The following is a 144,179-nucleotide window of genomic DNA, read 5'->3' on the forward strand; positions in this document are numbered from 1 at the left end:
TAGATTTACTGTCAGTTGATTTTCAACAAGAGTTCCCAGACCATTCAATGGGGAAAAAATTGGGGTTTTTTTTCAACAACTGGACTGAGACAACTGGATATCCATATGCAAAATAATGAAGTTGGACCCCTACTTCTCACTATATACAAAAATTCACTCAAAATGGATCATAGACCTAAGTGAAAGAGCTAAAATTATAAAAGTCTTAGAAGAAAACATAAAAGTATATTTTCATTATCTTGGGTTAGGCAATGTGTGGTTTTCTTTCCCCAAAAGCAAAGCAACAAAAGAAAAAATAGTATAAATTAGATTTCATCAAAATAAAAAAACTTTGTACTGCAAATGATACCATTAAGAAAGTGAAAGAACATTCCACAGAATGGGGTAAAATATTTGCAAATCATATATCTATCTGATAAGGGATATTTTTCCCCAAATTTAAAAAAAATTTACAACTTAATAATAGAAAGATAAATAATCCAATTTTTAAATGGGCAAAGGATCTGAATAGATAATTTTCTAAAAATATGTACAAACAATAAGTAAATGAAAATATGCTCGACATCATTATTAGGGAAAAGTAAATCTGAACCTTGAGATACCTACATTTCACATTCACTAGGATGTCTATAACAAAAAAGACCAATAATAGCAAGTGTCGGTGAGGATATAGAAAAATTGGAAGCATTATTCACTGCTGATGGGAATGTAAAATGGTACAGATGATTGTGAATACAGTTTGGCAGTTTCTCAAAATGTTAAATATAGAGTTATGTATGAGCCAGAAATTCCACTCCTAAGTATATATTCAAGAAAAATACCAAGATAAGTATTTACAAAATCTTATACATGAGTTTTCATAGATGTTCTCTTCATAATAGCTAAAAATGGAAAACAACTCAAATGTCCAGCAAGTGATGAATGGATAAACAAATATGATATATCCATAAAATATAAAGTTGTTCAGCAATTTGAAAAATGAAGTAGTGATACATGCTATGGCATGGATGAACCTTGAAAACATGCTAAATGAAAGAAGCCTGGTACAAAAGACTGGTTATTGGATAATGTCATTTCACATGAAGTGTCTAGAAGAGGCAAATTTATAGAGACTTAAAAAAAAATTAGCGGTTGTCTAATCTCCTGAGTTTGGGGATGAGCTGGGGAATAGTAACTGACTGCTAATGGGTAAGGGTTACCTTTAAGAGTTATAAAATGTTCTAAAATTAGAATGTAGTGATTCTTGCTCAACTCTGTGAATATACCATAAAACAATGAATTATAAACTTCAAATGGGTGAATTTCATGGTATATAAATTATAGATCTATAAACATAATGAATTTCATATGGTAGATCTATATGTAATTAGGTCTGTTTTTTATTTTCTATCCTTTTTCATTGGTCTAGTTAATCATAAATACTATACTGGTTTTTGTTTTGTTTTTTTTTGTTTTTGTTTTTGTTTTTTGTGGTACACGGGCCTCTCACTGTTGTGGCCTCTCCCGTTGTGGAGCACAGGCTCTGGACACACAGGCTCAGCAGCCATGACTCATGGCCTAGCCGCTCTGTGGCATGTGGGATCTTCCTGGACTGGGGCACGAACCCATGTCCCCTGCATTGGCAGGCGGACTCTCAACCACTGTGCCACCAGGGAAGCCCTATACTGTTTTAACTGTAGACATTTTACAATATTTTTGATTCTGGTATGGCTAGTTGGCTCACAGTGTACATGTTATTTAGGGATTTCCTGGCTATTCTTGATTGTTTGCTTTTCTTTCTGAATTTTATAATCAACTTGTCTAACTCCAGAAAAACCCACTAATGTTATTTTTATTGGTATTGTGTTAAATTTGTGGCTTATTCTGGGGAGTTAAAAAGTGCATCTATAAATCTTTTGTTAATTTCAGGCAGTTGAACTGTAATGAGGAGCATGTTGTATGTAGCGCAGTAGAAAAGAGAGTGAATTTCAGATTCAGGTTTCTGTTTGCCCCTTACCTAGATGTGCAAACTTAGACAAATTGATTAGTTTCTCTACGCTTGAGTTTTCTTATCTAGAAAACAGAGATAATAATACAGTAGATACAGGTGGTTTGGGGAATTAAACCTCCACAAGTATGTGGGGTTTTCCTATTCTTTTTTTTTTTTCTGATGCACTCTTAGTGCCTAGTATAGTACCTGGTCCAGAGTAGAATCTGAATGCATATCTGCTGAATAAAATGTCTGTTAAAGCTGCTTTATGTAATGGATAATCAAAAGTTAGTTCCTTTTTTTCTTTATTTTAAAAACAATGCCAACATCAAATTTATAATTATAATCTTAAATTAATTCCTTTGGCTTTTTATATTATTGAAATATTTTGTATAAAAGCCATGAACATTTTCTTCTATGATATAATTTACAATGAAATTTTGATGTGGTCAAATGTGATTTCCTAAAGCTTGTATTTTTTTTTCATATTTTCTTTAGTTTTGTATTTACAGTAGCACTAAGTGATTGCTTACTGGAAGCAACTCATATAAATAAATTTAAAGAAGGCTTACAGGAATAATGAAAAGAAAGGGCAGTAAGTCACCCATATCACCCACATGCATTTTAACACTGTGTAGGATTTGCAGTTGGAAGAAAATACCCTGAGCTGACATTTTTATCAGTTTGATTTGTTCATGAGTGAGGTTATGTCTGTTATTAAATAGTAAACTTTCTGCAGTAAATTACTGCAAAGAAAAACAAAACAAACCTGTGGAAAATACTAATCTCAGTGAATAAGAAAATAACTAAAGTACCTGTGAATAAGATTCCCAGCAGTGGTAAAATAGCTTTAATTGCTGAATCTCTCTCAATATATATTCTCTCCACATTCTCTCTAGAAATATATATATTTAAGTTATTCTAAATATACATAGAGAATATGGAATATTATAAATGTGATGCATATATGTATATATATATATAGAGAGAGAGAGACAAAGACAGGAGGAGAGATTGTTAAACTACAGTGAACTCAGTTCCATCCTTGTGCAGATAGGTACAGGGTAGAAAAATGCATGTTGATTTATTTATAGAAGGTTGACTTCTGACAATGATTGGTGAATATCTGGCATCCTTAATAATCCTAGAAGTTTGTGTCAGTGTGTGTGTATTTATGGAAACAAGCTTGTCTTCATTTAATTAGGTGGAACAGTTCTCCTAATGATGTTATGGAGAGATACCTGAGCTATTTATAAATGTAGCTACTTTTTTCTTCAAAATGTCCAAGTTATTTAGACAGTAATCAACACAATCTGGTTTGAACACAGGTTTCCCCAGTGGCTTTGTCACATCTAGTATAAAACTTTGCCTCTAGATTTTTCTCTTTTCATCCTTTGTGTTTTTGGAATTATTGTTATAATGACACATACATGTAAGTAGATGCATATCTCTACCAATATTTAATTATGATAGAGTAGAATGTGTAAACGTTGATGAAGAAGCTTCAGACTGAAATTTGGCTCTATTTATTAACTGGATAGCTTGGAGATATCATTTAACTTCTCTGAACCTCAGTGTCCTCATAGGCAAACCAGTAGGTAATTTCTTCAGCTGCAAATTGATAGGTAGTAACCTCTTCGTCGACCAAGTTAATACCTTCTAAAAGCCTAACACAGTGCCAGGCAGAGTAAATACTCAATCCAGAGTTGTTCTTTTCATCATCATTATTACGTCTCTTTTTGCCATATAACCTAAGCAACTGAATTCCCTTGATGGATGCATGGGCCCTCTGGCTGCTATATATGTGTCTCCTTTGGGAAGCTGTTTGGAAGCGAGCAGAGCAAGGTTTCTTCCACGTCATCATGTCTCCCACATGGCTAAAGCCACTTGTGAATTTTTAGGCTTCACTCTAACACATTACACAATTGATCTCTCTTTCTTGAAACATTTTCTGCACATGCCTTCCAGGAGACTGATCTGACTATCTGTCTAGATGCCCTTTCTCAGACTCTTTTCCCTGTTGCGTCTCAGCAACCTGCCACCTAAATTTTGCTACTCCTCAAGACTTAGTTCTTTGGCTTCCCTTTCTTTGCCTACATCCTTTCCTTTGGAGTCCTTTTCAATTTCATAATTTTAAATACCATTTTATGCTGATCATTTTCCCTGTTAAAGCTTAGCCCAGACCTCACTCAGCCTCAGCCTCAGACATAAGTACCCAACTGCTTACTTGTCTCATTTTTCTCATTCATAAACTGAGTTTGGTGATACTGTTCTATCTGCTCTCTGACATTATTTAATGGTGAAAATAAATTTGTAAATGTTATTCAAAAACCCCAAAGATAACTCAGACATGAAGCTATATTTACCTTGTAATAATTTTAATGTATGAAACATATTAGTTAAACACTATAGTAACTATATTTTGTGATTCAAAACTAGACGACTAGTAACTAGTATTTTTTCAATAGCTTTATATTTAGGTGTACTATAGACGTAAAATTGTAAGCTTTTAGGCATAATTCGCAGGCAAAGATGCTATTTTTGGACACAGTTGGTATACCAACTACATTAGCATGTTTCTTGTTATTACATTTACTTACTTTATTTCCTTTTGCTAATTCACTATAATGTGAATGAGTAAGGTTTCCTAATTAAAAATTGAGAATGTCAGGTTGAGCAAAAACAAATGAAAATAAGAGAATTCCCATTTGGATGAGCTATGAAAGTGACTCAAAGAAAACAAATGACACACAGAAGTTTTAAAAAAATGTTATATGGTAACAGAAAAGGAGGTAGGATAGCAAAGAACACCCACTGCAGAGGAAGTTCTCAATAGTTGGGTGGACAAGAGGAGCCATTCCATGGATGAAAGTCAGTTGTTGCTTATAAACTTGAATGCTTGCTCAGTGAACTCACAAAGAATCAGTGTGGAGGGATGGAGGTTATGCATGGCCTTGACTATAGGAGTTTCTCTTCACTGAGGTTAACTTGGATACCATGCCTGCAGAATACCTAACCTTTCAACAGTAGAGTCTAGTATTGAGCCTCCAGTGTGGTACCATCCCCTCATGAGTACCAGCCAGGTGTCTGATATAGGTTGATTGCACTATACCCCTATTTCATGGAGAGGACAGCAGTTTGGCTCCCCTGGAACAGATATTTACTCTAGATATAGATTTGCTTTTCTACCTTGTCATGCTCTTGCCATCAGTATCATCACAATTAGGATATTGACATTGATATAGTCAAGATACAGAATATTACATCAGCACAAGGATCCCTTATGCTGCCCTTTTATAGCCACAACCACCTCTCTTCACACCCCTAATCCTTGTCTCCAGGCAATCACTAATCTCTTCTCCATTTCTATAATTTTATTTCAAAAATGTAATATAAATGAAACGATATAGCATATGACCATTGGGGAGTGGCTCTTTTCACTCAGTATAATTCCCTGGTATTTTATCCAAGTTGTTGCATGTATCAATAGTTCATTCCTTTTTATTGCTGAGTAATAAATACTCTGTGGTATGAAGGTATCACAGTTTGTTTAACCATTCACTTATTGAAAGACATGTGGATTGCTTCCAGTTTTGGACTATGAACATTCCTATATAGATTGTGTGAATGTAAGTTTTCATTTCTCTGTGATAAATGCCCAAGAGTGTAATTGCTAGGTCATATGGAAATGGAATGTTTAATTTTATAGGAAACTGCCAGCTATTTTCCATAGTGGCTGTATCATTTTCCATTCCACCAGAAAAAAAAAAAAAGAATGACCTAGTTTCTTTCCATTGTCCACAGCATTTGGTGTTATCACTACTTTTTATATTAGCCATTCTGATAGATGTATAGTGATATCTTATTGTGATTTTAATTTGCATTTCCCTAATAGCTAATGATGTTGAGTATCTTTTCATGATGTGCCTACTTATTTTTTGTATATCCTCTTGAGTGAAATGGCTATTCATATCTTTTGTCCATTTTCTAACTGTTTTGTTTCTTCTTCTTTTTTAAATTGTTGAGTTTTGAGAGTTCTTTATATTTTGAGAATTCTAAATAATAGTCCTTTGTCAGATATGTGGTTTGCAAGTATTTTCTCCCAGAATATAAATTTTCTTTTTATACCTTCAATAGGATGTTTTACAAAGCAAAAGTTTTTAATTTTGATGAGGTCCAATGATCAATTTTTCCTTTTATGCATCATGCTTTTGTTATCAAGTCTACAAATTCTTTGCTAAGACTAGATCCCAAGGGCTTTTTTCCTATGTTATTTTTCTAAAACTTCTATAGTTTCATTGTACATTTAACCTGTGATCTATTTTGAGTTAATTTTTGTAAAAGATACAAAGTTTAGGTTGAGGTTCACTTTTTGTATGTGTGTGCCTATGGATGTTTCAGTATCATTTGTTGAAGTCTATTCTTCTTCCATTGAATTGCTTTTGCACTCATTAGAAATCAACTTGCTATATGTGTATAGGTCTATTTCTGGATTCTTTATTCTGTTTCATTTATCTATGTATCTGTCCTTCCACCAATACCACACTGCTTTGATTACCATAACTATACAGTAGGCCTTAATATTGGGTAGAGTGGTTCCTTTCAGTTTATTCTTTTTCTCAAACCTTTTTTTTCTACTTTATGGCCTGTGCATATAAATTTTAGAATAATCCACAGGTTTTAAGTGCCTTATTCACCACCAGGGTATTCTGTACTTTAACAAAAGATTCACTGTCTTGCCATTTACCATACAGCAGTAAATGGCCTGATAGTGTGAGGAAATGCCCTATTAAATACTCAATTATGGAGTCAGTTGGGTAACAACATCTTTGAGGACGGGGTCCTCTTCTATAAGATGCAGTAAATGCTTTCAACTGTTACCAGTATGTGTGTTTCTTTCTTAGCCAGAAATCATGGATGTAGAACCAAGGGGTAGAAGTGGTCATGACTCCTCTCATTATTATCAATGACTCTCTTATAGATTTCCTGCTTCTATGCTTACTACTTTGGATTCTGTTGATTTAGAGGTATTGTTAACAGTTAACATAGGATTTCATGAGGAAGCATTGAACTAGGTGTTGAGACTGCTATCTGGCCATTTGGAGCTTCTAGTTCCTCTTTACCAACAGGGAAAGAAGGAGTTTATTGTATTCGCTGGGGATCTTGATTCTGATTATCAAAAATAAATAGTGTTTGTGCTTCACAGTGGGAGTGAGGAGATCTAGTCCTAGAAACTAGGATTCCTGGAGTGACTTTTAGTACTTCTAAACCCAGTAGTAAAAGTTAGGTGAGGATTATAGCAATACAGAGAAGACAACTAAGAGCTAATTTCCTTTAGCAATGAAGGTATGAATCATAAAGAGCCGTGTCCACCTGGGGGCTGGCAGAGAGAAAAGAGAACATGGAATCGATACTAAAAAAAAAGGTTATAATTATCAACTGCAACCTTGTAGTCAAATGTAAAAAATGAGGATTAGAGTAACTATGCATATATTTTTCTTGTTTTATTATGATGATATTTGTACATATTAACTAAACTTTCCCATCTCTCCTGTCCCTACTATTTAATTAGATTTATTGGTAGTTGCGAATCTAGTAATCTTTAGCTGAAAAATATCAAAGGGGGATTGTGGCTTTACTGGAAGAAGAATGAGCATTACTTCAAGATGGAAACAGTGACTTAAGGGATTTGGGTCTTCTCTTTTTTAATAGATGATGAGGGTATCTTATACAAGAGATAATTGCATTAGGTAGGTAGAAACATGTTTCTGTTTCAGTTTGTAAGTTTAAATGTGGACGAAAGGTGTGTAAACACTGAATAACTATCAAGAAACTGACACTCATTCTGGGCCCTCTCTTTTATTTATTTATCTATCTATCCATCCATCCATCCATCCATCCATCCTAAGAGGTCCTTTCTGATCAGTGAAATGTAAAGAGATAAAGACAAAGTTATGGCATCTGATCTTATTTCCTACCTGTCTAGCTTGATAAAGCCCTGCCTGCTCATGATCTTTCCACAGATGCGTTGTAGCCTATCCAAGCCTTGAAGGAAGGGCCTGAAGTCCAGCAAGTAGCTTACTGCCCTGTTGTCCCCACTTGCTAGCATTTGGTACGGCATCTGCAGTATAACCCTGAGCCAGCCAGCCCATAGGAGGGTGGGGCTGGGACCATTCCCACTGAAAGTCTTCAGGTTTTTAGGTCAAATGAGACCTGTTTAAAAAGGTTTTTCAGAGGGCTCTCTCCATTTAGAGAACTAAGTTCAGTATATTCTTTAATTACCAGTGACTTATCTGATTCCTTATCTGATGGCCTTTGGTGAGCACTGACTCATAAGAGGCTGGGACAGTTGATAAGTAGATGGCACACCTTATAGGCAGCTGCTATATGATAACACAGATACAGATGGGTGCCATCCTGACCTTTGTCTTTACCTGGTAACCTCCCCCATTTAGCTCATAGATGGTAGCCTCTACCTCCGGAAGAGTGCAAAATCAGAGACTAAAGGAGGCCACATCATTGCCTTATAAAATCAAAATGTATAGTCCAGGAAAGATATGAATGGAGATGGGATCTAGCAGAGCCAGTTTTTTCTTTGTTATTCAAATATGTAAGAATGCTCCGAGCTGGGAAGAAAGAGGAGAAAACTATAAGGAAAAGAGCTTGATGTTGGCATATATGTGTATGTAGGGTGGAGGAATGGGTTGCCCTATGCTCCTCCTCAGGCCTAAAACAAAGTGCAGCCTCAGATAGTCCATATCCCCTAAAGAACTAACTGAATAGCCAAATATTTTCTGGTGAGGCCAAAGGTGGTGCAGATTTGACTCTGAGCCCTCAAAGGTGAAAAGGGTTCTTGGAGGTGGCAGATGGGGCTGCATGGGTTATGAGCTGGAAGCCAGGTGGTAGATGCTGCCTCCCAGTAGATCCATATGGGGAGGTTCAAGACTGAGAAATGACTAGCTCTCCTCATTAATTTTGCACCACTGAATACACTCACAGCTGAAAATCAGCCTCAGGAAAAATCCTCTAGGATTGAGTTCAAAACTTAAATGACTAAGAGAATAGTAAATTTAAATAGTTGACTTAAAAATGACTAAATTCATTTTTCTACCTTCAAGTAGAGCTGGGAACTCAAAATAGAAGCCAAGTCCATATATAGAGAAACAAATTAAGTATCTGCACATCTGATACATCAGTAAATACATAGTGTGCTTATGAAAATTGTATCCTGTTCCAGTCATTCTAATAGCCCTCTTCTTGTTTTAGTGAGAGGTGGAAGAAGTTAGTATTCTTAATTTCAGCAAAAGAGGAAGTTATCTTAGTGTTGATTGCATTGGAAGGTTGGTGAATATTAAGTCTTATGAATAAAGCTTCTCAAATTGCTAGAATAACATGCAGTTATAATGAGTAATGCCATCATTTTAAAAGAGGTTTTACATAATACTTTATATATTTTAAATATAAATAAAATAAATCATATATTATTATTTTAATAAATCATATATTATTATTTTCCTTTTATAAATCACATATTACTATTTTTACTATCACTATTATTAATATTCTCCTGACTTTCCTTTTCATTTCAAGAGAGCATGAGGTGATTGGAAAGTTCAAAGTCTTTCTTTGAAAAGGAACTTTTATGAGAAAACACATGGTGAATTTAACAAAATAAAACAATAATTAAGGGCTTCCCTGGTGGCGAAGTGGTTGAGAGTCTGCCTGCTGATGCAGGGGACATGGGTTCGTGCCCCGGTCCGGGAAGATCCCACATGCCGCAGAGCGGCTGGTCCCGTGAGCCATGGCCGCTTAGCCTGCACGTCCGGAGCCTGTGCTCTGCAACGGGAGAGGCCACAGCAGTGAGAGGCCCGCGTACTGCAAAAAAAAAACAAAAAAAAACCAATAATTAAAACAATAACTAGCATTTTCCCAGATGATTTGTCGAGCAGAAGTTTCACTTCAGATGCTGTTTCTACAGATGACTTAAAAGTAGTTGGTTTTATTCAGCTTCTATTTTTTTAAACAAAATTATGCATATATTTTACTGTGTTATTTTAACTTGTTTCTTTACTAAAGAACACCTTGCAGTTTTTTCCTTCAAAGAATATATCATTCTAGAATGCCTAAAGAGGCTCAGATTCCTTATTCTTATTTGTCTATAAATTGTTAACTGAAAGGTCTTTCTTAAAGAGACTATCAAACACCAAATTCTCTGGAAGAAGAAAGTTTGCCTGGAAAGCAACTCATGGTTGCCAGAAACCACGTCTGTACGTACAACGAGGATTCAGTCTGTTATTCCAAGATTATAGTCTTTTGAGACCATAATTTACTTTACCAGGGAAGTTTTTTTTTTTAACTTTAATTCACATTAAAGCCTCACTCTACAACAGAAAGTCATTTCTAATAATAGACAACATCTCATGTCTGCCCTTGGATCATTTCAGTAGAATATATAAGCACATGCAGTACACTAGCTCTTGATCAGTCTGCCCATGGATGAGGCTCTTATCCATTTTTCAATCATTTTGAGTCATAAATTGCACATAATACAGAGAGAGAAGATAAGCTGTATTAGGTCCATTTTTAACCATAAAGGAAGGTTATTTATAAAATGGTGACTCATGTGGGAGAATAAATGTTTTTCATTAAAAAGAAGGAAATTGAGTGCCTCTAAAAAATCTTAAAATAAATAATTCCAACAAAGGGGGAAGCACAATCACCCCTTGGCAATTCTTGATAGATTATTTATGCTTTTGGAATAGAGTCATCCAGGCATGTGGCCATCCTTGATTAATAATGAATGTGGTTTCAGGACAATCACAGCACTGTATTGTGTTACAAAGCCAGCACTAATCATTTGGAATAGAAGCAGCAAATGTGATTACTCTATAATCAGGATAGATCAGCAAATGATGGCTCATCAGAGGAAAGTGTATAATATAACCATAATTCTATAAATTGGCCTTCTATAATAAAACCTAAAATACAGCCAGACTAGTTTCTGCTCAATGGTTTGGCAGTAATCTTAATGCCATCCTCTCAAAGAGATCACCCTGTCGGAAGGGCTTCAGAGGGGGCCAGGGACTGAGGGAATGAGGAGGTGAACTCAGCAGAATCAGGGTAAACATGAGGTGATATTTTGAACCTGTGTTGGATTGCATTCCTCTTCTCTTTGTTCAGAGTGCTGCCCCTACTCTGTAACATCTCACATCTTTTATCACTGGTTATCACAGAGGATATGTTAAATTGACCTCAGTATTCGGGTTTGCAGTCACCTTCTGTTCTGATCACATGGACCCTTCATATGTAATGGATAGCACCGTTTCTCATATCTTGTCTTCTCTGCAGGTTCTTTGTGGCAGAGATATGTTTAGATAGTCAGAGTTGGTGTTCTTGACATTCCTGCATGATCTCTATGACCTTGGTGGATCCCCATCTACTGATGCATGTCAAGTTGAAGAGGAGCAGGAGTATCTCTCCTGGTAACCCTTGCACCAAGAGCTCAATTGCAACTTGATGTGAAAGAAAGAGTACACATATATGTTAGTCATTCACATTAAGGGACCACAGTTCTGTGGTGTGACTCTTGAGAAAAAAAGACCACTGACATTTAGGGAAATGTTGAATTTTCAGGTTCCCTATTTCCATCTTTTCTTACAATGGTGCTGTAATTATTATGGATAGAGGTTCTTTTTTTAAAAAAATATTTATTTATTTATTTACTTTTGGCTGTGTTGGGTCTTCGTTTCTGTGTGAGGACTTTCTCTAGTTGTGGCAAGTGGGGGCCACTCTTCATCGTGGTGCGCGGGCCTCTCACTGTCGCGGCCTTTGTTGTTGTGGAGCACAGGCTCCAGACGCGCAGGCTCAGTAATTGTGGCTCACGGGCCCAGTTGCTCCGCAGCATGTGGGATCTTCCCAGACCAGGGCTTGGACCCGTGTCCCCTGCATTGGCAGGCAGATTCTCAACCGCTGCGCCACCAGGGAAGCCTGGATAGAGGTTGTTTTTATCATGGAATATAATGCAACTAACAGAGGATTGTAAAAGCAGTTTCCATGTAGGCAAGGCTAAACACATATTAACTTTTGTACGAATTTATTCCTTAGAGCTAGTCTTGAGATACGACATGGCCTTATAATGTTTTTGTTTACAAAACCCCCAAAGAATAGCTTTTGTCTTTACCAATTTCCCCTTATAACTCGATGGAAGCCTTGGCTAATGAGGAAGTTCCCAGTTCAAGCTGAGTGCCATATCTTACTTGATTTGTAATGTCCTCACAAGGAAGGTGAAATAAGCTTGATGCAAAGTGAAAAATACAATTTTCTCCTTCTAAAATAGTTTATGAAGAGGCAATAGAAAGTAAGAAAAAGGTCCAGTCCAAGAGTCATTAAATTCTGAGTCTCTCCCTCAAGCGTACATTTTCTTGTGTTTTCATAAAGACATTCACACAAGGGTGTGGGAAGGTCCACGTATTCCTCCACACATCACAGACCCATCGAGTGTCTGCATCCTCTTGGAAAAATGTGAATAATCATTTAACACTCTTTTTCTTAACACACTATTTCAGATAATAATGATACTTTACAAATGCTTTTTGATACTAATGATTCTTCATAAGAGGTATAACGGATTAGGAGTAAGGAAATCTAAGTTCTAATATCTTCCTATTATTCATCTATTTTGTAAATAAAATTTTCATATATCAGTTTTGTGTAGGGGGGATGAAACCTTCTTTTAACGTAATTGTGTGTGTGTATGTGTCTGCATGTGTGTGTATGTGAAAAATGTCTCATATTTTTAGTGCCAAAATGCTCAAATATCATCTACTTTTTTTTTTTTTTTTTTTTGTGGTACGCGGGCCTCCCACTGTTGTGGCCTCTCCCGTTGCGGAGCACAGGCTCCGGACGCGCAGGCTCAGCGGCCATGCCTCATGGGCCCAGCCGCTCCGCGGCATGTGGGATCTTCCCAGACCGGGGCACGAACCTGTGTCCCCTGCATCGGCAGGCGGACTCTCAACCACTGCGCCACCAGGGAAGCCCTAAATATCATCTACTTTAATGGTGCAATTTTAAGGTGGTTGACGCTGCATAGGTAAACAAGAATAGATTTATTTGGATATTTGTTACTTTATTTCTTCTAAAGTTTTAGTTTCTCCATATGTAAAAAGGCCTCCTATAATCCACGATAATCAGAATTTGAGTTAAAATCTATATTTAAATTATATGATCCATATGCTATTTCAAGTAGAAAAGAGTCCAAAAAATTTTATTCAGTACTTTTAGTAGTTGGAATCAGGAAATGAATAAAAGCATTGTTTCTCTGTCTATAAAATTAAATGTATCTTCCATCGCAGAAAATTTGGCCTTACTACCAATTTTCAAATAAACTTTGGCAATTTTTTCCTTCTTAAAAGAGAGCCTGATATCTATGGATACATAAGATTTGCCTTAGGTTTCAGACCTATGTTCTGTCTAGCTCAGCATCTGGACTACTTCAGGCATATACCATGGAAGTGCAGTCCTGAGTATAAAGCGTGGGATCAAGAGCAGGCTTCCTAAATTTTAATCCCATCTCTGCTAGCTGCTAGACTTGTGGCCCTGGGAGAGTTACTAACCTCTCTGTGCTTCCATTTCCTCCTCTGTAAAATGGAGATAATGGAGATAATACCTCCAGTATTTATTGTGAGGATGAATTGAGCTAACCCAGGTGAACAATAGTGCTTGGCATTTATTAAGCATTCATTAATATCAAGTGTAGATATCATACCCAACAGTCCAGTTTGGTTCTGAGTATCCTTTCTTTTGGCAACAAATTTCAACACTTTCATCTATGGATGCATAAAAGTCTTTTTGAAATAGTGTCCATTTTCCCTCTGTATCACTGGTAAAAGGAATAAATGTCTCAGTTTTACTATGCTCAATTGTTTATTTATAGGGCCTTCCAAAATCATATCTTCATTGTTGCAGCCTTTGTTATCCTGGTTGGTATATTTGAGCTTGAAAGATTGTATGACAGGCTATGAAATGAATCCTCATCACCCCTTTTTAAATCAAGGTCCCGTCATCTTTTTTTTTACAAGACAATGCAATTAAATGGGAAAATTTTACTAAATCTGAGAGGTATTTTTTAACAAATAAGATACTGAAGCTAATAGATTATCCACTGTAAATGTAAAATCTCTGCTGTGTAATTTTTGCTGTTTTATAAGAAATGATTTCATTATTAGAAGGTTCCCTTTAAAAGAGACTTTCAAAGAGGGAAAATCTAATAATTTAGGCTTTTAGCATCACAGAGCAGTGATTCTTGAAATTCAAGGAGAGAATCAGTAACATTTTCTTAGACTTTGTACACAGTTCTGGTTACCATGGACATACCAATTCAAAGTTATTTAAAAGCAAACAACATGAAAAATCTACACAATGCAGTGAAGTATATAAATGATTCCAGAAACACTGTGTAAGCCTTTAGTGAACGCTTATTATGTTTGACTTTTTATCACCTTCAGCAGAATAATTGTATGTATGTATGTATATATGTATGTATGTATGTATGAAGGCAGTTTCTATTACTACTGTTAAGATTGCTGTCTCAATGGAAGATCATGAAAACTCCTAAAGTCTGTTTTGTAAAAATCCTCCTGAATTCATTTAAACATGAATGAGAATAAGATAAAGGGCTAGTGCTATCACAATCATGGCATTAAGTTATTTGTGAATTTATTTATTTTTTATTCATTTAATTAATACATATTGAGTACCTAGCAGTTGATAAGCACCTTTTAAATATTAAATCCTCAAATATTAATAAGGTATGTTACATAATTAATCTTCAGAAGCTGATCTAGTGGAGGAAAAGGATGTATGAATTATAACTGATGTGATAGAGTGAATACTATTAAGAGAGATCTATACAAAGAACCATGGGAACACATGAAGGATGACTTGATTGGGTGAGGGAGGAGAGAGGGAAGGGAAGGACATGGCAGGCCTTCCTGAGGAGGTGCCATTTGATCTGGACCTTTGTAATAAGAAAAGAGGGATAAAGAGTTCTCAAGGAGAGAAGTTAATCCAAACAAAGTCACGGCATACCAACATTGAGCAAGTATTTTGATGTGACCAGAGTAGGTCACATTAAAGAAGCAGCAGGAAAAATAAGTTGGTTAGGGCTAGACTCTAAGGAGTTTTTGTGCCACACTAAGATGTATGTTTTTGGTCTCGTAGACAATTAGAAACTAGTGACTATTTAAGGAGAGGAAATAAATATTGATGCATATATGTTTTAGAAAGGTAAACAGAATATGTATAGATTAAAATGTAAGAAACTGGAAGCAGACAGACTAGTCAGGAGTGACATGCTCAGGTGAGTGATAGTGAAAGCTGGAGTTAGGCACTGTTAGTGTTGGTAGAAAGGAGGAGAAATTGCAGAGCTTTCTTTGTGACCAATGAATATGGGTGGGAGGAAGAAAGGCAGTCATAGTCCACTGTGGTTTCCAACACCATAGAGATACAATGTTTTTCATTAGTCCAGTCTGTCCCAGAAAGTTATATGAATAATTGGAGAAAAATTATTGACTAATGAAATTTTGTTGGGTATGGAAGTAATTCAAGCAAAACAGAAGTTATCTAGCTTCTAATTTTTTTTTCATTGTGGGTAGGATGCTCAAATTCATAGAAAGGAGATTGTTATTAATTTATTTATTTTTGGCTGTGTTGGGTCTTCGTTTCTGTGCGAGGACTTTCTCTAGTTGCGGCAAGCGGGGGCCACTCCTCATCGCGGTGCGCGGGCCTCTCACTATCGCGGCCTCTCTTGTTGCGGAGCACAGGCTCCAGATGCGCAGGCTCAGTAGTTGCGGCTCACGGGCCTAGTCGCTCCGCGGCATGTGGGATCTTCCCAGACCAGGGCTCAAACCCATGTCCCCTGCACTGGCAGGCAGATTCTCAACCACTGCACCACCAGGGAAGCCCTAGCTTCCAATTTTAACCAAGATTTTTATTAGGTCAAAAAATTTATTTTAAAGAATGGCAACACAAAAGTCCATCCTTGTTTAAATAGTTGCAACTTTCAGAGTAATGTAGAGGCTGAGTCCAGAATGGTGATGATATTGTAGATATTGAAGACAGCCATTTAGATACTCCTGTAGGAGGCTCAAATAAAAGGTGAAATATACTACCAAGCATCAGAGTTTTAAAAGAAGTAGTTCCATAAGAGATAAATGAGGAAACCTGACTAGTAGTATACTGTAAATCAAAATCTATAAACTAGAAAGAATGGGTGTGGAAAAACCCCACCATTATATTACATACTGTACTAGACAATTCATACTAAAGAGAAGTTTTATGAATGTCATAAAATGAGAAACTTTAGCTGAGAATAAAAACTTGTATCACTATTTTAAAAAATTCAGGAGATATCTGAATATCTCCTGAATAAAAAAATATAAAAATAAATATAAAATATAATATAATATTATAAATATATAATAAATATAAATATTTATAAATATAATAAATTTATTATATTTATAAGTATATATAAATATATTTATATAATATATATAATAAATATATATAATAAATATATATAATATATATAATAAATATATAATATAATAAATAAATATAAATATATAAAAATATAAATATATAAATAAATAAAATAAATAAATTATATTTATAACTATAATAAATATAAATATAAAAAATAAAGAAATATCAGGAGATATCTTCCAAATGTAGTATCACTCCCCAGGCTGTTGCCATTGCCCATGATTCTATTTCCCTAAGGCTTTCATTAGAGCCATTTTTCTATAAGCCCCATCTCATCCCAATTTCTATGTTGAGCCAGTCATGGGTGAAGAATTCTTAACCACCTCAGTCTTTCCATCTCCAATCAAGTGAGGTTTAGCCCTCCTTAATGCAGTGGCATAAGTGTCTCAGAGCAGACCACTCCCAGACTCCTCTGTTGACGGTTAGATTCAGATTCAGAGCCAAGTGCCCCAGCGACGATTATTTGTGCTGCTTGCTGAACTGCAACTCTTCCTGTACCTTAAGTCTTCTTTCTCAGATGTGAGCTTCTTATCTCATTCCTGTCCCCAAGTTTTTGTCATTCTCTCTTTTTTAGACTGTAGTTCTCCTTCTCTTCAGCCTGGAGCTGTGTCCCTGAACCCAATTTTGGTATGTGGAGCTCTAATTTCCTTAAGGATAGTCACACAGGCCATGACTAGTAGCTCCTGCCCCAAGATTACCCCAACTTGGGCTCTGCCCATCTGCTAGGATCCCAAACCGCCTACTAGGTTCCAACTACTTTCTTCAGTTGTGCTCAGTATATCTATGCTCTCTCTTTACCGTGCCTTGCCTCTCCAGGTGCTCCACCAGTGTTAGGTTTTGTACCCAGTGTCTGACCAGTTGATCAGGAATAAGATCCAGTCCTGGTCCTGGTTCTCCTACCCTCTTTACCTTCCTTGGTTTGTGATAATGAGACTTCAGGCTTTATTCCACAGTCAGAAAGAAGATGAAAGAAGCAAAGAGTAAGGAGAGAGAAGGAAAGAGAAAGACAGAAAAAGAGAGAGAGTAGACATGCTATTTTTAATAAATTTTAAACACATAATCACCCTTCCCTCACTCTGCAGCCCCAGGCCCGCAGTGACAGATGCCAGACCCACCCCCCCCACCCTCCAATGAAGCTTTTGGCATTGTTCAGGACCCAGAAGAAACTATGGGGGCTGAATAGGGAGGTTTTGTGAGCCTAGCCACCAGTGTTAACAGATGTGACATGAAACCCTGGTCCCTTACCCATGGCATGGTGAGGAGTGAGGGCAGCAGTATATTCCATGGAAACAGACTAGGAAGCCATCTTCTAAACACAATCCTGGTTCTGCTTCATGGGGAATAGTGCTTTCTAGTCCAATCTATTGACGCATCTTCAAATGTTGTTTCAGGTCCAGCACAGAGAGAGAGAAGGGGGGCACTTGGCAGCGAGAATAGGTGAAGCCCACTTATCTCTCAAATAAGGAGATGAGGACTTGATAACTCAATATTGATATACTTAGTTGGCAAAGAGATAATTTGCATGGTTTTGATATTCTCTTAAATAAATAAAGATGACTAGGGGCCCTTGGAGAGCATTTTGCATTCTTCTCCCTTCTTCAGTTTAAACTCTATGTGACCAGTCTGCTAATAGAATGTTCTCTTTGATTAATCTTTGTCTAAATGTGAAAAATTATAATATCAGCAAAGCTGAAGGTTCTATTCACTCTTTTAAAATTACTTTGTAATTATACAGTAAAACATGAATATTTTATCTATGTGAAAATCTAAAACATAGATAAGGTTTAAATATCATTTAACATCTCTATCCTATTTACTTTTAAAACTATAAAATTTATTTCTTTGAGTTTCCTGTTCACAATTATTTTATTATCCATTTGGTACATTGCACCAAGTGGTTCTCAAGGACCTCGGAGAATTAATTTTTTTCCTTTCAAGGTGATTTTAACCTTGCCTTAGGTATCCCGATTTTGTTTGTTGTGTGATCCTTCTTGGTAATTTGCTTGTGTTGCAACTCTATGGGAGAAAATGGCAGAAAGGTAGAGAGAGGTGGTATGACAGCTCCCAGCTGGATATTGTTTGAGCTCCTCTCCAGAAGTAAAGGAATGCATGTAGATGGAGTCTTTGCTAAGAAAAGTATACGGGGACATTGTTTAGTTGACAAAAATCTCAACTTGACTAGTGTATTATTTTCCTAGACCTGCCTTAACAAGGTACCACTAACTAGATGGCTTAAAACAACAGAAATTTACTGTCTCACAATTCTGGAGGCTAGAAGTCCAAAATCAAGGAGTTGGCAGTGTTATTCTCACTCTAAAACCTATAGGGGAGTACTTTCTTGCCTCTTCTTAGTTTCTGGTGGTTTGCTGGCAATCTTTAGCATTTCTTGGCTTGTAGATTCATCATTTCAATCTTCCGTCTTCACAATGTATTCTCCTTATGTCTCTTTACATTGTCTTTCCTCTTTTCATGTCTGTGTTTGTGCCCAAGTTTTCCCTTTTTACAAGGACACTAGTCATATTGGATTGGGGTACACTCTAATGACTTCTTAACTTGACTGCATCTGCAAAGACCCTATTTCCCAAAAAGGTGATGTTTTGAGGTACTTGAAGTTAGGACTTCAACATATCTTTTAAGGGGGTCACAGTTCAACCCATAACAACTACCAAGACAAAAATAGTCAATTCATTAAGTTATCAAAAAATAACATATTCTTGTCTAATAAGAGAAGTTGAGGGCAAGTGGGTTTCCAATAAGTAACAAATAATTGTTTTCCAAAGGAAGGAAATAATTATGTAAAGTGCACATGAAGTTAATTAGAATTTTAATGGAATTCTGATTTTTTGAAAACTATATTTAGCATTAAAAATTGATATTGCAAAAGATTCAATACATTATAAAAATGGGAAACCATTAAACTAATACCTTTTAGGATGCATTATACCACATAATCATTATGAAGAGTTATTATTCCATTACTCAGATAAGACTAACTTGTAAATATTTCAAGTATACCTTTGCTATAATGAAAGTCCATTTACTTCCTCCTGAAAAACTAACTCAACCTAAATGACGCTATTTCTATTTCAGAAGTTTGTAGTAAGTTAGGAAATATACAATTTCATCTATGAATTGATTTCTGACAAATTTGTGTTTTGGCATAACTAGGCAACAAGATAGATGCAATTATAAAAGCCTCTACGGAAGAACCACAGATATGGATGATTGATTCTGTGCATTGACAATAAGTCCATTTTATCAATCCATGATATGGCATAGTACCCAGTGTAATGGCTAGCTTCCACATTACATTTGGGTATTGAGTTTGTTATGAAGCAATCCTGACCGATGCACAAGCATTTACTGTGGACCCCATCAATTTCACAATTTTTTCGGCAATGCTTGCTTGGTTCATACTCCCTGTGCAAGGAGCTTGGTCACCCTGAATCCACAAACTGATACTATACTGGCCTCTAGTTTACAGGAACCAGATTGCAAGTATGTTCTCTGTTTAAAAGCACCTGGGGTTTTCATACCCTGCCATACCACATGCCTAAATCCAAAATTCTAGGTTCTTATCAAACCTACCCCAGCCTTCTCAGTATGAATCCAAGCCTGTCCTGTAACAGAAACTCTGAGCTTTTATTATATGAAGTCATCACTACTGGCCAAATCTGGAATTATGTTTCAGGTTCCTTAAATCCTTAATCCCTTTGCTCCTTAGACTTCTTGTATTTCCTTCCAGACACCAGGGCCATCCCCTTAGATCCCCCCTTATACCCTGAATACTCACTATGTATTGAATCAGAGCAATTAGGGGGCTCACCCTACTGAAACATCAGTTCTGTGGGAAGATACATGCTGAGTTCCAAATAGCCAACTTACCAATAGATTTAGAATCGCAGTCTATGGTTATATTTTAGATTTTTGAGGTTTTGATTGGAATGCCATTCAGTGTGAACAAATTGAGACATTATTATATAAAGAAAGTTTAGCAACCAAATAAACTCGAAATTTGACCATCATATTTGTTTTAATTATATTTTGTTCTATAGTAACTGGAAATAAATGGTAAGCAGCTAATTTAAATGACTAAAAGGCCTTTACTTAGCCAAAACAATTTCCTCACATAATCTTGCAGAAAAGAATAAACAAAAAGGATGCTATTCTGAAGATTCCTAGGCACTCTTTACACTTTCAAAATCCATATGTTTAAGCCATACCACCCAGGGTGTTCCACTCAAGTAAGGCCTTCCTGGAAAGGGAAAGAGGAGCAAAAACCATGGCTTTGAGGTACCTTCTTCAGCTAAGGGCAGGATGAGTGGTGGGAGACTGTAGAACAAAAAGCTATTCTGATGTCCAAAGACAAAGTCTTGGGTATTCAGCCCATGGCTGAACACTCCCACTTTCCCTTCACAGGGTACCCCTACTCCCTGACAAATCAGCAATAAAAACACCTTTTGTTTACCAAGTACTCTTGGGAGCCATTCCCATACAATAGACTAGTTTATTCATCCTTCTTTCTTAACCTAGCTAAGATGCACCACAGAAATTGTAGTTTTTGTGATGCATGGCTGTGGACTTGGGGAAAGATTAAGGATAAAAGAAAATAGTTTTGGAGTACTGGCCATTTCAGGAGCAGTCAAGAGAGGTTGGGGCCCTCAGTAGCAAGAGCTGGAGGTGTAAATGGGTCACACATGAGGTACTGGGTCCAAGAGAGGGAGTAAGAGTCAATTTAAGCATTGTGCAGTTCTCTCTGGTCTGCACCCTCTCAAGTGTGAATTTGGTGCTATTGCCCTTTGAGGTGAGGCAGAGGAAGGTCTGTCCAGCCTGTAAAGGGGTGATTCCTGCCCTTTCCTTCACAGCAGGCCAGGAGCCCGGAACTAGAAGAGCTGTCTTCATGCCCTTGTTCTGCAGATCTATTTCTTGAATTGCAATATCTTACTAGAGTTCCCTGTCACTCTGACATTACCCCTTTATGTAATGCATAGAACCAGGAGAGCACTTTGTAGGAAAAGACTTGTGGGTACTGAAAGGGAGAATGTAGGACTGTTCATCTTCTAGAACCCTACAAGCTGCTTGCTTGCACTTTATGTGGATGATGGTATAGGTTGCTCAGTTTAGTCAACCATAGAGGTAAACAGAGTGATCAGAAAAGTTATGCCTTGACAGAAATTCAGGTGTGCAAGGAAAAACTAAACAAAACATGTTTTCATTTTCTACAATTTAATTCCAAGTCATTATCTCCCTGAGTTGATAAAATGTTCAATTGTGGGCTCTCTAGTCTCTGGGTCTCATGCAGTACCAAAACACTTGGGGAGGTCCTACAGGGCACTGATGTATTCTCCACACATTTTATCACCAAGGCACCTTTTGTATCAGCCAGCATGTTCCTTTCACATCTCATATTTTCAGTGCTTCTAAGCTATATGTAGAACATAAAAATTAATATCTCAATAAATAATTCTTCTACATTGTTAAAAACGTTTTAGGTTTGGGGTCTTAATATTTACTACCAGGTATAGTATTCAAAATAATATCTTAGGATCTTTCTATAGATTCCAGTACAGCCAATTGGAAAAATGATTCCTTTAATACGGTTTTTAGTTTCTTACCGACTTTACTGGCAATCTTTCTGGATGGACATGGTCACAAATTTGATTGCCCTTACATGTTTTTAAAAATAAATTTATTTATTTTTGGCTGCGTTAGGTCTTTGTTGCTGTGTGTGGGCTTACTTTAGTTGTGGCTAGTGGGGGCTACTCTTCGTTGTGGTGTGTGTGCTTCTCATTGCAGTGGCTTCTCTTGTTATGGAGCACAGGCTCTAGGTGCGTGGGCTTCAGTAGTTGTGTTATGCAGGTTCAGTAGTTGTGGCTTGCAGGCTCTAGAGCACAGGCTCAGTAGTTGTGGCACACAGGCTTAGTTGCTCTGCGGCATGTGGGATCTTCTGGACCAGGGCTCGAACCCATGTCCCCTGTATTGGCAGGCAGATTCTTAACCACTGTGCCACCAGGGAAGTTCCTGATTGCTCTTACATCTTATTAAAGCCTCTTAAATACTAGGAAATGTTTCATATTTATTTATCCTTTAATCTGTAGTTTAATAAGTGTGATATTGAGTTGAGGCAATCTGACATGGGCATTGGAGAAAGGTAGGAGATGTGACCCAGCTTGGTAGTAAGCTCAGAACCCTGTAGAAACTGCACTGGATTACCCCAATCCATGTGTTATAGGGACAGTACCCTTATAGCTGAAGATCTTGTGATGGAGCCTGTAACCTACGCTCCTCAAATTGTATCTACGTAGAGTTCTGTGTTTATTTGCATTTCTTTGGGGAATGTGTCTATAGATTCCCTTAATACCTCACAATTTCCATAGAAATTCTATACAATTATACCATCCTTCAAAGGGTTCCCAGTACTTAGTAAATTATCATGCTTGATTATGTTACTCAGCACTTTCAAATGTTAAGCTCAATTCAATTTAGTATCATAAAGTGATGCTTATAAAACTGATGATTAAATTGGATGAAGGAACATTATTTTCGCTAGCAGAATCTAGATGTCCGAAAATCTGGCTTGCAGTTCTTGTAGTTACTGACATGAATTCTTCTGGATTATGAGGTGATTTAGTGTTTTTGTTTAGAAATAGGAATCATATATTTTTCATCTCTTAAAGTCATGAAAATGAATTGTGGTGCATAAAGTTATTGAAATTCTATGAAAGAAGGATTTGACTGCAAAGTCTTCCCATTTTCAAGGACTCAGAATCACATCTCAGTTATTTAGCTTTTACTTCAAGGAAGAACTGGGATGTTAAATGTGATCTTGTCCACATATTGCATTCCCACTGGCTCAAGAGGATGCTCCCTGAAACAGATGTGCAACAATTTAGTAGAAATGTTAAGAGCTGGCTGAAAGGGAATTTTAAAATGCAGAGGGTAATTTAACAAAATTGAAATCTTTTACAATAGCACTGCAAAGATTAAAATAATTACAGCACAAGATAGTTCTGTCACTCTTTATCATCCTGTTCCTAACATCTGGAGATATTATGAAGCAGATTTGGTATTCTACTATAATTTCTACCAGCATGTGCTGTTATTTCTTTCAATCAACCGTGCAAGGCAAAGCTTGCTCAAGCACATTGTCATTCTCTGGTGCATGATTTCTTTCAGCTGTTTTAGAGCAGGTAATTTAATGGTGCTCTAGCACTGTCCTGTGACTAGCAGAGCATAACACCTCCAGGTATTCTATACTTTATTCTTATAAGTGGACTTGATGACATTAATTTGAAAAGGGATCTAAAATTCTCAGTAATCTGTCTCTCTCCTCTTTACTCATGCTTGCTTATGCATACACACCCACATCTGACTGAATTATAATGTGCTTTCTAGTTGAAAGCAAAATATTTCCCTTTCATATGACACTGAAGTAATGCTTAATTTCTGCATTGCTGGTCACTAAACCAGTGAGTCTTTAGGGAAGTACTGGGAGAGATGAAAGAAATCCTCCTAAAACTTTTAATCAAAATATTTGAAATGTATATTAGCACTTGTCATAGTAAAATTGTTATTGAATTTCGTTAAGTATGTTAAAGAATCTACTATACTTGTGGCTGGCTTATTTTAGAATGACTTAGCAGAATCAAAAGATACAGGAAATAATGACTTATTGTTCCCAGAGTGTTAAAATATGAAGTTTTAGATTTTAAAAAAATTACTGAATATTCTCAGGCATTTCACAAATACTCAATGAACTGAAACATGTTTTTAGTACATTACAAATAATGTTCATTACAAATGATTTTGTGTTGAAAAAAACTGGCTTAGATTAATGTCTGTCTCAAAATTTCATCTACTTTTCTTTATCAAGAAAACTTGAAAAAAATTTTAATTGAAGTATAGTTGATGTATAATATTATATATTACAGGTGTACAATATAGTGATTCACAATTTTTAAAGGTTATACTCCATTTATAGTTATTATAAAATATTTGCTATATTCCCCATGTTGTACAATATATCCTTGTAGCTTATTTAATACTTAAGTTTGTACCTCTTAATCCTCTGCCCCTATATTGCCCCTGCCATCTTCCCTCTCCCCACTGGTAACCACTAGTTTGCTCTCTGTATCTGTGAGTCTGCTTCTTTTTTGTTATATTCACTAGTTTGTTATATTTTTTAGATTCCACATGTAAGTGATATCATACAGTATGTCTTTCTCTACTTTAAAATTTTTTTAAAATATTCATTTAATCATGAAGTCAGTCATTCTGTGTCTCTTGTTTCTTCCTTAAGTAGAAATGGGAATGCCAAAAAAGAAAATAATAGATGTCTGTCCTAATATTTGGATCCTTATAAGGATGAATGACTTAAGTAATTATTGTTGATACTGTATTTATTAAATGAGCCTGCTGAATGATTTCTTGGTGAAACCACCAATGTGTGTAGAAAGAATAAAAAGACAGAAGTCACTTCTTTCCCATTTCTATCCACACCTCCCAACTGTCTCTCATCATTTTGTATGTAAGCCAACTCCTCTTGCTTTCAGGATGTCCCTTTCCCATGTGTCTCCTCTTCAATTCCTCCTTTATCACATTACCTCCATTATGTCAGTTAGCACCCAAACACCTGCAATGCCTGCTGATGACCTAAGGGATAGAAATGTAAACATCTTAGACATTCTAGATTTACAGCTAACTTTTCAGTATTATCTACCATGACCATCCTTTTCAGATTCTCCAACCCATCAGAACTAGTTGTCTCCCCAACTCCACATTCATTGCTGACTCACATGATATTACTTAGGCTCATCTCACCTAGAATGCCTTCTCCCTGCTTACCTCATCTTAGCTACGCCTTATCCTTCTTTCTCAGGCCGATCAGGTTCTTTCCTCTTGCACAAAATGTTCCTTCAACAGTTCAATCCAGAGTAATTTTTCAACAATGAATTCTTAGCACTACAGTTCTATTTTCCTCTTAAAGCAATCAATTATATTCTGCTTTGTGATATTTAACAGAGTGGGGAATTTTATTCACCTGAATTTGAGAAAAGCTGTTCTTTTAATGACAAGCAATCAGAGCAGGGAACTGAAAGCATGCCCCTGGGGGTTCTCCAGTGGAAAAGGTCATGTGCTGTGAGGGTGAGGGGCTGAGGAAAGAACTCAGGCAGAGAAGGAGAAATGGAAGGAGGAAAATATGGTGGCAAGGATACTTTGTGGGTAGTGATAGAAGAGCTGCCATGACAGTGAAATGCTGGAGTGAACCTGAAATATCAGAATAAGATATTTAGGAAATTTTGTAATACACTATATTATCTAATCTTCTGTGCTGTTTCTACAAGAAAACCTCCTAAAAGAACAGCACTATTTTTCAAGGCTATAAAAGTGAGATGTGTGTATAATGCACTGAGACAAAGTACAAGGAAATGCAGGCTTATAAGGCTTATAAAAGTTACAAATAATTCTTGCATTTTTTAATTTGTGTGAATGTTTAATTCTTTTATAGGTTTATAATGTCTTCCTTATTTATACTTATGAGAAGAGGAAATATATTTTGCTGACTTATAATATGTAGTCTGAAAACAGGGCTAATCACATGATAAATGCTTCCCAGAAGTTTTTTTTAGTAAAAGATTTCTCAAAGTCAAAGTCATTTTAGAAATAGAGTTACATTATGCAAAATTATTAACATATTTAATGGGGCAAGGAGATGTCAACCTACCACTTTTAATTAAGGATTGTTTTGTTTTTTGTTTTATTCCTGCGTTTGAAATCTCAAGGGACATCTTAGCTAAAATACACAGACAACTTTTTAATTCAGGGCAAAAAAGAGTAAGGAGTGCTTAATCTGCTACTTTAGAAGAAAAGTAAGAAGAAAGATGGGCAGCAGTTGATAGCTGGCATGAATTCTTTTTTGAGTTATTTACAGCCTTTTTAGTTTGGTTCTTTTATTCAAATACCAATGCTGCTGGAATCTATTCTGGGCATATTTGTGCCTAGGATGAAAGAATGTTCCCCCAAAATGCAACTAGAGCATCAAGATTCATTTTTACTCCTAAAAGCCAGACAGTGGAATACAGTGGATAGTTTCTTATGGTGGGTAATTTTATGTAAGAAAAATTAAAATCTTTCCATCTTCTTTTGTTAATGAAACAGTGAATCATGGTCTGAGCATCTGAGGAATAGAAGGGAGTTGGAGGCACCAGAATCTATTCCTAGACCTACCCCTGATTCATGCAGTATATTTGGACAAATCTCTAATTACCTCTGTGTCTTAGCATCATTAGAACATTCACTCACTCATTCCTGCAGCATTAGTGAGTAACCATAAGGTGCCCACACATAAGGATGGAAAGGCATATTTTCTAGAAATCCGTAGTCTAGAAAGAGATAAATCTATAAACAAGTCACTGCATCTCATTGTGACTAGGAATATATCACAGGTGCTCCAGGTGCAGTGGTGGAACAAAGGAGTGTGTGGTGTAGGAAGGGCCAGGGAAGTGTTCCAAGAGGAAGAAAGCCTGGAATGGGCCTGAATAGTATGTGGGAGTTTACTAAGAGGGGCTGGGAGAGCAGGACTCTAAGTACAAGGAACAGTATGTTCAAACGCATGGAAACATGAAAGAACATTTTTGAGAGGGAGTACTGTAAATAGTTTAATGTGATAGAATAGGGTATATTGAGAGGCGGTAAGCAATGGAGGATAAAATTGAAGAGAAAACAGCCAAATACTGGAGGATCTTACATATTATGCAAAGAGTTCAGTTGAATGCTTTAATCAGGATATTAATATGATCTTATTTCTGTTTTTCAGAAAGGTTACTTTTCTGATCATGTGACAAGTAGACAGTAAGGTACAGAGACTAAAGCTAGGCGATTTAGAAGGGAACTGCAATTATCCAGGCAGATAATGATGAAAGCCTACACCAAAACAATGGGAATGAAGAGGTTGGGGCAGATCTTAACGATATTAAGAAAATAAAATGTACAGGAGAGCGATGGAACCATTAAAATAAAATGCCTTTCCATGAAAGAAAAAAAAAAACCCAAAAAACAAAAAGCAATATGTTAGAGTTGCCATCTTAACATACCCTCACCAGGATTAATTTCTGTCTTAAAAAATACTTGTAATTTTATAAGTGAAAAATTTGAATTGATTTAATCCTTATTTCTTTCATTATCATTTCTTCATATATATATGTTCATACATTTGTTTTGGTCACATGTTTTCTTACGTTGTCTATTCACGTCCTTGCCTATTTTTCTACTGGATTGACAGAAATTTTCTCAATTAATTTAAATAACTCTTTATAGAGAAGTTATATTTATCATCTACTTGCAATAAATATGTTGGACTTTTTCCTTAAAAAGAAAAAAAAAAGAAAGAAAGAAAAGAAAGAAAGAAATGGGAGGAATGAGGGAATGAGGAGAAGGGATTAATCTGGAAGACCTCCCAGATTTCTTGTCCAGTTGGCAGGTACTGGCTCATTTCATTAATTTATTATTGGGAGAAAAACAATGGAATAATATTTGTGTGTATTGAATTTTAGGTGATAAGCAAAAATTGGGGATATTTCACTTTTCTTTATCAATGGAGTTTTCTAAAGATTAATTTACTTTCTGGAGTCTGAAGGTGATTCCAATGGACTTTTTATTTCACAGGTTTACCAATGTTCCCTTTCTAAAACTTTCCTTTTGCTCGCTTTTTCCTCTTTTATTTTAATTTTGGTCTCATAGCAGATGACTGTGTGACTGTTCAGAATTACTCCTCGAAAATTTGGAGAGTGACATCTATAAATAACTTCATAGGAAGCCACTCTGGACTTTCACATCACCACTAACTGTTGTAAATTTTTTTAAAGCAGTCTTATTTTTGTTGATATGCTAAAATGGGCATTTAGTCCCTCTTTGCCTATGAACTTTCTAACATTTATTAAAAACCCTTCCTGATTGTGGACAGGTTCACCATTTTCAAAACAAAACGACATGTGATCACTCTTTACATTTTTCATATTTTACCCCCTTCCCACTAAAAAAATCTATTAAAAAAAAAACTATGCAAAGGCTCTGTGAACAAAAGAGAGGAAGGGAAGAAGGGAGGGAGGGAAATAAAAAAAGCTATGAGAATTGAATGGGAGGTTTATATTCTAATATAAAGCTATTTTTTCCCAAGGATATTCCCATTCCTTATTTATTCTCTGGAATGAAAGTTCTGATTTAACACTTCCTCCTTGAGTGTCTTTTGTCAGTAATCAAGCTGACTTGAGTTGATTGCCCTAAATATAGTCTGTCAAATTGGAATTAATTATGAAAAGATGTGAGCTGCTATGAAACAGTTCCTTTCTTTAATATAACTAGAGGAAAGAAAGCAAATCACAGATAATTCAATCCATAATATGCTGCCCAAAGGCCCTAAAAGTCAATCTATTTATATACTCCAGTGTGTATTACATAGACTGAACTTTTCAAAAATTTCATCAGAAATAGTTGTGTTTTAGGCAAAATAAAGCTAAAAATAAGGATCTAACTAAGATATACTTATTTTTAGCTTTATTTTGCCAGAAAGAATATCTCTCTTTGTATTTTCCAATTCAACATTCTTTAAAAAAAAAAAATCACCTTTCCTATTTCTGCATCATTACATCAGCTTTCAAATGCAATCAAGCTTCCATTACTTAAGCCTGATTAGCAAATCCTATTACTCTTGTTCTTCTCCATTCACTCCTCCATGACACCCCTTTATGAACACTTCTATCATTTGATGAAAAGGGAGAGAAACATGAAGTCAAACATTAATCAGTCTAATCTGCAATTTTCACTGTCCTCACAAAATATTCAGTGTGGAGGACTTTGAAACAAATGATTAAGGTTAAAAAACCAAACCAAAATAACCTGTCTCCAATAAGAAATTTAGTAATATTTTGCCCACCATATATCATCAGCATAGGTAATTGAGGTTTGGCCTTAGATTCAGTAGGAAGTCTAAAAGCATAGTTTTGTTGGGTTTTTTTTCTGAATTTTATTTATTTTTATACAACAGGTTCTTATTAGTTATCCATTTTATACATATTAGTGTATATATGTCAATCCCAATCTCCCAGTTCACCACAAGTACCACCACAACTCCCCACCGCTTTCCCCCCTTGGTATCCATACGTTTGTTTTCTACATCTATGTCTCAATTTCTGCCATGCAAACCGGTTCATCTGTACCATTTTTCTAGGTTCCACATATATATGTTAACATACGATATTTGTTTTTCTCTTTCTGACTTACTTCACTCTATGACAGTCTCTAGATTCATCCACGTGTCTACAAATGACCCAATTTCGTTCCTTTTTACGGCTAATATTCCATTGTATACATGTACCACATCTTTATCCATTCATCTGTCTATTGGCATTTAGGTTGCTTCCATGACCTGGCTGTTGTAAATAGTGCTGCAATGAACATTGGGGTGCATGTGTCTTTTTGAATTATGGTTTTCTCTGGGTATATGCCCAGAAGTGAGATTGCTGGGTCATACGGTAATTCTATTTTTAGTTCTTTAGGGAACCTCCATACTGTTCTCCATAGTGGCTGTATCAATTTACATTCCCACCAACAGTGCAAGAGGGTTCCCTTTTCTCCACACCCTCTCCAACATTTGTTGTTTTTTAGATTTTCTGATGGTGCCCATTGTAACTGGTGTGAGGTGGTACCTCATTGTAGTTTTGACTTGCATTTCTCTAATAATTAGTGATGTTGAGCAGCTTTACATGTACTTCTTGGCCATCTGTATGTCTTCTTTGGAGAAATGTCTATTTAGGTCTTCTGCCCATTTTTGGATTGGGTTGTTTGTTTTTTTGATATTGAGCTTCATGAGCTGTTTATATATTTTGGAGATTAATCCTTTGTCCGTTGATTTGTTTGCAAATATTTTCTCCCATTCTGAGGGTTTTCTTTTGGTCTTATTCGTAGTTTCCTTTGCTTTGCAGAAGGTTTTAAGTTTCATTAGGTCCCATTCACTTATTTTTGTTTTTATTTCCATTACTCTAGGAGGTGGATCAAAAAAGATCTTGCTGTGATTTATGTCAAAGAGGGTTCTTCCTACGTTTTCCTCTAAGAGTTTTATAGTGTCCAGTCTTACATTTAGGTCTCTAATCCATCTTGAGATTATTTTTGTGTATGGTGTTAGGGAGTGTTCTAATTTCATTCTTTACATGTAGCTGTCCAGTTTTCCCAGCACCACTTACTGAAGAGACTGTCTTTTCTCCATTGTATATCCTGCCTCCTTTGTCATAGATTAGTTGACCACATGTGTGTGGGTTTATCTCTGGGCTTTCTATCCTGTTCCATTGATCTATATCTCTGTTTTTGTGGCAGTACCATATTGTCTTGATTACTGTAGCTTTGTAGTATAGTCTGACATCAGGAAGTCTGATTCCTCCAGCTCCATTTTTTCCCCTCAAGACTGCTTTGGCTATTTGGGGTCTTTTGTGTCTCCATACAAATTTGAAGATATTTTGTTCTAGTTCTGTAAAAAATGCCATTGGTAATTTGATAGGGATTGCATTGAAACTGTAGATTGCTTTGGGTAGTATAGTCATTTTCACAATGTTGATTCTTCCAATCCAAGAACATGGTATACCTCTCCATCTGTTTGTATCATCTTTAATTTCTTTCATCAGTGTCTTATACTTTTCTGCATACAGGTCTTTTGTCTCCCTAGGTAGGTTTATTCCTAGGTATTTTATTCTTTTTGTTGCAGTGGTAAATGGGAGTGTTTCCTTAATTTCTCTTTCAGATTTTTCATCACTGGTATATAGAAATGCAAGAGATTTCTGTGCATTAATTTTGTATCCTGCTACTTTACCAAGTTCATTGATTAGCTCTAGGAGTTTTCTGGTGGCATCTTTAGGATTCTCTATGTATAGTCTCATGCTATTGGCAAACAGTGACAGTTTTACTTCTTCTTTTCCAATTTGTATTCCTTTTATTTCTTTTTCTTCTCTGATTGCTGTGGCTAGGACTTCCAAAACTATGTTGAATAATAGTGGCACGAGTGGACATCCTTGTCTTGTTCCTGATCTTAGAGGAAATGTTTTCAGTTTTTCACCCTTGAGAATGATGTTTGCTGTGGGTTTGTCATATATGGCCTTTATTATGTTGAGGTAGTTTCCCTCTTTGCCCACTTTCTGAAGAGTTTTTATCACAAATGGGCATTGAATTTTGTCAAAACCTTTTTCTGCATCTATTGAGATGATCATATGGTTTTTATTCTTCAGTTTGTTAATATAGTGTATCACATTGATTGATTTGCATATATTGAAGAATCCTTGCATCCCTGGGATAAATCCCACTTGATCATGGTGTATGATCCTTTTAATGTGTTGTTGGATTCTGTTTGCTAGTATTTTGTCGAGGATTTTTGCATCTATATTCATCAGTGATATTGGTCTGTAGTTTTCTTTTTTTTGTAGTATCTTTGTCTGGTTTTGGTATCAGAGTGATGGTGGTGTCATAGAATGAGTTTGGGAGTGTTCCTTCCTCTGCAATTTTTTGGAAGAGTTTGAGAAAGATGGGTGTTATCCCTTCTCTAAATGTTTGATAGAATTCACCTGTGAAGCCATCTGGTCCTGGACTTTTGTTTGTTGTAAGAGTTTTCATCACAATTTCAATTTCATTACTTGTGATTGGTCTGTTCATATTTTCTATTTCTTCCTGGTTCAGTCTTGGAAGGTTATAATTTTCTAAGAGTTTGTCCATTTCTTCCAGGTTGTCCATTTTATTGGCATAGAGTTGCTTGTAGTAGTCTCTTATGATGCTTTGTATTTCGGCGGTGTCTGTTGTAACTTCTCCTTTTTCATTTCTAATTCCATGATTTGAGTCCTCTTGCTCTTTTTCTTGATGAGTCTTGCTAATGGTTTATCAATTTTATTTATCTTCTCAAAGAACCAGCTTTTAGTTTTATTGATCTTTGCTATTGTTTTCTTTGTTTCTATTTAATTTATTTCTGCTCCGATCTTTATGATTTCTTTCCTTCTACAAAACTTTGGGTTTTGTTTGTTCTTCTTTCTCTAGTTCCTTTAGGTGTAAGGTTAGATTGTTTTATTTGAGATTTTTCTTGATTCTGGCGGTAGGCTTGTATTGCTATAAACTTCCCTCTTAGAACTGCTTTTGCTGCATCAGATAGGTTTTGGTTCGTCGTGTTTTCATTGTCATTTGTCTCTAGGTATTTATTGATTTCCTCTTTGACTTCTTCAGTGGTCTCTTGGTTATTTAGTAATGTATTGTTTAGCCTCCATGTGTTTGTGTTTTTTACGTTTTTATCCCTTTAATTGATTCCTAATCTCATAGCACTGTGGTCAGAAAAGATGGTTGTTATGATTTGAATTTTCTTAAATTTACTGAGGCTTGATTTGTGACCCAAGATCTGATCTATCCTGGAGAATGTTCTGTGTGCACTTGAGAAGAAAGTGTAATCTGCTGTTTTTGAATGGAATGTCCTATAAATATCTATTAAATATATCTGGTCTATTGTGTCATTTAAAGCTTCTGTTTCTTTATTTATTTTCATTTTGGATGATCCGTCCATTGGTGTAAGTGAGGTGTTAAAGTCCCCCACTATTATTGTGTTACTGTCGATTTCCTCTTTTATAGCTGTTAGCAGTTGCCTTATGTATTGAGGTGCTTCTATGTTGGGAGCATATATATTTATAATTGTTATATCTTCTTCGTGGATTGATCCCTTGATCATTATGTAGTGTCCTTCCTTGTCTCTTATAACATTCTTTATTTTAAAGTCTATTTTATCTGATATGAGTATTGCTACTCCAGCTTTCTTTTGATTTCCATTTGCATGGCATATCTTTTTCCATCCCCTCACTTTCAATCTGCATGTGTCCCTAGGTGTGAAGTGGGTCTCTTGTAAACAGCATATATATGGATCTTGTTTATGTATCCATTCAGCAAACCTCTGTCTTTTGGTTGGAACATTTAATCCATTCACGTTTTAGGTAATTATCCATATGTATGTTCCTGTTACCATTTTCTTAATTGTTTTGGGTTTTTTTTGTAGGTCCTTTCCTTCTCTTGTGTTTCCTGCCTAAAGAAGTTCCTTTAGCATTTGTTGTAGAGCTGGTTTGGTGGTGCTGAATTCTCTTAGCTTTTGCTTGTCTGTAAAGCTTTTGATTTCTCCATCAAATTTGAATGAGATCCTTGCTAGGTACAGTCATCTTGGTTGTAGGTTCTCCCCTTTCATCACTTTAAATATGTCATGTCACTCCCTTTTGGATTGTAGAGTCTGCTGAGAAATCAGCTGTTAACCTTATGGGAGTTCCCTTGTGTGTTACTTGTCATTTTTCCCTTGCTGCTTTCAATAATTTTTCTTTGTCTTAATTTTTGTCAATTTGATTACTATGTGTCTCAGCATGTTTCTCCTTGCATTTATCCTGCCTGGGACTGTCTGTGCTTCCTGGTCTTGGGTGGCTATTTCTTTTCCCATGTTAGGGAAGTTTTTGACTATAATCCCTTTAAATATTTTCTTGGGCCTTTTCTCTCCTTCTGGGACCCCTATAATGTGAATGTTGTTGTGTTTAATGTTATCCCAGAGGTCTCTTAGGGTGTCTTCATTTCTTTTCATTCTTTTTTCTTTATTCTGTTCCACAGCAGTGAATTCCACTATTCTGTCTTCCAGGTCACTTATCCATTCTTCTGCCTCAGTTATTCTGCTATTGATTACTTTTAGTGTATTTTTCATTTCAGTTATTGTATTGTTCATCTCTGGTTTTTTGTTCTTTAATTCTTCTAGGTCTTTGTTAAACATTGTTTCATCTTCTCAGTCTTTGCCTCCATTCTTTTTCTGAGGCCTGGATGATCTTCACTATCATTATTCTGAATTCTTTTTCTGGAAGGTTGCCCGTCTCCACTTTGTTTGGTTGTTTTTCTGGGGTTTTATCTTGTTCCTTCATCTAGTACAAAGCCCTCTGCCTTTTGATCTTGTCTGTCTTTCTATGAATGTGGTTTTTGTTCCACAGGCTGCAGGATTGTAGTTATTCTTGCTTCTGCTGTTTGCCCTCTGGTGAAAAGCATAGTTTTAATATGAGACTTTCTATGCGATAGAAGTTACTGCCCTTTATTTATCTCTCCTTTTTTTTTTTTTTTTTTTTTTTTTTTTTCGGTACGTGGGCCTCTCGCTGTTGTGGCCTCTCCCGTTGCAGATCAGAGGCTCCGGACGCGCAGGCCCAGCGGCCATGGCTCATGGGCCCAGCTGCTCCGCAGCATGTGGAATCTTCCCAGACCGGGGCACAAACCCGCGTCCCCTGCATCGGCAGGCGGGCTCTCTACCACTGCGCCACCAGGGAAGCCCTATCTCTCCTTTTTAACATATTGCATAAATGTAAATTCATTATGAAAATTGTACCTTGAGCAAATAATGCAACTATTTAAAAATCTAGCAAATTAATCAGTTAATATTTATCTCAGAAAAGATTAATGAAAACAAATGAGGTTACCTTGATGAAAGGATTTGGATTTTCTCACACCTTTTCAAAAACCATACATTTAACCATTTTTCTGTCTATGTAATTGTAAAAAGAAACTAATTAGTTTAGATATACAAAATAATATCATTAAGACATCACTGACCTATTCATATAATTGAAGTTGTATGAACATTTATGATATGACCATCTATTTCCAAAGAGTTAAACACTGTAATGATAAAATTGTGTTTAGATTTGAAATCTGGCAAATTAATTCAAGCTAAGAACAGGATTATTTGTAGGAAAACTTTAAAATGTGATAGTTTCTCATGTAGGTTGAAGAGAGAAGTATAATACTGAATTCCAGTAGGAAAAGCTTACCATTTCAGCAAGACCTGGATACTGCTCTGTGTTGATAAAGTGCTGGGCCAGGCAGTGAAACAGATAGGTTCAATCTTTAATTAAGGCACTTTCCTTGCTGTGGGCCTCAGTTTCTGTATTATAAAATAAGACTTTGTATGAAATGACCTTTAATTCTTCCAACTATAACATTGTGGATTCTTTATCACAATGCTTATTGATGATAGAGGTAGCAAAAACCATGAAAAATTTATGAAAGAAAACTCTCCTCTTTCTCTCCAAGAGTTGACTGAAATGATAAGGAAAAGTACAAGTAACAGAAAGTCTATAGCATCAATAGAACCTTACAGCATATATGTGGAATGTAGAAAAATGGTACAGATGAACCTACTTCCAGGGCAGGAATAGAGAGAGATGCAGATGTAAAGAACAGATATGTGGACATGGGGGATGGGGGGAAGGTGAGGGTGAGACGAATTGGGAGATTAGGACTGGCATATATACATTACCATGTGTAAAATAGATAGCTAATGGGAACCTGCTATAAAGCACAGGAAGCTCAGCTCGGTGCTCTGTGATGACCTAGATGGGTGGGATGGGGTGGGAGGGAGGTCCAAGAGGGACAGGATATAGGTATACATATAGCTGATTTGCTTCACTGTACAGCAGAAACTAACACAACATTGTAAAGCAATTACACTCCAACAAAAAATAATAATTATAAAAAAAACAAAAAACAAACAAAAAACAAAAAGAGAGCAGTGTACCATCTACATGCCACAAACATTCAGGATATCTGCTAATATAATGCAGGTTTGACCAGACAATTGGGGTTAAGAAAGTAGTATACAAGAGATTTCCGTGTATTAATTTTGTATCCTGCAACTTTACCAAATTCATTGATGAGCTCTTGTAGTTTTCTGGTAGCATCTTTAGGGTTTTCTATATATAGTATCATGTCATCTGAAAACAGTGACAGTTTTATTTCTTCTTTTCCAATTTGGATTCCTTTTATTTCTTTTTCTTCTTTGATTGCCATGGGTAGGACTTCCAAAACTATGTTGAACAATAGTGGCGAGAGTGGACATCCTTGTGTTGTTTCTTACCTTAGAGGAAATGCTTTCACTTTTTCACGATTAAGAATGATGTTTGCTGTGGGTTTGTCTTATATGGCCTTTATTATGTTGAGGTAGGTTCCCTCTATGCCCACTTTCTGGAGAGTTTTTATCATAAAATATGTTGTTTTGTCAAAAGCCTGTTCTGCATCTGTTGAAATAATCGTATGGTTTTTATTCTTCAATTTGTTGATGTGGTGTATCACACTGATTGATTTGCAGATATTGAAAAATCCTTGCATCCCTGGGATAAATCCCACTTGATCTTGGTGTATGATCCTTTTAATGTGTTGTTGGATTCTTTTTGCTAGTACTTTGTTGAGGATTTTTGCGTCTATGTTCATCAGTGATATTGGCCTATAATTTTCTTTTTTGTGGTGTCTTTGTTTGGCTTTGGTATCAGGGTGATGGTGGCCTCATAGAATGAGTTTGGGAGTATTCCTTACTCTGCAATTTTTTAGAATAGTTTCAGAAGGATAGATGTTAACTGTTCTCTAAATGTTTGATAGAATTCACCTGTGAAGCCATCAGGTCCTGGACTTGCAACTTTCCTAATGTGAGTGAGAAGGGATTGGGGTAAGTGCAGGCCAAGTGATAGATGAGAGATACTAACTCCCAGGAAGAGAGCTATACAAAGCAAATAAAAACCCTGTAGGTGGCAATTTTCTCTCTCAAGCATCTTCTCACTGAGCTATGTAAAGGAACTTCTCTCTGATACCGCAGGCGTTACTGTCCGTTAGGAGGTGAGTCAGGGCAAGGCAGCTCCCTGCATGCAATGGAGGAACCAACCAAACAGATAGTGGCTTTTACTCTTTGTATCCTCACCCAATTCAAGGGGAAAAAAACAAAACCACATAACTTAAGACCCTGCCTTCCTCCCTACCACTGACAGGCTTTGGATTACTGCACTGATAGCAGAAAATTGCAGGAATTTAGCATAAAATCAGAGAGAACAATAAGACCTTACAGGAAAAATTTCCCACAGCACTTCAGGGGAAAGTATCTGACGCAGTGTAATCTCTCCTCAAACATGGTGAGAATAACTGGTGTGCCAGAACTGGCTTGTACTGCCTCCAAAGAGCTGGTTGTTAAATTTTTAGGAATTGTGCAAGTCTGCTTTTATCATGTCAGTAGCTTGAAGTCAGCCATTTATGGAGTAGAAAAATATAATAGCCAAAATGAAAAATTCACTATAGAGGCTCAAGAGTAGATTTGTCCATGCAGAAGAATCATGAATCTTTAAGAAAGATCAAAAAGATTAGGTAATCTGAAAAGCAGAAAGAAAATAGAATGAAGAAAAATAAAGAGAGCCTCAGAGAAATGTGAGATACCATTAAATGTACTAACATACCAGCATACATGTAACAGGAGTACCAGGAGAGAAGAGAGAGGAAAGGACAGAAAAAATACTTGAAGAAATAATGCCATTTACAATAGCATAAAAAAGGATAAAGTACTTAAGAATAAGGAGAGAAGTACAAAGTTTGTATACCAAAAACTACAAAACACTGTTGAATGAAATTGAAACTTAATATCATTAAAATGGCAATACTCCCCAAATTGATCTTCATATCCAACATAATCCCTATGAAAATTCTAGATGCCTATTTTCAGAAATAGAGAAGCTGATTGTAAATTTTATATTAAAAATCAGGGCACACAGAATAACCAAAATGATCTAAAAGAAGAATAAAGTTGGAGCACTCACATTTCCCAATTCGAAACTTACTGTAAACATAGAATTATCAAGACAGTATAGCACTGCATAGACATACAGATCAATAGAACAGAATTGAAAGTCCAGGAATAAACCTTGACATTTATGGAAAATTGATTCTTGTCAAGGATTCCAAGAAAATGAATGAGGAAAAATAGGCTTTCCAACAGATGGTTCTGGGACAAATGTATAATCATATGCAAAAGAATGGAGTTGGACCTTCTACCTCATATTATATACAAAAAGTAACTCAACAAAAATCTGTAAAACTCTTAGAAGAAACAGAGGAGTAAAACTGTGTGACTTTGAGTTAAGCAATTGTTTCTTAGGTATGACACTTAAAACACCAGTGACAAAGAAAAAATAGATAAATTGAACTTTATCAAATTAAAAACTTTGTGCTTCAGAAGAACTATCAATAATGTGAAGAAAACAGTTTATACAATGAGAGAACATATTTTCAAATCAAATATCTAATAAGAGCTTTGTATCCAGGTATATATAAAGAACTCTGACAACTCAACAGTAAAAAAGAAAAGTAGCCCAAGTAAATATTGGACAAAGGATTTGAAGAGACATTTCTCTGAAGAAGATATGCAGTTGGCCAACAGGCACATAAAAAAGTACTCATTGTCTTTAGTCACTAGGGAAATACAAATCAAACCCACAGTGGGATACCATTTCATACTTACTAAAGACCATGTTTTGTATGATTTCATTTATATAAAATGTTCAGATTGGGCAAAGCTCTAAAGACAGTATAGTATCTATACTATACTATAGTGGTTGGTTAGTGGTTGTTTAGGTTTTAGGGGTAGGGGTGGGGAGTGACACCTATGGGTACAGAATTTCTTTCTGGGGTGATGAAAATGTTTTAAAGTTAGATTGTGATTATTGTTGTACAACTCTATGCATATACTAAAAAACATTGAACTGTACATTTTAAATGGGAGAATTTTATGGTATATGAAATAGGTCTCAATTATGATTTTTAAAAAAGGAGGAAGTAACAGAATAATATGTTTCTGAAAAGGATTTCAGAGGAGATATTAAAAATATGACAACTGGTGCTTCAGGGGCACTGATTATCAGAACAGAATCTGGCCTCAGAGCTGCTAGGTCCTAGAGGTCTCCTCCTGGCATAGCCACTAACTAGTTACTAGATATTTGGATGTTCTGGGAACTGTGGAGAACAGGTAGGTTTTCCAGGGCCTTGCAGCCGAAGTAATTTGCTAGTGTACAAAAGTATAGGCCCATAATCCTTAGTCTGAACTCTTTGGAGCCAGATGTGTTTCAGAATTTAGAATTTTTCAGGTTTTGTAATGATACAATGGCTTCTGTGTTCAACCACCAATTTATAGAAAATACAGAGGTCCAAGGAACATGTTAAACTTCACTATGAAGATACACAATCTACAGGACTTTGGCTGTGGAACACTCTGAGACAAATGTTTAGATTTCTTCAATAAATACCTAAAAGGTTTTTTAAAAAGATGGAGAGGAAATTATTGTTTGAAAAAGACTTCAGACAAATCAACCAATGACAGTTCTCATATTTATTTATTTATTTTTGGCTGTGTTGGGTCTTAGTAGAGGCACACAGGCTTTCTAGTTGAGGCGACAAGCTCAGTATTGTGGCTCGCAGGCTTAGTCGTGTCCCCCGTCACGTGGGATCTTAGTTCCCGGACCAGGGATTGAACCCGCGTCCCCTGCATTGTAAGGCAGATTCTTTACCACTGGACCACCAGGGAAGCCCAGCCAATGACAGTTATTTGGACTTTGTCTGAATCTTGACTCTAATAATAAATTGTAAAAATTAAACTATGAAATTCTTGAAACAATTGGCCATATGGCGATGTTAAGGAATTATTGTTAACATGAAGATTTAGATTTCCTTCAAAACAACATAATAGAGAGGAATTAAGTCATGGTATAGATGAAACAAAATCGGCCATTAGCTGAGAATTGTTAAAGCTGTGTGATGGGTACATGGGAGTTAATTATAATATTATATCCCTTTTTAAATGAATTTGAAATTTCCCATAATAACAATGTTAAAGAAATAAAAGATAATATGATGTATATTATGTATACCCTCAGCCCAGCAGCATCTGGAAACAGCATCTAGTAATCAAACTTATTACCATTTCTGCAACAAAATGAATAATATTCACCCCAAGTGGGAAAAATAAAGATTATCAGTAATCTCATATCTGTTCAATTATTTGCTGCCAAATAATTTACATAGGACTCTTTATTTTCAGAAAATTTTGCTTTAGAAATTTTAGATAAGGCATTGTGATCCTGTGATTTCAGTATTTTAATAATCAGCACAGCTGTAGTGGTGTTTATCTGCTAAATATTAGACCTGTGTCATAGCAGAAAGGAGTCATAAATTTTCTATGTTAGCTTTGTCTGATTAATTCCTGTTTATTCTTCAGGTGGCAGATTTAGTGTCTTTAGCTTATGGAGGCTTTTCTGGATCATTATGTTATGTTAGGCCCTGCTACCCTGTAGGCCACCCACTTGCCTTATGATATTCAAGTTTGTTTTAACTGCTTATCTTTGTTAAATTTCCTATTTTTGCTGCTAAATTGTAAGCTCAGAGATGTCAGGGATCCTAGTTCATCACTGTATACTAGCATCTAGTACTGTGCAATAGGAATGATAAAGAACTTAGGCAGTGATGATAACTAATTGCTAACAGTTTCCATGTCCTGCCAATGACAGTTGAAAGTTGAGTAGAATATAAACACACAGACTTTATAGACATACTTAGACACAGACACATGAACTAGTGGTTACATCTTTTAGTATTTTCTTTAGGTTAAGCATAGGTGTTCAACAGCATTTTGTATTAGTAATGAGGCTAGAAAACTTTTTTTATTATACAGAATGTGAAGGTCAATCTCTGATTTGAACTTGAATTTTAATTAATAAGAATTTCCTCAAAAAAGAGCCATAAATAAACTATTTGAAATGATTTTGATGTTAACTATAAAATGAGCATCTTCAATCATAATCCAGGGTCTCAAACCTCAACTGAGTTCCCAATGTTGTCCTCAATTCTTTCCTTTTTTCCCCTGGTCAATTTTCCCTCCCTTTGTCTGTAATTGCTATTTAAATGTTCTCTATTTAACCCTCCTCTTAATGCACCTTTACATGTTTATCAGATTTTGAGAAAATGATTTAACATCATAAATAACCGAGAAAGAGAATCCATTATCAGAATCTGACTTTTCCTCCTACCTCTGCTGCTACCACCTGGTCTACCGTCTTTCACCTGGAGTGTTGCAAGAGTTGTCAGATGCTCCTATTTTCAATCCCTGTGGTCCATTATCAACACAGCAGCCAGAATGATCCTTCTGAAGGCTTCCTTTCATTCTATGAAAACTCCAGTATTACAATGTCCATTCGATCTGGTGCCCTCACCCTCATTACCTCTCTGAGGGTATTTCCACCATTCTTCCCCTCACAAACTCCACACTGGTCTCATTTTTCCACCACCAGTAGGCCAAGAATATTCACACCTCAGGGTCTGTGCACTTCTTGTTCCTCCTCCTGGAATTCCGTTCCTCTAGATAACGTCATAAGTTTCTCATTCACTTTATTGTTCCAATTGTTCCATTTCAAAGAGGCCATTCATGACCCCATTTCAAATTGTAAGCCCATTCCATTTCCTTGATTTATTTTTCTCCGAGCACTTATACCATCTAACAAAGTATGTATTTTTCTCATATATATCATTTAATGTCTGTCTCTCTTTATTAGTTTGCAAACCTGGATTACAGAAAGTATTTTTGTTTCCTGATATAGCCCCAGCTCCTACAACAGTGCTCAACATATCACAAGTGCTAAAAATGTTTGTGGAATGTAAATAACCATCTCTCATCACACCTGCAAACTAGCCAGATCCCTGGTAATCCTTTTATTCTTTCCTTTTGTCACTCCTGTCTAAGGCTGAGTCCTCCTCCAAAGCCTGGACCCACACACTCCCAGTTTTCCAGTGATCTCCAGTGAGCCGTCCTCTGTCTCTCTTTTACTTTAAACTTCTCTCTCTAATTAGATCCTTTTCAACAGGAATTAAAGTATTCACAGTCTTTTCAATCCTTAAAAAGGACTCTTCTCTACATCTGACCCTCTTGCTCTCCGTCTCTACCATCCTTGCATTAGTTGGGCTGCTATGGTTCTCACCTGAATATATAGTTTCCAAAGAGATATCCTGTCTTCTGGTCTTGCCCCCTGCTGTGGACTGAATTGTGTCCCCTCCAGAATTCATATGTTGAAACCCTAACTCCCAATGTGATGGTGGAATCTTTGGGAGATAATTTGGTTTAGATGAGGTCATGAGCTTGGATTCCCCATGATGGAATTACTGCCCTTATAAGAAAAGAAAGAGACACCAAAGTTTCCTTTCTCCACCATGTGAGAATACAGTGAAAAAGAGCTATCTGCAAGTCAGGAAGAGGGCTGTCACTAAGAAGTGAATCTGCTGAAACCTTGATCTTAGACTTCCTAGCCTCCAGAACTGTGAGAAATACATGTCTATTAGTTAAGCCATTTAGTATATGGCATTTTGCTTTAGCAGCTTGATCTAAGACACCCTCCCCACCTTATATCATTTCCCCTGCTAGAGCCAGAATGTTTTCTTAAAGCAAATATTTGATCACAGTTTTCCCTACATTAAACACGTCAGTGATTTCCCCTTTCTCTCTCTCAAAAATAAAAAATAAAAAATTCAGATCCCTTTGCCTAGCACACTCTTATTGTGGCCTTACTGAGCTCTATAATCACCAGCTTTTAGGTCTATTAATCTCCCTAGTATTCCATGCTCAGTCTCATGTCTTGACCTTTACAGTTACTGATTACCCAAGCCTCCCAACTTTTAATCATCCTTCAGCTTTCAATTTAGATGTCTCCTCCTTAGCAAACCTCCCCTGCCCCCACCAAGACTGTCCTCACACACACCCTGTGTTTACTAATTATGGGTAAGTTCACAATCTATTAAAATAGATTAGGGCAGAGTAGAATCCTACAGTATTTAACTTAAATGAATTAAGCATTAATGAATTATGTCATTAGCAAGGCAAGCAAGCAAATACAGTCACCACCCCTCCCCCAACAAAACTAGACTTCCCAAAAAGGCTATTATAATTTGTACAATCTGCCTCTTAATTGAAAAACAGCTTCTTCATCTGGTATGTAATTGATCTATTTCAACACTAAGAAAAGGCAAAACAAACTGATTTAGACTGAGAGTTAGTATAAGATAAGCACAATGATAAATATTATGCTTTATGGATGAATTAAGGGGTGTTCAAAGAGATCTGTCCAACTCTCCTCATCTTCCCACTTCTTTCTTGCTAATAGAATGCAGTTATTGGGAAGTCATGGGTTTCATGCCTGCCTTCTTAGCTTTAGGCGTCAATTTTGGTCTAAGGCAATTGTGATAATTCCCTTCTTTGAAGCGATTGGTTTCAGCCTGGATGTGTGATGCAGTCCTCACCAATGACATGTAAAGGAAGTCTGTTGGGGACCTAGTGGAATTGTCTATATCTGTGAGGACAGATGATGCCTGGAACTGCTATAGCAAAATTGTGAACATGGGGATGTTGCTGACAGAATAGAAAGATAGAGGGAGCTGGGTCCTGGATGATATTAATGTGCTATAACACACAAATGATACCTTTATGAAGCAACTGAATACAACTGAATTTTTTTTTTATTAGTTACTGCTTTATAACAAAGTGAATCAGTCATACATATACATCTGTTCCCACATCCCTTCCCTCATGCATCCTCCTTCACGGCTCCCTCCCACTGGTGCAGGTCCCGTCCCTATCCTTTTGTCTCTGTTTATTCTTTTTTCTTTTGCCCTATCCAGGTATGTGGGGAGTTTCTTGCCTTTTGGGGGGTCTGAGGTCTTCTGTCAGCGTTCAGTAGGTGTTCTGTAGGAGTTGTTCCACGTGTAGATGAATTTCTGATGTATCTGTGGGGAGGAAGGTGATCTCCGCGTCTTACTCTTCCGCCATCTTCCTCCGGGCTCCCAACTGAAATTTTAAAATCAGAAGTTTGAACACTTAGTTTCTTCTGTCTCTGTAGAATTGTTTCTGAATAAATGTCACAATGGCAAAAAAACCCCACAAGATTGTCCAGCCCTGGATCTATTCTTCCTCTGGAATTCTTGATTTATGAAATTTAAAAAAATCTTTGTTATTTGCACTGCTTTAGTCAGGTCATCTGCCAATTTGCAGCTGAGAATGTTCCATCTGAACATTCAAGTCAAAAAAAAAAGACTTTTAAAACACTTTTTAAAAATAAATGTTTTCATACTTGCAAAAATTTTCATAAATTGTCCAGAAAAATTGCCATATAACTTCACTCAGGTTCAAATGTTAACATGTTATCACACTTGCTTTCTCATTCTTTCTTCTCTCTTTGTATATGTGAATGTATGTATTTATGTATATGTGTGTGTGTGTATTTATATACATATATAAAAACATTTCTCCGTTCTTTTGAGAGTAAATTGTACACACAATACCTCTTTTCCTATCAGTAAGAATATCTCTTAAATAGCCTCTTTACAAATCTCCAAAATCAGGAAATTATTATTGATACAGTACTATTATCTAATCTATAGACTTATTCAGTTTTCATAACTTTTTGTGAATGCTTTTATTAGAAAAATTGAAAAATAACCTTATGGTCCAAGATCCAATCCAGGATCACAAATGTCCATGTATCTTTGGTCTCCTTCAGTCTGGAACAGTTTCTCAGTATTTCTTTGTCTTTCATGACATGATAACTTTAAAGAATGAAGGGCAAGTATTTTGTAGAATATTCTTTAATTTGAGCTTGTCTAATGTTTCCTTATGATTAAAATTCAGGTTATAAATTTTTGGCAAGAGTACCAGAGAAACAGTATAATGTCCTTCTCCATGCATCCTGTCAGGTTATATTGAGATTCATGATATCTCTCTGTCTCATTTCTGCTAATGTTAATGTTAATCATTTGGTTAAGGTGGTGTCTCCTAAGTTTCTCTGCTGTAGTTGCTGTTTTTCTATTTGTAATTATTAATTTATGAAAAGATACTTTATGACCATGTACATATCCTGTTTATTATCAAATTTCCTCTTACTAGTTTAGCATGCAATGATGATTCTTGCTTGAATCAATTATACTGTTTGACAAATGATGATTTTCTAATTCTATCATTACTTTTGCATTTATTAGTTGGCATTCTACTGTATGGAAGAGGTTTACATTTTCCCCAAATTACATACTTACTTGTTTGTTTATATTTGTATGAACTCATAGATTTAAATGTTATTAAATGGTTATAATTTTTATAATCATCATTTTGCTCAACTTTGTCACTAGCCAGTGGGAGCCCCTTTAAACTGGCTCTTCAGTCCTTTGACCTTTTGCCATTATTTTTAAAATTATTATCTTACTCCTTACTTACACAAAAAGATGTTTCAGGCTCATCTTGCGTTTTATCAGCCCCACCCTGCACTCAGCCACTTCTCCAAGGAGTGGCTCCTTTCAGTGGAGAATGGTATTTAGAAACCAAGATGTAGGCATTAAGTAATCTCATTGCTACTGAAATGTCATTGCACCTAGGTGCTTTCAGCAGAGAGTAGGAAAGACACACACACACACATCACCCCCCCTTCTCCCTTTCCATCTCTCTCTCCATGCCAATAGACAAAACGTTTTGAAAGTTAGCAATAAATATGACTAGCCTGCTTTTGAAACATCTTACTGTTGCCTACAAGTTGGACCTAAAGGTATCAGAAATGTGACTTATTCAAAACTATGTTTGTAGGCTTTGTTTTTTATACTTTTGTTTGCTTTATGACATACTTCATCTTTTCTTATTTGAGAAATTGCAGTCTTAGCATCACAGGTTCAGGGCTCAGCAAACTACCATTCAGAGCTCAAATCCAGTTCACTAATTTTTTTTTATTAGCTATAAACTAAAAATTGTTTTTACATTTTTAAATAGTGAAAAAAATCAAAATAACTATAATATTTTATGATGTGAAAATTATATAAAATTCAGATTTCAGTGTCTATAAAAATTTATTAAAACTAGAAAAATATTTTGGTTAATTGAAAATACACATTGTTTATGTACTGCACATCCTTTTGGGTTATCAGACTCTAGACTTTCATTTTCTTTGAGGTATTTTGCAACTCTTTATTGACTGATAGACATGCAAACCTGTCTTGTCCAGTAGAGTTTTGATTGACTTCTTATTCCTTCATGAAAAAAAAAAAGTTTTGATTTCATTTGCAACTCTTTATTGACTGATAGATATGCAAACCTGTCTTGTCCAGTAGAGTTTTGATTGACTTCTTATTCCTTCATGAAAAAAAAAAAGTTTTGCTTTCATTTGCAATTCAGTTCATTTACTCCATATACAATGCTGCTTCTTGACTTTCCTTTGAACTATTTGTATTCCCCATATATGTAGAATAAAATCCTTACATGTGTTTATCCTTATATCTATGTAAGAGTCATGAGTTTACCTTTTTCTGAAAGTTATCTTCTAACAGAACACAGCCACACTCATTCATCTCTGTGTTGTCTCTGGCTGCCTTCGTGCTACAATAGCAGATTTGAATAGTTGCAACAGAGACCATATGGTCTGTAAAGCTGGAAATATTTACTAGTTGGCCCTTTTTTGCAGAAAAATTTACCAACTGCTGGTCTACATCATAACGACCATAGCAGAACTGCGAAGTTCCAGCGAGGAGTCCATTTTTCAACAGCTGTCTGATGTTTTACATTGCTAAAGTTACACATTTAGTTTTTATGCTCTGCAATATCAAAGAAAGCAACTGGATGTTAAAAAAACACAGATTAAAACGACTATATTTATGTCTAGGTATAGAAATTAGCATTTAAAAATTCATATCTTTAGACTGAATCATAAACTTCTTAGTTGGATTTTTTAAAGCTGTAAACTGATTCCTATCAAATATGAAAGTGTCCATTCAGTTGTCTGGGCCTGACTTTTCCAGGAGAAAACAGAGTAAGTTGAATTAGAAGACACCAAGGTCATTCCCTATATTACCATGTTTTTGACATAGTGTTAAATTTAAAAAGACTGTTAAAAAATGACTTAGGAGGTTGTTAGAATTTTTATCTTCTTCTCAATAAAAGTTGATCTCCTCAGGTATGTGTTTTGAGATTCGATTCCAGAGAGTTTTACGTACTTAGTCAAGAAAGCCTCTTTCTTTTTTGGTGAAAAACATGATCGTCACCACTAGAGGGGGCTGGTTTTACATAAAATTAAAAAGGTAGAACTAGAAAAAGAAGAGGACCTGTTATTCATGTTTTAAAAAAACTTTCAAATACTCTCATTTTCTGCCAATAAATTATACCTCACAAGTAATTTCTTTACTTTATGAACTGAAAATTTTCCTCGAAGTAGTGTCACTTCTGTTCCCAAAGGAAACTTTCATACTCTAAATTTGATATTGGAATAAACATTTATATGGGGTATTATTTAATTTCACGTAGTAGTATTGATGTTCATGGTCTTTTAATTATTCTTTAATATATCTTTTCTTTAAAAAAAATTCTGTAATTGTTCAGTTTGAACAATATGCTAAGCATATTTTTAGAATACAGAACAGGATTTTGACTAAATTGCCTGTTTTTTAACTTGTTTTATTGACATATAGTTGATTTACAATGTTGTGTTAGTTTCAGGTGTACAGCAAAGTGATTCAGTTATACATATACGCATATTTTTTTCAGATTCTTTTCCATTATAGGTTATTATAAGATGTTGAATATAGTTCCCTGTGTTATACAGTAGGTCCTTGTTTGTTATCTATTTTATATATAGTAGTGTGTATATGTTAGTCCCAAACTCCTAATTTATCCCTCCCCTCCTCTCTACTTTGGTAATAATAAGTTTTCTATGTCAGTCTATTTCTGTTTTATAAATAAATTCATTTGTGTCATTCTTTTTAGATTCCACATAGAAGTATCATATTATATTTGTCTTTCTTTGTCTTACTTCACTCAGTATGATAATCTCTAGGTCCATCCATGGTGCTGCAAATGACATTATTTCATACTTTTTTATGGCTGATTAGTATTCCATTATATATATATATGGCACATCCTCTTTGTCCATTCATCTGTCGATGGACACTTAGGTTGCTTCCATATCTTGGCTGTTACAAATAGTGTTGCTAAGAACATTGGGGTGAATGTATCTTTCTTTCTTTTTTTTTATTTTTTATTTTTTGCTTTATAACAAATTTAATCAGTTATACATATACATATGTTCCCATATCCCCTCGCTTTTGCGTCTCCCTCCCACCCTCCCTATCCCACCCCTCCAGGCGGTCACAAAGCACCGAGCTGACCTCCCTGTGCTATGCGGCTGCTTCCCACTAGCTATCTACCTTACGTTTGGTAGTGTATATATGTCCATGCCGCTCTTTCACTTTGTCACAGCTTACCCTTCCCCCTCCCCATATCCTCAAGTCCATTCTCTAGTAGGTCTGTGTCTGTATTCCTGTCTTACCCCTATGTTCTTCATGACATTTTTTTTTCTTAAATTCCATATATGTGTGTCAGCATAGAGTATTCGTCTTTCTCTTTCTGACTTACTTCACTCTGTATGACAGACTCTAGGTCCATCCACCTCATTACAAATAGCGCAATTTCATTTCTTTTTATGGCTGAGTAATATTCCATTGTATATATGTGCCACATCTTCTTTACCCATTCATCCGATGATGGACACTTAGGTTGTTTCCATCTCCGGGCTATTGTAAATAGGGCTGCTATGAACATTTTGGTACATGTCTCTTTTTGAATTATGGTTTTCTCAGGGTATATGCCCAGTAGTGGGATTGCTGGGTCATATGGTAGTTCTATTTGTAGTTTTTTAAGGAACCTCCATACCGTTCTCCATAGTGGCTGTACCAATTCACATTCCCACCAGCAGTGCAAGAGTGTTCCTTTTTTTCCACACCCTCTCCAGCATTTATTGTTTGTAGATTTTTTGATGATGGCCATTCTGACTGGTGTGAGATGATATCTCATTGTAGTTTTGATTTGCATTTCTCTAATGAGTAAAGATGTTGAGCATCCTTTCATGTGTTTGTTGGCAGTCTGTATATCTTCTGTGGAGAAATGTCTATTTAGGTCTTCTGCCCATTTTTGGATTGGGTTGTTTGTTTTTTTGTTATTGAGCTGCATGAGCTGCTTATAAATTTTGGAGATTAATCCTTTGTCAGTTGCTTCATTTACAAATATTTTCTCCCATTCTGAGGGTTTTCTTTTGGTCTTGTTTATGGTTTTCTTTGCTGTGCAAAAGCTTTTAAGTTTCATTAGGTCCCATGTGTTTATTTTTGTCTTTATTTCCATTTCTCTAGGAAGTGGGTCAAAAAGGATCTTGCTGTGATTTATGTCATAGAGTGTTCTGCCTATGTTTTCCTCTAAGAGTTTGATAGTGTCTGGCCTTACATTTAGGTCTTTAATCCATTTTGAGCTTATTTTTGTGTATGGTGTTAGGGAGTGATCTAATCTCATACTTTTACATGTCCCTATCCAGTTTTCCCAGCACCACTTATTGAAGAGACTATCCTTTCTCCACTGTACATTCCTGCCTCCTTTATCAAAGATAAGGTGACCATATGTCCGTGGGTTTATCTCTGGGCTTTCTATCCTGTTCCATTGATCTATCTTTCTGTTTTTGTGCCAGAACCATACTGTCTTGATTACTGTAGCTTTGTAGTATAGTCTGAAGTCAGGGAGCCTGATTCCTCCAGCTCCATTTTTCGTTCTCAAGATTGCTTTGGCTATTCGGGGTCTTTTGTGTTTCCATACAAATTGCGAAATTTTTTGCTCTAGTTCTGTGAAAAATGCCAGGGGTAGTTTGATAGGGATTTCATTGAATCTGTAGATTGCTTTGGGTAGTAGAGTCATTTTCACAATGTTGATTCTTCCAATCCAAGAACATGGTACATCTCTCCATCTATTTGTATCATCTTTAATTTCTTTCATCAGTGTCTTATAATTTTCTGCATACAGGTCTTTTGTCTCCTTAGGTAGGTTTATTCCTAGATATTTTATTCTTTTTGTTGCAATGGTAAATGGGAGTGTTTCCTTGATTTCACTTTCAGATTTTTCATCATTAGTATATAGGAATGCCAGAGATTTCTGTGCATTAATTTTGTATCCTGCAACTTTACCAAATTCATTGATTAGCTCTAGTAGTTTTCTGGTAGCATCTTTAGGATTCTCTATCTATAGTATCATGTCATCTGCAAACAGTGACAGCTTTACTTCTTCTTTTCCGATTTGGATTCCTTTTATTTCCTTTTCTTCTCTGATTGCTGTGGCTAAAACTTCCAAAACTAGGTTGAATAATAGTGGTGAGAGTGGGCAACCTTGTCTTGTTCCTGATCTTAGTGGAAATGGTTTCAGTTTTTCACCATTGAGGACGATGCTGGCTGTGGGTTTGTCATATATGGCCTTTATTATGTTGAGGAAAGTTCCCTCTATGCCTACTTTCTGCAGGGTTTTTATCATAAATGGGTGTTGAATTTTGTCGAAAGCTTTCTCTGCATCTATTGAGATGATCATATGGTTTTTCTCCTTCAATTTGTTAATATGGTGTATCACGTTGATTGATTTGCGTATATTGAAGAATCCTTGCATTCCTGGAATAAACCCCACTTGATCATGGTGTATGATCCTTTTAATGTGCTGTTAGATTCTGTTTGCTAGTATTTTGTTGAGGATTTTTGCATCTATGTTCATCAGTGATATTGGCCTGTAGTTTTCTTTCTTTGTGACATCCTTGCCTGGTTTTGGTATCAAGGTAATGGTGGCCTCATAAAATGAGTTTGGGAGTGTTCCTTCCTCTGAAATTGTTTGGAAGAGTTTGAGAAGGATAGGTGTTAGCTCTTCTCTAAATGCTTGATTGAATTCACCTGTGAAGCCATCTGGTCCTGGGCTTTTGTTTGTTGGAAGATTTTTAATCACAGTTTCAATTTCAGTGCTTGTGATTGGTCTGTTCATATTTTCTATTTCTTCCTGATTCAGTCTTGCAGGTTGAGCATTTCTAAGAATTTGTCCATTTCTTCCAGGTTGTCCATTTTATTGGCATAGGGTTGCTTGTAGTAATCTCTCATGATCTTTTGTATTTCTGCAGTGTCAGTTGTTACTTCTCCTTTTTCATTTCTAATTCTATTGATTTGAGTCTTCTCCCTTTTTTTCTTGATGAGTCTGTCTAATGTTCTATCAATTTTGTTTATCTTCTCAAAGAACCAGCTTTTAGTTTTATTGATCTTAGCTATCATTTCCTTCATTTCTTTTTCATTTATTTCTGATCTGATCTTTATGATTTCTTTCCTTCTGCTAGCTTTAGGGGTTTTTTGTTCTTCTTTCTCTAATTGCTTTAGGTACAGGGTCAGGTTGTTTGCTCGAGATGTTTCCTGTTTCTTAAGGTGGGATTGTATTGCTATAAACTTCCCCCTTAGAACTGCTTTTGCTGCGTCCCATAGGTTTTGGGTCGTCGTGTCTCCATTGTCATTTGTTTCTAGGTATTTTTCAATTTCCTCTTTGATTTCTTCAGTGATCACTTCGTTATTGAGTAGTGTATTGTTTGGCCTCCATGTGTTTGTATTTTTTACAGATCTTTTCCTTTAATTGATGTCTAGTCTCATAGCATTGTGGTCGGAAAAGATACTTGATACAATTTCAGTTTTCTTAAGTTTAGCAAGGCTTGATTTGTGACCCAAGATATGATCTATCCTGGAGAATGTTCCATGAGCACTTGAGAAAAATGTGTATTCTGTTGTTTTTGGATGGAATGTCCTATAAATATCAATTAAGTCCATCTTGTTTAATGTATCATTTAAAGCTTGTGTTTCCTTATTTATTTTCATTTTGGATGATCTGTCCATTGGTGAAAGTGGGGTGTTAAAGTCCCCTACTATGATTGTGTTACTGTCGATTTCCCCTTTTATGGCTGTTAGTATTTGCCTTATGTATTGAGGTGCTCCTATGTTGGGTGCATAAATATTTACAATTGTTATATCTTCTTCTTGGATTGATCCCTTTATCGTTATGTAGTGTCCTCCTTTCTCTCTTCTAACAGTCTTTATTTTAAAGTCTATTTTGTCTGATATAAGAATTGCTACTCCAGCTTTCTTTTGATTTCCATTTGCATGGAATATCTTTTTCCATCCCCTTACTTTCAATCTGTATGTGTCTCTGGGTCTGAAGTGGGTCTCTTGTAGACAGCATATATATGGGTCTTGTTTTTGTATCCATTCAGCCACTCTGTGTCTTTTGGTGGGAGCATTTAGTCCATTTACATTTAAGGTAATTATTGATATGTATGTTCCTATTCCCATTTCCTTCATTGCTTTGGGTTCGTTATTGTAGGTATATTCCTTCTGTTGTGTTTCTTGCCTAGAGAAGTTCCTTTAGCATTTGTTGTAAAGCTGGTTTGGTGGTGCTGAACTCTCTCAGCTTTTGCTTGTCTGTAAACGTTTGAATTTCTCCATCAAATCTGAATGAGATCCTTGCTGGGTAGAGTAATCTTGGTTGCAGGTTTTTCTCCTTCATCACTTTAATTATGTCCTGCCACTCCCTTCTGGCTTGTAGAGTTTCTGCTGAGAGATCAGCTGTTATCCTGATGGGGATTCCCTTGTGTGTTATTTGTTGTTTTTGCCTTGCTGCTTTTATAAATATGATTTCTTTGTGTTTAATTTTTGACAGTTTGATTAATATGTGTCTTGGCGTATTTCTCCTTGGATTTATTCTGTATGGGACTCTCTGTGCCTCCTGGACTTGATTAACTATTTCCTTTCCCATATTAGGGAAGTTTTCAACTATAATCTCTTCAAATATTTTCTCAGTCCCTTTCTTTTTCTCTTCTTCTTCTGGAACCCCTATAATTCGAATGTTGGTGCGTTTAATGTTGTCCCAGAGGTCTCTGAGACTGTCCTCTGTTCTTTTCATTCTTTTTTCTTTATTTTGCTCTGCAGCAGTTATTTCCACTATTTTATCTTCCACCTCACTTATCCGTTCTTCTGCCTCAGTTATTCTGCTATTGATCCCATCTAGAGTATCTTTCATTTCATTTATTGTGTTTTTAATCGATGCTTGATTCATCTTTATTTCTTCTAGGTCCTTGTTAACTGTTTCTTGCATTTTGTCTATTCTGTTTCCAAGATTTTGGATCTGGGAAATAGAATCTTGGATCATCTTTACCATCATTATTCTGAATTCTTTTTCAGGTAGACTGCCTATTACCTCTTCATTTGTTAGGTCTGGTGGGTTTTTATCTTGCTCCTCCTGCTGTGTGTTTTTTTGTCTTCTCATTTTGCTTATGTTACTGTGTTGGGGGTCTCCTTTTTGCTGGCTGCAGGTTCGTAGTTCCCGTTGTTTTTGGTGTCTGTCCCCAGTGGCTAAGGTTGGTTTAGTGGGTTGTGTAGGCTTCCTGGTGGAGGGGACTAGTGCCTGTGTTCTGGTGGATGAGGCTGGATCTTGTCTTTCTGGTGGGCAGGTCCACGTCTGGTGGTGTGTTTTGGGTGTCTGCGGACTTTTTATGATTTTAGGCCACCTCTCTGCTAATGGGTGGCGTTGTGTTCCTGTCTTGCTAGTTGTTTGGCATAGGGTGTCCAGCACTGTAGCTTGCTGGTCGTTGAGTGAAGCTGGGTGCTGGTGTTGAGATGGAGATCTCTGGGAGATTTTCGCCGTTTGATATTATGTGGAGCTGGGAGGTCTCTTGTGGACCAGTGTCCTGAAGTTGGCTCTCCCACCTCAGAGGCACAGCACTGACTCCTGGCTCCTCAATTTGGGATGATTTGTTGTCTATTCATGTATTCCACAGATGCAGGGTACATCAAGTTGATTGTGGAGCTTTAATCTGCTGCTTCTGAGGCTGCTGGGAGAGGTTTCCCTTTCTCTTCTTTGTTCTCACAGCTCCTGGGTCTCAGCTTTGGATTTGGCCCCGCCTCTGCGTGTAGGTCGCCGGAGGGCGTCTGTTCTTCGCTCAGACAGGACAGGGTTAAAGGAGCAGCCTCTTCGGGGACTCTGGCTCACTCAGGCCGGGCGGGAGGGAGGGGCACGGAGTGCGGGGCGAGCCTGCAGCGGCAGAGGTCGGCGTGACGTTGCACCAGCCCGAGGCGCGCCATGCGTTCTCCCAGGGAAGCCACCCCTGGATCCCGGGACCCCGGCAGTGGCGGGCTGCACAGGCTCCCGGAAGGGGGTGTGGACAGTGACCTCCGCTCGCATACAGGCTTCTTGGCGGCGGCAGCAGCAGCCCCAGCGTCCCACGCCCGTCACTGGGCTCCGCGCTTTCAGTCGTGACTCGCGCCCGTCTGTGGAGCCCCTTTAAGCAGCGCTCTTAATCCCCTCTCCTCGCGCACCAGGAAACCAAGAGGGAAGAAAAAGTCTCTTGCCTCTTCGGCAGCTCCAGAGTTTTCCCGGACTCCCTGCCGGCTAGCTGTGGCACATTAGCCCCCTTCAGGCTGACTTCTCGCTGCCAGCCCCAGTCCTCTCCCTGCGCTCTGACCGAAGCCCGAGCCTCAGCTTCCAGCGCCGCCCGCCCTGGCGGGCGAGCAGACAAGCCCCTCGGGCTGGTGAGTGCCGCTCGTCACCGATCCTCTGTGCGGGAATCTCTCCGCTTTGCCCTACCCAGGTATGTGGGGAGTTTCTTGCCTTTTGGGAGGTCTGGGGTCTTCTGCCAGAGTTCAGTAGGTGTTCTGTAGGAGTTGTTCCACGTGTAGCTGTATTTCTGGTGTATCCGTGGGGAGGAAGGTCTCTTTCTTTTTTTTAAATTAATTTTTATTGAAGTATAGTTGCTTTACAATGTTGTGTTAGTTTCTAATATGCAGCAAAATGAATCAGCTATACATATACATAAATCCCCTCTTTTTTGGATTTCCTTCCCATTTAGATCACCACAGAACACTGAGTAGAGTTCCCTGTGCTATACAGTAGGTTCTCATTAGTTATCTATTTTATACATAGTGTCAATAGTGTATATATGTCAATCCCAGTTTCCCAATTCCTCCCGCCTCCCCCCTTTCCCCTTTGGTATCCATACATTTGTTCTCTGTGTCTGTGTCTCTATTTCTGCTTTGCAAACAATATCATCTATACCATTTTTCTAGATTCCACATATATGTGTTAATATACGATATTTGTTTTTCTCTTTCTGACTTACTTCATTCTGCATGACCGTCTCTAGGTCCATCCAAGTCTCTACAAATGACCCAATTTCATTTTTATGGCTGAGTAATATTCCATTTATATATGTTCCATAGAATTTTTGTCTTTTCTGGATACATGCCCAGGAGTTGGATTGCTGGATCATATGGTATCTCTATTTTTAGTTTTTTAAGGAACCTCCATACTGTTCTCCATAGTGGCTGTACCAATTTACATTCCCACCAACAGTGCAAGAGGCTTCCCTTTTCTCCACACCCGCTTCAGCATTTTATTACTTGTAGACTTTTTAATGATGGCCATTCTAACTGTTGTGAGGTGATACCTTATTGTAGTTTTGATTTGCATTTCTCTAATAATTAGCGATATTGAGTATCTTTTCATGTGCCTATTGGCTATTTGTATGCCTTCTTTGGAGGAATGTCTATTTAGGTCTTCTGCCCATTTTTTGATTGGGTTTTTTTTTAATTGAGCTGTATGAGCTGTTTGTGTATTTTGGAAATTAATCCCTTGTTGGTCACATCATTTGCAAATATTTTCTTCCATTCTGTAGGTTTCTTTTCATTTTGTTGATGGTTTCTTTTGTTGTTAAATTGCCTGTTGATTTAATGCAGAAAATAACATTCCTATGTTACTCTGAAATGCCTAATTTTCAGTGAGTGTAAAATTAAAATAGAAACATTTAAGTTTAGGCAGCCATCATTATTTAGAGTTGGAAGAAACTGAACTGAGTCCTCTGTTTTTTCCAAGGAGATTGTGAACTTGTTGACCGCAAGTTACATGTTTTAAACAACTTTGCATTATATGCACAACATAAGCATCTATGTATTTAAAGCAGCAATTACAAAGCATGGCCTGCAGGCAACTATCTACTTTATAAATAAAGTTTCATTGAAACACAGCCACATGTAATCATCTCAGTATTGTCTGTGGTGCTTTCACACTACAATTGCATAATTAAGTATCTGTGACAGAGCTCTTATACCCTGCAAAGTGTAAAGTATTTACTATCTGTTTCTTTAAAGAAAAAGTTTGTGGACTTCTACTTTAAAGCATGTTAATTAGAAAATACATGTTGAATGAATAGATAAATGGATGAATGAATGTTGGAACAAATGGAGTTAGTCCCATGAGTGTGTGGCAGAAAGATAGCACTAATATTACGTATTAGAGATATATTAGCTCTAATATTATATGTATAATATATATTAGAAAATCTGAGACATTCTTTGGGCCAAATTTACTTTTGTAACTCTTGTTTCTATCATATTGATGTATATGGAAAAATACCTATGTTTTAATAAGTGTCCTAATCATATCACCAGCTCAGTATTACATAATGGCTTTTCTCTCAAAGGATAAAAGTACTTCTGTATGTCATTTCTTTGACTATTACTGGCCAATAGTTTTGGCTACTAGTAGGAGGTATGACAGGGAAGTTACTAAATTCACAGTGTTGCCTCGAGAATTTTTAGTTGAAACAAAACCTGCTAAGTTTCACTAAGAGTTGAGCTGATTCATCTCTCTGTACTTTCTCTGATGCATAGATATCAGTGCTTATAAATTCTTTATAATCTCCTTTCAAGTGGAGCAAACCCCTAATTTAGAAATAGAATTGAAATTGGTAGAACATGTTTGACCAGGTGAGTGGCGGTTTAATAGGTAAAATTATCTCAGGCTGCTCTCAAATCAACTAGAGAAAATTTAAAATATTGCTAAATTACACAGTTGTTCATTAGTTGCTCATTACTTATAACTGGACTATCAATATGAAATAGAAAAAAGGTTAAGGGTTTGATTTAAAAGACATTTGCATCTCTTTCAGAGAAACAGCCCACTGGAAACCAAAACAAAGCTGACAGTGCCTTTTTTTCTTGCATTCTGGTCTTGGTAATCAGTGGTAAACAATACAAATTTGTTTTTGTGTCTGCTAGGAAGAATATGAACAGCTATTACAAGCCACTGTTAATTGTTCAGTAGGTTTTCTCTACTGAGCTTGTTGATTTGAATTGCAATGGGTTTCAAGTAACTTGATAAACACTTGCCAGAATTTTTAAGTGTCAGAAAAAGTGCTGAAATGTACAACTTGTAGGAATGTTTTTCCTCAAGGTAGTCCTGAATGGCGCCATCCTTAGACTCTCAATGTGCTTTAATGAAGAAGGGTTGTAGAGATAATTGAGGTCATAAAGCAAATTAGCAAAAGTTGACAAGATGCAATTCTTGGAACTCAGAGTGGCTAAATTCCACCAACCCCTCCAGACTACTTTTCAGATATTATGGATTCCACAAAGACCAAAGATTTTGGCCAAACTCTTTTTCTCTTACTCCATTTTTAACCCTGAATATATACTTTTAAAGGAAATTTGAACCAAGACTTCTGAATAACACATAGTTAAGCAATCCAAAGTGGTGTGGAATTTATCCCTAAATTATATGTACATCTCTAGGCCCTAAGAACTGGTAGCTGGGAAGTGGATCACTGTATTTTCAGTCCTATTTCTGGTTGGAAGAGACTAAAGCTTAGGAGACGCAACCACATCTAAGTCAGGCTTTTTATAACCTGATGTCCATGATTGGACTTTTATGGAGGTCTGTGAAAGCTTGGAAATGGCACACATATTTTTATATTATCTTTGTGTATTTTGCTGGTATAATGTCTGTGATTTCATCAGGTTCTCAAAGAAGTCCGTGAAACTAAAAATGTTGAAAGCGATGGGTAAGATAAATTATTTTATGGAAAAGGTAAGTTGTTCCACTTAATCTTCACCACAGTTCTGTGGGTTGGCTAAGTATCACAGTGGAAAGGTTAAGACAGATTCTGGAAACAGATTGCCAGTGTTCCAATCCCAGCTCTGCCAATTATTGGCTGTATGTCCTAACTTTCTGTACTTCAGTTTCCTCATCTGCAAAATGGAAAGTAACAGTGACCCTCATAGGGTTGTTGTGAGGAAAAAATGAGTTAATATAAAGTGCCTAGTCATGGATACATAATAAATATATATAAAAAGCTGACCAAAAGAAGCTGATATATATATATATTTATATTTATCATGTAGCAAGATTAGACATATGTTTATATATAAACATATATATGAAAATATGAAAAAAATTTTTAAATGCTAAATAAAAATTCCTTGGTATTAACAAATGGATAAAGAAGATGTGGTATATATACACAATGGAATACTATCAGCCATGAAAAAGAATTAATTAATGCCATTTGCAGCAACATGGATGGACCTAGAGATTATCATACTAAGTGAAGTAAGTCAGAGAAAGACAAATATATGATATCACTAACGTGGAATCTAAAAAAAAATGTTATAAATGAACTTATTTACAAAACAGAAACAGACTCACATAGAAAACAAATTATATGTGTATATAAAACAAATACATATAATTTAGAAAACATATATATATATATATATATATATATATATATATAACTGAATCAATTTGCTATCCACCAGAAACTAATACAACAAAGTAAATCAACTAAACTTCAGTCAAAAAGTTTTTCCAATTTCCTGGTTTTAGATGATGAAACTGATACAAGAATTTTGCCTAAAATCATATAGTTTGTAAGAGGAAGAACCAGGTCTAAAATTTAGGAGAGTTATTGTTTTATTTTTTGCAATTTAAATTCTGCTAGTTACTGGCCCTTGTCAGTTCTCTATGGATGGCTCTTACCTTCTATTCCTCGCTATTCAACCTGTCCAAAGTTTCAATTTATAATCACCTTCCAGTCCATTCTGCTCACAAACCTTCACAATCTCCCCATTATTCAGTTTGGATAAACTTTAAATTTTTGACAAGAACCAGATTAAGGGTGAAAGAAAGAACTGTTGTAGCACTAATCTATGAGAGGTGGTGAATTATCAATGGAATACTAACAGAAAATGTGTTAATCCAAACCTATACACACACATATACCTACACCTCAAACAAACTCAGTCCAAATTTCCAAATTGCTCTGGCTAATTTGTGTTTTTCTTTTACTAAAAAAAAAAAAAAAAAAACACGTGTGTAAATTTGGGGCCAACTCAACTTTTCTTGGCAGGAGAGGAGAGGTTGATCCCCACTGCCTGGGTCTGCTTTCTCCCTTCTCCACACAGCTCTCAGCTGCAGGACTTTAAATTGTGAAATAAATACCTAAAGAATAGAAGTTCAAAGGGGCACCAATTATTAACCCTTCCAAGAGACTAATCTATCATTCTTCTTGGATGTCCTTGAGTCTTCATCTAGCCCTGCTTCTGACCATGAATTACAAAACCTTCTGCTATATAATCTTACCTCACCTGGATTATCCCTTATTGCCTGGATTAGAATTCATGGAGCATTTCAGCCCATTAAGCCTCTTTCTGTTTCCCAGCCTTCTTTCTTCCTCAACCAAGCTACCCCTTTTGTGGGGAGTGGTTTTCTTTTCCATGACTGCCAGAAACATTATGTAGTAGCAAACATTCCATAGGTAAAGTCATTTTCAAATCTTCGTTCTCCAGTTGCTTGCTGTGTGATCTAGAGAAGGTTATTTAGTCTCTGAGCTTCCTTGTCTTTTTGATCTATAAAACTGGAAAATATCATCTACCTCAAGGGTTGATATAAGGATGAAATGAAATAGTATACAAAAAAGATCCTGGCACAGAGCAGCTGCTCAATAAAAGATAGATTGTTTCATTAAATGGTAGCTAAAGATTTACTCTACAAATATAATCTGTTATATTTTTGAGGTTTTTTTAATAGTCTACACAAAGAGTTTTTACATTCATTGCATCTGTTCCTCATGATGATCATATGAAACAAAAAATATTATCCCTATCTTCAGACAATGAAACTGGGTGTCATGATGATTAAATGGTTTGCCCTTGACCACACAGCTAGTGTCAGAGCTGGAACTGAAATATATTTCTTTTTTTTTTTTTTTTTTGCGGTATGCGGGCCTCTCACTGTTGTGGCTTCTCCCGTTGCGGAGCACAGGCTCCAGACGCGCAAGCTCAGCGGCCATGGCTCACACGCCCAGCCGCTCCGCAGCATGTGGGATCTTCCCGGACCGGGGCACGAACCCGTGTCCCCTGCATCGGCAGGCAGACTCTCAACCACTGCGCCACCAGGGAAGCCCTGAAATATATTTCTTTTGATGTGAAATAGTTCTTTCTTTCAACTATATGTCATCAGCACTTAAGAAGAAACTTTCACTGGATTTGATAGTGGTTTTATTTTTAATTTTTATTTTTTTGCGGTACACGGGCCTCTCACTGTTGTGGCCTGTCCTGTTGCGGAGCACAGGCTCTGGACGCGCAGGGTCAGCGGCCATGGCTCACGGGCCTAGCCACTCCACGGCATGTGGGATCTTCCCGGACTGGGGCACGAACCCATGTCCCCTGCATCGGCAGGCGGACTCTCAACCACTGCGCCACCAGGGAAGCCCCGATAGTGGTTTTAAACTCAGTTTTGCCCCTGTTTATGTCACTTAACATTCATAATTCTTGGTTTCATCATCTGTTAAATAAAAAAGCAAAACTAGACAATTCCTTTCCAGGTTTTGAATTGCTTGGATATATAGTTCTAATACCAAGCAAACTAAAATTCTCTCAACTTCCATAGCATCTAAAATATTAAGGCTGATTTACATTTTTCTTATTTAGCATGAAGAATTACTCATGATTAGATACTTCTTTAACCATGTATCATTGCTTAAATGTTTTTTTCCTAAGAATAACTAACTGAACCTCAAATTGACAGTGTAAGAGTGTATAATCATGTGGTATAATGATATTAAAGTAATTTGTGAAATTTTCCCAAAAGTTTACTTTCTAGTCCATAAAATTCCTTGGTCTCAGTTAAAAATAGAGAACTAAAAATTAGAACTGCCAGAATGTAATGTTATCATAAATTACTGGATATACTAATTTACTCTCATAAACTTTTTATGCTTAATACATTCTCTCCAACTGATACTCACTCCCTGCTGTTCCCAAGAATTAAAGTGAATAAAGCATGAAGTATTACCTCTTCCACCCAGATGGCTTTGGCTTCTCTGTTTACATATAGCCTTTCAAAAGAAGTGGAAGAGAAGCATATTACAAAACAAACGCTGAAGAGACCATGAGTGTTCTCTTCCTTTTCGTGATTAATTGCATCATTGTTCATCTGCAAGTTGGAAAACTTAGCTTATTCTGAATTTTTTCACAACCTTACCTATGCCTAAATATCGCCAAATTTAACCTGCCTCTAAAACACCCCTCAAATCTGATGGATTCTCTGTACTACCAATGCTGTAGTCTCTTCTTAGACTATCAAAACTGGTTTCTATAATGTCTTCTTGTCTCCAGGCTCTTTCATACTCTCTCCAAGTGATCTTCCTAAAAAACACAAATTAACCATTCCCCTCCACTGTCTAAGATCCTTCATTGATTTTCCCTCTGAACCGTTGCTTTCTAGATAATGACCAAACCTCTTAGCATGTAGTTTCTTCATGATTTGATTTTAGAGTCCTTCTCTTTAGTCTTCTATCTATACTCCACTAGTATATACCTTATGCATATATCAGTCATACAGAGTTATTCTCAGGGATCCATGTCTTTGCATGTTTTTCTTTGTCCATATTTCTGTAAACCTCTCCCTGACTGCCTTCCAAGATGGAGAACCCATGCTCATCCTTTCACTGCAACTCAAGTATAAGTTACGCTGAGAAGATTCCCCTGACCTTCCCCTCTACCAAAGCAGAGTTCACGTGTCCTATCTCTGTGATACCACAGGTTTTGTTCATTGTCTTTGATAGGATTTCTGATACATTTAATTAATTATTTGCCTGTCTATATTTCTTATTAGACTTTGAGATCTTGAGCCTGTGTCTGATTCATTTTATATCCCACAGCCGACAATATACCTAGTACATGTTAGGTTGTTAAAGTAGACATATACTGAATGAATGACAAATGCAAAATGTTAGTGTTGATCTCAAAGTTTATTGATTATGCTCTTCACTGGTCGCTAAATCAAAGAGAGTCAGTAATGTTGGTGACTTAAATAATTGGCACAACAGACATAGATGACGTTGGGAGCATTAATTAACAATATGGGCCACAAACTGACAAGGCTTGTTATGTACATGACAAATGGCCAGCTAAATGCTGTAGACAGTAAGTGCTATAAATTCAGAAGCAAAGACTGTGAACTAGAGTGATTTGGTAAAAGTTTTTGAAGGAGTAATCTAAGTTGAAGCTTAAGTAGTATCTAGGATTTAACAGCTAAAGAGGAAAGAAGAAGGTATTGGGAAAAGGGGGGAAATATAATGAAAGACTTAGAGACAGAAGCGAGTAAAGAGTATTCATAAAACAGTGAATTGACAAATTATGCTAGACTGGAAAATTATGATGTGGCCACACGGTAGATGGTTCTATGTGCCATGTTGAGAATAATAGATCATACGTGGAAATCAAGGATAAGTCATGACAATGCATGTAGGTAGGGATCATCACAGTATGGGTTGTGCTGTTAAAAGAAAATTTTTGATACCACTGGAAAACTCCTGTTGTGCATTTCAGGACCTGCCCTAAGGTGAAGTCAGTGAAAATGTATAAAGAAGACTATGGAACTGACAGTTAGTGTCCCATTAGACATGGGACTATTGGTTAAAGAAAACAATGGAAAACAACTCAAGTTCAAACTAGGAAAATCAATTAATAGTGGTAATGTTAATAATAGCTAGTACATATTGGGAGCAACTATGTATCACTCGTTTGATGGGCATTATTTTTAATCCCTACAAAAAACTTCAAGTTAAATGTTGTACCATTACTTTAATTAATTTATTTATTTATTTATTTTAAAAATTTTAAAACGTTATTTTTGGCTGTGTTGGGTCTTTGTTGCTGCATGTGGGCTTTTTCTATTTGTGGAGAGCAGGAGCTCCTCTTTGTTGCGGTGTGCGGGCTTCTCACTGTGGTGGCTTCTCTTGCTGTTGAGCACAGGCTCTAGGCGCGTGGGCTTCAGCAGTTGCAGCACACAGGCTCAGTAGTTGCGGCACGCGGGCCCTAGAGCACGCGGGCTTCAGTAGTTGCAGCGCATGGGCTTAGTAATTGTGGCTCATGGGCTCTAGAGTGCAGGATCAGCAGTTGTGGTACATGGGCTTAATTGCTGTGAGGCACGTGAGGTCTTCCTGGACCAGGGCTCAAACCCATGTCCCCTGCATTGGCAGGCAGATTCTTAACCACTGTGCCACCAGGGAAGTTCTGTACCATTACTTGTTTTTTTTTTTCATTTTAAATTGTTTATTAGTAATTTCATAACCTGTTTGTCTGAATCTCTCAAAAATCTCTAAAAAAATCTTTCAAAAATCTGATTATACTTAAATTGTGCCTAAACACCACCAATAATAAAACCCACTGATTAGCTGTGTACATAATAATAATTAAAAAGAAAGTCTGTTATCTCCAAACAAAACCATCTCAAGAAAATTTAATCAGTGTTTTATACAATGTTGGATGATTGGCTAAGTCTTTACTTTTCAAATGGTTGGATTGGATTCAGTGTAAAAAAAATTAAATGTTTGAATCAAAAGCCAATATTTTTCTTACTTCTCAATTATCTTTGCAGGCTGAATTAAATAATAACTTTAATATCCTACTGACTGCCTAGGATACAATAATATCTCTTAATTAAATTTTACATCCTATTATTTTGAAAGTTATTTTTGTGGAATATTATCTTAGATAGGATATGACTAGAATATATTTGTCTCTAAGTTATTCTTTTCTCTTAGTTAATTTTACTTATCACTGGGCCTCACATTTCTTCTTAAAATTTCTGTCAATTGAAGAAGCCAGGTAAAAGTAGAACTAATGAAAATGAAATGCAGTGGTTAAAGACCTGGGGACTATGGTATTCCAGAAAGCAAGCAAGGAAAGTATATGATGGATGATGGACATTTCAGATATGTTGTGTGCTGATTATCTATCTATCATCATCACCACCACCCCATCATCATTATCATCTATTCTATCATTTATTTGATAGCTGAGCAATGATCATTGAGTTATATATTTCCTATTGCTGCTGTAACAAATTACCACAAACTTACTGGCTTAAAACCACATGAATCTGTTCCTTTTAGAGTTCTGGAGATCAGCAGTCTGAAATAAGTTTAACTGGAGTAAAATTAAGGTGTCAGCAGATCGATGCTCCTTCTGGAGACTAAAGGGGGAAATCTGCTTGCCTTTTTCAGCTTCTAGAGGCCACCTGTATTCCTTGGCTTATTGCCCCTTCCTCTGTCTTCTCATCATGCAATATAGCATCTTCTTTCCTCTCTGGCCACTGCTTACACTATTACATTTACTTTCTCTGACTCTGATACTCCTGCTTGGACCCACAAAGATATTCCAGGACAATCTCCCTGTTTCAAGACCCTTGACGTCATCACATCTGCAAAGCCCCTTTTACCATGTACGGTGAAATATTTCCAGGTTCAAGGGATTAGTGAATGAACATCTTTGGGGGCCCTTAGTCAGCCTATCACATGTTATAGAATCTGGAGATCATTGGTGATCTAATGAAAAATTAGGATGGAGAGTGATAGAGAAAAGTACCTGGTTGGAAGGCAGATTAAGAAAGAGAAAAAAGAATTATAGCCATTGAATATAAAAAACTCTTTTGAGGAATTTTGCTGAAAATGGGGGTCAAAGAAATTGAGGTCTCATTGGCAGAAGTGGCATTAATAACTTTTTCTTTTTAAATTTAAGATGTGAAAAATAATAGCATGTTTTGTTGACAGGTATGAAGAATAATGAAAATACTGATGTAGAAGAGAAAAGAAAGGGTTTCTGGAAGGATTCCCTTAAGTATGGATAAGATCATGAATGTTTCATTTATGGAAATAGAGAGGAAGGTAGACTATGAGGGGTAGGTGAGTAGATGTGAGGTGGACATTTGCAAATCCTCTTTGATTGCTCAGTTTTCTCAGTGAGGTAGGACCTGAGTATTGTTGAGGTTAAGGTGGCAGGGAGAGTGTTCAAGGGAAAGGTATGAAATATTTTTCTAGTATACTAGGATAGTTAATAAAATAGAAAATTATAATTGATCAGCCATACTAAAGCTCCTCTTAGGTTTCATGATTGTAAATGTAAACTGTGTCCATTTAAGAGTTTGCTAAATTATTCTCTAGCCATATTTAACTGTACTGGAGTAGAGGGGAGAAACGGAGAGGTTTGGCTTGTTTTCTCTTTTTCACTGAGGTTGTGACTTGGCTAAATGAGAATTGTGATGCTAGAAGGGGTGAGTTAAAGTTGTGTTTAGATGGGTAAGTGTTACAGACCAAACTAGGGTCCGCTCTCCTGACTCGCAGCAAAGTCAATCTACTGATACAGGGTTGTGGTGAAGGAAAGTGCAGTATTTATTGCAAGGCGCCCAACATGGGGCCAAGTAAGGAGAATGGGCATCTCATGCTCTAAAGACCCAAACTCCCCTATGACTTTTGGGGAAGGGTGTTTAAAGGCAAGGTCAGGGAGAGGGTTTCAGGGTATCTGATCAGCTTGTGGAGATTATTTTCATTGGTTGCCGTACCATTACTTTTATCAGATGAGAAGAGTGGCATTAGGGGAAGATAAGTAACTTGTTTGACTTAGAAACCTGATGTATTTTACTTTAATTCCTATAGCAGATTCTTATCTTACTGCCTGTCCCTCAACTTGATAATCTTCCCAGGACCAAAAAATTCAAAAACATCTAAACAAAACAAAACTTTAAATCTGAGACCATCTTCTAGAACTTCCAGTGTCACCAGGAAGTAGGATATGGTGGCCAGAGTTCTTGTCTCACTTGGTTTTCAGATTAACCCTCCAGGCACCAGTTTAGTTTTCACTTTCTGGCCACTCATGATGCAGCTCATTCTATTACTCACAAGCATATCTTCTGGAAACATTTGACAAAGGAAGTCAAATGGAGGAACCAATTCATAGAAAATAATGAATTTCATTGTTAAATGTGAATCACCAATGCAGTCTCCAGGCAGAAATATTCATCCCAGTGTTGGAAATGTGGAATAGGAGTTCAGGAGGCAGAGTAAGGCTATAAAATATAGCTTTTAATCTAAAGGAATTTATTGAGGAGATTGGAGTAAATGGGAGCTCAAAGGGATGGAAGAGAGCAGGATGGAAGACTGAAACCAAAGCAATATGTATCATTAGGGGACAGCTTAGAAAAGAGAACCCCCCAATAGAAAAGGATCTGGAGAGTGAAGTGATGCAGAAACTATAGGAGATGTCTTCAGTGACAGGGTATTCAAGAGTGTCAGTTCTTACAAAAAGGTCAAGGAAGATAGGCATTGAGAAGAGATGAATTAACCTATCAATTAGGAGATAACAGGTAATTAGGAAATAATAGGCTTTAGCAGAGTGCCTAAGTGTTGGCATCCTCTCAGTCATCCACTATTTAGTTTATTGAGTTAAATAGAAAATTATTTCTAGACTTAAACTCTAAACTGGAATAGGATCAGCACAAGTCAAGTCAAACTCTTTTTGCCAGTATAAACCACCGTTGGGCCAAAGAAAACTATGAGATAAATAATGCTTGCATTTAGTCTTTGTGTGCCAATTCCTCTCTACAAATGAGTTCCCTTCTTTCTGTGACTGCCTATGTGGAAAGCTGTGTCCATTCCAAAAACTGTATATCAGTTCTCTCCTTCATCATTCTTTTATTCATCTATCCACTCATTTATTCATTAGTTGAGTAAATAAACGTTTATGACTTGTCATTTCTTCCTGCTGCTTTCAACAATTCAATGAAAATATTTATATTATTGAAATTCTCTGAGCTCTGCCAAAAACAGTAGGAGCAAAAGAGATGAACTTTCTTTGACGAGCTGTAACAATATTGTGTTTTATTTCCCATAATGTAGATTAAAAATAATAGAGTGGAAGGAAGCTAAGAAAATCCAGGGGAAAAAGTCTTTTCCAACAAAGAATTTATTTTCAGAGAACATTTATGGCTTTTTCTTCAGGCTTAATCAGAGGTTGTGTTGGCCAAAATTATTATATTGACATTTGTGTTCGAGATCAACAACCTCCCTTTTCTAACATTTAATCTAGTTTATTGCACTGAAATGCTTTCCTATTCTTTTGCCTCCTATCAAAATCTATTCAGAAAACGGCCACGTCAGTCATCAATACCTTATATTACCTGGAAGTCAATAAGACTATTTGCATTTAATCATTGAGTAACTAGACTTTGTCTCTTTTAAGAAATTTAAGGATCATCAAGGAGATAGGAAGAGAAGAAGTGATCCCAGAGCTGAAAGCCAGAGCCACAAGAAAGCCAGATCTCCTTACTACCTACTGCTTTCCTTTACAATAACACAGTGGTGCTTGTATAGCTGCTCCTTGATCACAGAAATGGTATAATTTAAAGAAGATACTTTCAGGGAAAGCCATAACAATAATATAAACCTTTATTATGTCCTTTGAGGGCTCACTTTTTTAAAATCACCCATTTTGAATTGTGCACAATGGTCTTAGTATACTGACTTATTTTCTCTCAGCCTTCACATCTGAGTGTTATTTCTTTTCAAGATGATACTATAACCAAGGGTTTTTAAAAAGCACCTCATAACTTTTTATTTGATGATAACCATATTTATTATCATAAACATGGCTGTCAGCCTGGAAAGCTTTTTGTAAGGAAGTCATCAAAGCCTGTTTTGGGTAAAGCCAATCTGAACCATGTGTCACTATAACCTTTAATGCTTCAACTACAGTTAACAGTACATATTTTATATTCAAATGCTGCTAAGAGTATAGATCTTAAAAGTTTTCATAAATTTTTATTACTAGATCCTGGAGATATCATGTATTGATATTAAAAATGTATTCTACTGGTTTTCATTTCCCTCAAAACACACGGTTTATTTAGCTATAGCACAAAATATAACAAATATGTATGAGTTCTTTGAAATCTTACCCTTAGCCTATAATGGGTTACACTTTATTCATTTCTGCCCTGTATTAATCTAAGAATTAATTGAGGTCAAATGTCAAGTATTCCAGATCCAGCCTCCACCACAATCTTCCACATTGATTTTGCTTTCTGCTTTACTTTCTGGAGTTATCATGCAAAAGGAATACATACAAAGCTGGATGAAATCTTACAGATTAAATTGTTTATTCATTTATTCAACAAGTGTTTCCTAAAAGGGTTCTTTGGTATGATGAATATTAGGCAGTGATGTGCCTGCTCCCATAAAACTTGAAGTGGGCAGAGCTGAAACAAAACAAAACAAATAGTTAACATCTATTAAGCACTTACTATATGGAAGGCATTGTTGTAAGGCAAGGGGGTCTATATATCATCTCCTCTTCAAGTTTAATCCTCACAACACTGTGAGGTAAGAACTATTACTTTACAGATGGGAAGACAGCAGTACAGAGCTATTAAGTTGCTTGGTTACACAGCTAGTAAGTAGTGGAGTCAGAATTTTAACCCATGTGGTTTGGATCTAGAGCCTGTGCTCTTAAATGAAGGTGTAAAAGCACCACTATGCTAAGGGTTATGAAGGAGAGAGAGATGGTGCTACAAGAACATATAAAGGTTGATTTGGAAAGATGGGGAGCCTGGTCAGTGCCAACTGATATCTTAAGGATGAGTCAGAGGTAACTGAGCTCTCTTTTTTTTTATTGAGGTATAATTGGCATATAACATTATATTAGTTTTAGGTGTACAACATGATCATTTGATACCTGTGTATATTGCAAAGTGATTTCCACAGTAAGTCTAGTTAACGTCTGTCACCATACATAGTAACAGATTTTTTGTTGTTGGGATGAGAACTTTTAGGATCTACTCTCTTAGCAACTTTCAAATATGCAATACAGTGTTATGAAGTATAGTCACAATGCTGTACATTACATCCCCATGACTTATTTATTTTATAGCTGGAAGTTTGTACCTTTTGACCCCCTTCACCCATTTCGCCACTACCCACACCCCACTTTCTTAAGCTCTCATTTTAATAATGGAGTGTTCATGAGTAAAATGCCATTTCTTATTATTTCTCCTTTTTCAGAGAGGAGAAGTCAAAGAAAGATGGTGTTTAAATTGCCTAAAAATGTTCAAGATATACTTCTCACAGCATAAACCACCTCTCGGAGCCACAAGGCTCTATCCCAGAAAACCCACTCCTACTTTTCCTTTCCAGAGGAGCTGCTAGCAGTGAGTCTATGGTAAGAAAATAGAAAAAAAAGATCTAAGGAAGACTGCATAGTTTCTGGTTCTTTTCCAAGAGACACCTGGCCCACTGGGGATGGAGTATGTCCCCAGCAAGAGAGTGTATATGTGGTTCAGTAGAATGGATTTATACTGAGCTGTGAAGTTTTACCATGGAAGTTTAGCATATAGCATACTGAAACAGAAACATCTATTCATGTGGAAATATGTAATGTCTTTTTTAGGAATGTTGGCAGTAATCTTGGATTATTTGCTTAAAGTCATTCCTCTCTACTCAAGAGCTTTCAGTTTTGTAAGATCTTCCAAGATCTTTAGCTTGGAAGATAAAACTCATTAATGGCCCCAGAAATAAGAGTCCACTTTATATGTTTACTCAGAATTTGTTCCCCACCAAAGTCTCAAGATATTAAATAAAGGTAAAGCACATTCATATGTGAAAGGGAAGTTTGAACTTGAGCGCTTTTCTGATTCATAAAAGCATTATGATTTCGGAAAGTCCCTTTTTTTTTAAAACAAAGAGTGTTTAACATCTCGTATTTGCTCTGGTCAAACAGTCAATTCTTGCTTCCTCTGTTTGCTCCCCAGAGGCCCTTGGCAGAAATGTGGGCACTGCACTTTATAATTTAGGAAGCAGTTCCACAGTCATCACCTTGGTCCTCACAGCTGCATCACAAGGGAAGAGAAAGTGTTGTGCTTGTCGATGTTACTTTTCCTTCTTTTTAAAAATTATCTCCACTGTACAAATGGGAAACTCAGACACAGTTAAGTGGTCTGATTAAGATGACATGACTCCAAGTGGAGAAATAATGCCTTGCGCTTAGGTCTTCTACCTGTGAATACTGTATAATTCCCTCTATGAAATAATAACCAGTCACAGTCACTCTGGCTCAGGGAGGTCAGTTTGTTTTCAATCTCTGCCCGTATAACAGCTCATCAAAATATACAGCTATAGGGCTGCCCTGGTGGCACAGTGGTTGAGAGTCCGCCTGCCGATGCAGGGGACACGGGTTCGTGCCCCGGTCGGAGAAGATCCCACATGCCGCGGAGCGGCTGGGCCCGTGAGCCATGGCTGCTGAGCCTGCGTGTCCGGAGCCTGTGCTTCGCAACGGGAGAGGCCACAACAGTGAGAGGCCCGCGTACCGCAAAAGAAAAAAAAGAAAAAAGAAAAAAATTTATATATACATATATATATATATATATATATATATATATATATATATATATATATACACACAGCTATAGAGTCCACAGCTTCCAAAGTAACAGGTTTTAACCCTTTGGCATTCCTACAAAACCTGCCTAGTGGTAGTGGTGCTGGTGTTGGAAAAAGTTGCTTCCTAACATTTTGTTAAAAGTAAGAGATCATCCATAAACTCTTACATACTTCTTTTCCACTCAGCTTAGTGGATAAGCAGATTTAGAATGAAAAGGAATGATGTTCCTAATTAAATCCTTATTTCTTCCATTCCCTTGTTTATTGTTTTAATCAAATAATGTAAGTGCTTAGTGGCACCCAGCATATCTAATATGCCAGGGTCCTAAGTGCTCACAGCCTAGTCAGGAGAGGAGCAGGTAACTCAGTGAGGACATACAGTGTGGGGAACAGCAGCATAGAGGCACTCCAGGAAGGCAGGGCAGAAAGAGAAGGGTCATTCTATCAACTGGGAGTTGATTAGGGAAAGCTTTGCAGAATAGGTGTCATTACAATGTATTGCATCTGATTGCTTCAAAAAATTTTTGTAAGAAAACAAACAACCCCCCCCCACACAAAACCTTGTAGCCCTAACTTGGTTAGCTATGAGAGTTTATCGGGGTAAACACTGTGCATGGCAGGTGATGTCAGGAGGTCAGTGGCAATTGGAGAGAAAGCCAATCTTGGCTACTGATGGTCACCTCTGCTAGCCCAATAATCCATCCCCTCACAATCTTTTAACTTAAAACAAAGGCAGAGGGAATACCTGGAAAGAGATTGAGAGGCACTGAGGGCACAGCAGGATGATTAAATAGGATCTGGAACTTGGGAGGCTAAATGCCAGGTATGGTCCCCTTGCCCACCCTTCTCTATGATCCAGGAGAGAAGGCAGAGCGCAGAAGGTTCAGTACTAACTGGACTGACACATTTGCTCCAGCACCTTTTAGTCCCTGAAATCTGCCTCCTTTCTGTTCTTCCTTCTCCTCATCCACATCTAGCGTTTCAGAAGCATCACTATCCAGATCAAACCTAATCTTGCAACTCCACCCAGCACTACTTAGTCCTCATGAACATGAGTAGTTAACTAAACAAAATTGTCAAAAAATGCTTCGCTGCAGTTGAATGGAAAGCTCTTCACTTCATCTTCTTGATGTCCTCACATTCCATTCTAAGTACCGTCACAGAAGACACGTCACTCATTAGAGAAGCTTCTGGACCGTATTCACTGAGCTCATAATCTATACTTTGGGCCACATAAAGGAGCTGATACCTGATGTCCAGGAACCTTTGGAACTATTACCTAGTATATATATCCTTGAATTCTTCCCTGAAGTATGTTTTCACATAAAGACCATAATAATTTTTAAAATTTGTTTTATTTGGCTGTTTTGGTAGCATTTTCCTCTGGTTTCTTTCGAGTCACTTCTGCATCACTCATTACCCATATTCTTGCAGGGCACTTGGGTGTGCCAGACACTATGGGATAAGGGTGACCCTCAAGAGGCTTACAGTTTACTGAAAAATACAGACAAGTGAACAAACTCTTCAGTACACTCAACTTCATATTTTTAGAAGTAACTTTGGAAAGACTGATGATGTCAGTTATGAAACACTGGAATAGGTCAGGGTGTTTTTGGCCAAAAAACTGCTTATGAGTAATTTGAGGGCAACTTACTGAGACTTTCTTTGTACTTCTGGAAGAGGTGTCAGGGATTTTTAATAACATCTCTGATGTTTCCATCTGTATTGAAGTATGTTTTCAATTAATCATGTAAGCAAGAAAATCCTGAATAGAATCTTTTTCAAAAAGAAATTTTGTATCTTAATACTAGAATGCAAATAGGTGGGATACAAGACGAGGACTCCATATTAAAAGTAGTTGATGAAAAAAACACCAGCGTGCATATTTTTAGGTTGTTGTGAAGCAAGAAAGATGAATGTACTAAAAGACTAAAACTATATTGCATAGATTAAGCATGTCAGAGATTACATGAATTTATGTAGCTTCTATATTTGTTTTCCTCCCTTTGTTAGGTGGCCTCTAAAATGTGCCCCAGTGGTCCCTGCCTTCTGGCATTCATGCCTTTGTGTAATCCTCTCTTCTTGAGTGTGGGCTGTACTCAGTGATTCCCTTCTAATGAATAAAATAAGCAAACGTGGTGGAATTTTACTCCCAAGATTAGGTTACACAAAGGCTCTGACTTCTTCTCTCTCTCTCTCTCTCTCTCTCTCTCTCTCTCTCTCGTTCTGAGCAAAAGCAGCTGCCCTATGGAGTGAGCTTGCCCCACATGACAAGACCCTGAGGGTCCCCAGCCAACAGGCAGCAAGAGACTGAGGCCCTCAATTCAACAACCGATAAAAAATGTCATCTTGAAACAACCATATGAGTGAGTTTGTAAGCAGATCCTCCTCCAGCTGAGTGGAGAAGTCTGCAGCCCAAATGACGTTACGATACGGTGATCGTAGCTTCGTGGAGGCCTTGAGTCAGAGATCCAGCTAAGCTGCATCCGGATTCCTGACCCACAGAAACTGAGATAATAGATACTTGTTCTTTTAAACCATTAAGTTTGGGGAGTAATTCATTTTGGAGCAATAGATATCAAATGCCCCTTCTTCTCAAAGATGAGGAAACTGAATTGGATCTTGAAAGAAATAAAAGGCTGCTTTGGCAGGGCCGTGAGCAAGTGGGGATGACTGATCTTGTCATAATCTTCCTCGTTTCTCTGTTTTTCCTCCTGTATACTTCACTGTCACCTCTCCTTAGTCCCTCCTTCCCCGAGGCATGCTGGGTTAGAGGGGGCTGCAGAGGTTCCTCAGAGGAAAGGCTCTGGGTGTGGGGTAAGGTCTGGGGATGAAGCATGGGCAAAACCTTCTGCTTACTTCTTCCCGAGAGGCTCCAGTTTTACTTACTTCACAAATTGAGATTCCACATAAAATTTCATGTGAAGAAAGCGTCTCAATCACAAATCAAATCTGAAATCTCAAAAAACACTTATCTAGTGCTTGCTCTTCCTAGAACAAAGGGCTGGGAGTTTGAAGAGATGAGCTTTATTCTTGGGTCTGCTACACAGTTCCCTGAGTCCCAGTTTCCTCCTGTCTCAGAGATGAAATTACCTGTCCCACCTCCATCACAGGGTCATTAGGAGGCTTATCTGTGAGGACCGTGCATGCCAGCTGTTCCTGTGGCCTGGAACACTTCAGCCAGATATCTTAGGGCTTGAGCTCTTGTTTCATTCAGGATTCGACACAAATGTGAAATCTTCCCTAACCTTCTGCACAGATCACCTTGCCACCCCGTCACTCTCTCTGTTCTTTAACTCTGCTGACATTTTTCATCTCACTTATCACCACCTGATACATTTTGTGTTTATTTGTTTGAGATTTTAAAAATTTACTTGTCTACCTTGCCCTGGGATACAGGCTTCAAGAGGGCACCGACTTAGTCTATTTGGTTGTATTCCATATCCTCAGGAGTTAGAACGCTGCCTGACACCCATGGGTGCTCAATAGACTTTTCTTGAATGAGATAAATGAGTGAATGAATGAATGAGAGAAATGAGACAATGGCATGTGCCCCTAATATATTTAATGCGAAATTCTAAAATAAGTTCTTCTTATGGAACCAACCCCTGGGTAATAGCATCCTTTGGAGACAAGCACAACAGTAACAGATTTACCCCCATCTCTGGGAGAAGTTACTGCCCCGTCATATTTTCAAAGTAACCAACAGTTTCCAATCCGGCTAATCTGGACACATATTCTCTTTTTAATTTGATTGTTCAAAAGAAAATGCTACATAAGATAAAAGCACAGCTGCCACACTTCCCCCACATTCCAGCGCACCCGCATTATTGCGCATTATTGCTTTGATGTCCCCCTGCCCTTTGGAGAATCTGTGATGAGTTTCACATGCCAAGCCTGTGTTACAACTCCCCCACCCTGCTGGCGTCTGGAAAGCTTCCAGACCCTTAGCCGAGGAAAGCAGAATTTAGAGGCAAAGGAGAAACAAAGTAATCCAGTTATGTTTCTTCATAATGTGGAGCTTTGTTTTGTGATACAGTTTGGATTCCTGGGCTGGGTTTGAGAAGTGATTTGTGAATAATTGAATATGAAGCGAAACTGAAGAACAGCGGCGTTTTGTTTGTTGTTGCTGGTTTTTTTTTCTTTTTAATTGCTCTTCCTATTAAAGTAAAAATTGATTCAGGATTGCTAAACTTTTGAAATGACTTGAAATAATTTAACATCAAGAAATGCATTTCTAGGGCCTCCCTGGTGGCGCAGTGGTTGAGAGTCCGCCTGCCGATGCAGGGGATACGGGTTCGTGCCCCGGTCTGGGAGGATCCCATATGCCGCGGAGCGGCTGGGCCCGTGAGCCATGGCCGCTGGGCCTGCGCATCCGGAGCCTGTGCTCCGCAACGGGAGAGGCCACAACAGTGAGAGGCCCGCATACCGCAAAAAAAAAAAAAAAAGAAATGCATTTCTAAATGTTGTCTACGTGAGGGATATAAATTACTAACCCTAAGTTTTAAAGTAGATTTTTTCAGAAATATTTTTAGAGCTAGAAACATTATTTTTTCCCCCAGTGATTTATTCCTTTAAAGAGAACGGGAAACCAAAGAGCTGCCTTTTTTTCTCCCTATGTACATACCTTGTTTTCAAGGTGAAGCTCATTAGCAGATAGTACAAGCTGAGTCCCGATTTTCTAGGTACAAAAGATGATCTGAAGAATGGTGAGAATTAGCTCATTCTTGAGTAGGTATGCACGGTGGGTCCCTGAGAACTACCACCTCAGCAAACTATTTTCGCCTTCATCTTGCCCCCAGGTAGGGCTTAGGCTCAGCTCCCAGAACATGCCTGGTGAATACTGGTTTCCAACCAGCATCTCCTCCCTTTAGGCTGGTATATGTCCAGATTAGTTGTTGCCTGTGTCATCTGAATTGTTAAGTATCTTAAGTACTGCCATTCACGCTAACTCTGAATTCCCTCTGGGGATGCAGATGGCTCAAGAGATGCTTAAGACTAAATATGAAACCTTGGCTGCCAAGATTAGCTCACGGGTGGGCAAGAGAAGGAATCTCAGATTTGGCTGGCAATTCCAGGACACGAAGGCTCTTACTTGTTCGAGATGGTGGGAGATATAGTTGCGAGGGCTGGGGCTGCTACAGTCACTTTGTCACAATGAGGAAAACCATCCTGAGGGGAAAGTTGATGCACAGGGAAAGACAGAGTTAGAGTATGGTAGAAAATTGTAGGTAGAGTTTGGTAGAAGTTGCACCTGAAGCATACTCTACCTCTGAAATTTTTGAGCTACGTGTACTAATATATTCCCTTGAATGATTTAGACAATTGAATATGGATTTTTTAATAACTTGAAACAAAAATAACTTCAAGTGATAAGGGAGGGATTCATCACTAGGGAAGGTGAAGGTACTGTTTTTAATGATACCATCTCTGGATGTCCAGAAAATTATAGTGAAGAAGCTGCAAATTATATCTATTGATATTATATCTCAGTTACTTTACACTGTTACTGAATTTAATATTAAAACAGTCCTATAAAAAGAAGAATATCCCATTTACCAGAGAGGCCAAATAAAGCTCAGAGAGGATGCATTCCTAAGACCAACCAGCCAGATGATCAAACCAGAATTGAAACCCAGGACTGCTTGACTCTAAAATTTTCCACTACCCTCAGCTTCCCATGCTACTCCACCTCGCACTGCACTACACTACTATACTTAACTGGACTGTGAAGGGCCTTGCCTGTCACACAAATGAGTTTCAGAGAATTTTATTTTGGGGGAGGGAGGCCATGTCACAGCACACACTCTTTTGAGAACCTGTTGAAATTTATTGACACTCTTCTTATGAAAAACATACTTAATGCTCATAAAACAACTTTTTTGCGTGTAATTTCAGAGGATTTACAGACCTCCATGAAAGCCATCCATGCATTTCCTCATCATCCCATTCCCAGTCTGAGAACACTAGTGTATTCTTTGTAGAACCATAGGCAATTTTAAGTTAAATAATTGACATGATGAGATTTGCATTCTGCAAACGTAATTCTGGTAGCTTCCAGAGGACAGACTGGAGGGGAGAGTGGCTGCAGGTAGGAAGATGCATTAGCAGTTTAGGGCAGAACTCATCTGTAAAGCATGAGTTTGGAGTACATCCCAGTGAGAGGGCAGAGGAAGTATGTAATGTGTGGGATGCAAAGAATGAGCAGAAAGAGGCTTTGGAGATAACTCCAAGGTCCTTACATTAGGTGACTTGACAGATGGATATAATTAGGGATATAAATAAGTGTAGCAGATGAAGAAATGAATTTAAACGATCAATATTGTGATAAAGGATGTGACTTAGAATTAAGGTTTACATGAGTACTGTTCCTTGACTGGTGGGAATAAACAGGGTTGGAGAGGTTCAGGAAGCAGAGAAGTGTTGTGTATATAAGGAACTTTAAGAGCATGGAAAATTGTGAATATGGGCCAAGGGAAAGTAGAAGAGTGTGTTTGCTTTTTCTCAAGAGGGTATTTCAATTATTACGCAATCTGCTTTTCCCAGGTCATACTGGCCTGGGAGTAAAAACAGGAACAGAAGAGCAGAAACAAACAGCAGAAAACCAACAGTTTTCTGGGTCGACTTTCTTTACCATGCACCAGGCTCTTCACATGTGTGTGAGTGCACACCTCTTGCTTTTTCTGCCCTAACTGCTCAGTTAATACCTGGGAGCTACAGCGATCTGCTCAAGAGGCAGCTGGTCTTGTGTCTTGCTCCAACCCCTAAGGCTGATCATGTTCCGCTTTGTCCCATGTTGTCAGATGTTCTCAGGGAGACCAGAGGTGGGTAAAGGACCCTCCTTTGTATCTTGTAAATCAATACCCAGGTGATTGGTGGGGAAAAAGAGGTAAACTTTTTTATTATATAGTTGGCAGTGTTTTTCACTGACCACCCTCTTCCACCTCTCTCTCACTCCTCTCTAGGAAAACTGGAGACAGATACTCCACTGTATTCAAAATTGCCACCCTCCCTCTATCTCTGACCTAGGAATTAGCGTGTGTACTTCCAGTTTCTCTCCTTCGGATATCTTCTGGTCTCTCCTACAAGTTGGCTGGTGAAACGCCATCCCAATAAGTTCCCTAGAAATTGCTATTGGTGTAAACCCCGGGGGAAAGCATTTTGTGTTTATATCATGCTATTCCTGAGATAACACAATGATTAAAAAAAAATGAGATCAGGGAATATTGTTTGATGTTGTTACTTGGTTGTTGACATAGAATTACATTTCTAAAAATTCCAGTGTAAAACTTTTTTTTCAGCATTAACAACACAACAACAAACACAACCACAAAAAAGTTGTATTGATTTAATGTCTAGACTTTTATTACATAAATAGCTCAATATCATCTCACGGAACTAAGTTATACACTGAAAACTGAAACCCAAATCATCTTGGCTCTTGGTTTATGCTGATATATGAAGCTGTAACTGAAAGTAGAAGACTTGGCTTTTTAGGTCCAGACCTCCAACCCAGATTAACACCCCTAGCTTCGGTGGTTTCACAGGCCATGTTTGATGTTGCTACAGTATGTATTCTGTGGGGAGTCTCCTTCCTGGGAAAATCACCACGTCACTAATTTGCTTTGAGTTAAAAAAGTAAAATGAAAATACAATACTGAAAGAAAAGAAGTCTCAAAAAAGACAGTAAAATGTCAAATTTTACAATGAGAATGGGGCTCAAAATTCACATTTGGAACTGTCAAATTAATCCCTTCCATAAGCTTTCTGCAGACTTACGGATACCAAACATTTTTATATTTCACAACAGACTGGGTATCATGGACCACAAGCAAGAATGGAGTGTCAGAAAACATTTTATAGCAACCTTGAAGCAGCTTGACAAAACAAGCAAAAAAAAAAAATTAAGAAGCAGTAGCATTACACAGACAGCCAAGTGAGCTTGGAATCAGTCAGCAATGGAGAAGAACTTTCTGGAGGAAATGCTTAAAGCCAAATATGAGTGTTGCAGAGAGAGATTCAAATGTGTCTCACAGCTAATGATACAACCACAAATTCACAAATAGTCTTGGCACACTCTACAAAGGGCCATTAGCTGCTTCTTGGGCTTTTCCTATCCTCTGAGCACACGTATAGCAATTGCCATGGGTAAGGACATCTTCTAGTAAGCAACACTGCAGCAGCAATTAATACAGATTCTTTGAAAACCTCTACATCTAATCATTCCCTGTAGTGAAGGCTGCCTTGCAGGTTTAGGAAAAGAGGTAACCATTTCAAATATTTAGGGAAAGATCTTTTTTTCCCCAGGTTTATTGAGATGTAATTAACGTATAACAATGTTCATGTTTAAGGTGTACAAGGTGATGTTTTGATATCCATATATATTGCAAAACAGTTACCAGAATAAGGTTAGTTAACATATCTATCAACTCACAGGTAACTTGTGTGTGTGTGTGTGTCTGTGTCTGTGTGGTGACAACTTTTAAGATCTACTCTCTTAAGCAACTTTCAAGTATACAATACAATATTGCCAACTATAGTCACCAGGCTGTACACCTGTAATTTATATTTTGATTTGAGGTAGGAGTAAAATCTCAGTTTTTCCAATATTGATATTTTAATTGACCCAGTAGTTTTGTTGCTAAGACTTGTCCTTTCCCCATTGGTTGACAGTGCTAATACTATCATTTATCAAGTGTCTGGCCTTGATTGCATTGGGCTCTCTTTTCTATATCATTGATGTATATTAGTCAGTACTTCATTGTTTTCATTAATGTTGCCTTTTAGTAAGTCTTGATGCACAGGTGTGTAAGTCTGGAGAGGGTCTGGGGAATAGGTAGGTTCTCCTTGCAGAGGCTGCCTTAAGACTGGGTTCTGGTTTGGGTGTGGTGGGGTGAATGAGAGAGAGGAGTGCACAGAGATCTATCTCAGGGATCCATTAATATTTCAGCTTTCTCTGCTTCTCCTCTGACTCATTTTCTTTCCCAGCCAAGAGACACTTAATCTAGTCTCAAATGGAAAACCCAGGCCCTTTGACTAATCATAGGTCCTTCTAAATCCATTTTTTATGTTCTGAGTTCTTCCCTACACTCTCATGAGAGATAGGCTGTCGAAATCGAGAAGTCTCAAGATTTACTTCTGCTTTCTTTTGTATCATCCCTCCCCTGAGGTAATGAATTATTATGACTGAATTGGTAGCAGAGCAAAAAATTATAAGAAAGTATTGAGAAAACTTTAAATCATATCTCAAAATAACATCCTACCCAATTTGTCTAGAGTTCAAAAGATAAGTATGGGTCAAAGATAACACTGGGAAATCAAGAGCAAGCTGATGATGAGTTAGAGTAAAATGTTGGGAAAAGCTTTATTATAAATTATGTAAATTAAAATAATTAAGTCATCTTATTTGAAAGTTCACTGACTATAACTTGCTCATCAGTGGTCAAGGAAAGTTGTCAATCAGGGCAAGTAAAATAACTATGTCATGGCTGTCTTCAGTGAATCAAATGAACTGCTTATAGTTGGGTATTATGGAACTCCCTTGAGCCTAAATTTATGGAAACCACAAGTGGTTTTTGTATGAATATTTGGTGACTACCTATTTAGAATTCCTGTTATAATCAAACCATCTAAGACTGATAATATGCCTTGTTTTCAAATGTTATGCTTAAATATATTTAAAAATGGAAAAAATAATGAGAAAAACATGCTTTTGAAATATGATTTATATTTCCATTTAGAGTATACTCACAATAAGGTTAGTAGTTTTCATAATTTTAAAACTATTTTTAAATAACTAATTTTAAAATAAATTCATAAAATTAATGAATTCTTTCATGAAGGATTTTCTTGGAAACCAATGAAAGTGAAAAGCCAGTTTTCAAGCCTGGGGAATGCCTATTAGTTTGCCATGTTCTTCCCATTAGCAACCATTAAAAGCACTTGTGCTGCTTTCTAGGTAATATTAATCCCTGCCATAGACTACATAGCCCCATCTCTGTGATGGCACCTCAGTTGTCTATATTTTTGGTCTCAGATTATAGATCCAACTACTTATTGAATATCCTTGATTGACCATCTACTCAGGTGCCCAACATCTGAATGTCATTCTAGAGTCCTCTCTTTCCCTCACCCCTCATATCTAATAAATTACCAAAGCTTCTTGCTTATTCCCAAATATTATTGAGTCTCTTCTTTTCTCTCCTTACTTACTATCACCACCCTAGGCCAGGATATTATCATCAAGGGCCTGAAAAACTACAAAAGATATTCCTGTTTCCACTCTTGTCATCCTCTATTCTATCATCCACATTGTAGCCAACAAGGTCTTTCTAATTGCACATCTGACCACTCTGCTCGCTTGCTTAAAAAGTTTTAATTGTATCTTATTGCAACTCACTGCCAAAACACCAACCCCTTTCCTGGTTATCCAAAGCAGAATTATGTGTTCTTTATGCACTTCCCTTCTTGGAATAAATTGTGATTTGATTTTCTCTTTCCCTCTCCATAAGAGGAGAAACCGTGTTTTCTTGTTTATCATTGTATCCCCAATACCTAGGACATAGACTCAAATAACTTTTTGTTAAGTTAATAACAGACTGTGCAAATAAACTAGGTTTCGCACAGCCAATGCTTGGGGAGTCAGGAGGTGATTTTTTTCCCCATTGGTTAAAGTATGTTGTCACCAAGTGGATAATAATCCACTGAGTGAACATGATCTATGACTGTCAACTAAGAAAACAAATCATGACTTAACTTAAGGATTTATATATTAAAATATAGATAACTTTCTAAAAAGTGTTTATAAAAATAAAAAATCCTTCACTATTGTCAATAAAATAGTAGAGTGTGACCCTAATCTTGAGTAGGACTAAGTCACTATAGGTCTTCCTACAGATTTTCCATCTCATTGATTACAGAACTCTTCATTTACTATGAGCTTTATGTCTCTTACCAAAGAGACTTTGACTGACAAAGGCTTTACTAGCACTTACTATTCAGTTTCTCCCTAATCCTCTTCTAAGGAGAAGCCACGTTTTTTACTCATGAGGCTGACAAGAAATCATAGCTATATGATACATCCACTCACCAGCAACATGAATATTTGTAATCGTTGTGTCTTTCAAAGAGTATAGTTTATGTCTATCTGGATAGTTCTCTGTTTTTACTTTCTGAAGAAAACTACTTTAAGCTTTTTCTCCTACTTTCAAATCACTAGCTTAGCTGAGAGTCATATAAAATCATTTTATATTGTCTGTTTCCTCAGTAACCATCATTAGTAGGATCATGTGCTTTTCTTTCTTTTGATATAAATCTACTTTGAGGGCTGGAAAATACATGTCCAAGCTACATCAGAGCATAATTTTGAAAACATATCAAAAGAAAAAAAAAACCTTTTTTAAAAAACATGGATATAAAGCAATTTCTTCATATAAGTAGTCATTTCAAAATCTCAGCTCTCAGTGAGGTAAATTTCCACCCTCAAAAATGCAGTATCAGCTTCACTTTAGATACAAATAAACTGAACCTTAGAAAAGGCACCTGAACATAACTGATGCACAATTGTAATCTCTATTTCCTTAGAAATCCTGCCATGACCACCATGGCCATGTGGGATTCACACTAATCGACCCATTTCATAAGTGAGTTTTGACTCACTAAAATGTTATCAGTCTAAATACCACTATCCAGATATAAATATCCAGTTCTTTTAAATGAATTCATATATTTTTTAAAATATTTGAAATGTGGGTCTCATCCTCTGGAAAAAAAAAGAATGAAAAAGAAAAAGCAAGGAAGAAAGAAACCCTAAATGAGCAAGCTGTGGAGACACTTCAGTTAACTAAGGAAAGAGTAGAGGCCAAAGGAGAGAACTATTAGGGGACCTCCATCTGGAGGAGGGGAGACTGAAGAGGAGCCAGCCAGATAGAGACTCTAAGAGGAGGGGGAAGAGGCAGAACTATGGGATGACTCATGTGAGCAGGTGCTGCTTGCCAGGTCCACTGCTTTTGTTCTTTTTTAGCCCCTTTCCTGCTCTGCATTCTGCCCTCTGGTTTCTTTTTAAATTCTGTTACTTCCTTTATTCACGGTTTTCATCCTGGATGTAACTATTTCTCCTTTTATCAGCATCTGTGTTGCTTCAGATGGTGCTTCCTCATGTCCTTGAAGCATTTCCTGAGGTATGACTCCAACTGTTTGGATTCCAGGTGTCATCGGTGCCAACCATTAATCAAACATGTGCCTCCTTGTCTCGCACAGAGGACTAGGCTGTTTGTTTATGGTTCTGTCTAGAAGGAGTCACTGTAATGATGAGGTAGAACTTTAATTGCTCCCCAAATGTGTAATAATAACCTTAAACACTCCACAGAATAGAAAATCATTTCTAAGTAAAAGAGAACGATAAAACACTATCACAAATTTCTTTATCTAGGTAAATAACATGTATAAAAGCACTAGAGCATTAGCAAATCTTTAAAAAGATTGAATGATTTACCTTAGAAATGTGGCAAGTTTTCAAAGCACTTCTATTAATGTTCCATTTTCATAATTGGCTTCAGAGTTGCTTGGCAATCTATTTATAGTTTATGAACTTATTGCTCCGTACACATCTGTGCGCCTGTTTCTTCTTCATGTGTCAGCAACTAATTTTAAGAGTAAGCTTTCTTATTGTCACATATGTAACAACAAAGCTATGAAGGACACATTTAGACAATAGCTGCTCAATCATTATACAGCAAGACAAATATATCCATTGAACAATCAGCATAGAAATTGTTTTATTTTGTTTATAATATTTCAAATGATAGGTCTGCTGATTTCAATACTTTTTTGGATGTCTCAATTATCATACTTACTAGAGCTAAGCATTTTTAGGACAAGGACCATCCCTGATCTATCTTCGTATCTCATAATATGCCTATTATAACTTAGGACTTTACATCTAATTAGTGAGTAATTAACATTTGTTGAACGAAAATACATTTTACCAGGTTAAAAAAAAACAAAACAAAAAACTAGTGAGACTGAAACCCAGTTACCTTTCCATGCTAAAGGCTTGCTTTAGTATTTGGCCCAGAGTAATTTTTTACAAATAAAGCAATTCATAAATTGGGAAGAAATTAATATTGAGAGCATTAAATAAAAATCTCCCTTAGAAAAGAGAATATGGAATTGATTTTTCTCCATTTGTTAAAAACACAAGTCTGCACCAAAAGGTTTTTGAGATATGAGTACGTTGGGTTTCCTTTGGAACACAAAAAGTTACAGAAACTTTCTGTTCAGGAGTTTTTTAAGTGATATCAAGCAGTTCTTGTTCTTGAATGTGTATTTGTGATTTGTACTGAATCTTTACTCAGTTTACTTATCAATTGTTTATTTTTTATAGGTGGAAAAAAGGAGTAAAATAAAAATAATAAACCACATATACAAATAATTGATAAGGCTCTCCAACACAAAATGGTTTGAGAAATTCACTGATACATGTCTCTTAGCCTTATTTACATTTCACAGCTAAATCATAATTCTCTCCTACTATGAACAGTCTGCTAAACTAAAAAGAGACCTTCTTACTTAGACTTGAAAAGACTTCAAACTATATATATATATACTTTGTTTCAGAATTACTAAGTTATTTATCAGTATATGTGCACTACATATGAGGCGGTAGAGTTTCAGAAAAGGCAAGGTCTGAAAGGGGTCTCTTGTAGACAGCATATATACGGGTCTTGTTTTTGTATCCATTCAGCCAGTCTATGTCTTTTGGCTGGAGCATTTAATCCATTTACATTTAAGTAATTATCGATATGTGTGTTCCTATTATCATTTTCTTAATTGTTTTGGGTTTGTTATTGTGGGTCTTTTCCTTCTCTTGTGTTTCCTGCCTAAAGAAGTTCCTTTAGCATTTGTTGTAAAGCTGGTTTGGTGGTGATAAATTCTCTTAGCTTTTTCTTGTCTGTAAAGGTTTTAATTTCTCCATCAAATCTGAATGAGGTCCTTGCTGGGTAGAGTAATCTTGGTTGTAGGTTTTTCCCTTTCATCACTTTAAATATGTCTTGGCACTCCCTTCTGGCTTTAGAGTTTCTGCTTAAAGATCACCTGTTAACCTTATGGGGATTCCTTTGTATGTTATTTGTTGTTTTTCCTTTGCTGCTTTTAATATATTTTCTTTGTATTTAATTTTTTTTTTTTTTTTTTTTTTTTGCGGTACGCAGGCCTCTCACTGTTGTGGCCTCTCCCGTTGCGGAGCACAGGCTCCGGACGCACAGGCTCAGTGGCCATGGCTCATGGGCCCAGCCGCTCCACGGCATGTGGGATCTTCCCAGACTGGGGCATGAACCCGTGTCCCCTGCATTGGCAGACGGACTCTCAACCACTGTGCCACCAGGGAAGCCCTGTATTTAATTTTTGATAGTTTGATTAATATGTGTCTTGGCGTGTTTCTCCTTGGATTTATCCTGTCTGGAACTCTCTGTTCTTCCTGGATTTGGTTGACTATTTCCTTTCCCATATTGGGGAAGTTTTCAACTATAATCTCTTCAAATATTTTCTCAGTCACTGTCTTTTTCTCTTCTTCTTTTGGGACCCCTATAATTCAAATGTTAGTGCATTTAATGTTGTCCCAGAGGTCTCTAAGACTGACCTCGATTCTTTTCATTCTTTTTTCTTTATTCTGCTCTGCTGTAGTTATTTCCACTATTTTATCTTCCAGGTCACTTATCTGTTCTGCCTCAGTTATTCTGCTACTGATTCCTTCTAGATAATTTTTAATTTCATTTATTGTGTTGTTCATCACTGTTTGTTTGCTCTTTAGTTCTTCTCAGTCCTTGTTAAACGTTTCTTGTATTTTCTCCATTCTATTTCCAAGATTTTGGATCATCTTTTCTTTTTTTTTTTTTTTTTTTTTTTTTTTTGTGATACGCGGGCCTCTCACTGTTGTGGCCTCTCCCGTTGCGGAGCACAGGCTCCAGACGCGCAGGCTCAGCAGCCACGGCTCACGGGCCCAGCTGCTCCGCGGCATGTGGGATCCTCCCGGAGCGGGGCACGAACCCGCGTCCCCTGCATCGGCAGGCGGACGCTCAACCACTGCGCCACCAGGGAAGCCCTGGATCATCTTTTCTATCATTACTCTTAATTCTTTTTCAGGTAGAATGCCTATATCCTCTTCATTTGTTTGGTCTGGTGGGTTTTTATCTTGCTCCTTCATCTGCTGTGTGTTTCTCTGTCTTCTCATTTTGCTTAACTTACTGTGTCTGGGGTCTCCTTTTTGCAGGCTACAGGTTCGTAGTTCCCATTGTTTTTGGTGTCTGTCCCCAGTGGTTAAGGTTGGTTCAGTGGGTTGTGTAGGCTTCCTGGTGGAGGGGACTGGGGCCTGTGTTCTGGTGGATGAGGCTGTATCTTGTCTTTCTGGTGGGCAGGACCACGTCTGGTGGTGTGTTTTGGGGTCTCTGTGACCTTAGTATGATTTTAGGTGGCCTCTCTGCTAATGGGTGGCATTGTGTTCCTGTCTTGCTAGTTGTTTGGCGTAGGGTGTACAGCACTGTAGCTTGCTGGTCATCGAGTGGAGCTGGGTCTTAGTGTTGAGATGGAGATCTCTGGGAGTGCTTTCACCATTTGATATTTCATGGAGCTGGGAGGTCTCTGGTGGACCAATGTCCTGAACTCGGCTCTCACCTCAGAGGCACAGGCCTGACATCCGGCCGGTGCACCAAGACCCTGTCAGCCACACAGCCAGGTACACAGGGAGTTTCTTGCCTTCTGGGAAGTCTGAGGTCCTCTGGCAGCATTCAGTAGGTGTTCTGTAGGAGTTGTTCCACATGTAGATGTATTTCTGATGTATTTGTGGGGAGGAAGTTGATCTCCATGTCTCACTCCTCCACCATCTTGAGCATCTCTCCTCATTTACAAAATTGACCATAGTAGCCCACAAAGAAGCAGTTAATAGTTTTAAAAAATGTAGAAAATGGATGGATCTAGAGCTTATCATGTTAAGTGATGTAAGTCAGACAGAGAAGACAAAATCATATGATATCACTTATATGTAGAATCTAAAAAAATGATATAAATGAAGTTACTTTCAAAACAGAAATAGACACACAGACATAGAAAACAAACTTATGGTTACCAAATGGGATGGCAGAGGGAGATAAATTAGGACTTTGCTGTACACCTGAAATTAACACAACATTGTAAGTTGACTATACTTCAGTAAAGAAAATGTAGAAATTATACATGCTCTACTTTGACTGCTGTTCTGTTTAGAACTAAATACATTAATACTGACAAAATTGAACCTCTCTGATAACAACACACAGAAATGCTAAATTGAAACAAAACAATATATGATATATGTGAAAGATGTAGCCCTAAGAAAGAAAAGTATATCCCCAAGTGACAGAAGTCAGGTAAACTGAAAATCAGATGTATAAATTCAGGGGTTGTCACTTGACTAGGCTCAGGAAAATCTTGGACATGCCCATGAAACCTAATGGCCAGAGCATGGAGTTTCAATGTCCAATGGGAATATGAGATATGGCCTTGGATTCCTGAATGATAGAGATAGTACTATACTGAGATTTTTGTCTAAAGTCCCTTCAGCAGAAACGTAATTTTTAAAAACTCTCCAACCACTAGAAGAAGGAAGCTAAAAGGGTTCTCTGCACCATGAGTGAATATCGAGTTGAAATATATACTACCAGAATGATGAGGAATCCTTAAACCAACCAACAAGTTAATATATAAACTGTTCTCAGTTTATTTCCCAGTGAGTTACATACAGTATATTCTCTAGAGAGATTTTTACAGCTCAAACTTCATAATTTTGCTAAAGGAAAACCTTTTTCTACTGAAGATGAGCATGCAATTAAAAATGCAAAAAATTCCCCATGAATGAGAGTCAACAGACACAACAAATAGGAGGGTTAGCCTCCCTGGAGCTTGAGATCATAAAACAATATTCTGTAATACTCCAAAGAAATTATGTTTAAAATAACTGAAAGATAAATAAAATAAGCCACAAAGAAAAAAATAGTATAAATTTTAAAAACAGTAGACAAATTTCAAGAAAATATAAAGAGAGCTTCCAGAAATCCAAAAAGTATCTGAAGAAATATAAAAAAATAGTTCACTCAATGGATCAGTTTAAAAGAAGATTAGACAGCAACCTAAATGTCCATAGACAGATTAATGGATAAAGAAGCTGTGGTACATGTATACAATGGAATAGTACTCAGCCACAACAAAGAATGAAATAGTGCCATTTGCAGCAACATGAATGTATCTAGAGATTATCATACTAAGTGAAGTAAGTCAGACAGAGAAAGAGAGACATCATATGATATTGCTTATATGTGGAATCTAAAAAATGATACAAATGAACTTATTTATAAAACAGAAATAGAGTCACAGATGTAGAAAACAAATTTATGGTTACTAGGGGCATAAGAGGGGAAGGATAAATTGAGAGCTTGGGATAGACATATACACACTACTATATATAAAATAGATCACTAATAAGGACCTACCGTATAGCACAGGAAACTCTACTCAATACCCTGTAATTACCTATATGCAAAAAGAGTCCAAAAAAGGGTGGATATGTGTGTATGCCTGTATATAACTGATTCACTGCTGTACAGCAGAAACTAACACAACATTGTAAATCAACTATACTCCAATAAAAAGAAAATTAGACATAGCGGAAGAGACAGTATGTTAGAAGAAATATCTGAGGGAATTACTTAGATTTCAATATAAGAAGTTGAAGACATGAAAAATATGAACGAAAGATTAAGAAACATTGAAGAAAGGATGAAAAGACCTCATATATAAAAATAGAAATTTCAGAAGAAGAGAATGAGACAATTGGTGAAAAGCCATAATTTTAAAAATGGCTGAGTATTTTCCACAATTACAAAAGATGTGAATCCTAAAATTAAAGGAACTAAAGAAGTCCTGATTATAATAATTAAAAGGAATTTCACTTTGACCATATTCTAGTAAAATTACATATAAAAAGAAGATAAAGAGGAAAGAGGAATATATAAATGCTACCAAAAAGAAAAGTCCATAATCAACAAAGAAAAAGAAATTGTTTCACAGCAGTCATAGCCAAAATAAAGCCCAAAAGACTATAAAATAATATCCCCACATTGCTGAAGGTAAATATCGATTGGCCAAGATTTTTTATACACAAGTAAAATATATCACAAGGATATGGATAAAATGAGGGTATTTTTAGTCAAAGACTAAGAGAATTTGCCACTCACATTCCCTCACTATCAGTTCTATTAAAGGATGTACTTCAGGAAGTAATTTTTAAAAATCCAGGTAGCTTTTTCAATGCAAAATCAGCACAAATATAAATAGCAAATCCCACTAAAAATAAAATAGAAATAAGATGCCAGTCACAAGAGAAATAAAATATATAAAGAATCCAGGATGCATTTAATACAAGATATCCAAGAACTTAATGGATAAACAGACAATTTATATGTGAGAATTTGTTGTATAAGTGAAATATCTTACATGAGATGTACAATGCTAAACTACTTTATTAATAGTGTTTTAACACTTGACTGTCTCTATGGAAAAATTAAATTGAACACCTTATTTATACAGTATGCAAAAATCAAATCAACATGAATTAATAATCCATGCATAAAATAAAGACTTCAAAGCTTTAGAGAAATGTAATATTTTTATGAAATTGGAGTGGGGAAAGATTTCAAAATATAATACAGAAAGCATAAACCATAAAGGAAAGAACTGATCAATTAAAATTTGAAACTTCTCCTTGAAAAGGATAGCATAAAAATCAAAATGCAGATATGAAAATACATGCAACTACTGATGCATTATTATTCAGAATATATTAAAAATTGTAACAAACCTATAAGAAACTGCCTAGAGAAAAAAACAATAGAAGAATGCTCAAATAATATGACCAGAAATTTTGCAAAAAAAGGAAATCCAATAGCCAATAAATATGAAGACCAACCTTACTAATAAAATGAGAAATTCAAATTAAAATTTGATGAGATATCAATTTACACCTATCTCATTGGCAAAAATTTACAAGTCTGATAAAATGTTGATGAAACAGGCAGAATATCTTGATTCATACTTTGCTAGTTGGATATAAATCATCACAGCAGAGCAATATGGCAACTGATAGTAAAGTTAATATATTTTTTAATCTAACAATTTTACTTCTATGTAGTTAGGATTAAAAATGTTTCCCCTTGTGCGCTAAGAGGTATACATCAAAGCATTGTTTATAAAAGCAAAAAATTGGAAGCATCCTAATGTGACATTTGTAGAAAAATTTTTAAAAACTAATTTATTTACTTAAACACAATAGAGAGGTGAGAATAAGTAGATCAAAATGTCAACATGAATAACTCTAAAAAACATTAGTATCAAGGAAAACTAGATTGCAAAGTTAGGTACCGGGGACACACAGTTTTGAGAGGCGCAAGTCTGTTGTGTCCCCCTTTGCCTGGCAAAGCAATAAAGCTATTCTTTTCTACTTCACCCCCACCCCCCAAAAAGTGTTAGGTACATGATGTCATTTATGTAAATGATTTTATTTGTTTTGTTTTTTATTGAAGTATAGTTGATGTTATATAGCTATTTTAAACAATAATAGAATGCTATAAATTGAGGATTTTTACCTATGTTTAAAATTATTGAAAACATATGTGGAAATGATACATATACCAAGTTCAGAAATAGTGTGTATTCTGAGTGAAAAGAAAAGTAGAAAAATATGGATCTTACGTCATATATTACTTTCAAAAATAATAAATAAATATTGTAGAATAGATAAATATGTTAAATTTCTGTTGTGTCTACATAGTTGTATACCATATCATTTTTTTTCTGAATGTTTAAAATAGTTCACATATGATACCAAAATTACAAAAAGAAATAGCTAATTTTAACTTCATCAAAATTGAAAATTTTGAGCTTCAAAGACGTCATAAAAAAAGTGAAAAGATAATCCACACACTGGGAGAAAATATTTGCAAATCATATATAAGATAAGCATCTGATATCCAGAACATATAAAGAACTATTTCAACTCAACAATAAAAAGATAAATAACCCAGTTTAAAGATGGGCAAAGGATTTGGGTAGACATTTCTCCAAAGAAGATATGCAAATGGCCAATAGTGACATAAAAAGATGCTCAGAGTCAACAGTCACTAGGGAAATGCAAATCAAAACCACAGTAAGATACCTCTTCACACCCACTAGGAATGCTATAATGAAAAAACAAAGAAAAGAATTAATGTAGGTGAGGATGTGAAGAAACTGGAACTCTGCTTGTGTAAAATGATGCATCACTGTTGAAAACAATTTGGCAGTTCCTCAAAAAGTTAAATATGGAGTTACCATATGACCCAGAAATTCCATCCCTAGTTATATACAAAAGAAAATTTAAAACATTTGTTCACAGAAAAACTTGTGCATGAATTTTTACAGCCTCATTATTTATAATATCCAAAAACCGGAAACAACCAAAATTTCATTAAGGAATAAATTCATAAACAGAGTGTGGAAAATTATTTGGCAGTAAAGAGGAATGGAGTACTGATACATGTTATGGTATGGATGAACCTTGAAAACATCATGCTAAATGAAAGAAACCAAACACAATAGCCACTGCCTCATTGGTTTCCAAGACCATCCTCAGGCTTGATAATTCACTAGAAAAACTCATAAGAACCAGAGCTGTTATATTTATGGTTATGGTTTACTATAGCAAAAAGATGCAGATCAAAATCAGCAAAAAGGGAAAAGTGCATGGAGGGAACTCAGGGAGAAACCAGGTATAAGCTTCCAGGTGTACTCTCCAAGTGAGCTCACATAGGATGTGCTTAATTCTCACAGCAACAGTGTGTGAAAACACAGGCAAAGTGTTGCCATTCATGGAAGTTGACATAAGCTTTGGTATCCAAAATTTTTACCTAGAGTCATTCACATAGACTACTCAGACTCATATACTCAATTTATCTATTCAGACTGCAGACCCCAAGAGCAAAAAATAGGTATTCACCATAAATCACATTGTTAGCATAAATTATCTGATACAGAATGGCTCAAGGCCTCCAGCATGCAAAAACACTCTTATCAAGCTCAACATTTCAAGGGCTCAGAACTCAGCTTCCAGGAGCAGGCTAAGAGCCAGTCCTAAATATAGACCTTTCCTGGGAATGTGCAGAGTTTAAGAACCTAAGCCTGATGTGATAACCTTTTCCTGCTCAACCACATACTCTGTGGTTCCATTTATATGAAATATCCAGAATAGGCAAAACCATAGAGACAGATAATAGATTAGCCATTGAGAGGAAATGGGAGAAAGGGGCATGGGGAGTGACTACTAATGTGTATGAGACCTTTTTTTTTGGCCATTTCCATTTTTATTAATTGGAAAACTATATGGCAATCATTTAAATTGAAAAAACTGTATTTTGTGGATAATACATTTATCCATTCCAGATAATTTCTTCAGTGAAATGTTTATTTTCATTCTGTTATTAGATTATTTTTAGTGTTGGGACTTTTTCATTTTTTATTTTTATTGAAATATATATAATTTACAATGTATTAGTTTCAGGTGTACAGCAAAGTGATTCCGTTTTATTTATATATACATTCTTTCTCAGATTCTTTTCCATTATAGGTTATTACAAGATATTTAATATAGTTCCCTGGGCTATACAGTAGGTCCTTGTTGTTTATCTATTTTATATATAGCAGTGTGTATCTGTTAATCCCAAACTTGTAACTTATCTCCCCTGCCTCCTACTATCCCATTTGGTAACCATAAGTTTGTTTTCTATGTTTGTGAGTCTATTTCTGTTTCATAAATAAGTTCCTTTGTATCTTTTTTTTAGATTCCACATATAAGTGATATCATATGACATTTGTCTTTCTCTGACTTACTTCACTTAACATGATAACCTCTAGGTCCATCCATGTTGCTGCATATGGCATTATTTCATTTTTTTATGGCTGAGTAATATTCCATTGTGTATATATACCACATCTTCTTTATCCACTCATCTGTCGATGGACATTTGGGTTGATTCCATGTCTTGGTTAATGTAACTAGTGCTACTATGAACTTTGGGGTGCATATATCTTTGTGAATTAGAGTTATCATCTTTTCTGGATATGTGCCCAGGAATTGGATTTCAGGATCATATAGTAACTACATTTTTAGTTCTTTAAGGAACCTCCATACTGTTTTCCATAGTGGCTGTACCAATTTATATTCCCACCAAGAGTGTAGGACGGTTCCCTTTTTCTCCACACCCTCTCTAGCATTTACTATTTGTAGAATTTTTAATGATGGCCATTCTGACTGCTGTGAGGTGATACCTCATTGTAGTTTTGATTTGAATTTTTCCAATAATTCGTGATGTTGAGCATCTTTTCATGTGCCTTTTGGCCATCTGTATGTCTTCTTTGGAGAAATGTCTGTTTAGGTCATCTGCCCGTTTTTGATTGGGTTTTTTTTATATATATTAAGCTGTAGGAGCTGTTTGTATATTTTGGAAATTAACCCTTGTCACTAGTATTATTTGCAAATATATTCTCCCATTCCATTGTTTGTCTTGTTGTTTTGCTTATGGTTTCCTTTGCTGTGCAAAAGCTTTTAAGTTTAATTAGGTCCCATTTGTTTATTTTTATTTTTATTTCCATTACTCTAGGAGATGGATCCAAAAAAACATTGCTGTGATTTATGCCAAAGAGTGTTCTGCATATTTTTTCCTCTAGGAGTTTTATAGTATCCGGCATTATATTTATATCTTTAATCTATTTTTAGTTTATTGTTGTATATGGTGTTAGAGAATGTTCTGATTTCATTCTTTTACATGTAGCTGTCCAGTTTTCCCAGCACCACTTATTGAAGAGACTTTCTTTTCTCCATTGTATATTCTGCCTCCTTTATCATAGATCAATTGACCTTAAGTGTGTGGGTTTATTTCTGGGATATGAGGCACTTTTGATGAAAATGTTCTTAAATTAGATAGTAGTGATTGGTACACAATTTTGTGAATATACCAAAAACAACTGAGTTGTATACTTTAAAATGGTGAATTTTATGATATGTAAATTATATCTAAAAAATGTTAAAAATATTTTATAGTTTAAAATTTAAAATTTGCTCTTTGGAGAATTTATTAATAGTAAGTGTAGAAAGAGTGAAAATTATTCATGAAGCTATTGCAATAGTTCATAAATTATTAAAATCAGTTAAGATAACAAGGTGGGGCTTCCCTGGTGGCGCAGTGGTTGAGAGTCTGCCTGCCGATGCAGGGGACGTGGGTTCGTGCCCTGGTCTGGGAGGATCCCACGTGCCGCAGAGCAGCTGGGCCCGTGAGCCATGGCCGCTGAGCCAGCGGGTCCGGAGCCTGTGCTTCGCCACGGGAGAGGCTACAACAGTGAGAGGCCCGCCTACCAAAAAAAAAAAAAAAAAAAAAAAAAAGATAACAATGTGGTAGGAAAAATATATACAATATCCAGTTTGGGTGAGGCCTCCATTAAGAAATGAATCTCTTTTACTGTGTAAAATGTTGATGATGAAACAGTAAGTGAAAATAATTGGGAGTATGTCACAAAAGTCTTAAAATATAAATATTTGACCTAAGAAAACCACTTAAATAAATTACATTCTATATGATGACATAGTGTGCAGTCATTAAATTACTTAAAGTATTATTAATGACATGCAAAAATATTCATATCATAATATCAAATAAAAATGCTATAAATCATATATTTAATAATAAACAATTTAAAAATATCTACTATTACCAATAATTACTAGATGAAACTGTAACCAAATATTTATCATTTTATGAAGGGATTTAGTTATTTGTATGTTTGCTTACAAATAATATGGAACTTATATTCAGAAAAACATCTGAAGGATCAAAATCATTAAAAAATAAATACAAGGGAAGTGCTATGTTAGAGCTCAGGTATCTAGCATATTTAGGCATTTCTTACTAAATATATGTTCTAGGTTCTGGATTTGATCCCCTAATGCTTTAATTTCCTCACTTGGAAACAATATGATAATACCTAACTCAAAAGTCATTGGTATTAAAATCTTGATATACACAATTGGAAAACAGTGGTGTTTAAAAAGTGGCAGATATTAAAGAATCATTTAAAAATTCTTAAAATGTTCAGATGATAAACAGAAGTCAATTTTATGTAACATTTTACATTAATTCTGGATATTTTGACTCTGAGTAGTGCTCACTATGGAGGTTTCAGAAACTGGAGAGAGGGTTAGCTCAAGCCTTCTAAAACTAGCTAAAAAGTTTGGATTTCCAGAGTCAGATAAAGACACCACAAAAAAAGAAAATTACAAGCCAATATCACTGATAAACATAGATGCAAAAATACTCAACAAAATGTTAGTAATCTAAATTCAACAATACATTAAAAGAATCATACACCATGATCAAGTGGGATTTATTCCAGGGATGCAAGGATGATTCAGTATCCACAAATAAATCAATGTGATACACCAGATTAACAAGTTGAAGAAGAAAAATCATGATCATCTCAATAGATGCAGAAAAAGCTTTTGACAAAATTCAACATCCATTTAGGATTAAAAAAAAAAAACCTCAACAAAGTGGTTATAGAAGGAACATACCTTGACATGATAAAAGTCACATATATCAAACACACACTCAACATTATATTCAACATTGAAAAGGTGAAAGCACTTCCCCTAAGATCAGGAACAAAACCAAGATGTCCATTCTCACCACTTTTATTCAACATAGTATTGGAAGTCCTAGCCACAGCAATCAGACAAGAAAAATAAATAACAGTAATTCAAATTGTAAATAAAAAGTATAATTGTCACTGCAGATGACATGATACTATATATAGAAAATTCTAAAAATGCCACCAAAAAACTATTAGAACTAATAAATGAATCCAGTAAAGTTACAGGATACAAAATTAATGTACAAAAATTTGTTGCATTTCTATACACTAACAATGAACTATCAAAAAGAGAAATTAGAAAAATAATTTGATACACAATTCCATCAAAAAGAATAAAATACCTAGGTCTAACCAAGGTGGTAAAATTGTTGTACTCATAAAACTATAAGACATCGATGAAAGACAGTGAAGACAACACAAACAAATTGAAAGATACACTGCACTCATGGATTGGAAGAATTAATATTGTTAAACTGACCACACCACCCAAGGCAATCTACAGATTCAGTGAAATCCTTATCAAAATACCAATGGCATTTTTCACAGAACTAGAACAAATAATTCTAAAATTTGTATGGAAATACAAAAGACTCCAAATAGCCAAAGCAATCTTGAGAAAGAAGAACAATGCTGGAGGTATCACACTTCCTGACTTCAAACCCTACTACCAAGCTACAGTGATCAAAACAGTATGGATGGGCCTCCCTGGTGGCGCAGTGGTTGAGAGTCCGCCTGCCGATGCAGGGGATACGGGTTCGTGCCCCGGTCTGGGAGGATCCCATATGCCGCGGAGCGGCTGGGCCCGTGAGCCATGGCCGCTGGGCCTGCGCGTCCGGAGCCTGTGCTCCGCAGCGGGAGAGGCCACAACAGTGAGAGGCCCACATACCGCAAAAAGAAAAAAAAAAAAAAAAAAAAAAAAAAAAAAACAGTATGGTACTGGCACAAAAACAAACACATAGATCTATGGAACAGAAAAGAGAGCCCAGAAATAAACTCATGCTTATATGGTCAATTAATGTTTAACAGAGAAGGCAAGAATATACAGCAGAGAAAAAACAGTCTTTTCAATAAATGTTACTGGGAAAACTAGATAGCTACATTCAAAAGAATCAGACTGGAGTATTTTCTCACACCACATACAAAAGTACACTCAAAATGGATTAAAGACTTAAATGTTAAGATCTGATATCATAAAACTCCTAGAAGAAAACATAGGCAGTTGGCTCTTTCACATTGGTCTTAGCAATATTTTTTGGATATCTCCTAAGGCAACAGAGATAAAAGCAAACATAAACAAAATGGAGTACATCAAACTAGAAATCTTTGCACAGTGGAGGAAACTATCAATGAAATAAAAGTTAGCCTACTGAATGGGAGAAGATATGTGCAAATGATATGTCCAACAAAGGATTAAATCCAAAATAGACAAACAACTCATACAACTCAACATCAAAAACACATACAACCCATTTAAAAAATGGGCAGAGGACCTGAATAGACATTTTTCCAAAGAAGACATACAGCTTGCCAACGGGCACATGAAAAAGTGCTCAACATCACTAATCATCAGGGAAAGGCAAATCAGAACCACAACGAGATACCACCTCTCACCTGTCAGAATGGCTATCATCAAAAAGACAACAAATAACAAGCATCACTGAGGATGTGGAGAAAAGGGAACAATTGTGCACTGTTGGTGGGATGGCAAATTGTTGTGGCCACTATGGAAAATAGTATAGAGATTCCTTTAAAAAAAAAAATAGAATGACCATACTATCCAGCAATTCCACTAATGGGTATTTACCCAAAGGAAACAAAAACACTAATTCAAAAAGATTTATCCCCCCCATGCAGCCTTGTGTGTATTGTAGCACTATTTATGATAGCCAAGACATGGAAGCAAGTTAAGTAACCACTGACAGATAAATAGATAAATAAGATGGTGGTATATGTATAATGGAATATTAGTCAGCCATAAAAAAATAAAATCTTGGGCTTCCCTAGTGGCGCAGTGGTTGAGAGTCCACCTGCCGATGCAGGGGACACGGGTTCGTGCCCCGGTCTGGATAGATCCCACATGCCACGGAGTGGCTGGGCCCGTGAGCCATGGCCACTGAGCCTGCACGTCCGGAGCCTGTGCTCTGCAACTGGAGAGGCCACAACAGTGAGAGGCCCAAGTACCGCAAAATAAATAAATAAATAAATAAAATCTTGCCATTTGTGACATCATAAATGGTTTTAGAAGGTATTATGGTAAGTGAAATAAGTCAGACAGAAAAAGACAAATACCATATAATCTTACTTACATGTGGAACCTAAAAAGCAAAACAAACAAAGACAAAAAAAAAAAAACAGACTGATAGAGAACCAGTGGGTGGTTGCCAGAGGGGAAGGGTTAGGGGACATGAGGGAAATAGGTGAAGGGTATTAAGAGGTACAAACCTCCAGTTACAAAATAAAGAAGCCAGAGGGATGTAATACACAGCATTAGGAATATATTTTAATAACATTGTATAGGGACAGAGGGTTACGAAACTTATTTTGGTAATCATTTCATAATATGTAAATATCAAATCACCATGTAGTATATCTGAAACTAACATAATATTGCACATCAACCATATTTCAATTAAAAAAAGAGTTTGGATTTTATTTATACTCAGAAATTAATGAATAATCTGATCACATTTAGTAAGATAAATCTTGTGGTAGAGTGGAGAACCGACTAAGAGGTGCAGAGACTAGAGGTGAGGTGATGATATATACCTACTGGGCAATGCTTGAAAGACAGTGGTCTGAGCTAGGTTGTAGTGAAGATGGTAAGGGGAAGCTGAGTTCTCAAGTTAGTATTATCCTCTTCATGGAACACTCAAATGTCCTCATCTATTAATTAAATTACATTTTTTCCTTATTTTATTCTATTTTTTATTTATTTTTTTTACAGTAGGTCCTTATTGGTTATCTATTTTAAATATAGCAGTGTGTACATGTCAATCCCAAACTCCCAATCTATCCCTCCCCCAGCCCTTCCCTCCTGGTCACCATAGTTCATTCTCTATGTCTGTGAGTCTGTTTCTGCTTTGTAAATAAGTTCATTTGTATCATATTTTCTTCAGATTCCTCATATAAGCGATATCATTACATGCTTAAAATATTAAACCAGACTTTCTTCCATTTTTTTCTCCTTCATTTTTTATGGAAGGGGATAGCAATATGGCACTCCTCATTTATACATAAAATACAGGGTTTCTTATGAGAGAGAAGGTAGATTTTTTTAAAGTGATGGGTGGAGAATGGTTCAATGATGATTGAGATGATAATGATACATTTGTATAGAATGTTATAGTTTACAAACTGCTATTACAAACATTACCTTATTTTGATTTCTAATCAGTCTTGTGTGATAGGTAGAGTCATAACTGTGTTCCCATTTTAGATGTGAGTAATCTCGGATTTAGAAATTTTTAAATGACTCACTTAAGATCATCCCACTAGTTAGTAACAGATCCAAGACTCAAACTTCTGATACGATGTCGAGTGTTGCTACACTACAGGTAAAACACAAACACTTACAAAATTAGTAATCCAGTTGCTATAGAGGGTGGAAAAAAATATCCTCCACCTCACAATAAATCCCATTCCCTCCTATAAATCATAGTGTATGGATGAGTTACCTATATGAATTAAATTCTTTTAAAAATTTGTTCTTTTTTCATTAGTTCTTTTTTCAATAGGAAGAACCTCAATCTGTCAGAAGTAGCTCACTCTGAAATAACAGTTATTCACTTAAGACTGTAAATAGCTCAACTGATAAATACTGAGTTACTTTCCTACTTCTTCCTCCAGACTGGATATGGAAAGTGCCTGTGATATGCTAATGAAGTTAAATAGCATCATGAATAATTCTCAAGTGTCTGGGGGAGCCTATAATATTTTTATACTATTTTCAACATTTTTCTCTGTAGAACTTCTCTTACTCTTTGAAGTTACATGTTTGTGAACCAAAAGTAACTTCATATTATCAACATCATTCCATACTTTTATAATTCTCACTGAATATATGTAAGAAAATTTGATAATAAAGAAGTTAGAAAATATGTGCTATTTTGAAACCTTTCCACATAGGTAGTCATAATAATAGAACTGGTTGACCTAAATTTCTTTGAATATTTTTTTCTCATTTTGACTTTATTTGCCCATCTAAGAAATGTCTCAGTGGGTTTCTCATTCAAAATATATTCAATAAGTGGGTTTCCAAGGAATAGCAGGAAGAAATTCCAATATGGAAAAAATTAAGAGAGCAAACATAAAATTTTATTTCTTTTCTTTGTAATGAGTAACATGCTAATTTCAGGGCAAAATCGCCTTAGAGAGTAAATTTAACCCTTGTCAAAGTTGAATATGGTTTTCTCTTTTTAAATTTTTGTTTGATAATAATATTAAAACATGCTTGTTATAAAATGAAGCAATATACTACAGAGATATTAAATAGCGAAGCTATCTCACCTCCCTCTATTACATTATTAGATAAACAAAACTTGAAGGGCATTGTCACCAACAGATCTGGACAATAAGTATATTAAGGATGATATTGAAACTAGAAGAAGGTGTTAGATAGAATTTTAATTTTACTCATAGAAATTAACAGAACTGGAATGTTTAATATGTGGGTAATTATAAAATGTTTTTCCTCATTATTTAATTATTTAAAAAATAAATGATTGCTTGGACTTCATCAAAATTAAGACTTTTATGCATCAAAAGACACTATCAAGAAAGTGAAAATACAGCCTACACAATAGGAGAAAATATGTAAATAATATATATAATAAGAGACTAATATCTTGCATATATATTTTTTAAAAACTCTTAAAACTCAACAGTAAAAAGAAAAAGAACCCAATCTGAAGATATACAAATGGCCAATAACCACATGAAAAGATGCTCAACATCATTAGTCGTCAGGGAAAGGCAAATCAAAACCATAATGAGATACCACCTCATGCTCGTTAGGACGACTATAATCATAAAATTAAAAAGGAAATCAGGGCTTCCCTGATGGCGCAGTGGTTGAGAGTCTGCCTGCCGATGCAGGGGACACGGGTTCGTGCCCCGGTCCGGGAAGATCCCACATGATGCAGAGCACCTAGGCCCGTGAGCCATGGCTTCTGAGCCTGCGCATCCAGAGCCTGTGCTTCGCAACGGGAGAGGCCACAACAGTGAGAGGCCCGCGTACCACACACACACAAAAAAAACAAGGAAATCAATTGTTGGTAAGAGTGTGGAGAAATTGAAACCATTATACATTGCTGTTGGGGATGGTAAAATTGTGCAGCACTGTAAACAATGGTTTCGTAGTTCCTCCTAGAGTTTACCATATGACTTAGAAATTCCACTTCTTGGTATATATCCAAGAGAAGTGAAAGCATATGTATACACACACACACACACACACACACACACACACATCCCAACTTGTATATATATATATGTTCATAGAAGAATTATTCATAATACTCAAAAGTGGAAACAACCCAAGTGCCCATCAACTGATAGATTTAAAAATGTGGTATATCCATACAATGAAATATTATTCAGCCACAAAAAGGAATGAAAACTAGAAACACCTTAAGTATCCACCAGAATATAATGGATAAACAGGATATCTATAGGACTATTTATATAATGGAATCCTACTCAAAAAGAATGGACTTGATACATGCTAAAACATGGATGAACCTTGGAAACATTATGTGTGTGCAAGAAACCAAACACAAAAAGCTAAATATTACTTGATTCCACTTATATAAAATGCCCAGAATTGGCAAATCTATAGAGACAGAAAGATTAGTGGTTTCCAGGTGATAGGGTAAGGGAACTGGGAGTGACTACTAACAGATACAGGGTTATTTGGGGAATAATGGAAATATTCTGGAATTAGATAATGGCAATGGTTGCACAACATGGTAAATTTACTAAAAGTCACTGAGTTGTATACTTTAGAATGCTGAATTTTACGTTTGAGTTGTATACTTTAGAATGCTGCATTTTATGTTATGTGAATTTTATCTCAAAAGTTTTACATGAATAAATAATTGCTTAAAGCAGTAATAATAATATATTGTGGGGCTTATACATAGAAATAGGAAGGAGAATAAAAGTATATGGTTGAATGACTCTTCTATGATATATGAAGTAGAATAATATTTGAAAAAAAAGCTGCGATGACTTAGATATTCATATTGTAAGCCATAGGGCAATCAATAAAAAATAAAACAAAAAGTTATAAATAATAAGCCAAGAGTGGAGATAAAATGCTTAACTAATGCAAAAGAAGGCAAGAAAAAAATTATATAATAATAAGGAGCAGATGGAAAAAGGGAAAACAGCATGATGAGAGATTTAAATTCAACTATATTGCTAGCATTAAATGTAATTATTTTAAATATTGTAATTAAAAGGCAGAGATTGACAGACTAGATAACCCAAGAATAAGGTATATATTGTTTATAAGAAACACTTTAATACAAAGTTACAGATAGAATAAACATAAAAGTATGAAAAAGATATAGGATACTAACACTAATGATAATAAAGCAAGTGCAACTATATTAATATTGGATAAATTTTAGGACACTGATTACCACATTGATAATTACCTTGAATATTACCAGAAGTATAGAGCAGTATTTCATAATGGTGAAAGGCAAAGTTCATTGAAAGAACATAATAATAGTAAATGTGCTTGAATCTAATAACAAAGCTTTGAAATTCATGAAAAACTGATAGAACTGAAAGGAGAAATAGACAAACTTACAATTATTTTTTAAATTTTTAATTGAAGTATAGAGGCACAATATTATATAAGTTACAGGTGTACAATACAGTGATTCACAGTTTTTAAGGTTATACTCCATTTATAGCTATTATAAAATATTGATTATATTCCCTATGTTGTACAATAAATCCTTGCAGCTTATTTTATACCTAATAGTTTGTACATCTTTTTTTTTTTTTTTTTTTTTTTTTTTTTTTTGCGGTACGCGGGCTTCTCACTGTTGTGGCCTCTCCCGTTGCGGCGCACAAGCTCCGGACGCGCAGGCTCAGCGGCCATGGCTCACGGGCGCAGCCGCTCCGCGGCATGTGGGATCCTCCCAGACTGGGGCACGAACCCGTGTCCCCTGCATCGGCAGGCGGACTCTCAACCACTTGCGCCACCAGGGAAGCCCTAGTTTGTACATCTTAATCCCCCTACCCCTATATTGCCCCTCTTCCCTTCCCTCTACCCACTGGTAACCACTAGTTCATTCTCTATTTCCATAAGTCTGCTTCTTTTTTGTTATATTCACTAGTTTGTTGTATTATTTAGATTCCACGTATAAGTGATATCATACAGTATTGACAAACTTACAATTATAATTGAGGTTTCAGCACTCCTCTATAACAACTTAATAGAATGAGTAGCTGGAAAGTCAATAAGGATATGGAAGACTTGAATAATATTATAATCAACATGATTTGTATAAAATCCTCCACATAACAACAGCATGTTCTGTACCCAAAGAACATTCAGTAAGATAGATGAATATTCTTGACCATAAGACAAGTCATAAAAAAATTTTTTTAAATAAAATTATTTAAAGTACATTCTCTCACCACCTCAGAAATAAATTAGAAATCAGTAATGAATATTTCTAAAAAACTCCAAATATTTGAAAATTAAGTAACATCCTTGTAAATAATGCATGGACCGATAAAGGAATCACAATGAAAATATAAAGCATTTGTAATTAAATAAAAAAGAATCTACAACATATCAAAAATGGTGGGGAGGGGAAGCTAAAGGGAAGTACTAGGCAGAAGACCTAAATAGACATTTCTCCAAAGAAGATATACAGATTGCCAACAAACACATGAAAGAATGCTCAACATCATTAATCATTAGAGAAATGCAAATCAAAACTACAATGAGGTATCACCACACACCAGTCAGAATGGTCATCATCAAAAAATCTACAAACAATAAATGCTGGAGAGGGTGTGGAGAAAAGGGAACCCTCTTGCACTGTTGGTGGGAACGTAAATTGATACAGCCACTATGGGGAACAGTATGGAGGTTCCTTAAAAAACTAAAAATAGAACTACCATACGACCCAGCAATCCCACTACTGGGCATATATTCTGAGAAAACCATAATTCAAAAAGAGTCATGTACCACAATGTTCATTGCAGCTCTATTTACAATAGCCAGGACATGGAAGCAACCTAAGTGTCTATCAACAGATGAATGGATAAAGAAGGTGTGGCACATATATACAATGGAATATTATTCAGCCATAAAAAGAAACGAAATTGAGTTATTTGTAGTGATGTGGATGGACCTAGAGACTGTCATACAGAGTGAAGTAAGTCAGAAAGAGAGAAACAAATACCATATGCTAACACATATATATGGAATCTAAAAAAAAAACAAAAAGTGGTTATGAAGAACCTAAGGGCAGGACGGGAATAAAGGCGCAGACTTACTATAGAATGGACCTGAGGACACGGGGAGTGGGAAGGGTGGTCTGGGACAAAGTGAGAGAGTGGCATGGACATATATACACTACCAAATGTAAAATTGATAGCTAGTGGGAAGCAGCCGCATAACACAGGGAGATCAGCTCAGTGATTTGTGACCACCTAGGGAGTTGGGATAGGGAGGGTGGGAGGGAGACGCAAGAGGGAAAAGATATGGGGATATATGTATATGTATAGCTGATTCACTTTGTTATAAATCAGAAACTAACACACCATTGTAAAGCAATTATACTCCAATAAAGATGTTAAAAAAATAAATAAAAAATAAAGGGAAGTACTAAAGAAGTACATAGAGGGAAATTTATAGCTATAAATGCTTTATATGAGAAAATAAAGGCTTAAAATCCTTTTGTAATTCAAATTTTATATATATTTAACCTTCTAATTGTATCTTTCATATCTCTTATCTACTCTTGTATTTTCTATGACAGTATCTTCCTGGACTGCATTTCCGATATTTTTTCTAATTTAGTTGATAGGTCACTAATTCTCTCTTTTGTTGAATTTAAACATCCATCATCCAACCACTGAGTTTTTATACTAGTTGTTAAACTTGTTAGTTTGAGGATTTCTATTAATGCTCTTTTTAAAATCTGTTATGCCATTTTTATGGTTTCCAGTTCTCTGCCAAAATTTGAAGTCTTGCCTTTTATCCATACACGATAAGCATAATTATTTTAAATTCTATGCCTGATCTTCCAATATCTGGAGCTATTATTTCTTTTTTTTTAATTGGAGTATAGTTGCTTTACAATATTATGTTAGTTTATACTGTACAGCAAAGTGAATCAGCTATACATATACATATATCCCCTCTTTTTTGGATTTCCTACCTATTTAGGTCACCACAGAGCACTGAGTAGAGTTCCCTGTGCTATACGGTAGGTTCTCATTAGTTATCTATTTTATACACAGTATCACAGAAACCATAGCAAGATGAAAAAACAATCCTCAGGATGGGAGAATTTACAAATGAAGCATCTGATAAAGGATTTATCTCCAAAATATACAAATAGCTCATGCAGCTCAATATCAAAAAATACTACTAGAGCTATTATTTCTAATGTCTTTTTTGTTTGAGGGAGGTTTCAATTCTTCAATTCTTATATGCCTGGTATATTATATCCGAGAAATTTTATTTTTAAAATATTTTTAGAAATAATTTGAGGCCTAGGATGATGTTATCTTTTTCCAGGTATCAAGTTACATTAGCAATCTGGAACCGCCTTAATTCAATATCAAGAATTTAGATTTTTCTAGATACACCATTAACTTGAATCTTGGCTGCTTCTGCCCCTCCTTTCCCATTCCAACTATGACATTCTCTACATACCCAGAGCTCCTTCAAGTACTTGGGCTTGTCAAGGCCATCATTCTAATTTTTCTTTTTTCAAAAAACCTCCAACTTTTGTCATCCTAGTCATCCTTTTGTCATCAGTAGTCCCTTGAAACCATTATAAATACTACTCAGCCTCTCAACTACCTTACCTATACTGCCCAAAACCCTAAGGGTAAATGTGACTTTAAATGCTTGGCTGGTCTCTCTGGATTTTTTTCTTTTCCCAGAGTTGATATGGTATTTCTTCATGATCTTGGAAGCTCTGTAATTGCCTCAAGCCGACTCGCCCCCCACACACACACCAATACTTGTACAGCTAGTTCAACATTTCTAGTTATTCTCAGCAGGAGGTTTAATCACAATGACCCTGTCAGAAGCCCTCTGCTTAATTTTTAATTAATATGTCTTCAGTTTTGTCGTCTGTAAAATGGTGATGTTGATAATTATAGTCTTCAAATTGATTATTATATGTTTAAAATGGTTCTAGGCACTGAGCAAGCATTATGAACAGCACTAACTCTCATTTTTATTGATCAAATCAGTGGTTTTAATGCTTTGGTGTTTGGTGGACGGTTGTTGAGTATTCATAAACTTGTTTCATAAAGTGGAGGTGAAAATCAACAAGAACAGAGAAAGTACGGACCCGCATCCTGGACGTTCCTGGCCTCTAACATGCCATGGGCCCTGACCTTGCCTCCTGGCCTACTTCCAGTCATAAGTGTACACACCAGACTTGTGGAGCCAACAGTTTTTGGAAGGTGACTGTGGTGGGCCCATGACCACACAAGACATGAGTTAGAAAGCTCAGAGAGGCAGAGAGGGAGGTGGAGTTCTTGGGTAGCAGATTTTTACCAACAAGCACGGAGGTGTTTCAAAATATTGACCGCACTGGTTTGTACTGGCTAAACAGGTGTGGGAATTCACTCTTCTCAACTCTTTCTTTTGGCTAGTTAAAGTAAGCAACCACTTTCAATTTAATTTGCAATTTTCTAACCAGTAGTGAATCTGAATATCTTTTTACATCTGTTGTTATTTGTATTTGTTCTTCTGTGAATTGTTCATTCATATCTTTTATCTATGTTTCTATATATTGTATCATTTTCCTGCATGTTTATGAGAGAATTTCATCTATATTAGGTGTTAGTCCTTCATCTTTTATATATAATGCGTCTGTTTTTTCTATTGGCTTTTTTAAAGGTAAATTCTGCCATAAATGCTTACATTTTTATTATTAAAATGTCTCTTTTCCTTAAAATGTTTCTTTCTAAAGCATTTGATTTTCCTGGTCTTGGTGAAAAAAAGGAAAACTTTTTTTCCTTTCCTCCTTAAGTTCCTTGCAAGATTTTTCTTGTTCCATGTTTTACATTTAAGTCATTATTTCATTGAAATTTATTTTAGTATAATATGTGCAGCAGGGACATCATTTTAAAAACAATCCTTCCATTCCCAACTGAATGGAAAGGGCACTTTAGCCATATATTAAATTCTCATGTAAACTGAGTTCTGGAATCTGTTCTTTCCCATGGACATGTTTGTCTAACTCTATGCCAATAGTTTATTGGTATGTTAAGATTCTTATAGAATGAATTAAATGTTTACATTAATTTGGGGGGAACTGGCATTTTAATAACATTAAATATTTCCATGTAAGAACATGATATGTCATTCCTTTTATTCAGGGTTTGTTTCAGGTACTTCAGTAAGATACTACCGAATTTTCATGTGGACCTATGCTTTTCTTTTGAAACTTATTCATGGATTTTTTGGTTTTGAATAGAATTTTTAAAATTAAAACTGTATTTTTTAAGAGAAGTTTAAGGTTCACAGCAAAATCAAGGGGAAAGTACACAGATTTCCTATATACCCTCTCTCTTCACACACGTATGGCTTCCTCCATTTTTTGATTGAGACATTTGTGTGTTTGTTTTTTTTATATCGAGTTGCACAAGCTGTTTGTAAATTTTGGAGATTAATCCCTTGTCAGTCGCATCATTTGCAAATATCTTCTCCCATTCCGTGGGTTGTCTTTTCGTTTTGTTTATGGTTTCCTTTGCTATGCAAAAGCTTTTGAGTTTAGTTAGGTCCCATTTGTTTATTTTTGTTTTTGCTTCCATTACTCTAGGAGGTGGATCCAAAAAGATATTGCTGTGATTTATATCAGAGTGTTCTGCCTATATTTTCCTCTAAGGGTTTTATAGTATCTGATCTTACATTTAGGTCTTTAATTCATTTTGGGTTTATTTTTCTGTGTGGTGTTAAAGAATGTTCTAATTTCATTCTTTACATGTGGCTGTCCAGTTTTCCCAGAACCATTTATTGAACAGACTGTCTTTTCCCCATTGTATAGTCTTGCCTCCTTTGTTGTAGATTAATTGACCATAGGTGTGTGGGTTTATTTCTGGGCTTTCTATCCTGAACCATTGACCTATAAGTCTGTCTTTGTTCCAGTACCATACTGTTTCGATTACTGTAGCTTTATAGTGTAGTCCGAAGTCAGGGAGCCTGATTCCTCCAGCTCCGTTTTTCTTCCCCAAGATTGCTTTGGCTATTCAGGGTCTTTTGTGTTTCCATACAAATTGTAAATTTTTTTCTTCTAGGTGTGCAAAAAGTGCCATTGGCAATTTGATAGGGATTGCATTGAATCTGTATATTGCCTTGGGTAGTATAGTCATTTTGACGGTATTGATTTTTCCAATCCAAGAACATGGTATATCTTTCCTTCTGTTTGTGTTGTCTTTGATTTCTTTCATGGTCTTATAACTTTTCAGAGTACAAGTCTTTTGCCTCCTTAGGTAGTTTTATTCCCAGGTATTTTTATTCTTTTTGATGTGATGGTAAATGAGTTTCCTTAATTTCTTTTTCTGATCTTTCATTGTTAGTGTATAGAACTGCAACAGATTTCTGTGTATTAATTTTGTATCCTGCAACTTTACTGAATTCATTGATGAGCTCTAGTATTTATCTGGTAGCATCTTTAGGATTTTTGATGTATAGTATCATGTCATCTGCAAACAGTGACAGTTTTGCTTCTTCTTTTCCAATTTGGATTGCTTTTATTTATTTACTTTTCTTCTCTGACTGCCATGGATAGGACTTCCAAAACTATGTTGAATAACAATGGTGAGAGTAGACATCCTTGTCTTGTTTCTGATCTTAGAGAAAACAATTTCAGCTTTTTGCCACTGAGTATGATGTTACCTGTAGGTTTGTCATATATGGCCTTTATTATGTTGAGATGTGTTCCATCTATGCCCACTTTCTGGAGAGTTGTTTTATCATAAATGGGTGTTGAATTTTGTCAAATGCTGTTTCTGCCTCTACTGAGATGATAATATGCTTTTTTTCTTCAATTTGTTAACATGGTCTATCACACTGATTGATTTGTGGATATTGAAAAATCCTTGCATCACTGGGATAAATATCACTTGATCATGGTGTATGATGCTTTTAATGTATTGTTGGATTTGGCTTGCTAGTATTTTGTTGAGGATTTGTGTCTATGTTCATCAGTGATATTGACCTGTAATTTTCTTATATTGTGGGTTTTTTGTCTGGTTTTGGTATCAGGGTGATGGTGGCCTCATAGAATGTGTTTGGAAGTGTTTCTTCCTCTGCAGTTTTTTGAAATAGTTTCAGAAGGATAGGTGTTAACTCCTCTCTAAATGTTAAACATATGATTTAAAATGTAAAATATCTTAAGAATTCTTTTGTTTTGATTAAACTAACAAAAGTCATAGAATTTGAGAAATTAATCCTTTGCCCAAACAATTGTTAATCATTAAAATTACCTGAAAATAAGAAAATGTTGAGTTGCTTTTTTTCTTGAACTAAGGTATCTCAAAGATTCTTTTTTAAAAAAAATATTGTACGTCTCTTTTATAAACTCACTGTATCTACAAATAGTTGGACTATGAGGTAAGGATAGTATAGGTCAAGATAGCAGTTTAGGGCTTCTCAGGTGGCGCAGTGGTTGAGAGTCCGCCTGCCGAGGCAGGGGACACAGGTTCGTGCCCCGGTCCGGGAAGATCCCACATGCCGCAGAGTGGCTGGGCCTGTGAGCCATGGCCGCTGAGCCTGCACGTCCTGAGCCTGTGCTCCGCAACGGGAGAGGCCACAACAGTGAGAGGCCCATGTACAGCAAAAAAAAAAAAAAAAAAAAAGATAGCAGTTTATATGGGAAAAAATAGTGCATAATTTTTGTGAACTATCAACTTATATATTTAAAAGGCAGACTTTTTTCCCTGAATTTATTATTTTTCTTTCTAAATCAAATGTATCTTTCTGGATAACCCTATAAAGTGTACTTAATCAATACTTTTTAATGTTGACAAAGGGAAAGAAATTAGTATGCTGTTTTGTATTTATTAAGGGAATGTTCCAAACTTTTCCATTACAAAGACTGTATTTTCATCACTTAAGAGAGAAAGTTCATTCCATTTTACTACATGAAGAAATAATAATGAAGATGCATAACAATATGATTTTCATTACTGCAAGTTCCCACACTAAGTTTTCATCTGGGAAGTCATGAGGCATTATGTTTTTGGCTTCAGTATTATCTCACAACAAAATTATTTCTTTCAGAATGAAGTGAGCCCAAATATATAAAACAGAAGATACAAAAGCTCAGTCGATATTAGTATAAGAATTAAGTTGACTTTATAATGTAATGGAGCCTTTTGTTTATACTGAAATAAAATACAATTTGACTTTTTAGTCGTGCTAGACACCTTTCTTGATAAGATTTATGACTCATTAATGTGAAACTCAAAGGTAACTGGATACCATATTAAAACTTGATGGTAGGGGTGGGGAGGAATCAATATCATACTCTAAAGAAGTTGCTATATGATTATCTGTTTTACTGGTCTGAGCAACAGTTAATTCCCAGGTGCAAATAGCATCATGAAATACAATATAGTTTCTCAGAGAGATAGTTTAACTCCATGTTACTACACTTCTAATTCAATCATTGACCAAAACTAAATACAGTGAAGTACAGGGACTATGGAGTTACATATTGCAGGAAACCACCATAGTGGATCAAATATCTCTATGCCTGTAGAACTCATTTCCATCCATTCAGAAGAAACCTTCAGTTGTCATGTTTCTACTCTATTACCTTTCCATAAAACAAAATAAAACAGAAAGCAGAGAGTTTGATATCTCAGCTACTGAGAAAAATGGGAGGGTAAGTCAGGTCTATAGGTTTCAATTCAATAGGCAATGAAATCAAGATATTGCAAGGCTAACAAAGGCAGTTTTTTTCCAGCTTCTATCGAACAATATCCATGTATCTGGAGGAAAGTAGAAAGGGAGAAGGAGATATTTACCCATTATATTTCCTCCTACAGCCTTGGGCTCTTAATGATTAATAATGCTCCTTTAAAATGAACATTGATAGGAAAACTAGAGCTAAAATTCTTGAAAAGATTTTACCAAAGACACACAATTCTCCTCCCACACATTAAACTAGCAGGTTGAATGGGGTGTCAGTTGGCAGGCAAACCAGGATGAGAGGTTTCTAGAGACCACCTGAAGGAGGGTGATCTGGTCATAACTATCCAAAGAGCCAGTAGAACCTCTGAGAATGAGCTTCATCAATGTGGGAAAAACTGGGGAAAAAGATGAGTTTCAGATAACTACCATGAATCGTTGGAAACCCAAGTCTTACTTTCATAGGTTACTAGATGTGTAATTCAAGGGCAGGTCAGGATGTAAAGATTTAGGGTCAAAATACATATTGAGAGGCTAAAACTATCATCTCTAATACTTCTCCATATTATTTTGTTATTTACTCAGTAATCAATAAACATTTATTGGAAACATGCCTTTTGCATGGAACACAAAAATTTAGAGTACAAAAGAAAAAAATCAACATCTTTCCCCAAGAAGTTTATTATCCCAGATGTAGAAAAGTAATCTTTCAGGTTAGTGATTTTCTAAGTTAATTATATTTTCATGTATCTACAATTAAGTTCAGTTTAACTGAGTAGTTATGGAAAGACTGAGTTAGGTACAATAGGTAGAAGCAATTAATGAAAGTTTGCTTAATTTGATAGTTCAGATTCCATAGGTGTTTATTCCACTGGGTGTTTATCTCAATAACTTCCAGATAATTTTGGATAGAAGTGATGTGTAAACTACTCACACTGATCCTTCTATCATATTGAAATGATGTCCTAAGATTAATCATACCTGATTTAATTTTCTGATTTTCCCATCACTGCTCACCTACATCACCTATCTTCCCCTTTCATCTCTTCACTCTATAAATTCATCTCCATTTTTTTAGGATAAATCAAAGTAATTTCTTAGCCTGAAGATTAAGGTGAACTATCTGAAGAACGTAATCAATGAAATAGGTTACAAAATAGCACAACAGAGGTATTATAAGAAATATATTTTTTGTAAATAAAGTTCAGAGTTAACACACAGGTAAAAGTTATTATGCTATTAGCAATCAATAACACCACTCATATTTCTAAGAAATAGAGAATATCTCTTCCTTAAACTATGCTTAATTTTATCTTTAAAATATGACTGAAGCTGAATTTAATCTTTTTTGCCTCAGTACATTTTGGCTTATTATAGTGAATGCTTGGGATATTTGTCTTTTTAATTTTACTTCAACTGGATTTTTTATTTTTAAATTATTTTCAATTTTTTTGAAGTATATTTGATTTACAATGTTGTGTTAGTTCAGGTGTACAGCAGAGCAACTCAGTTATATATATATTGTTGGTTATCTATTTTATATATACTAGTGTATATATGTTAATCCCAAACTCCTAATTTATCTCTTCCCTCCCCCTTTCCCCTTTGGTAACCGTAAGTTTGCTTTTTATGTCTGTGGGTCTCTTTCTGTTTTGTATATAGGCTCATTTGTATCATTTTTTTCTAGATTCCACATATAAGCAACATAATATGATATTTGTCTTTCTCTGTCTGCCTTACTACACTTAGTATGATAATTTTGAGGTCCATCCATGTTGCTGCAGATGGCATTATTTCCATTCTTTTTTATGGCTGAGTAATATTCCATTGTATGTATGTGCCACATCTTCTTTACCCATTCACCTGTTGATGGACATTTAGGTTGCTTCCATGTCTTGATTACTGTAAATAGTGCTGCAATGAACATTAGGGTGCATGTATCTTTTCAAATTATGGTTTTCTCCAGATATATGCCCAGGAGTGGGATTGCAGGATCATATGGTAGCTCTATTTTTAGTTTTTTAAGGAATCTTCATGCTGTTCTCTGTAGTGGCTGTACCAATTTATAGTCTCACCAACAGTGTATCTCTTGGTAAACAAAAAATACCTAGAGACAAATAAAAACAAAAGTACAACGATCCAAAACCTATGAGAGGCAGCAAAAACAGTTCTAAGTGGGAAGTTTATAGCAAAAATTTATAGGGAAGTTTATAACAGTTTCCTGTTACCTCAGGAAACAAACAAAAAAAAACCTCAAATAAACAACCTAAACTTACACCTACAGCAACTAGAGAAAGAAGAACAAACAAAACCCAAAGTTAGTAGAAGGAAAGAAATCATAAAAGTCAGAGCAGAAATAAATGAAATAAAGATGTAGAAAACAATAGAAAAAACAATGAAACTAAAAGCTTGTCCTTTGAAAAGATAAACAAAATTAATAAACCTTTAGCCAGACACATCAAGAAAAAAAGGGGAGAGGGCCCAAATCAACAAAATTAGAAACATAAAAGAATTTACAGCTGACACCACAGATATACAAAGGATCATAAGAGAGTACTACAAGCCAACTGTATGCCAATAAACTGGACAACCTTCTTTCTAAGAAATGGACAAATTCTTAGCAAGGTACAATATCCCAAGTCTGAACCAGGAAGAAATAGAAAATATGAACAGACCAATTACAAGTACTGAAATTGAATCTGTCATTAAAAAACTCCCAACAAACAAAAGTCCAGGACCACATGGCTTCACAGATGAATTCTATTCTTAAGATATATTACATTTTAAATCATATGTTTGACATTTAGAGAAGAGTTAACACCTATATTTCTGAAACTATTTCAAAAAATTGCAGAGGAAGGAACACTCCCAAACTCATACTATGAGGCCACTATCACCCTAATACCAAAACCAGACAAAGAAACCACACAAAAAAAGAAAATTACAGGCCAGTATCACTGATGAACATAGACACAAAAATCCTCAACAAAATACTAGCAAGCCAAATCCAACAATACATTAAAAGCATCATACACCATGATCAAGTGATATTTATCCCAGTGATGCAAGGATTTTTCAATATCCACAAATCACTCAATATGACACACCACATTAACAAACTGAAGAATAAAAACCATATGATCATCTCAATAGATTCAGAAAAAAACCTTGATAAAATTCAACATCCATCTATGATAAAAACTCTCCAGAAAGTGGGCATAGAGGGAACCTTCCTCAACATAATAAAGGCCATATATGACAAACCTACAGCTAACGTCATACTCAATGGTGGAAAGCTGAAAGTGTTTCCTCTAAGATCAGGAACAAGACGTGAATTTTCAAAACATGGTAAGACAAAGCAGCTTCTGCTTCTGGTGCCTCTTTGCAGGGATAAGACTAGACCTTCCAGGTAGAATTGGTCAACCTCACTCTCACTTGAGCTCTTTTTACTTCAGCTGTAGAGTATTATGGAAGTGCTCTACCAACTTAAATGTGCTTACAAATCACCTGAGTGTCTTGTTAAAATGCAGATTCTGATTTAGTAGGTTTGTTGTGAGGTCTAAGATTCAACATTTAAGAGATACTCCCAAGTGCATCACATTTTGAGTAGAAAAGTATCATAGCATTCACTGCATTGTGCTACGGTATTTTGTTTGCATGAGTTTTATCCGGTAGACTGTTGTGCTTGGAGTGTTGTCAGTACCCACAAATGCTTATTTAACAGATGAATGACTAAAACTTAACCTGACATAAAATTCACCATCTAGGCAGTACTCTCAGCTTTTCTCAACCTTCAAGGCTTCCAAGATTACTGCTAAGTTTCCCCTTGTGAGCAAAGATCATGATCCCAAAAATTCAGTCCCATGGTGCTTCCTCACTAACAAATCTACCACAGGAGAATTGCTTTCAGGAAACAAGCATAAACAAAAGGCAGTAGAATGCATTATCCAGAACTTAAACCTTGGAGGCATTTCAACAAGAGCTGTGGAGCTTTTAAAAGTTCTGAGGTTGGTATTTGAAGTTGGACTTTTTAATTCATTTTTTATTGCTGCATAACAAATTGCCACAAACTTAGTGACTTAACACAGCACCCATATATTAGCTCACACTTCTGTAGGTCAGAAGTCCAAGCATGACATGGCTGGGTTTTCTGCTAAAAGCTCAAAAACTGAAATCAAGATTATCTGGGCTGACTTCCCCTCTGGAAGCTCTGAGAAAGAATCTGTTCCCAAGTTCATCAGGTTTTTTGCAGAATTCATTTCCTTGCAATGATAGGACTAAGGCCCCTGTTTCCTTGTTGGCTGTAAGCTGGAGACTCCTCTCAGCTCCTAGAGGTCACCTATATCCCCTGCCACATGACCCCCTCCATTTTCAAGCCAGCAATAGTGCATAGAATCACTTAACAGTCTTCAAATTGCTGGCCTCTTCCATCTCCGACGTCTAGACTCAGATTTAAAGGGTTCAATCAGGCCCACACAGTCTCAAAGTTAGCTGATTTGGGACTTTATTTACATCTGCAAAATCACTTAAACAACACCTGGATTAGTGTTTGACTGAATAGATGGGAGAAGGAGTATGTATATCCAGGGCCGGGAATTTAGGGGCCACCTGAGAAATCTGTCTACCACAGCTTCCAAATGAAAGTCTGGAGAAACATGTTTACTTCTCTTCCTATATAAAAATATTTCCATGGAAATAAAAATAGAGGTGTGCCATTGACATTGAATCCATAGCAACACTGAAAATGGGAAGGGGTGAAATTAGCGCACTGATGATTTTGACCAAGTTCTGGAAATCCCATGGAAAGGTTGAAGATTGAATTGAGAAGAGAAAGGTTATTCTCAAGGCACTCAGGATTCCTGAAGCCGAGGGGAAACCCTGCAATCTCTAAGTCAACAGGTTTAGAGGGGGAATGGGCTATGGGCTATGTACTGTGTATGGAACAGTCAGGCTGGGTGGTCCTGCCTCATTTGCATACCTGCACCATGACACAGTTTTAATAATATAAACTGTATATTTCAGTATATGTTTTGGTATAGCCACCAGGATAATTAAAAAAAAAGGTTAGGGCTTCCCTGGTGGTGCAGTGGTTGAGAGTCCACCTGCCGATGCAAGGGATACGGGTTCGTGCCCCGGTCCGGGAAGATCCCACATGCCGTGAAGCAGCTAGGCCCGTGAGCCATGGCCACTGAGCCTGCGCGTCCGGAGCCTGTGCTCCACAATGGGAGAGCCCACAACTGTGTGAGGCCTGCGTACTGCAAAAAAAAAAAAAAAAGGTTAAAAATGTAATATCGCATAGGGGAATGGGACTGTAGATAGGGTAATAAAAGGAGACCTTCATTTTTCATTTAAGTTCTTTCTGTACTTTCTGTGTTCCTTTTAAAAATTTTGTATAAATAATACAGTTTTATTGTAAAAGTAAATGTATTGGTTTCTTATTATCTTTTGATTTGTAAGAATTCTTTATATAGTCTGGATACTTATCCTTCAGTTTTACGTGTTATAATTTTTTTGCTGTTTGAGACTTTTCCAATTTATGATGACTTTTCACATACAGAAGTTCTTAATTTTAGTGTTGTCTGGTTTACCAATTATTTCTTTTATGGTCAGTGCTTTTTGAGTAAAATTAAAATACCAGGATTTGTTTACTTGGAAACAATAGAAAACAACTTAAGTTGTCATAAACAAACAAACAAAATTGTCTCATAATTGCAGAGTCTTTTAGTAATGATATCTTCAGGCACAGCTTGATTCAGAAGCAAATAACCATCAGAATTCCTCTTTCTGTTCTGGCTCATGAGGGTTGGCTTCATTCTTCATTCTCATACTCGAGGTATTAGGCACTGGTAGCTTTAGACTCATCTTGATCATCACGAAATAACTGCAGCTCCAGACCTCATACTCTCATACTATCAAGTCTGCAGGAAATACATAGAGAAGTCTTCTCTTTCCCAGAAGCCCAAATATTAGCTCATGATTCATCAGCTTATTTGCATACATGCCCATAGTGAACCCATTACTATGGCTAAAATGGAGCATGCTGACTGGTTTAGATCAATCTGAGCCCACTTCTGCATCTGAAAATATGGTCAACCACTGAAAAGCACATGGGCTCAGAGTAGGGAAATGAGGGTAAGTTTACCAAAAAACACTAACCCTTTTGGGCTGGGTGGCCAAAAAAACCAATTAATGTCCAGATAATAATTACTTTACATTTCATAAGTGATGCTGATAAATGATTACTACTAGATTTAAGAATAGAGACTTGGTATCAAACACTGGCCTTTCCATTTAGTGTGTGATAATTATTTACTTTCTTTAAGTAACAATTGCTTCATATTTAAAAGAAATGATAATATTTTTAAGGTTATTGTGGATCAAATAGAAATTATATGTAGACTGCTTGACACATGCTTGATAAACATAGTAACATAATTGCTACTAACATGAGTGTTAATTGAAACTATGGGCTGCCATTTCTAGAGGTATTCACATGAGAAGCTTCGTCTCTCCTTATGGTACTAAAGATATAATCCTTTGTTAATTAGACATCAGTTAAGGGAGATGAAGCCAGAGTGCAGGGCTTTTGCCTGCCCCGTTGAAATCCAACCCAGGTTGATCTGCTCTGTTGGTTGATAAAGAGAAGCAGCACAGGTGCTCATTCTCAACAGACTTAAAGTTCTGTTTTAATCAATTAACTACAAGTTCTACCATTTTGCTTTTAAAAATGTGCATTTAAGAAATTTAATTAGGCTTTCAGTGATTTCCTCAGCTATAAAATGGGCAATAATATCACCTAACAGAATAAAAGTTATGTTATGTGCTAACACCTAGCCAAAAATAGGGACTCACAAACACGAATCTCCCCCCACTCCTTTTCCCTACACTAACTATAGGGTCTTTCTAGTCTTCCACATTTCTTTCATCTTCTTCCTAAGACAGCATTCACCAGCAAAAGCACACATCCTTTCAAGGAAACAACTGTTCTTAGGATTTCTCTAGAAAAATGTATTCCCAAGAAAAGCCATCGGCCAAGGAATAGTTAAGGGAGGGGGCACAGTACTTCCTCTTTACTGTAAGAACATTGCAAGATGGCAGGGAGCACATTTTTAATTTATTCTGCTTTGGCTTCTTTGTGCCCAGTTTTGAACTCTTGCTTATTTTTAGGGAAGCCCCACTTACAACACCCAGACTGAGAGGGATTTTCAGGGCAATTAAAAAGCAGATGAATTTATTATTTTTTAATAAGTTTATTTATGTATTTATTTGTTTTGGGCTGCATTGGGTCTTTGTTGCTGCACGCGGGCTTTCTCTAGATGCGGCTAGTGGGGGCTACTCTTCACTGTGGTGCACGGGCTTCCCACTGAGGTGGCTTCTCTTGTTGTGGAGCATGGGCTCTAGGCATGTGGGCTTCAGTAGTTGTGGCATGTAGGCTCAGTAGTTGTGGCTCAAAGGCTCTAGAGCACAGGCTCAGTAGTTGTGGCACACGGGCTTAGTTGCTCCTCGGCATGTGGGATGTTCCAGGACCAGGGCTTGAACCAGTGTCCCCTGTATTAGCAGGCGGATTCCTAACCACTGTGCCACCAGGGAAGCCCCAGAAACAGATGCATTTAATATAAGTGTTTGAGGCTTTTAAAATAACCCACTATTTGCTTATATTTAAGAAAGTCCATCACAAAACAAAGTTCTACTGTTAGTGTTCCATAAGAATATATTATTATTACTAGTATAAGAAGTAAGAGAAGTTGATATTTATTTAATTCACCCACTAGAATGTCATATGTTTCAAAATAGATCTCAAAGTACCTTTTTACTGAGTGCCATGGACATGCCCACCGTGATGCTAAGAGGATAAGGAAAACCAAAGAAACAATCATTTTTAAAAACATAAATCATTACAGGCATGGAAGACTATTAGCTTATCATATGCACAAAAAGTGCTAACATAATCCAGTGAGAACTGGCTAAACTATTCAGAAATCACAATGAGCCCTTTATTTTTCTTGTTTTGAGAGATGCTTGAAATTCACTTAGTATAGGATTTCAAAACCAAATTATTGTATATTGGACCTATTTAAAAATGTTGGCAATTTCTACTCACCCAGAATAACTTGAGCCAATGAAACCATATGATTGAAGTTACCAAAAAACAATACATTGATTTTAAAAGATTTGGATAATTCAGATGAAAGTAAATTATTCAGTTTAAATACATGATTAATTGATCTAATTACTTAATTACAAAATCTTGAGATAGATTTTTTCTTATTCCACATGCTATCTTGCTCTTTGAAGTCTCAGAGTCCAGAAGCGTGGGAAGGGTGCTCAGCTGAAAAGAAAGAAAGAAAGAAATGCTGGTGGAAAGGAGCCCAAGGCATTCCACCTCTGGGAGGAAGGTCAAACTAGAAGAGTATTTCAGGCAGTTTGATAAACTAGAGCCGTCGATCACTCCAGTTGCAGTCCTGCCCAGCGGTCGAAAGGTTTGGGCAACTTTCTACCTACTTCTCCAGGAAAAAGCACAAGTGCTTCTGCTTTGGTAACATTTGTCCCTTTGTTAAGCAGACCCAGTGGCCATTTGTTTGATGATGCATGACTCATTGGTGAACTTAACAGAAATAGTCTAAAAGGGAGAAGCTGGCCTTTCAGTCAGTCAGCAACCAGTGAATGAGATGGAGATGAGATGGTCCAGTGATTTAGTCACTGTTGGGTTCATCCTGACTTCCAGGGATGGCTGGGGATGGAAAGCTAGACAGTGAGGAAACAGTGGAAAATGTAAGATGAGAAAGAAGTAACTATATGGCGGGGGGGTGGGGGGGAGGTGTGGAACAGGGAAGGACTACTCTAACATCTTTTTTCCTTGATTAACTACTATTTAAATTCATAATTTTATCCCAGATAGAAAGTCCTTGTGCACTGAGACAAGGGCTTTCTGACCAACGAAAGGAGGTTCTTCCAATGAGAATATGATGGTATATTTTGGAGGTGATAAAAGAAGGAGATAGAATGAACTATGCAAATAATAAATGCCAATATTGTTTACCACCCATTTCCTCATGGCTTATGAGTCAGTGTTTGTGCAAACTTCTGAGTTCATAGGGTGAGAGTAAATAGAAATAATTACCATTAAATACCAAGCTTTGCTGTACTCACCCTAAAGATGCTATTAACAGGAGTAGTCTTAAGCACGTCTCTGAAGAGACATTAGCCAAACTGGCCAAAGAGGAGTATCTTATCTGAGAGCACTATAATTCAGCAATCACAGCATCATCTTGGTGTTGTAAAGAACATGGGGTAGCACTGGAATAAGACATCCTGAACTACAATTTTGTTGTCCTTTCTCTCTCACCAAAATGTGAGGGATTTATTTCTCTTTTCTAAGCCACAGTTTCTGTATTGTTAAAATGGGATAATACTAGCATTCTTTCAAGGTTGCTATGAGGATTAAGAATAGCATATATAAAATTCCTTTAAAAGTACTAGCACATATTAGAGTTACAATAAATTGTAGCTATTACAATGGTGGTCACAGGTGTCCCATAAAAACTCCCTACATTCTAGCTACTCTGTGTTCTCTCTTTTACCTTTTCTTCTAAATCTATTAGCTTTGTGCTAATATTTCAGTTTATCTTTTTGCCTGATACATAATTTTTAGCTGTCTGATTGTCTGAAGAATAACTGGGATCCACTGTCCTCTTGATTTTCTTCATTCCAGCTTCACTCCTCAATGCTATATACTGTATCTCCTATGACCAGATGATCTGCAGCTAGTGGGAAAGTCCCACTCAATCCCTACATCTAGTTTAGAAGTGGATAGTCAGGGGATATCCGTGAAGACTTTATGGATGAACTAGGGTATGAGCTACACCTTGAAGGACAGGCACAATTGAAATGAAAGAGAACTGTACGTTTGCTTTTCAGTATTCCATATAGACCACCAAGTTCTGTTTTGTGTTTGCTCTTACAATGCCATCCTTCCTTATTTCAACATTTAGACACAGCCTTTCCGTGTTCCAAGAATGGATGACGTCATTGTCAGGGACATGAGAAGTTGGCTTAATTTTTTTTTCTTACAGTAAGTCCTTATTGGTTGTCTATTTTAAATATAACAGTGTGTACACATCAATCCCAAACTCCCAATCTATCCCTCCCCTTCCCCCTTCCCCCTGGTAACCATAAGTTCATTCTCTAAGTCTGTGAGTCTGTTTCTGTTTTGTAAATAAGTTCATTCATATCATTTTATTTTCTTTTAGATTCCACATATAAGTGATATCATTTGATATTTGTCTTTCTCTGTCTGACTTATTTCACTTAGTATGATAATCTCCAGGTCCATCCATGTTGCTACAAATGGCATTATTTCATTCTTTTTTATGGCTGAATAATTATATAGATAGATAGATAGATAGATAGATAGACCACATCTTCTTTTTCCATTCATCTGTCAATGGACATTTAGGTTGCTTCCATGTGTTGACTATTGTAAATAGTGCTGCTATGAACATTAGGGTGCATGTATCCTTTCAAACCGTGTTTTTCTCCATATATATGCCCAGGAGGGGGATTGCTGAATCATATGGTCGCTCTATTTTTAGTGAAGTTGGCTTAATTTTTATTGATAACCAATGGGGTTGATTATTTCCTGATGATATGATAGAACTTTGATTCTACTGTTAGGTTCAGAGACTCCTGTGCTGGTGGGATCATAAGTCCAGTTGTTTCCAAATTGTGATTTGTGAAGCCTTTGAGTTCCAAGGAGATATCCCAGGGCTCCTCTCAGGGAATTTAAAAGGGTAGGTCCAGTAAGGATGCAGGCTGCTTGCCTCCAACCTGAACATTCCACTTCTATTGCTTCATACTGGATTCTAGAGAACATTTTATTTAGAAAATAAAAAAGAATTACACAGCTTCAAAAACAAATTTTGGAGGCTCTCTATTTCATATATGAGGAATCACAGTCTAGTCTTTTAGCATGCCCAATGTTACACTGTTTACCTTTGAACTATTTATATATAATACTTATTGAACATCTGTTCAGTGTGTGGTGTGGTGTTCAGGCCTGAAGATGATACAAGGAGAGAGTCTCTGTTCTTAAAGAGTAGATAACCCAGGGTAGCAGTGATTGCTGGGTGTCTACTCAATATCTCTCCTTCTTTTCTTCCTTTCTAGCAGAATCACAGTATAAAGGCAAGCAGCAATGTGCACAATTAAAAGATAATATTTCCGTGTCACTCCTGTAGCTAGGGGTAGCCAACAAAAAGTGAGCTAAGGTGTTGGGTGAGACTTCCGGGAAAGCATCTTAGAAGGAAACTAAACAGCTTGAATGTACTTTTTATCTACTGCTTTTTCTTCCTTCCTGCTGTCTGATATGCAGATGTGATTGCTGGAGTTCTCTTGGATATTGTGGCAACCTTAGTGATGGAAACTACGTGCTAAGTGTATCAGTTCAGAAAAATTGAAGGGTCCTAGAAACCTGATGACCTTGAAGTTATCACACAAGCTCAAGACTGCTCACTTCTGGATTTTCTTTACATAAGATAAAAATAAGCCTCCAACTTGTTTAAGTCACTGTTATTATTATTTTTTTAATATTAGGCCAAACTTAATCCTAATGGATACAGACAAATATGTAAAGAGGCAAATTTAGGATGATGATAAATTAAGGAGGGGATAGAATTTTTTAGGGAACCATGAGGCCCAAATGTAACCCAGGCACTAAAGTTTGAGGAAGGTTTCTTAGAAGTGATGTCTAAACTGAACTCTGTAAAATGAGTTGGAGTTAGCCAAGCAAAGAGTATGGGAAGGGGGTATCAGGGATGTAGAGCAATTTGTGCAGGAACCTGAGGGCTGGGGAGTAGGGAGATGACCTAGTGCATTCTGGGAATTCAACGTATTTCAATGAAGATAGTGCAAAGAGTGCATGGGTGGGGGAGTGGTAAGGCATGAGAAGGGATCTTAAAGTATCTGGGCTGATTAAAAAGGGAGGCCGCTAAAGGATTTTAAGCAGGGGAGTAACATGATAATATTTGGATTTTAGACATACCATTCTAAATTGAAGTGATGGAAAACCAATTAGGAGACTTTTAATAATACTGACAAAAAATAGAGCAACAAAAAAAGATTAAGAAAAGGGAAATTTTAAGAATTGTGGTTATTGACAAATTGGATGGAGAAGATGAATCCATGAGGAAGAGGGAAGAATCAAGGTTGATGTCTGGGTTTCTGGGTGGATAATTTCATTCCCTGATATAAGGAATCCAAGAAGAAGAGCAGGTTTGCTGTCTTCAAAGTTCACCAAAAGATGAGTTAGATCTGCATATGAGAACACTTGTAAATGCCAATTATAAAAGGTAAGACTTCTGAGCCTGCTAGCTCATTCTTCCCATGATTTAGCTGCCTTATTTCCTCTCTTCATCTATTTTGCAGCATCTATCCACTGATTTTCTTCATATGGGATGGAACACAATGGATGATTTTCTAAATCTAAATATGTTTCATCCTTTAACATAAACGTCTGTACTAATTTGTCCAATTTGAAAGGCATATCACATATTTCAATAATAATTCTGCTCTTTCCTGTCACTAGACTTTTTTCATTCTTCTAGCTGGATATCAGAAAACCCAGAGAAGACTTTGTGTAGCAGGGACACATTGATCGAATTATCCAAATCTCATATCAGATTTCTTGTGCTCAACTATTTACACACTTTCTCTGCAACATATATTCTTTTATCTTCAGTAGTGGATGTTAGGGAAATTTAGTTTAACCCTAGTCATTCGTAACAAGATCAGATTCAAAAAGGAACTGCTAGTGGAGTCTATATCACTAAGGTGAAACAATATAAGATTACTTTGGGTGGATGCAGAATGAATAAGGATGGTCACTAACAGTAGTTACATCCAAACGACTAATGTATCTACAGCTCTAGAACCCAAGGAAAGCAGGTAATCAGGCAGTAAATAAAGAAGAAACAATATATTTTGCTTTTTTACTAATTTCTTCAACCATTATGGGTTAAACACCTACCATATTCTCATGAAGCTGACAATCTAGCAACTGAGACAGACAAGTACTCAAGTAAATATGTAATTACAAATTATAACAAGTACTGTGAAAGAAATGTCAAGTGTAATAAAAGACTGTAACAGAGGGGTCTGATATACACTGAGGAGAGACCACATACCAGTGAAGGTTCAGCTACAGATAGCAGAATCTATGTTAGGTAGCTTAAGCAGAAAGGTATTTGTTGCAGAGTATTAAACGGCTTTCTGAATGAGTGGTGAAACCACAGACCCTAGAATGAGCTGTCATGAATGGTCCCCAAAGCCACACCACAGAACTGGACCGTGAAAGTGGGTACTTCTGCAGCCACAATCAGAGGGCTGATATTCTTGCTGCTTACCCTAGAACCATATCCCCTCTGCTAAGACCTGAACCATAAAGATAGATGCCTCACACCCTCCTTTTCAGTTAACTCAGTTTTGTATTCAAGGCTTCCATGGGAGTTTCCATTTGGTAAACATAAATCACATTCAGAACTCAGGCAGCAAGGAAGTATGAGCAGTGCAATTTTGAGCTTTTCAGTTTCTCTGTTCAAGAGGCCACACCAAAGGAGGTTGGAAGAGGCAGTGAGCAAGAGAAGCAAAGTAAGTGCTGCAGGTGCAAGAGAAGGCCTTCCCAAGGAAACGAGTGAGTCTTGAGGGGAGAGTGTTTGGCCAGGTAAGGAATGGGAAGAAGAGAATCACAGGTAGAGAGATCAGCATACACCTAGGCCCTGAGGTAGGAAGCACTTGGCCCATCTAGACCTAAAAAGAAGGCCAGTGAGTCTGGAGATCAGGGAGTAAGGGGTGCAGTGTTGAGAGAAAGACATGGAAACTGACCCAGGTCAGGTCATGCTGGACCTCATAGGCCATGCTAACAATTTTAACAATTTAAATTTAATAATTTAAATTTCTCCTAAGTAATATTGGAAGGCATTTAAGGGTTTCAGGCCGAGGGTTACTATGATTATATTAATATTTTAAAAGATATCTCTGGCTGCTTCATATAGAATCGATTTCAGAGGGGATCCAGAGTAAAGATGAGGAGGGCTGTTGGAAGGCTTTTGTTGCAGACCCAGCGAGTTGAGATGGTGGAACCAAGTGCATCACCTGGAAGGAGAGAAGCCACAGGACTTGGAAGAAACAAGGGAGGAAGGAAACAATTACTAGGATTTACGATAAATAAGAACAAATTACTACTATATAATACAAACACATTCCCCTCCCCGTCTTCTCCCCTCCCCCCATGTAAAATGGTAATTCTTACATCAGTATTCTTAAAAAAGGATGAAAGTATATAAACGAAGTTTATCCATTACTTGGATAGATTCCCAGCATATGCCATTTATTTATGACTCTGTGGTCTTATTTCTTTAGTTCATCCTTCCTTTGTTGTTGTTGTTTTGTTGTTCTGTGTTCACTACAAATAAAAATTAACTATGTATTCTACCTAATACCTTTCACTCAGAAAAACAACTGTAAGCCTCCAGTTTTATTATGTTACGTTGACACAAAAAAGAAGGAAGCAATGATAGAAAGAATGAAAATGACTGAGGTACGTGTAAAAGTTAGATGAAAGACTGCAGGTTGTAGAGACAACAGCAAATGACTAGGAATTTGACAGAAGACATATAATAAGGATACACAGAGTGTTTTTTGAAAGTCAGCTTTGAAAGGGCAGCAAAGTAGCATTTAAATGAATATACTTCATGTTCCAATGCATGATATTTCTCTCCGAGACCCTGTTTGTGCATTTTTAACCTACATAAGAAACATTTCCTATACCTGCAGTCCTCCTCAGGAGGGAGTGGTATATAGATCACTTAGTGAGCTGTGAGCAAGGAAATAGGGAGCTGAACATCACACAACGAAGTGCCATCAAGGGGGAAGAGGAGATTAACATTGAAATGCAGACAATGCAGTAAAGAGATGAGAAACCTGGAGCAAGACAAAGGACTTAATGGAATAGGAGAAAAGTGAAAGTAGTCTGATAATTTCCAAATTTATCTCTTCTACCTCCTCTATTACTTATTCTTTGGTTAAACTCCTACAATCTGGCTTCTCTCCAGTCTTCCAAAACTATCCTGGGCTCTGGTGACATAATTCCTCAATATAAAGGCCTTTTCCATAATTATTTTCTGTCTGTTCCACTTGAAAATGAAGTTATGTAGACATACATCTTTTCCCCTAAACTTAAATGCTTCACTATTTTACTAATCATAAAAGTAATACAGAGTATTTGTAAAAATAAATAAAATCACTCCAAGTTCCAAAGTTCAGGGCAAAACCCTGCAAACCATGAGATGAACGTGCTTCCAGACGTTTTTTTTCATGGATATGTACGTGCTCACACATAAAGGAGTTTATGTAGTTTTATGTAAATGCACTGTATGTGCTGTTCTTCTTTTATTTTTCCACAGTAAAATTTTATTTGCGTAATCAAAACTGCAACATCATATGGTAGAACAGATGGCTAGTGATAATACCTTATTTGTATATACCATAACAGTTTACATATACTTTCATTTACATTATTTCAATTAAATTCAATGAGATGATTTTCTAATTAATTATTGTTTATTAAAAAACTATATTTTCACATGTTAACTTTGTTATTGGCCACCTTTATAAACTCTTACTTTACCTGATATTTTTCAATGTTTTCTTGAAAATTCCACCCAGATGATTATATTATCTATAAAAATAACAATTTCACCTCTTTAATAGCAAGATATTATATTTTATTCTATTATCTAATTGCAATGGCTAGCATGACAATCATGTTCTTGATTTGTATGGAACTTTTTTAGTACAGAAATTCAAAACTGATAATGAGAGAAGAAAATCATCCAGGCCATGATAACAGGTGAGCTGAGAAAAAAGGTCTCAGATTCGGCAGTTTATCCATTAAATAATTTAAACAAGTTTCTTTTATACAGTGTCTCAGAGGTTTTATGATGTCTTTTACATTTCATGAACTTTTAAGGACATTTTTAATGGAGAAATTCCTAAGTTTATTTGACCGTGTTTTCCAGAATTAGCCTTCTTGGATACACAGTTAAGCCCAACACAGACTTCTAGTTTTACAAATAGAATATATACCATGACTGTGTGTGTGTGTGTGTGTACGCGTGTGTGTCAGGAACAACCCATATAATCCTTTTATTAAAAAATCAGAAATGAATGGTGAGTTTTACCAAATACTTCTTGGGAAATCTTCTTAGGAACAATAATATTTCCTCCTTTGCTCATTATAATAATGGTCATTTATAGCAATAGATTTTCTAATAATCGCCTAGCATTCTTGGAATGAGTCTGTGTTGATCATGGATTTATAAGGCTTTCCATGTGTTCCTGGGTTCTAATTAGTCACATTTTATTTAGGATACTTATATGAATATTTATAAGTGGGGTTGGACTGAAATTTTACCTTTTCTTGTTTATATTGATAAATATTGTTTCTGAGTTTTGCTGACTCCATTTAAAACGTGGAGATTGCTTTCATTCTTTATGCTCTGGAACAGTTTAAATCACTTAGAAGTTATTTGTGGCTTGAATTTTTTTTTCTCAGCACCTAGATTTTTTTTTTTTTAACATCTCTATTGGAGTATAATTGCTTTACAATGGTGTGTTAGTTTCTGCTTTATAACAAAGTGAATCAGTTATACATATACATATATCCCCATATCCTCTCCCTCTTGCGTCTCCCTCCCACCCTCCCTATCCCACCCCTCTAGATAGTCACAAAGCACCGAGCTGATCTCCCTGTGCTATGTGGCTGCTTCCCACTAGCTATCTATTTTACATTTGGTAGTGTGTATATGTCAATGCCAGTCTCTCACTTCGTCCCAGCTTACCCTTCCCCCTCCCCGTGTCCTCAAGTCCATTCTCTACGTCTGCGTCTTTATTGCTGTCCTGCCCCTAGGTTCTTCAGAACCATTTATTTTATTATTATTTTTTTTTTTTAGATTCCATATATATGTGTTAGCGTACAGTATTTGTTTTTCTCTTTCTGACTTACTTCACTCTGTATGACAGACTCTAGCTCCATCCACCTCACTACAAATAACTAAATTTCGTTTGTTTTTAATGGCTGAGTAATACTCCATTGTATATATGTGCCACACCTTCTTTATCCATTCATCTGTAGATGGATGCTTAAGTTGCTTCCATGTCCTGGCTATTGTAAATAGAGCTGCAATGAACATTGTGGAACATGACTCTTTTTGAATTATGGTTTTCTCAGGGTATATGCCAGAAATGGGATTGCTGGATCATATGGTAATTCTATTTTTAGTTTCTTAAGGAACCTCCAAACTGTTCTCCGTAGTGGCTGTATCAATTTACGTTCCCACCAACAATGCAAGAGGGTTCCCTTTTCTCCACACCCTCTCCAGCATTTATTGTTTGTAGATTTTTTGATGATGGCCATTCTGACTGGTGTGAGGTGATACCTCATTGTAGTTTTGATTTGTATTTCTCTAATACTTAACGATGTTGAGCATTTTTTCATGTGCCTCTTGGCCATCTGTATGTCTTCTTTGGAGAAATTCCTGTTTAGATCTTCTGCCCATTTTTTGATTGAGTTTTTTTTTATATTAAGCTGTATGAGCTGCTTGTCTATTTTAGAAATTAATCCCTTGTTAGTCGCATTATTTGCAAATATTTTCTCCCATTCTGTGGGTTGTCTTTTCATTTTGTTTATGGGCTCCTTTGCTATGCAAAAGCTTTTAAATTTCATTAGGTCCCATTTGTTTATTTTTGTTTTTATTTCCATTACTCTAGGAGACAGATCAAAAAAAATATTGCTGTGATTTATGCCAAAGAGTGTCCTGCCTATGCTTTCCTCAAGGAGTTTTATAGTATCCAGCCTTCCATTTAGGTCTTTAATCCATTTTGAGTTTATATTTGTATATGGCATTAGAGAATGTTCTAATCTCATTCTTTTACGTGTAGCTGTCTAGTTTGCCCAGCACCACTTATTGAAGAGACTGTCTTTTCTCATTGTATAGTCTTACCTCCTTTGTCATAGATTAATTGATCATAAGTATGTGGATTTATTTCTGGGCTTTCTATCCTGTTCCAATGATCTATGTATCTATTTATGTGCCAGTACCATATTGTTTTGTTATTGAAGCTTTGTAGAACAGTCTGAAGTCAGGGAGCATGATTCCTCCAGCTCCATTTTTCTTTCTCAAGATTGTTCTGGCTATTCGAGGTCTTTTGTGTTTCCATACAAATTTTAAACATTTTTGTTATAGTTCTGTGAAAAATGAAATTGGTAATTTGATGGGGATTGCAGTGAATCTGTAGATTGCCGAGGGTAGTATGGTCATTTTAACAATACTGATTCTTCCAATCCAAGAACACAGTATACCTTTCCAGCTGTTTGTGTCATCTTCAATTTTTCTTGGTATTTTTAAAATTAGGTTCTCAAGTCAGTTACTGATTCTATTTTCTAGATGTGTCCTTGTTTAAAATTAATTCTTTTGTTTTGGAACAACATTAATTTTCTTCACTATTTCTCTTCTTAGTATTGTTGTATTTAGTTGATGAATCATTTTATATCAAATTTTAAAAACACTTTGTATCAAAAAGTTCCACATCATCTTTAATTTTCTTTTTATAGTCTAAACTTGTCTCCCATCTTAGGGAATACTGTGTTCATTTTAGGAACTTTTTTTGCTTTAGCAGGTTTTCTTTTATATTTTGATCTGCTCATAACAGTAACAATAACAGTTGCCACTCTCCTACTGTACTACTCTATTACTGCTTTGACTACTACCAATACAACTACACCTACCAACACCAACACCAAAAGTTAATTCTTTTTAATTATTCTTCCTTTCAGGCCCTGTATCACTCAAAATCCTATCAGAAAACAAAATCCAATTCAGAAGATTGAAGAAACATTCACCTAAGTAGTCCTTACAGAACTGTGGTTGGGATTAAGGAAACCGATAAAGGATGCTGAGGAGCCCAGAGACCAGCAACAATGGGGAACCCTTACTGCTTCCTAGGCCTAAAGAGGTAAGAGGAGAAAATGACATTACTGGAGAACTAATGTGGAGGACAAAAGGGAGAATAACGAGCAGAGTCATATGCTGAATATCTAAAATATATTTTATCTTTTAATCCCCAAAACAAAATATCACTATTACCTGAATTGTACATATGAGGGTACAAAGCATTATAGAATTTGTCCAAGGGCACAAAGCTAAGAAGTTGCAGAATTAGTCCTCTTACCCATCTCTCTAACTTCAAAATCCATATTCCTATCTTCTGCAATAATAATTTGTTCATCAAATCTTTAAGGAGCCCCCTTTATGCCAGGTGCTACCAGAGGTATTGGCCATAGAATGACGAACAAAATCAATATGATCCTTCCCCTTATGCAACTTCCTTACCTTTGACTGGGGGCATATCTACATGTTCTGCTGTTTTCCCTAATAGAGGGTGGGAGACATCTCCTTGACACCCTTCAGACCTTCCTCTTCACAAACAAGATTGAAGTTTGCTGGTGTAAGCTCTCATGCATTTTCCTGCAAACCAAAGGAAGCGAAGTGGGGACATAGGCAGTGTGATCAAAGAGATTTCTCTTGCTGTTTCTCTCAAAATTTGTTAGAAGTCCAGGCTCCACATCTAGCAAGCCTGATTGAGGGCCTGATTTGTACCACAACAATACAGATGATACTGCTGGGAATTGGTTTGTTCTCCTGCTTCATTATGTCCACCCCTGGATGAAAAGTCAACCAGACTGACATTCTGTGCTTCTGTTTTTAGCCCTTGAGTATTTGGTCATTTGTTACCTGAAGTTTGTTTCACAGTGGACCTGTTTTTAGATTGTACCCCTCCCAAGTAAGAAGCTGCTTAGCTTAGAGCTTTCTCAGATTCTGGCTGAGCTGCGGTTGAGAAATTTACTCGAGACAGAATATTTCTATTCTTTTCCACCAGCCATTCATGGTTATAGACTATACCTCTCTAGATAGTGGATATTATTAAAGCCCTACATATTCACATGTTTGCTTGTTTCCACATTTTTTTCTTTCACTTAAGTGACACTTATTGTACTGTGTTGAGAAACTAGTGTCCTGTATAAAACAGACTGAACTTACATCTTGATGATAGTTGGATTTGTATTATGAGGTTAAGACCTTTCTAAAGGTCAGCACAAATGGTTTTACTTGAATTTTTTTTTTTTTAGTTCTTTTGGTTAGCTTTACTGCTATCAGAGAGGAGAACTCTTGTAAATGTGACTTTATGCCTACAAATTTCCCACATGTTTTTTTTTTTTTTTTTTTTTTTTGCGGTATGCGGGCCTCTCACTGTTGTGGCCTCTCCCGTTGCGGAGCACAGGCTCCGGATGCGCAGGCCCAGCGGCCATGGCTCACGGGCCCAGCCGCTCCGCGGCATATGGGATCCTCCCAGACCGGGGCACGAACCCGTATCCCCTGCATCGGCAGGCGGACTCTCAACCACTGCGCCACCAGGGAGGCCCTCCCACATGTTTTTGAAAGAATAAATGTTTTGGAGAGAATCTAGCTATAGCAAATAAAAGAAGAAGAATGAGACCAAGCTCCCCTAATAGTTCACTAAATAAAGAGAAAAATAAGTAAGGTAGGTACAACAGTTATTTTGAAAGAATAGGTTCAGATTTTCTGTTCTTGGGTTTGAGATGAAAATAGGATGTTAAAACAGAAATTTCCTGCATGCAGCTACAAATATGTACTTGCACTCAAACTCCAGGGCTGGCTTCAATGAGAAATGGGATAAATAGAGCAAATTGAGGGAGGAGAAGCAAATCTTGGGAGACAGTTACAGAGCAGGAAGAGGAACTGGATTTAGCAAAGGAGGGAGAAAGATAATGGGTGGAGTGTTGCCCTATAAAAGTGTGTTTACTTTGAAGTATTTTTTTTGAGTTTAGTGTCAAGAAATCCTTTATCTCAGGGTTACAGATTTTTCCTGCTATCATTGATATTTCTTCCTTCTCTATTTTGTACATGCTTTATCTTTCCCAGTTAATTTAGGCACACTTCCATTATTAAGACAACATATCAATAAGGTAGCAATTCTAACTAGATGTCCTTATCAGAACAAACCTAAGTATTATACAATATAAAACCTCCATCACAGAATGAAGGTTAACAAGTCATTTTCATAGGAAATGTTCTTTTGTTATAGACAAATTTATGCTCCATGATTATTAGCCCAGGAGTCTGACTTCTAAATTAAAAGACATTTTCATGCTATTTCTCATTTGATAACCAGATACCTTTCATGCTGTTAATTCTCTTTTGGTAGCAGTAGTTACAGCCAAGATCTGCTGGTCACAGATGCGCTCCCCTACTATCAGACTTCTATTCATTTATGCAACATACCTTAATTAAGCCTGCCTCTATAATATAGTTTTCCAGGTGTCAAAAACAATTCAAAGATAATATCAGAGAGTCTCTGTCTTCAAGGAGATTACTGTTCAGGGATTATTAATAGTCATTGGAGTCAATTTTTTAAATTACTTTCTTTTTATTAAAGTCTTTTGGTACCTCTAGAACCTATTAGCAACAGAGAAATAATCATCATTTTCAAATGGGAAAATCTAACTAATTCATTCAAAGGGGAAAAGAAACATGAATTTAGGAATAAGACAAACTGAACTCTTGCCTTTCAAATTGAATGCTTCTCTCAGAAGGTATATCTGGCTTTAATGGAATCATACTGGAAGAATATTAGCATTGAGTCGTAATGCTCTTCAATAGTTGAAAATAATTTTTTTACAATATAATTAATGATTATTAAGTGAGTCAATAATATAGACCCTCCTTTTGTCCAGCACAATGTTAGATAAGAGAGAATTTTTTAAGTAATTATGACATAAATTGAGAACCAGAAGTAACATACAAAATAAATTTAAATACACTACACAATACTTGATAGTTTACAAAGCATAGTCATGAACATTGCTTATTTGATTATACACTATTGTCTCTTTTGAGCTGGCATACATACAACAGAGCAGACAATCAGGACTTATTCAGTGGGGCAGATTAAAATGTTACAGAAGACAAAAGGGCAAAACCAATGTGGACTACAGTAACAGGGAAAGTTTCCTTGAATTGCAAAGTATTGTTCTCTATTTACTTTATCTTTTAAAATTCTCTTTTCCTAGCTAGATGCCTCAATCCTCTTTCTTTGATTCAGTTGTAGTGCAGATTTGAATGAGCAGTTAAGGGTGGGAGGGAATACATATTATTAAAGGCAGGTGGATAAGAAACAAAATAAAATTCCTGTAAAAGTCACCATTCAAAGGAGTACAAAGAAGAGGTGACTATGTGCCATTTCTTTTAGAGCCACTTCTTCATTTTCACTAAACCCTCTGCCTGGATTCCTTTCTGCACTGAGCAAGTTGTGGGCCAAGGCTACTGTCTCATGAATGTCCTGTTCTGGTCATAACTCCTGCCAGAAATGTGGGGAAGTGTTGTTCAGATCAAGCCAGGCAACAATTATGTGATCTGCTCACAGGTTTAACTAGACCAGTGATCAGAAATGACACTTTGCTGCAAAATGGCAAAGTTGAACAGGGTGAGTGAACATCGCCTTGGTCCCTTTAATCCTCTTTGGACCAAACAAAATAACCAAGCAAACATGCATACACAGCTGAAGTGCTTTTAAATGCCTCAGTTTTTGTGTGTTTTTAAAAAATTTTCCCAAGGCAGCTTGAACAAACCGTTGCTTTTTAACAATGATGGTGGTAGTTACTTAAATGCTGAGGTGCCTGTGCTCATCACAGTTCTCTCCCAAGCCTCCCTCTACCTTCTCCTGTCTCTGCCTTTCTGTGTTACATCACAGGCCTCATGTGTGAAGGTCACAGATGCAGGTTAAAGAAGATCGCCATGGGGTAATAAAAGGAAGATAAAGGGAATCTTACCATTTCTCAGCTCTTGTGCAAGGAAACATTTTATATTTCTTCAGTCAAAGGGGCATATGGGTCAATCATTGCCCTCTTATTCGAACTTGATCCTGAAAAGTGATTCAGACCACACAGGAAATGGAATTTGTTTGAGTAGATGTATGTCTTTTATTAATGCATATATGCAATACCAGTACATTTTTAAAAAATTATACTTAATTTACAATGTTCTGTTAGTTTCTGGTGTACAGCAAAGTGATTCAGTTATACATACATATGTAGCTATAGATATATTCTTTTTCATATCCTTCTCCGTCATAGGCTATTATAAGATGTTGAAGATAGTTCCCTGTGCTATACAGTAGGACCTTGTTGATAATCTATTTTATATAGAGTAGTTTGTATCTGGTATCTCAAACTCCTACTTTATCCCTCACCCCCTTCTCCTTTGGTAACCATAGTACGTTTTCTGTGTCTGTGAGTCTGTTTCTATTTTGTAAATAAGTTCATTTGTATCATATTTTAGATTCTGCATATAAGTGACATAATATATTTGTCTTTCTCTGACTGAACTCACTTAGTATGATCATCTCTAGGTCCATCCATGTTGCTGCAAATGACATTATTTCATTCTTTTTTATGGCTGAGTAATATTCCATTGAATATATGTACCACAGCTTCTTTATCTGTTCATCTGTCAATGGACCTAAATGTTACTTCCATGTCTATGCTATTATAAATAGTGCTGCTATGAATATTGGGGTTCATGTATCTTTTCAAATTACAGTATTCTCTGGATATATGCCCAGGAGCGGGATTGTTGGATCACATGGTAACTCTATTTTCAGCTTTTTAAGGAACTTCCATACTCTTTTTGATAGTGGCTGCCCCAATTTACATTCCCACCAACAGCATAGGAGGCTTCCCATTTCTCCACACCCTCTCCAGCATTTATTATTTGAGGACTTTTTGATGATGGCCATTCTGAGTGATGTGAGGTGATACTTCATGTAGTTTTGATTTGCATTTCTCTAATAATTAGCAATGTTGAACATCTTTTCATGTGCCTATTGGCCATCTGTTTGTCTTCTTTGGAGAAATGTCTATCTAATACCAGTACATTTAAAATTTTAAATTAGCATATAAGTTAATCACTGTAGTGCCTCGTTGCACTCTAGTTGGAAAATACATAACCAACATAGAATAGCCAGAGATTAAATACAAGATTGTGTAGTAGCTAACTGCTAAGTTATGAATTAAAAGCAATAAATAGGACTCCCCTGCCAATACAGGGGTTCGAGCCCTGGTCTGGGAAGATCCCACATTCCGTGGAGCAACTAAGCCCACGCACCGCAACTACTGAGCCTGCACTCTAGAACCCGTGAGCCACAACTACTGAGGTCGCATGCCACAACTACTGAAGCCTGTGCACCTAGAGCCGGTGCTCTTCAACAAGAGAAGCCCGCGCACAGCAACGAAGAGTAGCCCCTGGTCGCTGCAACTAGAGAAAGCCCGCGTGCAGCAACAAAGACCAAATGCAGCCAAAATAAATAAATAAATAAACTTATTTTTTAAAAAAAAGAAAAACAATAAATAACCAATAATATCATATTTATTTTCTCTCCTATGTAAATACATACTTCCGAAAAACATTTTTGTTGGATAACTATTCTACTCTCAGACTTATTACTATCTTCCAAAATGAAAAACATACAAATTTCAACATACAGAATTCAGCAGCAGCATCAGTTGTAGCACCAGAAAAAAAAAAAAAGGCAAATTCAAACCTAAGATGAACATACTTGGCTAAATAGCATTTTTCTTCTTTGTTGGCTTTTGGTTGTTGTTATTTTGGCTGATTTGATTTGGAGAACTGACATTACATTTTAAAATTTCTAAACCCCTGGGCTTCCCTGGTGGCACAGTGGTTAAGAATCCGCCTGCCAATGCAGGGAACACGGGCTCGAGCCCTGGTCCGGGAAGATCCCACATGCCGCGGAGCAGCTAAGCCCATGCGCCACAACTACTGAGCCTGCGCTCTAGAGCCTGCAAGCCACAACCACTGAGCCCATGTGCTACAACTACTCAGCCTGTGTGCTGCAACTATTGAAGCCCACGTGCCTAGAGCCCATGCTCCGCAACAAGAGAAGCCACTACAATGAGAAGCCCGTGCACCGCAACAAAGAGTAGCCCCTGCTTGCCGCAGGTAGAGAAAGCCCGTGCACAGCAACAAAGACTCAACTCAGCCAAATATAAATTAATTAAATAAATAAAAATTTTTTTAAAAGACATAAAATTTCTAAACCCCTTTCAGAGGCTCTGAGTGGAAATAGAAAAAGTAAGAGGTAATTCAAAAATATTGCAATACTGAAAGTAAAGAAATTCTGCAGGGGAAATAGAACCTTTATTAAACTAAGAAAAGAAAGTAAAAGGCAAGAGGGTATAGAGAAACCAGCAAAACAAATTTGAATAGAAGAAAGAAAATAATAAAAGGTATCATGTTGTTACAAAAATACATAAAATCAGTGAGATAAGGAAATAAAATGGAAAGGGATAAATTCTAGGAAAAGGTATTCTCTGTGGTCAAAAGACAGTTGCACAGGAGACAGAAGACACAGGTTCCATTCTCACCTGTTGCTCACTGGTTGTGCGACTCTGCAGGATGTTAAAAGTTTCTGGACTTTCAACTCTGTAAAATCACTTTTGCCTCAGAGGGGTAAGATCACTTCAATTTCTCAAATTCTTTGAGAGAAAACATTTGCATCTCTTCATTTCTTCTTTGCTATTGTTTACTACTGAACAGTTAACAATAGTGGACTTGATACTCTAGACTGACTAAAAACAGAGACATACTAATAAAATACTGCCTGATTTACAGGGTTAAAATAGTTGACAAGTAGGATGGGTAAATGAGTCCTTGTTTCTCTAGGTCTGGTTTCTTCTAACTGTTCACAATTCCCCTGAGTGCATGTAGCCCACTGATAACACTAAGAATGCCTGATTGTGGACTGGTGTCCCAGAAGTATTAAATATTTCTTTTAGGCTTTCTGACTAAAATGAAAGCAAGAAAAGAGAGTGTGATTAATTTGTCTGTGGCAGCTGAGGATCAAAAGCAGACTGAGGGCTGTGCTTATTTAAGGGCAAAAGAAATTATTCAGGGTGTTTCTATGTTTTATAAAAGTATTGCTTCTACTTTGCTTTTAAGTATTTCATTTAGTATTTCCACTTTGATTATAATTCATAACCAAAATGAGACAATCTATGTAAAGTGCTTATTAGAGTGCCTGGTTCATGGTAAGTGTTCAATAAATATTAGGTTATTATTATTAACTTGAAAGTGTGTTTGTATTTCACAGCTTTTACTTTCTGTATAAAAAGATGATTTAGCAAAGACAGATTCATACATTAGTAGTAAAGGCAGAAACAATTAAAATAATAAGGAAGCCGGATTGGGGAAAGAAAGGAGACATGGATATATAAATTATTATTCAAAGGAATTTTTGGCCATGATTTGTTCTATTCCCTGCTCTCTCAGTAATGAGTGTCTACAAACACACACACACACACACACACACACTTTAGAAATTCATGTCCACAGCAGGAAGGAATAATTTTTAAAATTCATGAATTAGAGTTTGATTTACCACAAAAGGAAATATCTTTTGGGACTACATTCCTTATGAGCATATGTTAAAAAAAAATGCCTTACATTTCTGTTTAGAAGGATATTCTGCCCCCCACCCTGTTACATTCAGAAGAAAGTAGCAATGCTTCTTTATGAACAGAAGGCATGTATCTGACAAAATCTAGCTTTAAAAATAATAACAGAACACATGAAGCCCCTTCAATGTATGTGAAGTTTCCATCAAGAGAGTGGAATTGGTGGAGTGGGAATCACAACTTGTAAGGAAAATCTGGTTCTGACTGGAAAAGGAGGACCATGACAGTTTAGGGTGATTTGAGAAAAATTAGGTGTCCTGATCTTGATTTATGAATTTGGGTCACAAAATAAAGATGTGGCAACCACTAAGGCAGGTGAATGTGATTCAAAGTCATTCCTTAGATTAAAATAAAGTTAGAGCAACAAAAAACCACTTCTGCCCCCAAATTTTTCCAATTAGGATTGAATAGCTAGTGCATTTCAGAGGTGGGAACACTAAGGAGGCGTGCAGCACTATCTCACTAATGGGTCTAGTTTAGAGAAAGACAGGCTATTAAACTCAAAAGTGCTTAAAATGTGAATACCCCAAGCCACCAGGAACCTATAAACATCAGATTCTAATACTTTGCAATACTAAAAGCTAATACATGAAAGAAAGATGAAAGACTTTTCTTGATATTTCTTTAACTATTACTATAAAGTTTACTTACTTGGTTCATAGTTGAGGGAGTCTTCTACATGATAGGCACTGTATGATATGGTAGTAGATATGATAGGGTAGTAGAAAAACATTGGATGACTTGAAGTTTCCTATCCAACCAGAGCTCAAACTTTTGTGGATTTAAAAAAAAAGAAATAAATTATTATAGTACTGAGTTCTGGATGTTGAACATGTCCTTGGTAAGTAAAGAGTACTGTGGAAGCACAGTGCAGGGAGCAGCCCATACTGAGTGGGAAAGGTGGAGAAGGCATCTCAAGCAGATGAGATCTGAGATGGGCCTTGAAAAATGAGGAAGAGTTTTCTAGGCAGAGAAGAAGGAAGAGAGAGGACAATCCACACAGAATAAACAGCATGAACAAAACACAAAAGAATCAAAGGGCAGAGACCATCTGGAGCATTGTGAGGAGACCTGAGCCAGGAGGAGATGAGGCTGCTTGCTCAGCCAAATATGAAAGAGGGCTTTGTAGGTCATGCTGAAGAGTTAGAACCTTATGCTGCAGGCCATGGGGGGTGAGTCACGTTGAAGGATATGTGCTTTTGAGAGATGGCACTCATGACAATGTGGATGGTAGAAGAAAGAGATTAAAGACAGAGGGTCTGTCAATCATGCAGGTAAGGAATAAGAAAGACTTTGATTAAAGTAGTGTCAGGGAAGCAGAAGTAACAGAGAAGGTCCACTGGGGTTGAATGATAGGACTTCATGTGGAAGATAGAGGAGAAAGAGCATCAAGGGCATCAAGGGTGACTTTGGCTTCTGTTTAGAGGAATGATGCTTCATCATGAGGGTGACGAGGAGGAGAAACAAGAGATGGGTTTCCATAGAGTCAGGTAGGGCTTGTAGTACCAGTGGGAAATCCTGGTGATTCCTTTAGGAAGCCCAAAAGATCCAGCCTGGAGATAAAGATCAGGGGTTCAATATCTTAAGGGTGTTACTTAAAAGTCATGAGAGTGAATGAGATGACCAAGAGAGCATGTGTAAGAAAAAAGATAGATAGAAATGGGCCAAGGAGAGAATCCTGGGGAACACTGGAGATGCCAGCAGAGGGACCAAAGACTATGAAACCATGCCAAAAGCAGCACTCAGAGAGGTGGGAGAAAAACTAAGAAAGTTATATTTTGGCTAAAGCATCATGTAAGAAATTGAATCATGTGCCTATATGTTACTGTATGTATCCTAACATGGGCAGATCTAATCTGTGGTCCCACAAAGTCACAACCATATATCCCTACTCACCTTGTGGAAATAACCAGAATTGCAGGCACTATAACTATAAGAAAATCTTATTCTAGAACTAGATGAGCAATGCAAAATCAATAAAGTGAAAGCAAGTCCTACAGTATATTAAATATTGACTGAACCCAGATCCAATTTGATTGAAAAAATGCATACAAGATATTATTTCATAGCAAGCACTGAGGATTAATGAAGGTATAGATGCTTAGTCCAGACAAATAAATTTGGCAATAATCAGGTAAAAGGGTCCAAATTAGTGATGTGCCACTTATTTTCCTTTGCTTTAAATATTATTCAAATTATACATTGTATAGATGTTCCTACATTCTTCCCGTCCTTCACAACATGTACGTCTACACATGCATATACACGCAGAAGGGATAATGAAGCATGTACTACTTTGGACTCATTTAAAAACACCAAGGTAGTTCTTCAGCCAGTAAAACTTAAATACTGTCTCTCTCACTTCTATTTCCAAAGGAAAAACATTACACTGCACTCACAAACTGTGTGTGTTTTCTCCATCAGTAAATATATGTCATATGTCAAAATAAACTGGCCAAGGAAATGTAAATAAATGATTCAGTACAACCCATTACCAGTACTGGAAAAAACTCTGAGTGTAACACCTACAGATTGTGAGTCAAGAACACCAGGTTTTCACATAATGGGTGATACATGTTGTGATAAGGAATGGGGAATGGAAAGGAAGCTGTAACATGGATGGGTGCCAAAGTATCCTGTGCACTCAGACTCGCCATAACACATTGAGATGCCCTACTCTGGGGTATGTCTCCTCCACATGGGACTATAAGGCTCCTCAATGGAAAAAACAGCTTAATATTCACCTTTTTACCTCTATACCTGACACAATTTAAACACCAAACGAATCCATTAGGCTGAGTCAACTTAGAGAACCAACAGATGTCAAGAACCATGAAAACCAGGATAAGAAGAGCATAGCAAAACTGTTCACCATACCTGGGAAACGATTAAACTGATCTAAACAAGTAAAGCACTGTGGTTGTCTGTAGGAAGCGCTGAGAAGAAATAAGATGAAACCGGGAAGAAAATGTGCTCTGTTCAAGTAGAGAAGAGAACAAAGTGTAAGTGTTGTCAGGAATTAAAAGGGCAGGAATTCAGTTGGGAAGGGGACCCTTGCTTCAGCCAAGGTAGACAAGGAAATGCCATGCATGCCACTGACCAAGTGTCTAGGCATGCTTTACGTTAAATTCAAGGTTGATCCTTGTGACACTTTTAGTCATTGTTTGAACACAGCTCCTCTGACTTTATTAGGTCATATGAAGTTTTCAGCAGCTAACACTGTGCCTGGCACATAGTGGATATCACAAAAATTATTGAATGTATACATTTGAATTTTCCCTCCCAAACTGGCTATTCTTAACTGTAAGCTACCATTAACTGTGGCTGGGAACTGGCCACATGCCATTCTCGACTGAGCTCCAGCCTGGGCAGTAATAATACTAAGAATACTCTTAGTAACAACCACCACAACTTTTCCATGGTGCCAGACACTGTTCTACATTCTTCGTATGCATTAACTCATTTAGTCTTCACTATTAATCCTATTTTTCTCCCAATTCTGTAGAAGAGGAAACTGAGGCATAGAAAGATAGGCAGGAATGAGAGAAACATAAAGACAAGGGTAATGATTCCCCCTCCTCCAAACTCTTATTGAGGAAGACCTGGCTGTTCCCAATTCCTGAGTTACAGGAGAATGGATCCCCTAATAGCTAGAGGTCACCCAAATATGAGGGACCAGGAGTAGAGGGTATGGAACAAAGAAAGTTCGTGTGCCAGGTACAGGTGCAGCTGATCCTCCTGGGATGCAGTGAGAAAAACCAGAAACAAGGCTGGTCTCCCCCAGTATCAGAAAGTAGCCATAGACCACCACACTGGTAGCAATTTAGTAAGGCCATGATTCTGTGTAGAGAAGTCAGGCTTCATAATTATGTTCCAAGGACCATAAACTTTGGGAACTACTCCATTTGATAGAGGGGAGAAAAATCACCAATATCTTGTCAAGTTGACAGCTCCTTAATTCTGGGATTTGGCATCACAGCCCAGGGAGTGCTGGGATGAATATAAAACTTGCAGGGACAGGACTAGACTAAGCAAGGGATGACTGACACAAGGTAAATTTAAACTTCTTCAAGTCATGCATTTAATCCCATTTTGAGTTTGAGAACTCACAGTTACTTGGTCTCAGACATTTATCAGTGAAATTTCTAATGCATCATTGAAATTCAGGTCACCTTTTCAAGTGGTGTTTGAGATTATCCAATTCAGTTCAAACATCTTCCTTTTGCCATGAACAGGTAACTGTTTAAGTTAATGAGTTTTCTTTCTATCTACAAAAGATCAAGTGTAATTAAGCACAACAGTTTAACTGATCTAATAAGTAACACATCTAATAAATAGAGAAGTATGTGATAGGGTAAGGAGACTCTCCATCCTGGTAATTAACCAAAATTTAATTTTCTAGGAAGGTGATGCTACCAGGGGAGGGAAAGATGAGGCTTTTTCCTGTGACTCTTCTGAAACTCTAAGGAATGGTTTATGTGCATGTGTTTTTTTTTTTATGGAAAGAATATCCTTAGCTTTTGTTTAATTGCTGAATCAGTCAGGAACCCAGAAAAGATTAAAAATCACAAGTATACAGATAATAAGTTAGAATTAAGAAAATATCCACTTTCCACACTGAGTTGAAGGGATACCAAAAAGCATTTTCACCAGAGGTTAAACTCATCATTACTATTCATGCTGTTTCCATATATACATTTTCATTTTAGTGTGATGCATCATAATAACTGGATAAGAGCATGCCCTAATGTCAGATCCTCAGGTTTGAATCCCAGACCCACTTCTTGCTAGCTCTATAAACTGGAGAAGTTGCCTAAGATTTTTCTTGTTTAGTCTTCTCATATAATAGAATCTACCCCCAACTGCTCTTGAGAGGATTAAATTACACTAAGTTTACAAAGCCCTTCTCAAGGCACCTGGTACTTAAGAATTGTAAGCTTATCGGGGTTATGATTGTATAGCTGTGATAACATTTTACATCAAAAAAATTTTCCCTAGTTTGCAAGTTTTTTTCAGAGATTCATGATGGCTCAGTAGTCAGTCATGAAGAAACCAGTCTCCATCTGCATTTACTGTACTATCTTTATGACTGTTTTGTTAGGTACCAAGAAATCATAAGCTGCTTTTGTTTTCCAATGATGACATGTTGTTGCCAGGTTTCTGCCAATTTTCCTCAAACATGAGTTGTAATTTAATTTTAAGTAAAACTTGAAACTCCTGGCACCTGCAACTCCCTTATACTTGGAAAAATAGAACTTCCTATTCTTTTTTTTTAATTTTTAAAAAAATTTTATTTATTTTCATTTTTGTCTGCATTAGGTCTTTGTTGCTGTGCACGGACTTTCTCTCTAGTTGTGACGTGCAGGGGCTACTCTTTGTTGCAGTGCGAGGGCTTCTCACTGCGGTGGCTTCTCTTGTTGTGGAGCACGGGCTCTAGGCGCATGGGCTTCAGTAGTTGTGGCGCACGGGCTTAGTTGCTCCGTGGCATGTGAGATCTTCCCGGACCAGGGATCAAACCCGTGTCCCTGAATTGGCAGGTGGATTCTTAACCACTGTGCCACCAGGGAAGCCCAGAACTTCCTATTCTTAAGACAGAAGACACAAAGAGTTCTTTTGAGTTTATACAAAACAACATGTGTGTATGTAAGGAATTAAGCAATCCAGAAATATATAATTAAATTTCCCTTAAAATAAGCATTCTTTCAGGTCTTTTGTTTTTGATTAGAGAAGAAACATTTCCTAAACATTGAGTTAGTTCTCTGAATTTTCAAGGATGAAATACATCAAGAAAATAGAAAAAAGAAGTAAAATGTTTACCCAAAATTCACTTGAAAGTGAAGTATAGTTTGTCTTAAGAATTTACCTACAGAGAAAGGGAAAAGAGTTTACTCATGTAATGGATTCACTCATTCCTTGAGAGAACACAGGCAGCCTGCCTTAAAACTATTGTCCCCAGAGACACAGAAAAGAAGACCATGTGAAGATGGAGGCAGAGAGATTAGAGTCCTAAGAAAAAAAAAATCTGACAATTTTTGGTAAAACTTACTTGTTTTTATACTGTCATTAACAAAACTTCCCAAATGCTTACATTCTTTTGTATTTTGTGGAAACACCTCTGTATTTGGAAGTTAAGCTGAGGACATGTAGATCAGAAAATATAATCATTGTAGCATTGATGATATTGTATATAAAAATTGTAGATTTCTTTTTTCAAGCCACTGCCAACAAGTGCAAAATTACACTTGTTAAAGAAACACACTAAACTGAGAGGGCGATGAATTTTCAAAAAGCCAATTTTAGCTCAATTCTGCAAAAATAAAATAGCTTTAATTTTTTATTATTTCTGTCATGAAAGGAAATAAATTGACCCAGATAAGCTTTATAGATCCACAGGGCTAGAGGGATTCACTACAAATAAACCTTTAGTCTATCTCCCAGTTCCTAGGCTGAGTAACTTTCTTAGCCACTCAAGATTACAGTTATTCTCCCAAAAATATAATTTTGCTAACCTTGTGTAATAATGCATTCTAGGAAGTAAAATATACTCAGATATATATTTCCTTTTATCTTGCTATCTATGAAATGTGTTCATCATTTAACTCTGTTAAAAATATTTAACTGAATTTCTTTAGTATTTTTTCCAGGCCTTCCAACACAGATGTCAAATTATTTATTGTTTTGAGTGGACTTATCTTGTTAACATAGGCATATTTCCATGCACAGATGATCTATTATTATGAAAATATTATTTTCTAACCCTGGTAATTATTAATTATTCCATCAGTCCAT

This window comes from Mesoplodon mirus (assembly GCF_964341445.2).
Source record: "Mesoplodon mirus genome assembly, chromosome: 6".
NCBI classification, from domain to species: domain Eukaryota; kingdom Metazoa; phylum Chordata; class Mammalia; order Artiodactyla; family Ziphiidae; genus Mesoplodon; species Mesoplodon mirus.